Below are 143502 nucleotides of genomic sequence, written 5' to 3' on the forward strand. Positions count from 1 at the left end.
AGATCAACCAAAGTCCTTTTTATAAACACATCTCACCCTTTGGCAGCCATGTTCAAACCACCATTCTGTAATAGTGTGATCCCAAACAGAATGGGGACACACAATCACCCCCACTCTAAGTTATATTTCTACCACTATCTTTGCTGTTCCACATTTCTCCCTCAGATTCAGTATTAATTTAAGCGCCTTATGATGTCTCTGGATCAAAGGTTTCAACGTTATCCTTTCAGTTTCACAGATCCAATGTAAAAATGAAATTATTCACTTACAGGATGATGTAATATAGTGTCATATTATTCATATCATTGTACAGTAATGAAACCATAGTGTCATGAATAAACAAATAGCTGTTGTTAATATATTTTTAACTTTATCGTGCTCCACACACAAATTATTATTACCAACAGTTCAGGCGTCTTTTTTTTGCTTGCAGCTCCACCTGTGGCCACTAGGTGTCAGAAATCTTCCAGCACGTTCAAAATCAAAACTGACAGTCCTTTGTTTCATTTAAGGATGTGAACTGACTTCCGTTACAAGTTTTTAAAATTAATAGTCAATCAACCTCGTTTTTTTTTGCAGATTTTTTTCTTGAGGCATTAAACACTAATAATATGCATAGGCCTTTCTGTATATCTAATATAAACTATTCACGCTGATGAAATTTGTTACTTGTTACTGGTTCTGCCTGTTCAGTATTTTCCACGGACATACTCAGATAATTACCGTCGAATTATTTCTCATTAAGGCTATTAATTATGAAGTGCTGTTTGCTCAGTGTTTGGACAGGCCATCTATTGAGCAGGTTCTTACAGAAAAGCTGATCGCTACACTGATATTTGGGTACAACTGTAAAATTATTAACTGTACTGCATAGCTAATATTTGAAGACATATTGCTTTCTGTGTTAGCTCTTAAATGTTAACTGTATTTATTGATTTTGCTTTGTTTATTTGTTGCGCCTGAATTTAGAATTGTTATGTTATGATGTGACTTAGGAACATTACCCGAAATTGCAATGAGTGTCTTTTGGATGGCTATTAATGCGAGTCAAAAGGAGTTGTCTTGTTTTATTTTGGAAAAAAAAATATCGGAAGTATTGCGTATGCTGCGTTTAACTTGACGGTGATCACCGGAAGTGTCGCGTGACTGTCTGAGTGGCCGGGGTATTGAACAGTTTTGGTAAAAAGTACTTTTTTGTCTACACTTTATCCAAAAGATTGTGGCATTTGCTGATATCTACGGTATTCATGCTGGTTATAATTTAAAGTTATAAGTTAGTATCTTAAGAGGGGAGCTTGTTCTGTGGCTAGCGTGCCGTTAACGGACCCGGCTGGGCGTATTGATGACGTACTGATGGCTGAGCGAGGAATGAACTTGTGAAATGATGAATAAAATTAAATTGAAGCCCACTGATGAATTTGTTAAAATCCGGCGCAACTAAAATGAGTTTCTAAAGTTTATGCGTAAAGGTAACTGGTATAAAATCATGAAAGCAGGCTAAAGTGAAGCAGCTGAATTTTAGTTAGTTGTCTGTAAACAATGTGTTTGGTATTTTTCCTTTATTAGTGTGAATGCTTGAAAAGCATTCACAGTATTGTTCTTCTAATCTTTATTATTAGTGTGAATGCTTGTAAAAGCATTCACAGTATTGTTCTTCTAATCTTTATTATTAGTGTGAATGCTTGTAAAAGCATTCACAGTATTGTTGTTGTAATCTTTATTCTATTTTATTATTATTATAGATTCCGTACGTTTTTTGTACTCCTACTCCTTCAAAACCGTTCAACTTAGAAAAACCATTCAAACACTGTTAGATTCCTCTTCTTTAGGACATGACTGCTTCTATTTTTCTCATTTTTAACATGTATATTTTTAATTTTATTTAACTTTTTTCAACAAAAATTTCCCATGTATTTCAATGGGGAGACCCTTCAAATCCTCATTCAACTTACTCATTTTCAAACTGTATCTACTTCCACATACGTTGACATAGAGCCACCATTCAAACTTTAAAACGAAGACAAAACATTCAACTATTCAATTTGTATTTATCTTTTCAATATCTATTATACTTTTTCTTCAGTTCCAGTTTAAGTTTCATGATGTTTTTTCACCCATTTCAGAGTTTATAATGGGTGTGTATGGGACGGAATGTTGGGGCTAGAGTGAGACAGCTCAACTGCTAGAGTGAGAGGAGCAAAAAAATTAATCTTAAAATATTTTTTAAAACTGCTGCTGTGTCCACAGCGTTTGGTCTACAGGTATGATTTTACCCTCAAAACGTAGCCATCGCTGTCCTCTTTCATCCAATGTGTTTACTATTGTCCTAGGTGTTATGGTTCTTTCATAAATGTCACCAAAGCACAGCCTCCTCCCTCCAACTCCTCCATAGACTCTAATGTTAAAATGGCTCCGAAGGTTCGTTTGAAAATCAGAAGAGCATGGTGTTTTTACACTGTCACCACGTCCATATAATAAACTCCACAGGCATGAAAACTGAGAATTAGGTAGACTGGACATTGCTGCCGCTCACGGTGAAACAATTTCGTCAATAGGACCTGTACTTTACATTTGGGAGCGATTTGTTTCGGCCTGACTTTTCTGTTCATTTTAAGCAGCAAAAGTGAGGTGCATGTCTGTGTGCGTGTGTACTGAGCCATTGGGTGCAGTTACTATAGCAACCAGGCTCACACCTGCCTGCCTAACGAGCTCTGTCTCTCACTGTGCCAAGATTCATCTTAAACATTTCTCTTTCAACTGCTGCTGTGTCCACAGTGTTTGCTCTACAGCCATCATTTTACCCTCAAAACGAAGCCATCGTTTTTCTCTTTCCAACACTGTGTCTTTCAAAGCTCAGAGATGTAAAGTTTTTAAACTGTTTGGATCCAAGTGGAGGGATCACATTTTAGTCATTCAGTGATTCAAAGAATTTGAACTTTTAATATTCATTCAGATGTTTTCTGACTCTAAATTTTCTTTTCTCATTACTCATCTTTTTCTAATTTACATTTATAACATTTTCAGCTCTTTTCCAACTTCTTCTGTGTGGATGTTAGCTTTTAGCAGTTCAGCACTTTTGTTTTCAGGTGAAAATTTCTGTATTTTTCATCTCATTCAACATTTTTAACTTAAAATTCAGCAATTAATTCTTTTCAATGCATATATTCAGATTCAAGCATTCACACTGCAGTTTCTTCAGAAAATGCACTTTCTAGTTATTATTATTATTATCTATACCACATTCCGTACGTTTTTTGGCATCCAACTCCTTCAAAACCGTTCAACTTAGAAAAACCATTCAAACACCGTTAGATTCCTATTCTTTTGGACATTAATGCTTCTATTTTTCTCATTTCTAACATTTATATTTTTAATTTTATTTAACTTTTTTCATCAAAAATTTCCCATGTATTTCAATGGGGAGACCCTTCAAATCCTCATTCAACTTACTCATTTTCAAACTGTATCTACTTCAACATACGTTGACATAGAGCCACCATTCAAACTTTAAAACGAAGACAGACATTCAACTATTCAACTTGTATTTATCTTTTCAATATCTGTTATACTTTTTCTTCAGTTCCAGTTTAAGTTTCATGATGTTTTTTCAGCCGTTTCAGCGTTTATAATGGGTGTGTATGGGACGGAATGTTGGGGCTAGAGTGAGACAGCTCAACTGCTAGAGTGAGAGGAGCGAAAAAATAAATCTTAAAATATTTTTTAAAACTGCTGCTGTGTCCACGGTGTTTGGTCTACAGGTATAATTTTACCCTCAAAACGTAGCCATCGCTGTCCTCTTTCATACAATGTGTTTACTATTGTACTAGGTGTTATGGTTCTTTCATAAATGTCACCAAAGCACAGCCTCCTCCCTCCAACTCCTCCATAGACTCTAATGTTAAAATGGCTCAGAAGGTTCCTTTGAAAATCAGAAGAGCATGGTGTTTTTACACTGTCACCACGTCCATATAATAAACTCCACAGGCATGAAAACTGAGAATTAGGTAGACTAGACATTGCTGCCGCTCACGGTGAAAGAATTTTGTCAATACGACATGTACTTTTCATTTGGGAAGGATTTGTTTGGGGCTGACGTTTCTGTTCATTTTAAGCAGCAAAAGTGAGGTGCATGTCTGTGTGCGTGTGTATGGAGCCCCTGGCTCAGTCACTATAGCAACCAGGCTCACACCTGCCTGCCTAACGAGCTCTCTCTCACTCTGCCAAGATTCATCTTGAACACTTCTCTTTCAACTGCTGCTGTGTCCACAGTGTTTGCTCTACAGCCATCATTTTACCCTCAAAACGAAGCCATCGTTCTTCTCTTTCCAACAGCGTGTCTTTCAAAGCTCAGAGATGTAAACCTTTAAAAGTGTGTGGATCCAAATGGAGGGATCATATTTTAGTCATTCAGTGATTCAAAGAATATGAACTTTTAATATTCATTCAGATGTTTTCTGACTCTAAATAGTCTTTTCTCATTACTTAGGTTTTTCTAATTTACATTTAAAACATTTTCAGCTATTTTCCAACTTCTTCTCTGTGCTTGTCAGCTTTTAGCAGTTCAGCACTTTTGTTTTCAGGTGAAAATTTCTGTATTTTTCATCTCATTCAACATTTTTAACTTAAAATTCCGCAATTAATTCTTTTCAGTGCATATATTCAGATTCAAGCATTCACACTGCAGTTTCTTCAGAAAATGCACTTTCTAGTTAGTGTGAATGCTTGTAAAAGCATTCACAGTATAGTTGTTGTAATCTTTATTATTAGTGTGAATGCTTGAAAAGCATTCACAGTATTGTTCTTCGAATCTTTATTATTATTTTTCCGTACGTTTTTTGGACTCTATCTCCTTCAAAACCGTTCAACTTAGAAAAACCATTCAAACACCATTAGATTCCTCTTCTTTTGGACATGTGTGCTTGTATTTTTCTCATTTTTAACATTTATATTTTTAAATTTATTCAACTTTTTTCAACAAAAATTTCCCATGTATTTCAATGGGGAGATCCTTCAAATTCTCCTTCAACTTACTCCTCTTTCAACTGTATCTACTTCCACATACGTTGACATAGAGCCACCATTCAAACTTTAAAACGAAGCCAAGACGTTCAACTATTCAACTTGTATTTATCTTTTCAATATCTATTATACTTTTTCTTCAGTTCCAGTTTAAGTTTCATGATGTTTTTCATCCGTTTCAGAGTTTATAATGGGTGTGTATGGGACGGAATGTTGGGGCTAGAGTGAGACAGCTCAACTGCTAGAGTGAGAGGAGGGGGGGAATTAATCTTAAAATCTTTTCTTAAAACTGCTGCTGTGTTCACAATGTTCGCTCTACAGCCATCATTTTACCCTCAAAACGTAGCCATCGCTGTCCTCTTTCATCCAATGTGTTTATTATTGTAATAGGTGTTATGGTTCTTTCATAAATGTCACCAATGCACAGCCTCCTCCCTCCAACTCTTCCATAGACTCCAATGTTAAAATGGCTCAGAAGGTTTGTCTGAAAATCAGAAGTACAGGCTGTCTTTACACTGTCACCACATCCATATAATAAACTCCACAGGCATGAAAATTGAGAATTCAGTAGACTAGACATTGCTGCCGCTCACTGTGAAAGAATTTTGTCAATACGACTTGTACTTTTCATTTGGGAGCGATTTGTTTCAGGCTGACTTTTCTGTTCATTTTAAGCAGCAAAAGTGAGGTGCATGTCTGTGTGCGTGTGTATGGAGCCATTGGGTGCAGTCACTATAGCAACCAGGCTTACACCTGCCTGCTTAATGAGCTCTGTCTCTCACTCTGCCAAGATTCATCTTAAACACTTCTCTTTCAACTGCTGCTGTGTCCACAGTGTTTGCTCTACAGCCATCATTTTACCCTCAAAACGTAGCCATTGTTCTTCTCTTTCCAACACCGTGTCTTTCAAAGCTCAGACATTTAAACTTTTTAAACTGTGTGGATCCAAGTGGAGGGATCACATTTTAGTCATTCAGTGATTTAAAGAATATGAACTTTTAATATTCATTCAGATGTTTTCTGACTCTAAATTTTCTTTTCTCATTTCTTAGGTTTTTCTAATTTACATTTAAAACTTTTTCAGCTATTTTCCAACTTCTTCTGTGTGGATGTCAGCTTTTAGCAGTTCAGCACTTTTTTTTTCAGGCGAAAACTTCTGTATTTTTCATTTCATTCAGAATTTTTAACTTAAATTCAGCAATTAATTCATTTCAGTGCATACATTCAGATTCAAGCATTCACACTGCAGTTTCTTCAGAAAATGCACTTTCTAGTTATTATTATTATTATCTATTCCGTACGTTTTTTGTAGTCCTACTACTTCAAAACCGTTCAACTTAGAAAAACCATTCAAACACCGTTAGATTCCTCTTCTTTTGGACATGACTGCTTCTATTTTTCTCATTTTTAACATTTATATTTTTAATTTTATTCAACTTTTTTCAACAAAAATTCCCATGTATTTCAATGGGGAGACCCTTCAAATCCTCATTCAACTTACTCATTTTTAAACTCCTACTACTTCCACATACGTTGACATAGAGCCACCATTCAAACTTTAAAACGAAGACAAGACATTCAACTATTCAACTTGTATTTATCTTTTCAATATCTGTTATACTTTTCTTCAGTTCCAGTTTAAGTTTCATGATGTTTTTTCAGCCATTTCAGAGTTTATAATGGGTGTGTATGGGACGGAATGTTGGAGGTTAGAGTGAGAGCTTCAACTGCCAGAGTGAGAGGAGCGAAAAAATTAATCTTAAAATATTTTTTAAAACTGCTGCTGTGTCCGCAGCGTTTGCTCTACCGGTCTGATTTTACCCTCAAAACGTAGCCATCGCTGTCCTCTTTCATCCAATGTGTTTACTATTGTCCTAGGTGTTATGGTTCTTTCATAAATGTCACCAAAGCACAGCCTCCTCCCTCCAACTCCTCCATAGACTCTAATGTTAAAATGGCTCAGAAGGTTCGTTTGAAAATCAGAAGAGCATGGTGTTTTTACACTGTCACCACGTCCATATAATAAACTCCACAGGCATGAAAACTGAGAATTAGGTAGACTAGACATTGCTGCCGCTCACGGTGAAAGAATTTCGTCAATAGGACCTGTACTTTTCATTTGGGAAGGATTTGTTTGGGGCTGACGTTTCTGTTCATTTTAAGCAGCAAAAGTGAGGTGCATGTCTCTGTGCGTGTGTATGGAGCCCCTGGCTCAGTCACTATAGCAACCAGGCTCACACCTGCCTGCCTAACGAGCTCTGTCTCTCACTGTGCCAAGATTCATCTTAAACACTTCTCTTTCAACAGCTGCTGTGTCCACAGTGTTTGCTCTACAGCCATCATTTTACCCTCAAAACGAAGCCATCGTTGTTCTCTTTCCAACAGCGTGTCTTTCAAAGCTCAGAGATGTAAACCTTTAAAACTGTGTGGATCCAAATGGAGGGATCATATTTTAGTCATTCAGTGATTCAAAGAATATGAACTTTTAATATTCATTCAGATGTTTTCTGACTCTAAATAGTCTTTTCTCATTACTCAGGTTTTTCTAATTTACATTTAAAACATTTTCAGCTATTTTCCAACTTCTTCTCTGTGCTTGTCAGCTTTTAGCAGTTCAGCACTTTTGTTTTCAGGTGAAAATTTCTGTATTTTTCATCTCATTCAACATTTTTAACTTAAAATTCAGCAATTAATTCTTTTCAGTGCATATATTCAGATTCAAGCATTCACACTGCAGTTTCTTCAGAAAATGCACTTTCTAGTTCTATTTTATTATTATCTATTCCGTACGTTTTTTGTACTCCTACTCCTTCAAAACCGTTCAACTTAGAAAAACCAATCAAACACCGTTAGATTCCTCTTCTTTTGGACATGACTGCTTCTATTTTTCTCATTTTTAACATTTATATTTTTAATTTTATTCAACTTTTTTCAACAAAAATTTCCCATGTATTTCAATGGGGAGACCCTTCAAATCCTCATTCAACTTACTCATTTTTAAACTCCTACTACTTCCACATACGTTGACATAGAGCCACCATTCAAACTTTAAAACGAAGACAAGACATTCAACTATTCAACTTGTATTTATCTTTTCAATATCTATTATACTTTTTCTTCAGTTCCAGTTTAAGTTTCATGATGTTTTTTCACCCGTTTCAGAGTTTATAATGGGTGTGTATGGGACGGAATGTTGGGGCTAGAGTGAGCCAGCTCAACTGCTAGAGTGAGAGGAGCGAAAAAATTAATCTTAAAATCTTTTTTAAAACTGCTGCTGTGTCAGCAGCGTTTGCTCTACAGGTCTGATTTTACCCTCAAAACGTAGCCATCGCTGTCCTCTTTCATCCAATGTGTTTACTATTGTACTAGGTGTTATGGTTCTTTCATAAATGTCACCAAAGCACAGCCTCCTCCCTCCAACTCCTCCATAGACTCTAATGTTAAAATGGCTCAGAAGGTTCGTTTGAAAATCAGAAGAGCATGGTGTTTTTACACTGTCACCACGTCCATATAATAAACTCCACAGGCATGAAAACTGAGAATTCAGTAGACTAGACATTGCTGTCGCTCACGGTGAAAGAATTTTGTCAATACGACCTATACTTTTCATTTGGGAACGATTTGCTTGGGGCTGACTTTTCTGTTCATTTTAAGCAGCAAAAGTGAGGTGCATGTCTGTGCGTGTGTATGGAGCCACTGGGTGCAGTCACTATAGCAACCAGGCTCACACCTGCCTGCCTAACGAGCTCTGTCTCTCACTGTGCCAAGATTCATCTTAAACACTTCTCTTTCAACTGCTGCTGTGTCAACAGTGTTTGCTCTACAGCCATCATTTTACCCTCAAAACGTTGCCATCGTTCTTCTCTTTCCAACACTGTGTCTTTCAAAGCTCAGAGATGTAAATCTTTAAAACTGTGTGGATCCAAGTGGAGGGATCACATTTTAGTCATTCAGTGATTCAAAGAATATGAACTTTTAATATTCATTCAGATGTTTTCTGACTCTAAATTTTCTTTTCTCATTACTTAGGTTTTTCTAATTTACATTTAAAACATTTTCAGCTCTTTTCCAACTTCTTCTGTGTGGATGTTAGCTTTTAGCAGTTCAGCACTTTTGTTTTCATGTGAAAATTTCTGTATTTTTCATCTCATTCAACATTTTTAACTTAAAATTCAGCAAGTAATTCTTTTCAGTGCATATATTCAGATTCAAGCATTCACACTGCAGTTTCTTCAGAAAATGCACTTTCTAGTTGACCTTTACTGTCAGTTCGTTATTTTAAGGTAATTCAGTGTACTTAGTTGATGTTTGATAGCGGCGGAATAGAACAACACTTTTATTATGAAGGGCAAATAATTAAGCGGAAGGGCGGATGCTGCTCGGTGTTTGCAGCTCGACGCAAAGGGAGGACAGCAGATTCCGTTGGGAAGCTGCATATCATCGGCAGGCAGTTCTCATCGGATCATTTCGCTTTTACTGACAGGTTAACGGTGTCACATCTGGGATGAATTCAATTAGGTGTGTAGCTCGTAGACTGGGTGTTGTTTTGGCATGTTATGGAGTGAAATGGTAGGAAAGATTCAAAACTTGCTCTTTTCCTGCCGCTGCTCCCTTTCAGTTTGCCTGGCAAATTAGCTGGTTAGCCCCCCTTTTTTTCTGGCTTTGGAGATAGCATATGTTTGCTCAGTCACAAACCCCAGCTACTGTAATATCTTGCTTGATTTACATTTCTCCTTCCTCTTCCAGCCTCCACGCCCCGGCGGATCTAAATTAGCCTGGAATATGAACAGAAGAAGAAAATAAGCAGCAGCGGCGGCGGCGGCGGTGGTGGTGGAGGTGGCTGTCTTCCTGCAGGATTTCACCCAGGCTTTTTGTTTTTTCCCATGGACATGCCTGGTCTGTGGAGCAAAGCTGAGAGAGGCTAGCCGGCCCAGAGTCCGGCTAGCGGAGCATTCCTGAGTTTTGGATGATTGTTCAGCTGAAAGGCGGATTTATTTTGGACAAGCGCTGCTTTCCCTCCCCGGGTAAAGAGACAGCATGGGGGAGCCGAGCCTGGACGACTCCAATGTCAAGGTGGCTGTTCGTGTACGGCCCATGAACAGGAGAGGTGAGAGGGTGGCTTCAGTCTGCTATGACTGGGGTTGATATTCATACAGAAAACTTTTATTTAATTTCTCATATTGTTGTCCATCCCAGAGATATAATAAGTTGTTCCAGTGTTTCCATAAAGAGTGGGTAGAATCAGTTGGCTGACACATCAATTTCAAACATTTGGTGTGCACTTGTGTGTTTGAGGCTTGATCAGAATCCTGAATGCATCTCTGTGTGCCACCTGAGTCTTTGTCAGCTGCAACACATGTTCTCTAAAAGGAGGGCTTTTGACATCATCTGTACACATACAGCACCATTTCTTCTGCAGAGAAATTAAAACACTAACACTGTCATGTTGTAATGTCATGTTGGCAGTCTCATACTTTTATGGTGTATGGATTATTCACAGGAGCCTGGGCTGACTTAACTGCTCCCTTTTTTTAAATTTCTTAGGAATAGAATGGCAGTCAGAGATTAGCACCCATTAGTGAAATGAGCTGGATGGCACATGTTTGTACAGTGCTGCCATAGGGCTTCCCTGATGGCTGCCTGCCATCCAGCCAGATTTAAAGCTGAGCTGCTGTGTGAAGATCTACTGTTTGGAAGTCTAGACCCTTTGTCTCCTTTACTGGCTGATACAGATGTCCGTAGCTTTTTTGGCTTCAACTGTCACTCGCTGAGGAGGCATGTTTTTGCTTCATTTAATGTAAAGAAACCCAAGAAGTCTGACCTAATGATGTTGGAGGATCAATTGAGGCTTTTGTCTTTGCATCTCCCGCAGTCTCTCCTGGGCTGCTAACATCTACACGTTGTTACATCTTCATGCTCTAATTTTAGAAAAGCCTGGATGACTAAAGCATAGTATTGCACAAATCTTTGTGCACGCTTAAATGCGCTGGTTGATTGCATTCCAGATTTTTTTTTTCCTGCACTGCAGGAAGGAAGGCACAGATGACATTTCCTGGTCAATTTCCAAGTTGTGTTTGTGCCGTGGGATACCATGTGTCCCGTAAAAGGGGGAGAAAGAGTAGAGCTGCTGAGGCAGAGTGGCTGACCAACAACCGGCAAAATGAATCACGTGTGTCCTCCCCCCCCTCTGAACTGGAGATGTCGGTCACAAGATCAAGGCAGTGGATCACCACACTGTTCTCACTGTGAACTCTGATGTAGAGTAAACTCTGCAGGGAGGAAGATTTTTTTTTTTTTTTTTTTTTCTCAGTGATGGCTCTCTGTAAAATTAGAAGTAAGTTTTCCACTTTAAAAAGTCAATTTTTTCACCAACAGCTGTAACGTAGTTGACAGGGAGTGATGGGAATTTACTTCAAGTACATTTGTCCTGTTTTGTGTTAGATTTCTTCTGTTTGTCCTCATTCAGTTATCCCTTTTCAGTGTGATATCTGACCTAACGGGTACAGCTGATATCTAGGAGCAGATTTTATTGGTACTTTAATGCTCTTATTATTGATTCCATAAATAATAAAGGCTTGTGCAGTATTTTGCTGAGAATGCAAGAAGGCTTGCATGTGAGTCAGGTGGGGGGGGGCAGGCATAGTTTCCAAAGTCACAGTTTCCAAAGTCACAGTTACTTTTACATGATTGCTTGTACACTAGTCGATTTGTTACACTTAAAAAAGTGAATTTGAATTCTGTGGATTTCCTTGAACTTTAACAACATGCTCATCAGCCACTTGTTTAGATACACCTGTTCAGTTGTTGGTTAACATAAATAACTAATCAGCCAGCCAAGAAGATTGGAAAAAGATTACCCGGTCTGATGAGACTTGGTGTCTGTGGTGACATTTGCATGGTAGGCTCATAATTTGGCATACACAACATGATCATGGAAGCATGGCTCCATCCCGAGTCATGTTAATGGTTCAGACTGTTGGTTGTGGCTGCTTCCAGCTGGATAATGTAATGTGCCAGGTCATAAAGCTTAAATGATCTCAAATTAGTTTCTTGAGCATAACAATGAGTTCACTATACTCAAATGGGCTTACGTGTGCTTTTCAAACCACTAAAAGCAACTTTCAGAAGCAGATTTAAAGCTAGATCAAAGCCAGCATCCAGGTCTCGTAGTTAGTTAATGTTGTACATAAACCAGTTCCTGTATGCGTCCTCTATCTTTCAGCAAGTTGAACCAATTACTATTTTGGCAAAAAAAAGGAACAAGCAGGAAAATTGAAAGTTTGCTAAAAGCAGTGGGAATAGGTTTGGAACTGGCAGTGCCACGTTTCCATAATGGCCTTTTTGATGGTTTCTCTGTCTGAATGGAGTTTCTGTCCACATCTACCAGCGTTCAAGTAGTATTTTTTTGATTTCATAAAAAGCAGTGGGCAAGAGTCACTCCAGGAGGAGTGCACTCATAAATCCACTTGGATCTCAGAAAAATTGCTCTGTGTGGTTTTCCAGTTCACACATTCGCACCTTTGATCTGTTCAGCCACAGCTCTTACTCTGTTCTCCACCATCACACAGCTGTTTCAGGAAACAGTCATGGTAGTTAAGGGAGAGCACTTTCCTCTCAGATTTCCCTAGCTGGTGTGGAGATTCAGAGTCTGAAATAATAAGCAGGCCCCTTTAACCCGAGGCTGCTGTCCCCATGTATCCCAGGTTGAGGAGGAGAGGTGGTGTAGCTGCCTAGCTGGACAAAGGCAGGAAGGGAGTGAGTCTGAATGAGTATTTGCTAACGTTGCATAATCCTCCATGTTCCCATGGCTGTGGACTTCGAAGAACAGAGCAACCTCAGGCGTAGCAACGGCAACACCGCGGCCAATCAGCTTCCTGGCTAATGTCAGTGCTGTGGTGCCAAACCTCAGCACCGGTAGCCCAGGGAAGGCCAGTGGAAAGTGGGAGCTGGTTATGGAGCAACGAGAGGCAGATAACAATGGGTACATTTATCCTCTCAACCATGCTACATCACACTTTCCTCTCTGCTGAGCAGAAAGTACAGCTGCTGCACATGGGGCACATGGGTAATGTAGGCTGCAGCAACAGACGGAAAAAATAGAACAGAAAGTTTGCATACTAAAAGCTGTATGTCTGTGTCAGCCCCCTTGTTTAACTTTTGCTCTTTCTGTCTGTTATGGGCTCTCTGTTGAATCAACCTGCTTTTTTTTTTCTTGCTTTCCTTTTTTTTTGCTTTGTACTGCCCTTGACAGCAGAAGAATTGGAGCGTGATTCAGGTTCTCTGACCTTTGACATTAAGTTTCCATGGCTCTACCCTCATGCCTGAAACAGTAGTGCAAGCTCCACAAAGCAGACAGTTCAGCTTAAAATACATAATATTTCTAATTTGAATGACCACACTTGGCCTCCCCATCGGACGTCAGTTTTTCCAGCATACAATAAATTTTGGTGCCGACCAGAGAAGTTTTGCCCTTCCACCCATGGAAAATCACAATCACAAGGCATTTGATTTTGAACATCTTTGTAAGTTGTACTTTATGCTTGAGCAAAATCAGTCTATGTTATTTGTCAAATTAACAAAAATTTCTGTAAAATGCACCGACTTCTTTTAAGTTGAGCAATACAGCCTTCTTGTGCCAACTATATGTGGTCCAATCATGCTCGCGTGCATAACTCTGTCCACTTTAAGCCAGAAAAGCCAGAAGATGTACAACTACACATATTGGGATTCCCATTTGTATCATATGTAAAAAATTGTACCAGCTAGATAAAGTGACTATTTGCATCTTGTTTGTTAGGCAAAGGCAGCTATGCTAATAATTCAGCATGTAAAACCACATACAACCTATTCACCAGCTACACAGCAATTGGAAATGCCCTTTGCTAAAGCATGTTTTATTGCTTTATTTAACAATGAGAAAGGCTACTACTGTCTTCTGTCCACTAGGGTTATAAATATTCTGAAACTGAGACCAAAATCATGACCTCAGTTTACATTCCCAGCTTTTAATCCTGTGAAATTAATTAATGTTTAAAGGTCATTCAGGTACCAATTTGCCTAGAAATGGATTAGAATAAGCAAGTTTATTGCTTCGTGATCCAGTCAAGTGGATTAATTAATTGCAACTGTGGTTCAAAAATCATTCTTTGGGATTTGGGAGATATTCTTGCACTCCTCATACTGATATTGAGTTGTTGGTTGTGAAGCTATGATTTGGCACATGGTGAGCGAGCATATGCGTCACCCTGACTTGTTGATTATACCAGCAGTCATGTCTTGGTTACAGAAAAAAAGAAACGACTGAAGAAACAGCACTTCTGTAACGCTGCTTTAGACAGTTCTTGTTTCAGAAAGGAATTGAAACCACAAACTGTTTTTCCTGTCCTAACACATTTGCTGATGATCAAAACATCCCTACATGTTCTTGCAAGCCTACTGCACAGTTGAGAGGTTATTGACAGTCATCTATTTCATATAATGTTTGTTTAATAAAAAGTCTAACTGCCCATATCTAAAGATTTGGTTAAAGTATTTACTGAATATGGTGGTAATTTGCACAGCAACTCTGTAATAAAACTGCTACTCTATCATACATATGTACACATGGCCTGAACAAGGTCATATGGTGGTGGTGGAAGGATGGTATTTATTATCAATAAAAATGACCTTGAGCAAATACTGATTTGCATTTTAAGGAGCCCTGTTGTGACCTCTGATCACAGGGTAATTTTATTGATGCTTTAAAGAGGATATCCTTACCAGGGAGAACACAATTCCCAGCCATATATTTATGGTCTTAACAAACATGCTTCCTGCTGACACAGAAAGACATCCTATTGATGTGGTATGTAGCTGTGTTATTATTATGATTAAACATTAATTTATAACAAACTGACTAATTATGTTTATTCAGTATTTTGTGGCATTTAACCACAGTTTTAACTATAGTAATAATGTGTAATTGTACACAGTGGTAATTTTTTTTTTTTTTTTTTTAAGTTCCAGTGACTCTAATGAAACCTTTATATTCTCCTATGGGTAAATGTTTTTTTAATTAAAATAAACAAGCAGTTCTGTCAGATGTTGGATGCCCAGGATATGCTGGCAGCACCTACTATGCGAGTATGCAGACAACTATTATTAGGTCTCCTAAGGAAGGAGATGAATGGAGAGACATACCAGTCTCATTGTATTTATTGTTATTTTCCAGTGTGTTTACTTTTACGGCTAGCTTTTTTTTTTTTAAATATGAAAAAGGCATCAAGACCACTCCTTATGCATGATTTTAATTTGATTTAATCTATATAGTGTCAAATCATAACAAGTCCCCTCAAGTTGCTTTATAAAGTTATGGATCTTACAATAATAGCGAGACAATCAAACGCCAAAAATCGAGCCACCCTAACTATTGTGGGTCATCTGATCTAGATTTAAGTATAGCCTTTATCAAACATTTTAAGCCTAATCTTAAAAATAGAGAGAGTGTCTGTCTCCCGACAGACATGCTGAGTTAGAAGTGGGCAGTGGGTGGTCTGAAGGCCAAGTGTTACGTCACTGCACGAACAGGCCACGGTCAGAATGGAATGTCCTTAGTTCTGTATGTGTTTGTGTGCCCAAAATAACCAAGGTATTGATTAGCCAAATGCTTACTCTAAGGTAAAAGGTCATTTTTTCTGAGTCTGTGATTGCTTTTCTCCACACACAGTTGTTTAAACATAATGTTTGTTCCACAGGAAATTACGGCTAATATCTAATGCAGTTTAACTCCTGCTTGTTATGCAGGGAGGACGTGGCCATCAGAGCAGTGTTAGTAAAAGTTACTTGGTGTCAGCCATGTATATAACACTAAGGATTTTGGGTCCAAATATTATGTTTGCTTGTGAATGGTTGCATTGACTGGGATATGTGAGTTTTTGAGCTTCAGTCGTGTAGTAATAACACTTTGTGTTTTCTGATCCACAGAAAAGGAATTAAACACTAAATGTGTTGTGGAAATGGTGAAAAACCAGACGATCCTCCATCCTGCGGGAGGTAACCTTGGAAAAGGAGACTCTAGGTAAGTCTGTTTAGAGTGTGACTCATGTCAACAGCTGATATATTTTCTTCACTGGCACTTATTTCCTTCCCTTTTTCCCCCTTTTTTCTTTCTCAATGAGGGCTGCAATGCATGTCTTGTGCAGCAGTGAATGAAAACAGTCATTTCACATTGTTGTTCTTTGACACAATTCAAGAGGATGTGGGTGGAACATACTTGAGAAATTCTCAGAAAATTTTCTGAGGACATTACTTACTATGACCAATACAGATGTACATCCATAAATGATTTTAGTAATCAATGGAAAAAAGATGGCTCTTACAACTCTAGAACCTGCCTGGGAATACCCCTATTTGACTTTTATTCTGCCAAAACTATCCAGGGGTATTTAAGAAAAAGGAGCAATTTTTAGCCTGGATTTTTACCAGGAAGTGAAACTTTTTTTGAGTGTCCTAGGCCAAAATAGGCAGCGTGTGTGTGGGGTTTTTTTTGTTGTTTGGTTTTTTGGGGTTTTTTTTCCTGGTATTGTGGCAGAGAGTGGAACTCCCAAAGAAATCTCGTACAGGCATAATGTAAACTCCACTCCAGTGGTGTCACACATGTGACCTAGTCATTTCCTACTGTAAATTCATCTGATAAAGTGCAGTGTCATGCTTTTTGTAGTGATGTCAGCCTTACTAAATATGTTTAAATCTCGAAAAGTTTAAATCATTAACACTTAAAAACTATTGGTGTTTAGTGTATAGGTTTCAGCACTCACACCAGAGACCCAAGTTCAAGTCATACACTTTATTTGTCATTTTAGAAGAAGGTTTCAAGCTCTGCTGCCTTGACCCCAACAGCTACATGTGCACACTTTGTCTATTCTAAACAAAATACATGTTGCGGACATGAAATTTAAATACCTCCGTTACAAAGTTGCGCGAACTGTAATGAATAACTAATTTTGTGTTTATTCACTTGAACAGATTGTTGTTTTGTGATATTTATTTTCTCTCTTCTTTATAAGCGAGTTAACTCTACACAGAAGGGTCCTGCCTGTATTTAAACCTTTAGCTATGAGGCAGCATTGATAACTACTGAGCCACCATGCTGATACCGGCTGAATAGACATACTTTTAATGGTTAAGCTTTGCCAAATTGTAAGCAAATAAAGGATAAAATAATACTGATGTGCTTTCAGTGTCTTACTTTTAACGGCCTTAATAGTCACACATGTCTCATGTGCTGCCAGTAGCCCCCTTCTGTTGCCCTCATACAGATTTATAGTTGGCTTTTTTTCTTATTCTTTTTTTGCCCTTTACCTTTTGTCTTCTGAGAGGCTTGCAGTGCTTTGGGAATTTTCTTATATCCTCCCTCTAATTGCTGTTTCTCAAGAGGTCTTGTCTCAGATTTGTCTGGAATGTCCTCATGATGTAGTTTTTGGCAGGAAGCAGACCAGCCACCTGTTGGGCCTCCTCAAGGCAGGTGGATTTTAACTCACACCACTTGTCACTTGTTTTCCACTCTTGGCTTTCCCTCTGCCTCATCTTGTTAACCAGCTGCTGTTGGTGGTAATAGCATAACTGTGCTCGGGGTGTTTGAGTTCCTGTACTGAAGGAATTAAGATGTGTTAGATTTAGTTGCAAAACACAGAACAGGATTGTGTGTGTGCTGTGAATTAATGGTGAGATCGCTCAAACTGCGTCTCAAATTGATGGGAAGTAAGCAATTTTAATTAACCTTTTTTCGTCTAGTCTAATGGTTTGAGATCATCTATTAATCATTCTTGACTATGGATTCTGACTACTGACCATATTGGTGGAAGCCAGCTGTGTCAGAAGAAAGACCTCCTTGTGACTGCTGAAGCCGACTGCAGACTGCCAGATCAGACGCGGTGAATAATGGCTTCAGGCTGACGTTCATGAGCAGACAGCAGCACTGTGTGTGTGTGTGTGTGTGTGTGTGTGTGAGAGAGAGAGAGAGAGAGAGAGAGAGAGAGAGAGAGAGATGCCTAGAAAGACTGCACCATCGAGATGCACGCAGACAGAGTTTTTTATATATATATATCTATAGATATATATAGATAGATATATATATCTATATATATAGATAGATAGATATGACAGACTTGACTCCTGCTCAACTCCTTGTGCCTGGGCTTCCTCCCTTTTTCTCAACTCTTCTGTTTCCTTAGCAACGCACGAGGAGGTTAACTCTGGGTCACTGCCAGTGACCGTGAAGCCCCTTCCTTGAGTGAGGAGACGAGGGGGAAAGCCTCATTTACACAAGCATCTGTCGCCCATAAACTTCCTAGAGGTGACTTTTATGGTGGCCTGAACAAGAGCAGCGCTGCCGCTTCTCCCACTGTCTCTCAGTGACAAAGGACTAAGGAAGTGACAGAAGGATGGGCTGACTGTGTTGTTTGCAGATGCTGTTTTTATTTTGTTTGCTTGGGTCCAGGTTTCATTGACATGGTGTTTACATTTGAGGATTATCTTTTACTCACCAGTTTTGCTGGTTGTTAAGGTTTCGAAAGACTGGAGTGGGTGCAATTAAGGTTAGGGTGTTGCAGGTGCACACTATTTGTTTAAGTTAATGAGTTATAAAGGTCCTCTGTTTAAAGCTGGGCAGAAGATAACGTCATCTTTACTGATAGCTTTATCTGCACAAACTAGCTTTATTATTATTATTATTATTATTATTATTATTATTATTAGACTCTCATTTAAATTTATTTACTTTAATTGGCATTAAGTAGAGTCTTATTACTGCACTTGTTAATATAATTCAAACAATAATAAAAATTGTAAACAAACCACTACAGACTGTCAGAACTGTGGCTTAGACTGTGTAAAAGCACTTAGTGTGGAACAATAGGCAGCTTGAAAATTGGACAGGACATTTGCTATACAAATGAGCTCAAGGAAGGAAGTTTTAAGTCAGAGGTCATGTGACATGTGGCCTTAACAAAAGGATTGGGATCATTTTGCTGGGCATCTACAGAGCAGTGGCAGGTTTTTTTAACTTTAGGGTAGCTCAATATGTATATACAGCCCACTAGTACAATATATTATCAGCATAGTGTTGGTGGGCTGAAGGATGAAGGCTGGTATATATTCTCATTTAAAGATTTATTCTCCGTTTCCTTAACCTAAGGCTGCTTTCTGACATACCGTTAGCTGTGCACGAAAACACACTGCCTTGTTATTAATTAAAAAAGAAGCTGAAAACTTCACCTGTGGAAATGGTTACCTTCTAATGTAGTAGACCCCTAATCTCTGCAGTGAGACAGTTTTCAGAAACGTCTCCAGTAATGTTTTTGTTGGGGTTTGTTGCCGAAACTCAGGATTAGTTCTGTTTAAATACAAATGAAGGATTTTCTTCTCTTACGTTGTCAGGAACTGTGTTTCTAACCAGGCAGACGGGGGAAAGTCATGGCCACTGATCTGATTACTTGATCTGATATCTAATGGTAGCTTGGGAGCACAACTTCCATTTAAAAGGTATCTGCTCTCAAGCTTACTCCTGATTAGTAAATGCGTGCATCCAGATGGACTTGGTGCTGAATGCCTTACAGTTGATGCACAAGCACCTGTCGGTTGTTTCAGTTTAGACATATACCTCCAGTTTAATGTGGGTCAAAGCAGAGGACACTTTTTTTTTTTTTTTTTTTTTTCCAAGGCTAAATGATGATTACTTTTTGAAGACTTGTAGCTTATTGTGTAAACCGATACAGACATCAGCATATAGAAATATAAGGATTAGGACTTTTCCAAATGTAACTTATGTTCTCATACCTGACTGTCTTGTTTAATGTGGAAGGAAAGAAAGGCAGCCAGCAGACGAGGTTGTGTACAGGATGGGTAAAGGCTAAACCTTAAACAAAATTAACACAACAGAGCTTGTCCTTTCTATTTAGGCTTACTTGCAGCCTCTTTACGACAGCCTGTACTGCAATAAAATTATTAAATAACAAATTAATAAAGCACAAGTTTTCTCTGCAAGCCGTTTTTCAACATTGGACTGAAATGACGCACCTCATCACTAAGACGGTTCATTTACAGGGTGTTCACTTGCCTGTTAATGACTCTGTATTGTATTATTATTGTAATTATATTTTAAGTTAAAAAATGTTTATTACACTACTGGTGATTTTCTGTCTCCCCTGCGTAAAACCTTTGAGGGAGGCAACAAAAATAACTATCAAAAATAACCAAAAAACAACTTTGTAGTGCGGATACCAACTACAAGTATTTGAAAGGACTCAGCAGGCATTTCCTTATTTTTTTTCCCTTGTCAGTTGTGTGTCCTGTGTGTGGGTCTGATTCAGTTTTTCCTGGGCAGACCACACTGTAGTTGTTCAGGGGACCACTCTGTGACTCACTACAATGGTGATACATTTTTGATTGAAGTCAGAAATTTCTTGACCATCAAAGATACATTAATGATGTGATTATCTACCTCCCTATTCACTCTGTCAACCAAGGTTAATGAGTTTTTTGTGGGGGATTTTTTTGGTCTTTTTTCGTCTTACATTAATTCTCTCATTAAACTTAGCATCCTTAGTGTTTTTCCATGTGTCCTTTCTCACCAGAGATGTCCTTACCTCCAGGATCTCCATTGTTTTGCCAGGGTACTTTGCATTTGTGTGTCTGATAAGCAGACAGCTAACTGCCCTACAGACATGTCATCAGTCACTGCGGTTTGCATGATGACCTGAGGCTGTTTGCATTGGACTCGTGAAGCTAAATGTTGACACACTCTGACAAAGATCTGTCTCCCATCAGATGTCAGCGAGGCAAATACAGGCGGCTTGGTTTCCAAGGCGATACAAAAAAGTGGCTATGTGGCCCCTTATCTTGAATTGATGCTGGATGAGGTGTGTGTAACACCATATGTCTGAGGGCAGTATACATTGTGCTTGTAAGAGTGGTTTTATTGTGCTCACTAAGATTTGTGTTGGGAGTGAATGCTCTACAGTGTTTGTGTTAATGTAGAAAAGATGGCACTTGAGTGTAAAGTAAGGGGGGGGCTTCACTTGTTCAGTGTGAACCAACCATGTGTTGGGGGTCCACTAATAAAATGTCTGCATTACAATCAAGATGGAAAAGACTGACACTCTGGCTTATGACTCCACATTATTCCTGCTCTTGCAAGTAGAGGTGATACTGATGCATTCATTGGCTTTGTGAATTGGAAGGAAAATGTTATGTAGTGTTCATTTTTTTTTCCAAATAACAATCTAAAAAGTGTGGTGTATTCAACCCCCTTTACTCTGACAACCCTAAATAAAATCCAGTGCAACCAGTTGCCTTCAGAAGTCACCTGTTTACTAAATAGTCCACCTGTCATACTTGAATCTCAGTATAAATACAGCTGTTCTGTGACAGCCTCAGAGGTTTGTGTGAGGATTCAGAATTGATTCAATTTTTCATTTATATAGCACCAAATCAGAGCAACAGTTGCCTCAAGGCTCTTTATTTTGTAATATAAAGACCCTTCAATAACACAAACAAAAGCCAACAATCTGATGATGCCCTATGAGTGAGCACTTGGCAACAGTGGGAAGGAAAAACTCCCTTTTAACAGAAGGAAGCCTCTGACAGAACCAGACTCAAGAAGGGGCAGCCATCTGCTGCAACTGGATGGGGGTGATGGGTGGAAGGCTGGACAAAAGGCATGCTGTGGGGGGGAAAAAAACCAAAAGATTAATAATAACTAATGATTAATAGCAAATGGCATTATGAAGACCAAGTAACACACCAGACAGTTCAGGCATGAAGTTGTGGAGGTTTTAAAAATGTATTCCAAGCTTTGACAATCTCGCAGAGAATTGTGCAATCCATTAATGCAAACCTACCAAGATATGGTCATCCACTTAACCTGACAGTCCAGGTAAGGAGCACAAAGTAGAATTTCCAGTAAGACAACCACACCAAACCTACAGTCAGAACTACAATGTTGCATATTACAAGCATATTTGTGTTAGAATGGCCCAAAGTCCAATAAATCCTATTGAGAATCCGTGGCAAGACTTGAAAATGGCTTTTCACAGACGCTGTCCCTCCAATCTGACTGCACTAGAGCTATTTTCAAAAGGAGAATTTGGGGTGGAGCTTGTGTTGTCGTTGTTGTTGTGTTGTTTTGTTTTGTTTTGTTTTGTTTGTTTTGTTTTTATAGGAGGGACAATGTATATTAATAAACATTGTTGTAAATGTCACTGCTGAAATCTTAAAAGTAGATACTTAGCAGTTGAGAACTACCCCCAAAAGACTTGTAAATGCCAAAAATTAAAGGTTTAAAAAAGAATTGACTCAGGAGGGCTAAATACCAAAATTTAATTTTCTTTCCGCTTCACAGTTATGGGCTACTTTGTGTCTTTTACATAAAATACATCTGTTTGTGGATGTAACAAGAGAAAATGTAGAAATGTTCATCATCATCACTTTATTTCCAAAGCACTTTAAACACAACATAACAACTTACCAAAGTGTCAATGTAACAATTAATCAGCTATAACTTAATTCATAGAAGATGGGGAACATTTGAAATGGTAACGGTACATACAAAGGGTAAAAATTTAAGACGGATAACAACTTACTCTCGGTTGAAAGCCAGAGCCAAAACTGCAAAGACTGTCTCCTCTGGATGTATAAAATATCTTTGGGACAGTCAAAAGCATCTAGTTAGCTGAACTAAGAGCATGGGATGGTGTGCAAGGGTGAAGCAACTCAGAGAAATAACAAGGGGCAAGACCATTAAGGGACTTAAAAAAATTATGAGGTCAAAGCTTCATCTCATTGGAGATTTACATTCCTATCAGATCATTTTAGTCATCTTTTGCAGTTAAGTGAAAACCTTTACCAAACACACAAACCAAAGGTATTGGTAAAGGTGGTGTTAAATACCTCCAAACTGTTTCTGCTTCATTGTTAGCTTCCTACATTAGCTCTCCTGCTAGCTCCTGCTGTGACATGTGATATAAAAACAGAATAGATCAGCGCAAAAATAAGTACATTGTGACTAGTATTCCATCAGGCTACTTTTGAATTGGGGTCGAGCTGATCTTTTATCTGAATTTCGGATAGGATTTAACCCATAACAGCGAAGTCCAAGCTAACATGTTCATTTGCTTTTAGCTTTAATATTTGAAAATACAAAGTTAGGTCCACAGCAATCTTTAATCCGTAAGTTTTGTTGTCTGAAAGTGACAGTCATAAAAAATAAAATGTGTGAGAAATTGAATTGTTTTGGTGTACTGTGAGCAGTCAATTGAATATTTGACTTTTCCATGAACATCTGGGAGATAAATGGACTTTGTTTGGCCTGTAGTGCAGCGATAAGAAGAGAGCTTAAATGTAAGCACATCAATAAATTGAGCATACTTTACCTGCTTAGCACCAGAGGGAAGCAGGAGAGCACGGTCTGATCTCACAAATATATAAATAGGCTGCGATAGTCACTGCCACCTTTACTATATCCTCTCCCAGCTGTGGATTTTGGTAGTAGTAAACTAACCCTGAGTGTATGAGATGGTGGAACTTAGTTATTATTCCTGTCCTAAACATCAAAAAATCAATCTGCAGCCTTAATTTCAGTGTTCATATCAAAGCCAAGCCGCATAAACAGCTTGGTCTGTCTTATTTGTGTACAAATTGCTCCACTGTTCAGTTGCCTGATAATACAAATGATGCAATCTATTTATATTTTGTAGGTCAAGTTTTCTGTCATATTGCTGCAAAGGGTTGAATGCAGGCAGGGAAAGTAACCTTCCAGAACTCCGCTAAAAGTGCATCACAGGGATTGAGAAACTGAACTAGATTTACTTGGGCTTCAATTTGGTTTTGGGGCTTAATGTCAGCTGTACTTATATGATCACTGCAGACACACTTAAACTACAGTGAGTCTTGAATGTATACATTTTCAGAAGGATTTTTTTCTGGCTTTATTTTTTTTTGGGGGGGGGGACTTGATACATATAACTGGTTAATTAATTACTCATAAAGAACACAGAGCAGTAAGAACTAGGACAGAAACAGCAGACTCTCTATATTATTTGACTTTTGCTCATCGGAAGAATACCAGGTTGCTGTTGCACATATACAGTGAATGTACAGAGGTTTAAAATGTGCTATGTATAAAACATTGTATGCTGTCTGGAAAGTACAGTTTGTTAATATAGGAGGATAAATTCAGGTCATTTAATCATTTACACACCATGTGAGGGCCAATTGTTCTATAACATACAAACCTGTGTAAACTGTACTAAAACTGTTGTCATGTGCCATCAGTATGTGCCGTGTTGCTCTTATGCTCTTTGTGCTTCAGCTTAACATTCCAGTCTCAGACTCAGGCTCTTTCCTCCTTAAACCCCTTGGCTACCTTCAGCCTTCTTTCCATCATCCACTCCTGTTCCTCCCTACATTGCCATGGATGGTACAGTCCGAGAGAGAGAGAGAAGGAATGCAAGAACAGAAGAGAGAGGGAGAGAAAGGAGGGGGGAAAGGCAGCCATGCATTAAGTTATTTTTTAAATGACGGCGATCAGAGCAGAGGAGTAGGCCGAAGCAGGGAGGGACTAATAGAAGTGCACAAGGCGGGTTCACAACTCTCCTGACCGCCTCATTCTCCTTGCCCATTGGTAGGGGGGGTCCCTAGCTTCATAACACGCAAAACATGGGTGACCCTTCTTGCCTGCAGCCTTTGAAGCAATTGTGACAGCTGTCATCACTGTGTACGTCAAAACCTGCCACGATAGCTTCATCCTTGAATTGGAGATGCATCTGCAGGGAGACTTTTAAAAGCCCCCAAGAATAGGATTTGGAAAAAAAAGATCTGAAAATAAGGGTGTGGATGACAAACTATATGTATAAAATTACTCCTACCTCATCCCTTTTTTGTGCTTTGAGAGAGTAAAAGTTATTAATGAATTTAAACTTGGCAACTTAAACAAACGTAACTTTTTAGTGTTAACAATACCCTCTAAAACATTTGTAGGAAGTCCTGATTGGATACTTATTGAAGAATAATCACTGGTATCAATTACACAGCAGATAGGAATCGGTCTGTGTGCATCTGCTCTCTGAATGCAACACATCAGAGTGGAACGTCTGTGAAATATGAAGTGTTACAGATTGCTGGCTGGTTTGTGCAAGAACTGCAGCTATAGTGGTTTATAAAGAATGTGCATGGGTAAAAGGAAACAGGTGTGAGGATGTCTTTGTGCAAGTGTGTTTTCTCGTGATGCCATCTTTATGAGGGCCTAAATGTGTTTCAGATATTTAGACAAAGGATTAATGCTAATGGGAACAGTTCGGTTAAGTAAGGCTTTCATTGCCGAATGTTAAGCTGTACAGTAATGTGTTTTAGAATGAAGCCGGTGAAAGGTTGTAGGCCTTGGTGGCAGAAGTATTTCTGAGTGTGGGTTTTTAAACCACTAGAAATCTCTTTCCTCAGGCCATCAAGTCAGATGATGATCTGACTTGATGCAGCTCTTTGGCTGACAGCTGCCCTCACCCTTTGGGCAGCACCACCACTGCACTAATGGAGGAAGAAGGTGACAGGAGAGGAGAGTTAGGATAAATAGAATAAAGGACAACAGACAAAACCTTATTGTATTTGAAGTGAATATGAACTATGGTAGAATGAGTCACAAGCAATGCCAGAGACTCCCTCCCTCAGGGAACACCAATCTAATCAGTGCTTGTGTCTTCACACTGAACAGGGTCTTGAAAATGGCAAAAATCTGCAGGTCTGGGTCACACTAGTATGCTTTGAGAGTTCGGCCTGACCCTAACCACAGATTGGTAGTCCTGTGTAGCACTGTGAGAGGTTCAGGGTAGGACATTTTAATAGATAAATCCTGGGACAAAATTCAGACAGTGTCAAATTTAGGATGACTGTCTCATGCTGTGAGCCCTGGTTTGACCCGTGTCTACTAACAAACCAATAGGAATGCAGCGTGAAGTGCAATGCTGATCAAAAGAGATTGGGTGCGAGTAAACCATATAAAACAAAATGATTGCGATTCCTCCAGAGTAGAATGTTTTGTGTATGGCCTCCAGCTCTTTTTCTTTCTCACCAAGTAATAACGGCGTCTTGGCACCACTTCAGCAAATGCGTCAAATGCGATCGCTTGCCTAAGTTTAAATGATCCATCTTGTAAAATGTGGCCTGAAGTGAACTTGTATAATTATTGTGCTTAAGTACCTTAAGAGATTTGACAGTTAAGCTGGCAGCTAGTAACCTTACACCAAGCTTGATTTACCAGTATTCAGACATACTTCATATTGTAATGACAATTCTAAAATGGTTGGTTTTCTCTGCACACTCAGATTCTCACATTTTGTTGTGTTTTTTTGTGGGAAGTAAAAATGAGTGAGTTGATTGAACAGTCCACTTTTACTCCAAGATGTGGAAACTGTAATCACATGCACATACTCAACACATACTCATTTACTTCATGCGTAGATTTAAACATATGCAAACAATAATGTAAAACCATGCTCTGATATATGTATTTCTTATAATCTGTGGAGCAGGTTGATGTCAAATGTTTATGCTCCTGTAACTTAGAGTTATTGATTTGCCAGCTTAAAAGCTTATAATTCATTGTCAGCACATACTATTTAAAATTAGGTTAGCCTGTACTGACATTTCCTCATATGCAGAGAAAACCAGATGGAGTTCCCGTCTGTTTACTGGAGGAAACCATTTTAAAGGACATGGCTGTTGGCTAAAAGCTCATGATGTCCGTCTTGTGTATGACTGAGGCTGCTTGTGTGTATATTTCCTTAGTTTTTCTGTAAAAGCTTGCACAGATATACAGAGCTGTTCCACCTCTTTTTAGAGGTTACCGTTTTTTCATTATTTTTCCCACGTGCCACCTTTAATATCTGCTTATGACCTCAGCCCAGCAACTGTTCCACACAATCATCTGAATGCAATAGACAATGTCAACACTCTGCCAGCTTCAGTACCCCTTTATCTCACACATCCAGTGCTATTCTCACACACACATTCCTGAAACGATTTACTACGCCTTCAGAGATGGATGCAGCGCCCACCATAACACCCAGGGACACACCCAAATCCCCGGAGAGGCTGTTTTTGACATGTGACACAGAAGCTGTAAACAACTACAACAATGGCTGTGTTTTAAAGTAAATGTTAAAACAAGGAAAGCCTAAAGCAAATGACTCTAATCCAGTTTGCCTGTCTGTCCACCCACATATAAATTTCTTTCTCTTTTTATCTCTGCATACTACACATTAGGGTCAAAATTAGCTTTGAAAGCCCATCCTACTGCATCCTTTTAATTTGCACTAAATGCCGTCTTTCTGTCTTTCCACATGTTCCTGTTGACCTCGATCCTCCCAACATCATCAGGAGTCAGTCCAAGGTAACGGCACACAAATATACACACACACAGACATTTTCAACACTGAGCTAATTCCATGGTTGTGAATCATCTGTTTTAAACAAAGGCACCGCTGTACTTCTTCAGCTCAGTTTCTGAGCTGTGTGCAACCATACAGGCAGCGATACAAAGTAATGATTTGTAAAACCATTATTGCCAAAATAGTTTGTTTAATTTATGAACCTTTATTTTAATCCTGAGGCAATACTTGTTCCCTAGGAACTGAATGTTTTTTCCCACTGGTTCTCTTTGCTGTATGTGATCATTTTCCATCGTCGTTTGAGACTTGATGGTCGCTATGATTACACAATTTGAGCATTTGATCATTTAAAAGCATAATATGCACCTTTTTACTGTGGTGGCTTGTGCAACTACATATTCCAGTATAACATCTTTCGTTGGTGCTGTTTTGTCTGTGTGTTTACAGGTTTTTGCCTACGATTATTGTTTCTGGTCCATGGATGAGACAGATAAGGAAAAATTTGCAGGTATGTAAATTTTTATTTTAATCATTCAAAGAGAAATTGCATAAAAAATATCACTACCAGATCTGTTAACTAAATATATACTTCAGTTATACCGACTGACTATGTATGTTTGTGCCACTTAACTACAGGTCAGGAGGTGGTGTTCCAGTGCCTTGGGGAAAGTCTTCTCCACAATGCCTTCCAGGGCTACAATGCCTGTATATTTGCCTATGGACAAACTGGTAATTTACACTTGGACAACTCACATATTTATGGTGAATCCTATTTTATGACAGAGCGTCTAACTTAACAACAGGGGTTGGTTACAGTATGTGGCAGATTTCTATCTATCTTTTATTGCCTTAAAGCTTTTTTAGGAGTGTCTTTGTGGACAACCACTTGTACCGACTTGCGTTTCTTCTGTACAAATAAGACACAGAAGTTAAAATACATGCACATGTTTCAGATATCTCATGTCCCATAACGTGTAGAGCACTTATCTTACTCTTACTTTACATATAATCTTGACCCTGCAACAGCAAGTTGGAGCTCATAAATTGATCCACTGTCTACACATGAGTCATAATGAGTCGAACCCTTTACTTGTTTGTCAGGTGAAATCATTCTTTAATAATTTCACAATCATACCATCATTACTTTGTGTCTTAGTGGCAGTGTTTTATATCAGCTGCCACAAAGACAGGAGATTATTTTACATTTAACTATACCTGCTGCAGTCGGTCTCCTTAAATTGGAGTACTTGTTTCCGTGTTTGCAGGCTCGGGAAAGTCGTACACTATGATGGGCTCAGTGGATCAGCCAGGGCTGATACCTCGACTGTGCAGTGCTTTGTTTGAACGGACACAGAAGGAACAGCGGGAGGAGGAGAGCTTCACTGTTGAGGTCTCTTACATGGAGATCTACAATGAGAAGGTCCGAGATCTGCTCGATCCCAAAGGGTATGATTTCATTCCTCAATCAGCCCTTTTACAAACGTGTGGGTGGTTTCGTTTTTCATTTGAAAGGTGTGGCAGCTCTGATAAATCCTAAACAATTCAGTAGTTGCCTTTGGTTAAGTTCCCTTCCACGAGCCAAATTTAAATCAATGGAGTATCAGATTTACAGAACGTTTTTCTTTCTTCTTATATCCTTCTTTCGTCTCACATCCTTTTAATGCAGATTCTGCCTTTCTAATATTAGTATCCTGTTAAACTAGATTCAGCACCTTAGAGCTGACTCACTGTAAAACCCACAAAGGTTGTAACAGCACCAGCAGGTGTAGAATTACATCAGTCTTAGATGTATTTTCAAATGCAAATACAAATACATATTTAAAAGACTGTAACCACAGGCACTGAAGCATTAAAACACATTTTAATGTATTAAATTTAATTTTATAAAATATATGTGAAACTGTTTTGAAAGTCTAGAATTGTGCAAGGCATTCTTCAAGCAAAAAAGATTGAAGATATTCTTTATTTGACATTATTGTATATTTAATATCTGTAGAGTTTGACCTGCATATCAGGCACAACCACTAAAACTGTTCTTGGAGAAACTTTGATAGAAAATGTTTTATATTTCTAATATTTTATACGCTAAACGTTTTATTTCCAAATAATTTGAAAAATAAATGCACATTAATAATGATAATGACAGTACCAATAAACTAAAATACATCTGCTGTAAGTCTACTTTTCTGGTAAATGACCAGCTTGCAGCTCTGCTCTAACATAAACTCAGATTAGCTGATAAATCAGTGAAAGTCTGTCATTTGTTCTGGATCCACCAGCTGCTGTGGTCAGTGCATAAAAAGATTAGCATTCTGCCCTGCAGTCACTGTTTTTGTCCAGTTTGTGTCCAGCAGGTCAGCTGTAAATCAGGACCCCAGGCCTGTGCCTGCTGTCCCAGACACTATAACCTTTGACCTTCACTCACTGCATGACCTTTAACCTCAATAAAACGGACCAAAGACTAGCAGACCATCTGACTGCCATATGCGCTCTGCTGTGGGTCAGATAATGATGAAGTTCTTAGGTCTGCGGCAAGTTAGAATCGGGGTCAGAGAGCCAAGTGTGAACTGTGCACTGTGGACTTCTGTTGGTTACCAGAGCAAGCCTAGCCTCTACTGCCTGACCTGCTTGGACATCATTGTTCAAGCATTGGATGCAATTGGTCATGAGTGACCATGTTGCGTGTCTTTGTTTTAAACCTCATTTTCTTTTATGCCCAGGGGTAGGCAAACACTGCGGGTGAGAGAACATAAAGTTTTGGGTCCATACGTTGATGGCCTGTCTCGACTAGCGGTGGCCAGCTACAAGGTAAAAACAATTCACTGAACAAAAAAACCTTTCATGCATTTATGTCACAACTACTACCCTGAACATCCAGCGTGCAGCACTGCACCACACATCCTGTCAGATCAGTTCTTCAGATATTCTGTGACACTTGAACAGAGTTTCTTACTGCCTTTTCCTCTCACTGTCCTCTTTAAGGGTTTATATCACTTGAAGTACCAAATGTTAGTAGTCTCACCAACCAAATCAAAAATGGTGATAACATTTTGTTGTTTTATATTGTGCTTTTCAGGCGATTCAACAGCACTAGTTATAAATTATAATCATCATAAAATATAGAAATTGGTGAAGAATGTGCCGTGTAATCATCTTTAAGGATTAAAGGCTCAATTTATGGCCATATTGACAACTATTCTTTGGAGCGAGGTAAAGCACGTTCAAATAAAAGTGAAACAAACAGTTTTATCATTTACAGCTAAATGTCATGGTTACAGTATCTGCAGCTCTTCATCCATCCATCCTCACTCATGAACTTGTCACTGCATAAGTATTAAAGGTTGGAATTTGAGCTTTGTAGTGATGCTTGTCACATTTTCTCTTTTATGTGACAAAATAGTGATTTTAATGAAGGCATGGCAAAATATTTTAGCATTTTCTTTTTTAGTAAAATACTGTCATGTAATCTGTTTTTGAAATTAAAGCAAAATGGGAAAATATGAAAATGATTGTTTGTTTATTGTCTCTTCTTCCGTCAGGACATTGAGTCTCTAATGTCAGAGGGCAATAAGTCACGCACTGTCGCTGCTACCAACATGAATGAGGAGAGCAGTCGATCGCATGCAGTCTTCAACATTATTCTCACACACACACTCAAAGATTTAAAGTCTGGGGTAAGATATAACAACACAAACACACACATGCTCACACAGAACTGATCTGTTATTTATAAAGATGACTAGTTAACATCTGTTCCAACTTCAAACCATGTTCCCTCAGTCCCCATGCCATAATTTCATCCCTGCACCATCAAGTTGCTGCATCATCCACCCACTTCTAAGCTCTCAAATATGCACTACACTGTCTAGCCACATCAATCACACATAGATTTTCTTCAAAAGGCCTGCAAGGATTTGCCGGGCACGAGAAATCTAAAGCTTTAGAAATGATTGAGACTTTACTTTTTAATCGTTATGATTGCTGAACTTTTTGGGGTTGCGATAATGTTTCTGCTATTTTTAATAATATCTAAACCACAAGAAAAAAGAAAGCTACCAAAAGGGATGATGTCAGCCTCGCCATGTGACCAGCCACTCTAAGAAAAGACTTAAATGACTAATTCTCCGTCCTGACTGACCCACTTAGTCTCTCCTGATCCTTGCTCTTATTTCCAGCCAGAGTTGCTACCAGCAAGTCCTGTTAATAATTCACAGACATGACTGTGAGTTTGTCAGTTGATACAGCCTACTCTCCTTTCAAGTCACGCCCAGAGTCAGTCACTGAATTGGCCAGATAGTTCGCCGGTAGGTTCATCAAACTGAACAAAGTCTAACAGACAGCAAACACATAAACTGTGTAGTCAGTGAGTGAATCACTTAGCTGACACATCCTTCTGCTACTTTTAACACTATATTTTATTGTCCCGTCATAAGTGAACATAAGATTAAAAATCTCTACTGGTTTGTGTTATTCCAAAGAACACAACTTTGCCCATTCAGTGCAATTTGAGTAATTTTGTTTCTGTTTTTGCAGTGCTGACTGCAATATTTATGCTGGTTTTTATGTTCCCGTCTTGTTGCTTTGTGATCCTCTGACTAGCAGAGTATTAGTCATTAGGGATGTTGGATTCGTTTCATGGCACTGAAACCCTGTTAGGCAGTGGTAAGCAGTATTTCTGTGACCCTGAGAACACCATTTAAGGTAGTCAACTTCAATATTCAACATGTTTTTAAGCATCCAAGTTTCTTCAACCTAAATATATAATCTGTCCCCAGTTTTAAAGAAATAGTGACCGCTGATCTTTGAATTGGAGCTCATCTCTGCCCTCTGACACAGCCTGTGTTGGGGGGAGGTTAATAAGAGGCAACCTTTGACAAGTAGCAGAATCACCTGTTGCTGGATGAGTCATTCTGACACTCAGAACCTTGTCACTGGTTTTCCTTTCAGTATCCTGTCCTGTTTGGACTTTTCAGCCACGCTTTCAACTCAAAGGTCAAATTTGGTTGCGCTTTGGTCATATGTGCCTATCTATATCTCGATGGTTTCCTGATGTTTCTCTGTGTCATAAAATACTTTGCAGGCTGTATAGTATAATGCAGAGTTTTTAAAATGTATTCTAGCAGTTGTTTTTTGCACTGCGGAGTTGACCCTATTTCTTAACATGTGTATCTGTGTGTTGATGCCCCGACACTTGTTTTATAAGCAGATACATAGATACATTACAGCATTACATTTGTTACTGACTCGACTATCAACTCCCCTGCTTTAATAATAAAGTATTTCCCTCTTTTTACTATTCTAGTAGCTAGTTAGATGTTAAGACTCAAACAAGACGAAAGTGTCAGGGTACTGTAGACTTTTGATAAAGAATGGTGTTTATCTCCAAGTCTTGTATTTCCAGGCTACAGATCCTATCATTGATGATGCAGTAAGGAGCTAAAATTACTAAATTGCAAAAGGTTGTGGCTTCTCATGTGGTAGTGCTGTTCAGTCATCAGCTTTGCCTCCTTGCTCTCTGTAGCTGTCTAACATGAGTTCTCAGTTCAGGGCATTATTTAAAAAAAGGTCTAGTTTTCTGTTCCGGATAAACATCTCTTGTTTGTTTAACAATTTGCTCAGTCCTGGGGGATCTACACTTGTGCTGGTGTGAGGCTGATCTCTATCACTTGTCCCTGAGGGTGAGCTTTATCTCATAAGTGAGTCTTTTCAGAATTCAAGTTTGAGTTTGCTTTACCTGAGATTTCAAGGTGACAATGCAATGCAGCTGTTTAAGATTTAAGATTGAACTTATCCGCTTCTCAAGATAAGGTTGCTTTGCTTTCCAAGCACAATGAAAACCCCTTTAACCAATGTTTATTTTATAGTAACACATATACATTCTCACAATTACAAACAAACTGCTGCAAAATGTAGTGTAGAAAAATTGTACAAAAGCTTTTCTGTATGTAATAAAAGTTAGCTCATTATGATTTTCCTTATTTTCTTTCATTTATACATCCTGATAAAATAGGTTACAATAATGTATTCTCATATTAGTCATGGTTGTATTTCTAACCATGACATCACCTTATGTGCTTGAAATCCTTCTTAGCCGACAGCTCAGATTTCAGATTGCCCTAAACTCTGTTTCAGAGGGTTTTTTCCTGCTCAGGTGCAGCTCGGACAGTGAGCATAGCAGCCCCTACGGCAGGGGTGGGCAACTCCAGGCCTCAAGGGCCGGTGTCCTGCAGGTTTTAGATGTCCTTGATCTAACACAGCTGATTTAAATGGCTCGAAGTTCTTCAGCGGCCCGGTAATGAACTAATCATTTGATTCAGGTGTGTTGACCCAGGGTGAGATCTAAAACCTGCAGGACACCGGCCCTTGAGGCCTGGAGTTGCCCACCCCTGCCCTGCTCCCTGTTGTTCAGACTTTTTTTTTTTTCTTTTTCTTTTTTTTCTTTGAGGGTCAGCCATTCAGAAAAAATGCAAGAAACACAAATAACAATATTGGTAAATATTGTCAGATATATAGAGCATCAGTTTTTGTTTTTCAGCTTCTAAGGTGAAATAATGAAAAATTTGAAAACCAATGGCTTAAAGCAGCGATCCCCAACCCCTGGGCCACGGATGGAACTGGTACCGGGCCGCGAGAGTTGAGGCTCGGATGTGAAATTTATGGTTTTCAAGGTTGTTACTGGTTTTTTTAGCATTATTTTTTTAATCTTTTTTTTATCATTAACTCTGTTTCCCTGGGACTTTTCCCGTATGTTATAAATAAATCTTCTTTTTTTGCAGGGGTACTGGTTTTATTTTGTTGTATTTATCCGCGACACCTTAAAGGCCTATCTGTGAAAATATTGTCGGATATAAACCGGTCCTTGGTGCAAAAAAGGTTGGGGACCGCTGGCTTAAAGGATGATAAAGTCGCTTGTTTCAGACAGTAGGCGAACCAGATTAAAAAAATCTCCCAAGAATAAAAGCTAAAAATGCTCATAATAGGTCAGCTTTAAGTCTCAATAGTCAAGCTTGTTGAAATGTTGAACAACTTGTAAAGATTTTGATGAAAGTTTAGAATCAGAAAAAATGATGAATATACACTAAAATGAGAGAGCTTGTTTTTGTTTTAATCAAAACCAGTGATGTCAAAGAATAGTTAGGACGGTGTTAGCCGAAATTTTGCTTTGCAGTCCAGAAGAACCCAAAGGTCACAACACTGAAACTAAAGCAGTAGAAGGTTTAAGTATTTTCAGCTATACCGTTAGCACAGTGTGAATCATGTAATGAATTTGGTGTTTTGTGCACTGGGGTTACTCTTCTGGTAAGGCAGCAGGTAGTCTCATCTTGTGAAGTTGGCTTGTTGAGTCTGCAAGGCTGCAACTGAAGTGGAGCAGTGTGGACTTGATAGAGATTTATGGAGTTATGTGGGAGTGAACTAGTTCTTTTACAAGAACACCATTATCATTGTATCTGTGTGCACATTCAGCCAAAACGTTTTGGAGGCTTGACATAAGAACACCTGGTAGAGTCCAAACATGTCACACCAGAGATCATCAGCCACTTAGCTGATCAGTAATTGCATGACATTGTATGTGACTTTGTTAGAACATTGATGTGTGCAGAAAAGCAAGGTGGCTTGACAAGTGCACAGTTGACACACACAGAGGACTGCATCTGCTGATATTTAGCTGATGGGCTGCTTTGGCTTGTCAGCAGGTGTTGATCAGGTGTTAGATTCAGCCTTGTCAGCTGCTGACCTGTCACAATCAGGAGTGGATGTGGCATACAGATAGATGTGATATCCACCTCTTCAACAGCCCTTGGGAAGACACAGAGGGAAACTGTCATCAAGACACTGAAAGATAACGGTGTGCTCTGGTTGGTAGAATTACAAGAATCAGAAGGTTAGAAGACAAGAAATGATATTGCTCAGTTACACTTAAAAGCATACAAAAAAGTTGCTCAGGTAAAAGCTGCTTAAAAATCAGCCTCTTTAGTAAATTAAGGGTTATTAGAGATTTGTCAGACCCCATGTGGGTCAGTGTTACTGCTTCTCTGAAGTAAGTGAAGTTAGTTCAGATGTGCCTAATCATCTTTACTGCAACCCCTGGATATGTTGTAAACCAGCCTGGGAACACCATGGCTTTTTGTTCCATTGCTTGTTACACTGGGAAAAAAAAACATCAGTGGAAAGTCAGAAGAAGGAAGGAAAAAAAAAAAAGCTGAATACATTTTACAGTGGACTGAAACACCAACGCGGGTTGCAGGACCCTGCTAGAGCATCTCTAGTGCATCAGGCACCATGAATGCAAGAACAAATGGGACAATAATCAGACTTTCTTTTTCTTTTTGCTCTTTCCGTATTTCTGTAGACGAGTGGGGAAAAGGTGAGTCGGCTGAGCCTAGTAGACTTGGCTGGAAGTGAGCGAGCAGCAAAGACTGGAGCAGCAGGAGAGCGCCTGAAGGAAGGAAGCAACATCAACAAGTAATGAAAGCAATTAAAACATGGATACAGAGAAACACTACATAAACAGTTTTTTAAATGTTTTAAAGGTTAAAAACATTCTTTCCAAGGTCATTCAAGCTTGACCTTAAAGTATCTCAACACACAAGCAGACAGAGCTACATGTTGATCAATGGTCATGGGAATTTGCATAATTATGATTAAGGAACTGACCTCACAGCCCATTGTTCCTTCAGTGGGCTGGTTTCAGTCATTATGCAAATGTACTGTTTATAAGGTTTGGGGAAACCTGCAGTCAGCTGAGACTGAAGAAGTCACTTGGATGAGTGACGAAACGTTTCTCCCACAAAACGCTACGTCCAGATGAACAGAATCAACTTTTGGAGAAAATGTTTGTTTCTCTTTGTGTTTGCAAGGTCCCTCACAACTCTGGGTCTAGTGATCTCAGCTCTGGCTGAACAAGGAACCGCCAAGAACAAGACCAAGTTTGTTCCTTACAGAGACTCTGTTTTGACATGGTTACTGAAGGTATGATAAACATAAACGACCACCTGAGCAAAACACATTTTATAGCATTTTTTCCCTATATTTTACTTTTTTTTTTTTTTTTCTGTTTGTCTCCAGGACTGCCTGGGAGGTAACAGTCGGACAGCAATGGTTGCTACTGTGAGTCCAGCGGCAGACAACTACGAGGAGACGCTGTCGACACTACGGTATGCCGACCGAGCGAAGAACATAGTTAACCATGCTGTTGTTAATGAAGATCCCAACGCTCGCATCATCAGGGAGCTCCGAGAGGAAGTAGAAAAACTACGAGTACAACTGACACAGGCAGAGGTGAGAGATCTTCACAATCTAACCAATCACCGTGTTGAAGTATTTGCCTCACCTGCTTCTCGTGTGCTTTTTTTTATCGCCAGTCTTTGAAAGCTCCAGAGCTGAAAGACCGTCTGGAGGAGTCCGAAAAGTTGATTCAAGAGATGACGGTCACATGGGAGGAGAAGCTTCGCAAAACTGAGGAGATTGCACAGGTGAGACGCACAACAAACATCAAATGTAATTGATTTTTTTTTTTTTATTCAGTGCAAGAATTACAGTGCACAGTGTCTTTATTTTCTCAAACTGTGTCATTTAGATACTTTAAAAGCTGAAAGTGTGATGTTTTTTGTTTTGTTTTGTTTGTGTTTGTGTGTGTGTGTGTGTGTGTGTGTGTGTGTGTGTGCAGGAGCGTCAGAAGCAGTTGGAGAGTCTGGGTATTTCTCTTCAGTCTTCAGGGATTAAAGTTGGAGACGATAAGAGTTTTCTTGTCAACCTTAATGCTGATCCTGCACTCAATGAACTACTTGTGTACTACCTGAAGGTTTGCATGAACACACACACACACACACACACACACACTCACCATCATGCTTTACCTAATGCCTTCTAAAGTATTATGCCTGACTATTAAAAAAAAACAAAAAAAAACCAGTTGTGTAACTGCAATTTAATGAGCGATCAGTCTTTGTCCTCTAAACACTAAATTTGATCAGATGTGTCAGAGATTTTTTATTTTATTTTTTTACACAGTTTGAATCATAGAAACTGAAGTTTCATTTTCCTTAATAGCAAGCTGAAGAAGAATCAGTTGTCATGTGACTTGCACTGGGTTCTTGAAAACGCTTAAGAGGAAATTTAATTCATTTATAGGAAACGTGAAAGGCAACCAGCTGTAATGGAACATAATAATGTTGCTGTTTGATGGGTTTGATTAGAATAGATAAAGTTTAAGGAGTAAAATTTAGATCAGTTGTGATTGTAATTATAACTGGAACATCCCATAGATTTGTGATGTGTTCCTCTAGACAGGCTCTTTATTCCCCTTTTGTTTGAGTCAGCTGATTGTAATATGTTGAACATCTCAGGAACACACAAAAGTGGGCTCAGCAGACTCCCAGGACATTCAGCTGTGCGGGATGGGTATCCAGGCAGAGCACTGTGTCATTGACATCACAGCAGAGGCAGCTGTGATTCTCGCCCCCCACCGCAACGCTAGGTAAGGAACGCAAATGTAACACAAGCAAAGTTAGGAGAATTACACTGCAAGGTTTTAATTGGGTAACTTTGGATTAAAACCAGGGTTTTTAAAGTTCTAAAGGTGGTTTATTTCTCACTGGGACTTTATCACCGTAGTAACTTAATGCCGCACACCTAATGTCCTCCAGAGTAGGTTATATTCAAGATAAGAGATCAGCACATACAAAACCACTGCCCACTGACCAGCTGGATTCTCCCTCCAGCCTCAGTGCACAGAGAGAGAGTCAGTAGTTTTCAGCAATCATTCTAAACCTTGTGTTTTTCCCTTATTAACTTGTGATCAGTGGAATGAAATTTATATCCTGATTCTTTTTTTCCCCTTCCTGCTGGCTACAGGAAAACATAGTCCTTTTTCTAGTTGACCTTTATGTGGAATTTACAGGTCAGCCTACTTACCCGTTGCTCTCAAATAGTTCGGCACCATCAGTTGGGAAAAGGTCCTAAAAGTGTTCTAAATTGCATAAGGATATCTTTATGCTACACAAACCCATATACGTACTTTTTTTTTAAATACCATAGCACTTCTCCTGTCTCACACTGACCGCTTTATATCTAGTAAGACTGCAGCAAATACGTTGCTGAACTGCTTGTAATATGCATTTGGCCTCTTTTTATTTTACTAAAGTTATAGCTGTCTTTTGTAAAATATACAATTTGTCACCTGTGTGCAAAAATGCCTAGTTTATGTGAACACACTTGTAACTACACTGGGGAAACATTGGGTTGACTTATTTAGTTAATAAACGCCTTCGTGTGAGCGTTGCTTATGTTAGAGTAGTTAAGTTTAGTTTTATTCTGTATTTGTCAGGGACCGTTCACAAAAACATTCTCATGAGAGAAACAATCCCTTGTGATAGATTTAGCTATTACCTAATTGTATGTGCAGTCCCTGGCTGATACATCAGTGTTAAATAAGCTATAAAATACAAATACATGTCCAAGATGTAAGATTACAATGTAAAGCCAGATAAGGAAAAGATGTCCTGGTTATTTGGAACTTGCTGCATTATACAGGCCCTATGTTGATGAGGCTAAACATAGTGTAGTTAACCCCACCAGGGTTAAAGTCCTCTTACCAAAACAGATGTTGTTTTCTTCAGTCGGTTACTTCAGCTTCTGTTTGAGATTCTTTAAAAATATAAATGCAACTCCCAACTAATGTCACCATCTTTTTTTGTAAACAGGACGTGTGTTAATGGCTCTCCAGTAACCAGTGCTCTGCAACTCCACCATGGGGACCGAATCCTCTGGGGAAACAACCACTTCTTTAGGTAACTGCTGTTCTTTCTATTTAATTTATTTTTTAAGTCTTTTTTTTTTTTTTTTTTTTTTGTAACTCCCATCAGTTCCAGTTGTTTCCATGTTGTGTCAATCCGTTTGGACTATTTGTTAAAGTTACATAAAATATTTTTGAATCACTGATGAATGCATTTAACTCACTTTCAGGATCAACCTGCCTAAGCGGCGCTCTCGGGCTGCTGATGATGAAGAGGGTGAAGGTGGCATGATGAAGAACAGTGGTAGCAGTGAGCAGCTGGATGCAGATGGTGATACAGCCAGTGAAGTGTCCAGTGAAGTCAGCTTCTCGTATGAGTTTGCCCAGACAGAGGTCATGATGAAAGCCCTGGGCAGCAATGGTAAGATGTGTTAGGACACTATTATGGAAAACAGCATGTTTTTTTCACTTCCTGTCTGACTTCTCAATGTTCTGTCCATTCAGACCCCATGCAGGTAGTCCTCCAATCTCTGGAGAGGCAGCACGAAGAGGAGAAGCGTTCTGCTTTGGAGCGACAGAGGCAGATGTACGAGCAGGAGCTCCAGCAGTTGCGTAAGAAGCTCAACCCAGAACGCCTGTCCACAGGTCAGTCTGGAGGGCCAACAATTGGGCAGCAAGGTCCAGGACAGCAATCTCACTATCGCAGCATGGAGAGGCTCAGTATAGGAGGGATGAGCCATTCAAGCAGTGCTCAGAGCAGACTGAGGCAGTGGAGTGAGGACAGGTGAGTGTCTTTGAATTTTAGGAACATGCATAATGTGTTGATTAATACCAGCTTGGTTTTTCTAATCCATCCGTTCTCCTCTCTCCCCTCATGTTGTTTGCCACCTGTTGTCCTTCTGCAGGGAGGCTGTGTTGGTGAGGAGTCTTCGGAGGTTGAGGGAGCAGATAGTCAGGGCGAACCTCCTGGTACAAGAAGCCTGTTTCATTGCAGATGAGCTGGAACGGCACACCGAGTACCGAGTCACTCTGCAGATCCCATCAGACAACCTCAATGCAAACCGCAAGGTCGTAAACACAAACATGAAGACCTTACATGTGGGTGACCTGTCCTCTGGTGTTCCCAAAAGCTTATAAGTATGTCTGTGTGTCTGTGTGTAGAGGGATGCAGTGCTCAGTGAACCAGCGATTCAGGTTCGAAGACGGGGTCGGGGCAAACAGATCTGGAGTTTGGAGAAGATGGAGAACCGTCTGGTTGACATGAGAGAGCTGTACCAGGAATGGCAGGACTACCACTTAAATCATCCAGACGACCAGGTGAGTTAACAGCCATATGACACCATGATAGCTTTATTGTAAACTTATTGGGAATCTTATGAAGTCAAACATACAAAGCACATCTCTAACATCTGTCTATTAAAATTTTCCTTGTCCAGGTAATGTGTTCATATTTCCGCCGAGCGGACCCGTTTTTTGACGAGCAAGAAAACCACAGCCTGATCGGCGTCGCCAACGTCTTCCTTTCCTGTCTTTTCTATGACGTCAAGCTGCAGTACGCTGTTCCCATCATCAACCAGAAAGGAGAGGTAGAACACAATTTGTCACCAGTTTAATTCCTAAATTTCTTCTCATAGGAGAAGTAGCCCTGACTTACAGAAACAGCCTCTAGACTTGGTATGTTATTACATTTTTCACTGTGACTCAGGAAGAGTTTCAGTGAGATCAGAATTTAAAAGTAAAGGTTTGCATGATATTCAGGGAATTGTGTTGGTAAAGTGTTAGAAGAATGATAGCAAAAATTGACTCCAGGAAGGTGATGTAAACTTTCAGCTGATTTTGATGATTGCATTTGAAATCTGATTGGTGAATGAGCAGCTATAGAATAAAACAGCCAGAGATACAGGCAGTCTTAGGGGACAAGGAACAAATTCTGGGAAAAATTTACATGCTGTTCTCATTTTCAAGTCCGTACTTTTATTCATGAAGTCTATTAAAATAGCTTTGCATCTTTCCCCGTTCAAAAAATTTTTTTTCTTATACTAAAGGCTAAAGGCTGTTTTCTCTGTTTTCTTGCTGTGTTTAGGTTGCAGGTCGCCTGCATGTGGAGGTGGTAAGAGTTGGTGGGGGCTTAGAGGATAACATGGCTGGAGGAGATGAGCCTGACAACAACCAAGACACTGAAGTTCAGGATCGCAAACTGGTCTGCATGGTAAGACTCATAGCTCATCAGAAAATTTAGTGCATTCAGACCATCTGAATCTTCCCAATACTTCCAGGACTATTAGGTGTGTTTAGTTTGCATCTCATTTTTCCTGCTTGTCATCCACAGATTAAAATCCTGCAGGCTACTGGTCTTCCTCAGTACCTGTCCAACTTCGTCTTTTGTCAGTATTCTTTCTGGGACCAGCCCGAGCCTATCATCGTGGCTCCCGAAGTTGACACGTCATCCTCATCACCCAGCAACAAGGACCCACACTGCATGGTGGTGTTTGACAGCTGCAAGGTAAACATGGGAGGGAAGACAAGAATTTCAAGTCTTACAACAAATCAAGAAGCTTTCCTGAGCTGTGTCTATTTTGATTTCTAGTTGTGTGAAAATGTGTTGGGGATTGGTCTGAATGGCACTTGTTTTTGGGGGTTATGTAGGAGCTGGCTGTGTCCGTAACTGAGGAATTTATCGAGCACCTTACAGAAGGGGCAGTCGCCATTGAGGTGTACGGACACAGACAGGCTGATGCTGGAAGAAACCCCGCACTGTGGGACCTCAGCATTATCCAAGCTAAGACACGCACATTACGAGACAGGTAGATATAACAGAAAGAGTACATATAGACTCTTGTTCTGCAAAGAGCACAGGTGTGCAAACAGTATCTGATTTTGTAGATGGAGTGAGGTAACACGTAAGCTCGAGCTGTGGATTCAAATCCTGGAGATAAACGAGAACGGAGACTTTGTTCCAGTGGAAGTGGTACCTGCCAGAGATGTGCAGACCGGAGGAATCTTCCAGCTTCGGCAGGTGAGGATGACACGTCACAACAAAAACAGTCAACCTGTTTGAATCAGAAAACTGGAAGAGCGGGCTTCTAAATATTCTAACTAGTGCCTTGTCTTCCTAATCCTCTTCAACCTTCTCCTCATACTCCTTTAGGGTCAGTCGAGAAGAATCCAGGTGGACGTGCGCTCAGTTCAGGATTCTGGCACTATGCCCCTGATCGCAGAGATTGTGCTCGCTGTATCAGTGGGCTGTGTGGAGATCAGAAACACCACAGCAAACCAGGAAGCAGATGAGATGGATAGTTATCAGGTAGACCACTCTGTCTACAGTCTGATTTACTCTTTCATTGAGTCATAAATTACCTTTGAAGTAGCTGACTTGAGGCAGAAGATGGAGTGATTAACTGAGTTGTTTGGTGGACAGGAAAGAGACCTGGAACGGTTACGGGGGCAGTGGTTAGCTGCTCTCACCAAGAGACAGGAATACCTTGATCAGCACCTACAGAGCCTGGTTAGCAAAGCAGGTAAAAATACATAGATTAGTATGCAAAATATTTATATGCACAGGTATTTAACAACTGTTTCTGATCCTAATTCACAATTACAGCAATTTACACTTTGCAAGTGGAATAAGGTGAATGAAATGTTTAATGCATGCATGTTGTGTACAGAAAAAACAGAAGATGACATGGAGAGGGAGGCGCAGCTGCTTGAATGGCGTTTGACTCTAACTGAGGAGAGAAATGCTGTAATGGTGCCCTCTGCTGGCAGCGGCATTCCTGGAGCACCTGCTGAATGGTACAGCACATTAAATGATGTTCTTATTGAAAACAGCTGAAGCCCCTGTGAGCCTAAAGCTGCAGCTTCAGACTGCTTTAAACGCTCTGTATCAAACCGCTTTTTTAAATTTTAAACTGCTCTTTGTGATGTCAGTGAGTGCAGATATCCCTAATATGGTCATCTCAAGCACACACTCTGGTTTAAACGCAGAACACCTTCTGTTTGCAGTTTGTGATAACTTGACTTAAAGGGAGGAGGTGCATGTAGGCCAATTGCAAAGGATTATTGTCTAAGCATAAAAATATTGAGCTGGAAATTAGCATTCATTATAACAGTTTAAGACACAGTGGTTTAAACAACAGATACTTTGATAACAAGGAGTTTGCCTCCAGGGTTCCTCTGCCTGGTATGGAGACTCACATCCCTGTCCTCTTCCTGAATCTCAAACGTAAGTCAGTCATTTGCAGAATTGTGCAGAATCTCACTAAGTGTTTATCCTTTTATATAAGTTAATTTAAAATATCTTTGATTCCCCAGCTGATGACCTCAGCTCTCAAGACCAGTTTGAAGTTCCAGAGGCTGGAGGTTGGGATGCTATCTTGAATGGAGAGGATGAGGATGACTTTTTTGACCTACAGATCGTCAGACACTACGATGGAGAGGTGAGGATAAACCCGTGGTTCTCATAAAGGAGGCCTTTTCATTAAAGAGCCTGTTAGTAACTGAGCTGTTCATTCCACAGGTTAAAGCGGAGGCATCATGGGACTCCACTGTCCATGAGTGTCCTCAGCTCAGTCGAGGGGGATCGTGGCCTGAGCAGCGTGTCTATCTGACCGTACGGGTGGTGGTCCAGCTCAGTCACCCTGCTGACATGCAGCTGGTGCTGAGAAAAAGGATCTGCGTCAATGTTAGCCCGGGCCGCCAGGGATTTGCCCACAACTTTCTCAGAAGGATGTCAACCCGCAGCACCGTACCTGGCTGTGGGGTCACCTTTGAAGTGGTCTCCAACATCCCTGGGGTAATGCCAACGGGAAGAAGCATTGTTTTTTGAAGCATATTATTAAACACGTTGTTAATCTTTATGATGCTTTGTCTCCTTAGGATGCTCCTGGTTCAGAGGACAGGGAGATGCTGGCCCGACTCGCTGCAAGCGCACACAACAGCCAGTCAGGCGATGACGAGGCTGCCATTGAGAAATACCTCCGCAGTGTCCTGAGTCTGGAGAACATTCTGACACTGGATAGACTCAGACAGGTAGGTGGAGATAAATAATAAAGCTGTAGATTGAATTTAAATCCACATTATGAATAGGCAGGCATGCATCCAGTCACACATTTTTTTTTTTTTTTATTGCTGATCTTCTAATATGCACCTTCACCTTGGAAATAGGTGAAGTTGTGCCAGAAATCTTTGCTGTGATTTATGATCTTCTAATATGTACATCAAAATGCTCTCTGTGTTTTAGGAAGTGGCTGTGAAGGAGCAGTTGACTAGCAGAGGGAAGAGTAACAGACGGAGCATAAGCTCTCCTTCTGTTAACAGGGTAAAGCATGAACTATAGTGGCAGACCATCATAGCACAGATGGCATTACATTATATTGCAATAAGATGTGATTTTTCTCAACATACTCTTGTCTGTTCCTTCTGTCAGCTGTCTGGAAGTAGACAAGACCTGTCCACAACCTGCCTGCTGGATGATAAGGTAATACACACTGTTCAACAGCATAAAATCATGAGTGTCTCTACTCTGTGTGTAACTGCTGGAGTGTTGTCTGTGCAATGTTGGAAGTTCTCTTCATTAGCATGCGTAAACTGAGATAAGAGAGCTGTGTTGTTTTAGCATGAAATCAAAATCTTTATCTCATTGTATTTACCACTGCATACAGTTATTATATAGACCTGATAATTATATGTGATCATTTAATTTACTTAGTTTAATTTAAAAAAGAAGAACTTTTTCTAGTTAAATTTATCTACTTAATACTGGTCAGATTAATCTCAGCACCAAACACTATAGAGTTCAGTACTGAACCAAAGTAACCAACTTAATCATTTAAAGTTTATAATTTATTGACAGTGAGTTTTGAAAAAGTGACACAAATTTGTTTTCTTAGTCTACTTGTCTAATTTTGTTTACATTTTATGCTTCAGCCAACATAACCTCAAAAGGCCCAACTTTAATATCATATCGTAAAGTGCATTAGCACGCTGGAACACAAACCATGTTGAAAAACCAAAAAACAATATTTCGAAAGGTTTAGGAACCCTGTTTGAACTTTTTCTGTTTTAAATCAACAAAAGGACCTGTTTGCTTTTACCCTGTATTTGCGTAAAAAATTAATGATTTGTTTACATATGGGTTACCATGTATATCTAAAAGAGGGGCATTTTCTTATTGCTGTTGGGTTTTTTTTTTTAAGTAATATATTTTTTTTTTATAATTTAAAAAAAATACCTGTGCATCAGCGCAGGTAGTACTTTGAAAGTAGAAACTAACCAGCTAAACTTTTAGTTGACAAGAACAGCTATAGATAAATTATACTTTGTGGTTGGAGCAGTAACGTGTGTGCTTTTATGTGTGGATTCTTTTAAATCCCAAATTATCTCTGTCTGCTCCCTCAGGGTCGATGGGAGAGTCAGCAGGATATCTTCATGCCCTCTCAGTTTCCTCGCACCCTGCCCCGCCCAGCCTCCTCCCCTTCTACTTACTCCACCTCCCCCTCTTCATCACCTACTCCCTTCGGCACTCCTCCACAGAACCAGGAACCAGAGCAAGGTAAACCTCCTTCTTTTCCCATCTCCCTTCTCTCTTCCATAAAACACTTTGGGCTCTGCTCATTACTCCATCTTACTCCTCCAGCCAATCTTTTCTCCTGTCACTTTTTTTCTGCCTGGATTCATCCACTTGAGCTGCTCACAGATTTCACCTTACCTTCTCTTCCACTTTCTCCTGTTTTGTCTGACGTTCCAAAGATATTTAACCACACCATCTGATGTTTCATTGTTCACATTATTAAATGCTGGGTCCTCCATGTCCAGTGTGTTATCACGCTATCTACCTGCTCTCTTTGTATTCATTTGTAGTGTAAAACTCTCCATTCTCTCCTCATCTCCTTGAACAGTTTTTTTTTATGTCTGCTGTGATTAATCTGAATATTGTCTGTCAGTTAGCTGATTCATAGTGATTTCATGTTAATGTCAGTTTGAATCATTGTCACTGTGACATCCTTCAGCTTAATTCTGTTTTGAAAATAAACAGAATTAATGATGTTTAAATAATTTCTCTTTCACAGTCCAGTAATTTAGAGTGTTTATGAAATCATATCCTAATGGCTAAAATCATCTTTGTGTTAGTTTGTTTTTTGTTTAGTTTTTTTTTTGCCAGCTTCCTCTGTTAGTCTATCCCTGTATTGGGGTTTTTACCATTTTCTGGACTCGCTTTCAACTTCCAATCTTAATCTTTCATGCCTCCTCTACCTCCCGGACCTCCTCTTGTTTCCTCGCTTCCTTCCCTCTCTTCTGCCTCCTCCCTTCTCGCCTCGTCTTCCTCCTTCTCGCCTTCTTTCTCCCCCCGGCCCCCTCCAGGTCGTTCAGGACTTGCTGCCTCTTATCTTTCAGTTAAGGCGCTGGTTCCCCAGATGCCCAAACTGCTCAAGTCTCTGTTTCCAGTACGAGATGAGAAGAAGGAGCTGAGACCTTCGCCGCACAACCAGCAGGTCAGCAGATGGTCCAGTTCAATTATCTTGAAGCCTTGTATTAAGTTTATTAGATATCTACAATCGATATAATATCAGGTTTTTGTTTTTCACAATTTTTTTTTTTAAATGTTTGAACTATTATGCGAGGGTCCTTACCTTACAATAGTAGAAAAAAAGTGATAATGCACATTTTTTCTACTCTTTCTGCCCATTGAAACAGTTTATTGATTGCAGGTGACATTTTTTCACTCCATGTTATGCGTTCACACATAATCATACAGACTTATGGCTACACCACTAAGCAGTTTTTACCTACTTTCCACATACTAACGCTGCAATCGGTGCATCAGGAGTAATTTGGGGTTCAACATCTTGCCTAGGACATTTCAGCATGCGTTAATAAGCTGTAATGCTGTAGCTGCAGTCATGACCAGAAGTTTTGGAAGGCACAAGTTTGTTTTTACTTTTTTAATATACTTTCTTAGGGGGTCCATGATTTCAGTGAAATATTGACGACGCGTTGTAAACATTTCATAAGTTTCAAAGACTTAGCAAATTAATGACTTGTGTAGCTCTAAAAGAAAGTGTGCACTATGTAGTTCTGTGTGGCATGCTGGCCATCGACTTATTGGCCAAATTTAGACTACTGGTGATCCATTCCTGCCTTATCAGTGGTCCTAGCTGATCAGCTGGAGGGTTTCTACTTACCCCCCACTTTTGAGAAATGGACAGTAGATTCTCATTTGGATTAAGAATTGTGGAGTTTCCCTGGCCATAAAGTCAAAATGTTAATTTGACGCCACTTGGGTATCACTTTTGCCTTGACACTAGCTCAGGCTCCTTCCCCACTGCTAGCCTTGGTAGCCAGGAATTGGCCCAGCACACACTGCACCCAGCCCCTACAGCACTTCCTGTGGGTGGTGGACTTACGAAAGGGTGGGCCCATGGACTAAGGCCAGGCCACCAGGTGCTCGCCCTCTGGCACACTTCCGGGGCGGGGAAGTGAAGGAACAAAGTGTATGAAATACAAATTTTAGTAGTCTGAAAACTTTTGGCCATGACTGTAGTAAACGATCCTGATAAACATAATGTTGCGTATGCAGCATGACATGATGTTAAATACAGGGCACAGCCTGTTTATTTGCATTTCTTTTTTCTCTGTCTCCTTGTCACTCAGCAGCACGTGCCTCGTATAGTGACCTCATCAGGAGGGGACGACAACAAAGGCAAGACCGAGACGGTGAGATTAAATCTCGTCTTCTTGTCCCTTACATGCTGTTTGGTTTATCAGTAACGTAATTTTAATCAGGTTTTTTATGATTTTGTTTGAGATCAAAATAACATGTATACCTTTGAGTAGTAATTTTTATTTGTAGTTTAATCCACTTGGTTCTTTGAGGAAAAACTGCATAAGGTAACCGCAGTGTCTGTTTGTTTTCAGTTTGCAGCATTAGAGCATGGTTTCACTTTTTTTTCCCCCAAGTGTATTGCAGAAAACAACATTGCCTCAATTAATCCCTGCTGTCCAATCTATCAACTAACGCCCCCCTTTGAAGGGTCATTGCAGCAGTCTGATAATGCACTTTTATAAATTCAGGGATACTAAAAGCAACTGAAGATCTAGTACCCAAATAACGCACACCCATAATGCAGTTCTGTAGTTCTGTTTATTCTCTTCTTTCTCTGTAAGATGCATCCTTACTAGATTCCAATTTCACATCGGTTCTTAATGTGGTCCCATTGTAGGTTTTAATGAATTGCTCTTTATGTGCAGTTTAAGACCTTTTCAGCTATTCACTCATTAGCGTAATTGCATTGTGCTTGATTTATAGAACTGCACTAAATCTGTGGCGTAGCTCATCCTGTACACAGTAACGTATGCTTTAGCCTGATGTGCACCTTGGGGCTCTATAGGGAGTCAACGCAGTCAAAAGATCAGATTAGCAGACCCTAGACTTCTTCCTGTCAAGTTTTATTTTGAAGGTTGATTACTGTTGTTGATTACTCTTTTGTTTTGCCTTGTCTGCATGCTCTTATCTGTCCCCCCGGTTTCCTGTAGACTGCTATTCTACGGCTCCCAGCCAAAGACAGACGGGCAGAGCTCCCAGAAGTCTCTCCTCTTCCTGTGCATGACCCGCATGACACCACCCCTCTCAGCCCCCTCAGCCAGTCGTCAAGCGGCTACTTCTCCGCTAGTGTTTCTACAGCTACCCTGTGTGACGTTCTCCAACCCTCCTCCTCATCCTCCTCCCTCCTGGCTGCTGAGACCACGTTATCCACAAACCCCCAGCAGCAGGGCGCTGACAGGAACGATATTGTGACCTCTCCTTCTCAGTTTGGTGCCAAGGTGTCAGTCGTCGCTTTGCCTGCTTCCCACAACTCAGCCAATCACAATAGCATCACATCCGACGTCTCCTCTGAACAGAAGCTGATAAACGCGGGAGGAGGTGAAGGCTTTGAGAGACTAGAGATCTTTGTGGATGATGATGAGCGAGGTCGTGAAGACGTGCTGCCTGATTGGCTGATAGAAGGAGCATATGTTACAGTAGGGAACAATAAGGCGGGGACGGTGCGCTACATTGGGGTGACACAGTTTGCTGAAGGAGTTTGGGTGGGGGTGGAGCTGGACACTCCTATAGGTATGTATCCAGTTAAAAGGATCAGTGCAGTCCACCATAGTCCTAAATGTCTGTTGATTGATGGAGATGACCTTATTTTTGCAGGTAAGAACGACGGCTCCGTTGGAGGTCAGCGGTATTTCCACTGTAAGCCGGGTTACGGGGTGCTGGTCCGCCCAAACCGGCTGTCCTCCCGCGAGCGGACCAGTCGGCAGACAGGGGAGTTTACCCCTTCTGCCCACGTCCCCATCCTGCGAGGAGAAGCCATTGTTGCACGCCGAGGGGAGAATCGCAAATCCTGGAGCAGCTGAGACATGAAAACTAGGAGCCCCCAATCATCGTCGTCCTCCTCTCTTCTTTTCTCAGCTATGCAACAGGCTCATACTCTACAACTGACCTACTGCCTAACCTCCTACAGTTAGAATCTACACTCACTGCATCCATTCATAGAGTATGGATGGATATAGAATAAACACGGTAAAGAGAACTTTCAAGAACAATGCAAGTACGATAATGAAAGACTATGCAGGATATTTGGAATTACATGGAAGGACTAGTTATCATGCGAGAAGATGATGCTACTTAAATAGCAGTCAGTGGGAAGACTGCTGAGACTGAATGAAAAGCAGAACTATTTGGACCAGGAGTGAGGACTGAACCCTGCAGGCTGGATGATGCTTTCTTAGCTGATATACAGGGATGCAAACATGTGGCTTTTTTGTGGTCACACTGGGGTAATTTGGTTGGGAGCAAGGTATTTTTACAGTGGGATGGAAGACTTTCAAAGGACAAGGCTAATGGATTTATTGGCCCCATCTTATTATTATTTTTTTTGTTGTCGTTCATCTTTCACAATTAATTGTCAGCCCATAATAGTTGTTAAAAGAAGTCAAAGGATCTTATTTGACCATAAAGGTTTTATAAAGCTGACTATTAGGCAGTAAAGATTGGCGTCACTTTTCTTTGACATTTTATTTATTTATCTCAGTTCCTGAGTACCACAAACCTCAAATCATATTGTGGCAGTAGATATTTGCTGCGTTTTCACACTTGACATGTTTGTATCCCTGCATATGATGCCTCTACTTGGTAGTCCAGAATTTAACGCTACGGTTGCCACCTTCCTGAACTCTCCAGGTCCAATTTGCAGACTGACTCTTTGACTCTCCCTCTTGGACTCCTTTTTTTCCCCATTTTCTTTTGAAGATTGATCCTCCCAGAATGTGCCTTCACCATGGCTTGGTTTGCCTTTGTCTGTATATTTAACTCCTTGTAGCCGTGTTTGTGTTGAAGAGAATGCCTTGTGCTAAGTGTGAGGTGATCTCAGGGACTGCAGAGGGGAAAGCACAGTGTGTGTGTGTGTGTGTGTGTGTGTGTGTGTGTGTGTGTGTGTGTGTGTAAATGTTGTACAGTGTTGCCCTGTGTGTATGTTAATGTTGTAGTCGTGATGGTGTTAAAGATTAGCTGCGTACAGCAGGAATAGTCGTGACAAAGCCACTATGAAACTGGGAGGCTTTAAAAGTTGATTTTTGCACTGGAGACGTTGGATAAGAAGCTTCTGTACGTGAACAGAACGTGTCTGTAGTTAAGATGCAGCGACCAGATAAGGTAACGAGAACAGGTTGGCTTTCTTTGGTGTAATTTTTGTTTTGTTTGTTTCTTTGTTTCTTCCTTTTGTTTGTTTGGGTTTTTTAATCCTTGTCAGCGTATTCCCATGTCCCTGTAAGTGACTGATGATATCCGGACACCAGGAGGCACTGTTTGGGCAGCGCCTTAGTGCTGTGGAGGTGGAAATGGGCAGAGTATGTGCTGAGGAAAAGAAAGTGACTTAAGCTTGAGAGAAGGGTGAATTTGCTTTTATGCATTTGATCTTTTTAAAAATAAGTTTTTAGTCCTTGTTTCTTTATACTGACACAAATGGGAGAACAAGCTATGAGTACATTTTGGGAAAGTGTTAAACCCAGAGGCAGTCCTGACTGATCTGTGGAAGAACATTTAAAAATGATATGGTAGACATGTGGATTATTACTTTTTTAATTAGGTTTTATGAAACATTCCAGAGGGATGATGACATTTTTACACTGAATTTTATTCTTATGATTTAATGTGATTTAAATGCTTTTCAGTGCACCAAAGCACTGTTAGGAATGAAGATGGTATATGTGTTTGCAGTGCTTTTCCAAGTTAAAGGACACCTATTATGCTTTTACTCATTTCTTGTAATGTATATACTTTTACAGTGGTGAATGATCATATCTAACATAAATGTTTGCACAAGTAATCCCTATAAGCCAAAATCTAAGGCTTTAAACTTCTCAAAATGCTTTGTTTCAGACAGTTTTTATATTCTTGGCTCTATATGATGTCATTGAAAGTGGATAATCCCTCATCATCTCAGGTTAATCTCAGGAGCCAATCAGGAAAGGTGTTCTAAAGAGGAGGGGAACGGTGCTAATTTCACTCGATGAGTTGAGGGGCTGCACCGAGGCCAACTATAATATAAATATGGGTTATTTTGATTAAGTTGTAATTTAATCTGTTACATGATGAAGTCCAAGGAGAAAAGCAAAAATTTGAAACATGTTAAATCTGTTTAAGGAGTTAAAGTGTCGGCCTTTCTTTTTAATTGTGACTCTCCCCCGAGTTTATGCAGCTTTCACAAGAAGCCTGACAAAAGGATGGTATTCCAACATGATAAGTGATACAAAGAAAGAATAAAAATCCTGAAAAGGAGCATAATAGGTCTCCTTTAAAGGGCCAGTTCAGTTCACATTGAAAAGTTTTACTACCTGTGAAAATGTCCTGTAGCTCTGAGGCGGAGCTTCATACACCTGAGCAAATGACACTTTTCCATAAATTTATACCGTGAAGCCACAGAGGCATTAATGTCGTGGTGAGGCTCTAATAAAAGCTGCTACTGAGTTGCATTATGGGAGATGTTTTTTGGAGGATTCTGGAGTTTTGTTGGCTTTTGCTTTTTTAATTTAGCCGGTTAGGCTACACTAAATCTCTGGAGTAATGTCGAGACTGAGGTGAGGAAGTGTTCAGTTTGTCTCAGAGAGGGAGGATGAAGCACGACCAGATGGTTTTGAAGGTGGAAAATAATTAATTTTGAACGTTCTTGGGATATTTTAGCTCTATGGCTCCTTTAAAAGAGCCTCCCGATGATCACGATAATGAACCTGAATATGTTTTATTGAAGGCTGAGGCAGGTTTTTGGTGTCTGTAATGGTTTTCAGGTTCCTGATGTTGATGATGGAACAGTTATCTGGATTACTGTGTGCCTATACTGTAAACACACTATGTCTGAACACTATCGTCTTTATGGGTCCATCGGTGAAGTTACTATTTATGTTTAAATGCTTGTGTGCACGCAGTGATCTCACACAAGCTGGTAAAGCCTTTTTATTTGAATAAATAAATGTTGCACAAATGATTTAATTAAAATCGCTGCTATTAGCGTTGTAAATTTACCTGTAAATGGATCAGTTGATTACTCGTGTGTCTTACTGTATGATAGATTGGATCTCAGTAGTAGTGTTTAATTCCCGAATTAACAAACAAAACTAAAGTCCGTGCTCCTGGTTCAGTGGCCAATATATTTTTGTGACTTAGTAAAATTCCTACAAATGAGGCACTTTGTCGTATGAGCCTTGAAGAAGAGATGGGCAGGATATTTTCTGGGTGAAGAATCACTTCTGTATAGGAAACTCTAATTGAAATATAAGATGAGGCTCCACAGTCTGTTTTATTGTCTGTGTATTTATTGTCTGGCCATAAAGTCCAGACCTCTGGAGTCCTCTGATTGGTTAGTTTCTGCCTGGTGTGTCATTAGTTAGCAGGTTGTGAAGTGCTCTGTAGGTTAGTTTTCAATAATGTGGTCTGTAACAGTTCGGTGGTAATAAAGGAAGTGTTCCTGTGTGCGTTTGTGTGTGTGGGTGAGTGTTGAGTGCACCTGTCTCTGATTCAGTTGTGTCTTCGAGTCGTTGCCAAGATGGGAAAACAACCGTCAGCGGCCGTTTCACGTACATTTCCTGGGATTTCAGCATAGAGCGGCAAGCCTTCGCCCTCGCTGCTCTACTGGCAAAAATGCAAAAATACTAATTCCCGTCTCTGCGGCCGGCAGACTTTCCCGTCCTGGTCTCTGCTCTGCTTTGTGGGTTTGAGATCACTTCAGGCTTCTGGATGTTCTTTTATGTTGTTGTGCCTCAGAATCCATGTGACCATGTATCTTCCACACACTGTTTTCATATCAACGCTTCAATTCATTTGCACAAACGCCTCCAGAGGGAATTGAAGACTTAATTTCTGGAATTATTGTGCATGTAAGAAGAAGAATACAAACTGTTTTGTTTGTTTGGGGGTTTTTTTAAAGATGAAGTGGGGTTTTTTGTTTCAGATTACCTGTTTTCCTTCTCCTTCTCCTAGTATGATTATTTAAGTTTACTCACTGCTTTCCTCCCAGAAGTGAAAATGTAGAGCTAAGCAGAGCTAGGCTCAAATGGACTTCTCTTCCAGCACGATTTCCTGTTTAACTCCTCATAGCAGCGGATCAAGTGTGATGAGAGCATAAAGCAGATAAGAATACAGCTCTGTAGACTGCAGGATGCTCAAGATCCACATGTTAACAAGAGTCTTTTTTTTATTTTTTAAACTCATCCAAACAGCAATTACTAACACTAGACTTCCTTTTGTTCAGTTCTTCTTTAATATTCTAGCTTCAATTCAATGGGCTCCATCTCTGCTGCAGTAGCGTTATAGAGATTAGAGGTAGAGATTGTTTCCATGACACTACCATCAGGACCACATTTAATTCTATCATGTGATATGAATCCAAGCATAGCCGTCTGTGCTCACAGTTTCTTTTTTTAAGGTTTTTTTTTTTTTTTGCTTTTATTTTGCTCACTTTCAGTCCCATGTCTTTGCATCGTCTGTCGTACTGCCTGCAGCTGCATGCCGAGTATAGGATCACTGGTTTGGAGCAACACCCCGCCTGCCTTAATGTGGCCTTCAACCTGGAGCCAGACTAGTTTCAGCAGCAACAATCTCTGCTCTGCTCTGTACTAAACTCAGCAGTATTCAAAAGGGTCATTCCAAAACCACAGAAAGCCAGTCTGGTTTAATTTTTAATGGCTTGGTCTGCAGGAGCTGTCAGGTTTATTACTCTCTTCAAGTTAAAGGAAGGCTAATGTGTCGCCTCCTAGTGGGTACCATGCCTGACTTCCTCACAGGGAATTTTCTATTTAGCTAGACAGTGAAATTTAACCCACCACTGCCCTGCAGCAGCAACCTAACAGCTACTTGGGATCAAATCGCATCTTCGAAATTGTATTTTCTTGGACTTGTGTTGGACAGAAGCATATTTTCCTGCCTGGGTAGTTAGTTTTCACCTTGAAACTACCTCTGGCCTTGCTTATGCCACCTCCTGCTCCGAGGCCCTTTTATAGTTTTTTTTTGTTGTTGTTGTTGTTGTTGTTTTTTTACAGCCTTTCACTGCTGGCAGCAAGTTCCTCTTTTCTGTGCTAGCATAAACGGCACAAATGAGCAATATGAGGGCATCAGGCGATGCATTGCCGCCTTGATGCATGTGCATCATTTAAGATGCAACTTCTGCTGGTGTATTTTAAAGGCTGTTATCAATATTCCTCTGAGGTACCAGCTGCCATATTTTTACCGAGCTGAGCGATTGGTGCTTGCCGAGTCAGAGAGTTTACTCCTCTTGTTACTCCTGCAAAAAACAACAACAAAAAAATTCTTTTCAGTCGTGTATGTTTTAACCCATTCAGCTGAAAATATTTAAATATTCAAGTGTTTGTTTATTGGGCTTCAGCCTGGTCAGCAGTATTAATAAAGGCCATCTATCATCTTAACTAATCATTAATCAGTCACTGCTACTATTGATCCTTTGGGGCGGGTTTGTCCTGATGTGTCATTTGTATGTGTGAGTGCACCATCCAAGTGCTTGTTCGTTGTATGTATGTGTGTGTATATATATGCTCATATTAAGAATTATAAAAGAAAAAAATCTGAGCACAAGTTTGGGTTTTGATTAATTTAATTGTTTTATGTAATTCTATGCTGCAATCCAAAGAATAAACATGTATTATAATAAGTTTTTTCTTTTTCTTTTTTTAAAATTATCTGAAGGGTAATCTGATAGGAATAAATTAAAAGGAAAAAAAGAAAAATATTAACAGAGTATTTGTTTGTTTGTGCCGAGAAGATTTGATTAATTGAAGTTTTTAGAAATAACTGCGTTTTGTTTATTTCATTTGTTATCTCAAAACACAGCTGGCACCACTGGAACTTTTTTTCCATTTTCCTTTCTGTAACTGGAGCTTTTCCTGTAATTTTACAGATATCCTGTTGTGTATCTTTCATGTGGAGAAACGGGTGTAATGTTGAAACAGCACTTATTTTTCCTTCATCTCAGACTTTTCATTATATGTAAATTATTTCAGAGTATACATAAATTCTTAATACTAGAAGACACCACAACTTTTTTTTTTTTTTTGGTTTATTATGGAGTTGTTTTACTGGTCAGCCCATTTAAGATCAAATGAGGCCAAATGAACTAAAGTGAGTCAGTCTTGCTGCCAAGTTTTCATTAGACTGTGTAATTTGCTCAGATTATAGCAGACAGAATTAATCGTGCGTCCTCCGACAAACACTCCTATGATTTAAAAATGTCACAGCTGAAAACTCAAATATACAAGTTAAGGCGCGATTGTTTATACCACTCAAGGCCAAGAGAAAAGTTATTAGGTACTTTAAAGTCACTTTAATTCCAGTCACATTCCTTACAAAACTCATTTAAAGGATACCTCAATCTTCAACCTGGTGTATTCATTGATGTGGCTCAAACTGCGTCAACTACAAATGAGTCAAGTTTAAAACCGATTTATTTCTTCATGTAGAAAATATTTATATTCTTAAGACTTCACAGAGCTCCTGCTTTTTCCAAATTGGTAACTCTGAGCCACATTAACAGGAAATACAGAAGCTTAAACTGGAATTATTTTGTTAATTCTGTGGAACATATATTCCTTTGACCCACCACATGTTAATACACGTCTCTGCATTTAATCTCTGGCTCTATTCCTCTTCATGGCTTTTGTCTCGTCTCCTTCATCTATCAGTATCATCAACCAGTAGGGGCAGATGGCTGCTCCATCCTGAGCCTGGAGGCTTCTTCCTGTTAAAGGAGTGTTTGTCTTTCCCACTGTCCCCTAAGCTCTTGCTCATATGGGGTGGTCTGACTGAACTGCTAATTATTTATTTATTATTAAAGCAGTAAGACTGCAGAACTGAGCATTTTGCATATTTCATGTCATTGGGCAGGGCTCAAGTGGGAAAACGCATATTTGCAGCACTTCAAGAGCAAAATGCTTAAATCATAATGGTATGAGTGTTTCATGCTAGTTTCATTGAACTGGGAAAAGGAAAAACAAAACTTATGGACAAACAAGGTAAGTTTTCCTATTTTCTGGTTTCCTTTCTTGTTGTCCGGCCCACTGCACATACTCATTAGTTTTCTCCCGTGGTCGCAGGCACAGATCACACTGTACTCATAATGCAATTACACAAAGCAGTTTTACACATCTTTTAGATCAGTGGGGCTACTTTTTCCAGTTTCAGTATCACAAATGACTACTTGGGAAATGTGGCAGCAATCTAAACACAACCTCTTGGCCCTCAGGAAGCAGATGACCTTATTTGGATGTCAAATTCTTTTACATGTGCTGGTTTTGTTTTTCAAAATGTAACTTAAAGTGCTGCTTCAGACTGTATAGTGACAAGAGCAGACACTCAGGTCAAACCTGATGACTTCAACCCATTTATATCTTAATAGTTTGCTCACTAGTTACAGGGGATTTCATCCAAAGTCTCAAATGACACCGATATATACCTTAAATATACTGTAGTGAGATGAGAAGGTAAAGAAAGCACAGCAGCACACTGATGGAGTCTGATCAGTTTTTATTCCCTTGTAAATAGAATATCAATAAAAACACACCTTAAATATAACATAAGGTTTATCCAACAGATGGAAAAAGTAACAAAAGGCCTATGTAGAGTTTCTACATAGCGATTACAGAACAGTCTACTGTCCAAAAAAGGCACTAAATCCTGAAATAGAAAAGAAGCAAATAAACAAAGAAAAATCAATTTAAACTGATACAACAAAGATCCTGCTGAGGTTTGATATTTTTCATTTTACAGAGATTTATTGAAGAGCTTATTGCCACAGTGAAATGGCAACCACTGCTTGTTTTCCTCCTGGCTGATTACATGAGAACATCAACACTGGAGCGTCTCCATTTCACGTCGACCACATAAATGATAGATGTGTTTTTAACCTTAATAAAAAAAACAGCTTTTTTTTTTTTTTTTAACTCTTTAAACGTGAAACTGCATATCACAACACTGAGCAATGAAGGAGGAATGAAAGCACCTCACATGAGAGGCATCAGTCTCAAATCAGCTCACAACCTTAACGTGCACCCTGATTTTATTAAAGGAAGAATCTCACATCCAAACTTTCCTGTTGAAAGTATTTGTTGTACTGTGTGGACCACCGGCCAAAGTGACGGTGGGATATGGCACAGGTAAAAACGAGTCACGGTGTAGTCAGTGCCAAACATATGCACAGGTAGATGTTCCAAAAAACAAACAAACAAAAACAGTTCAACAAGGCAACAGAGGACTGAAGGCAGATGGAAAGACGCAGCATGAATGGCCTGACAGAGCAGCACGAGCCAAGGCTTTTCTGTTTCTGTCCTACTGTTTTTTATTTCATGAGAACTTTAGGTGTATTAGGCAGTTTCTGGCACAAAGAGAGTTCATTTAAATCAAAACAGACACAAACAAAAGCACGGCAAACACCAGAAAAGACTGTGAGGTTTTTGTTATTAGAAGCAAATATGGGTTCTTTATGTAAGGAAGTTTAGCTTATTTCTTAACGTTTAAATCAGTGTTTACTCTCAATTTTGTAAGGTCTCCTGGTGGTGCTTAACAAATTATTGACACTGTCAGATGCACCTCAGATTTATCTATCCAATCGTTTTATTAAACCGCGATGGCTAATCAAACTAGGATGGTGGCCTTGCCTTTATTTTTCATTTGCAGTTTTTTTCCCTTTTTTTTTTATGTACAAAATAGCTAAAATGACACAAACTCAGACTAACTCGCTGCTTCAGACCTCCAAAATGCAATGTCATGAGAAGACCATGAAGGCAAAAAAGAATAATCTCAAAATAGCACAATGGCCTAAATGAATCCATAGATTCATTTCAGAAAGGCTTCTGCTTAGCAGATTAAAAAGAAAAAAACTAAATAAAAAACGATCTGTAACCCTTTGATGGGTTTGTAAATTTTGGTGTAAATCATTAAATGACAGAAAGCTACATAACTGACTAATAATGTCTCAAATGCTTAAAGCAAAGACACCCAGGACAGCTCTGCTGCCGCACAATTAAAGAAATCCTCCACCACGCCACAAAGTTTCTCAGACATTTAGCCCGAAACACTGAAATCCACCAGAATGACAAAGAGACTATTTCGTATTTTATGGACCCTGGTGGACGTTGGAGCTCATAAATGAGTAAATTCCCTTTAAATGCGATATTTACTGGCTCTAGTTTGAGGAGAAATTTCCCTTTTGAAAAGCCGCTGACACTTCTGTTGTCAGCCAGCGTGAATCATCTTTACGGCCTTGTCACAGTTTGATCCAGACGGGACTGACACAAATCAGCTCGACAGTTAGTTTGAAGCTTTGATTCACATTGAAGCAGCTGTGGACAAACCTGCGGGGAGTAGCTTATAGCTGAATGGGAGGGAGCGAGGTATATATGTTGAGTTTTTAAACTCTGAACTAGTAGCTTAGCCTGTAAAGCACCTGGTGACGATGAACCGGTTTAATGAAGCCGCTTTAGTGTAACAGAACATCATGTTATTAGCTCGCCTGCATTAGCTGTAGTACGGTTAAAAATGTACAGCCATTGTAGAAGTCGTCTTCGTGCACTGATCCTCTGTTAATGCGCTGAGAAAAATGAGGCACTTCAACATGAAGCTGAGGTGTGCTGCACCTTCATAAGCATTTAGGTTTCTATCAAGTGTTACACTGCACTGTAGTATCATTAATGTTTTAGCCTTTGAGAAGGTTTTAGTGTCAGCTGTAAAAGGTAAGCAAACGTAAGAGCTGGACTGATAGTGTTGAATGATAGTGTCAGCACTACTGAGCTGCACTCACTTTTTTTATTTTGTTTTAAAGGTGGGTAAGTGTCTGTCTATGTGCATGTTGCTCATACTGGAGACTGCAGTCATCCTTTTTTTAGCGTGTTTTAACTCGTTGTTTTGCTTTTCTCGCCCACAAACTTGGGCTTATTTTCGGCCAAAATTTTGTCAAAATCTTCTACATCTACATAAAATCCTGGATCCTTCCACCCCGACACTAAAAGGCAGACATACTTGTGACCGTATATCTTTCAATTATCTTAATGTTCCTCAGCGGAACATTAAGCAGCCATATCTCCTCCTCGACTCTGGTGGAACAGGATGTACGTACAAAGCTTGGATCACTATGACATTTCAGTTAGTGTGGTTGAAACGCTCCGAGCACGGTGCTTAGTGTGCAGATCATTTTGGGAGTGCATGACTAGGCTGGCGTTTAAACCAAAAGCCCCAGAGCCCTTACTCACTTTTGACCAGTGGATGATTTTGTATTCACTACAGAACTGATCTGGAAACTATTTTGGGGTTCTGGAGCTTTGACAATATAAACCACGAGCAGTTTAGTAAAGACGGACGGCATCGCTGTGACGTCACCCACATTTGGACTTCTTCGCCATTGTTGTCTTGGGTGTTTTGAACCCAGATGTGAAGACCGAGGAGTGTATCTGACTTAGTTAAATTATGGCAGATTAGACGCTTCCATGCCTTCAGTTTTTAAAAATACTTTTAAAATTGAAAGGTTTAGTAAATTTCATGTTGAAAATGTTAAACAGTTAAAAATCTCTTAGACTTCTACAATGGCTGTACTAACCTTAAATATCCTCAATTTTACCTCAATCAAATATTTAGTTGTTTTTTTTTTTAAATTATTATTAAAGGAGATTTCTTCTTATGGTCATTTCAAAAGAATTAACCTCCTCTGGCCTGTCAGTCAGTCTTAGTGACTAGTGAAATATTTCAACAAGGACTCAAAGCACCATAAACAAATTAAGTGTCATTCAAAATGAAAATACATCTTAAAAGTGACAGTGTGTGTTTTGAACACATGGCATATCGAGCACAAACATAGATATACCTGAAAAAGAATATAAAAACGATGCATTTTGCTTGAAATAGTTTTTGACACATCTGATGTGTCTTTGATTAGCATATCTCAAACACACAGTTTCATCCATGATTATCATAGACTCAGAAAATACACAAAATTTTAAAACTTAATACTTTGGCTAATGTTTCACTCGCCTTTCACCAACATGATAAGACTCATACTGATAGTTTCTCTCATTTGAAGCTAATATGTCTATATAGTGTATAAAGAAATGGATTTGGGTACATATACTGTATATAAGTATAGTCTGTGTGTCTACGCACACACACATAGAAAGATGGGTAACAAATTAAAGGAAAAACCCAATGTCATGTCAAGGTGTTGACCCTTCATGTGCTGGAAATTCAGTGATTCTCCAAATTTCTAAAACTCTACTAGAGGGATAAACAGCATTCCTCCAAAACATATTCTCTCATTTGGTGTTTTCAGAGCGCTCTCTAACTAGCCCACAATCTCCCATAGGTGCTAAATGAGCGTAATTCTGGTGACAGTCTGATGACTTCACAGCTTACAAGAGTCTGCTTTCTGTTTTCAAAAGCCTAAAAAAGGAAAAGTTGTTTTCTTGGCTCATTTTTTTTTCTGTTCATCGGCTAACACAAAATAAGCACAACCCAACACTGCCAAACTGGTGAACGTTAAATAGACCTGTATTCATATAGTGCTTCCACACTCTAGGCCTTTAAGAATATGGTGCAAACACTCGCACTCTGATAGATACATCGGGGGCAATGATATTAGCCACTTACCGATCTATCGCATCAGGACTTACAACAGCAAATACGTTTCAAATACGTATGTTTGGAACACCGCAAACACAAAAACCAGCTGATCCGAGCTGAGAAGTGCAGAGCGTAAATAAATAGCTACACAACAAATGTTAGAGAAAGAAAAAACATATGGGCCAATATAGTCGGAATATCAGGTTTTTTGCATTACTAAATATCATATCAGCACCCGTATTGAACATCTCAAATCTGTTAATAAGGGGTTCAGCATCTTGCCCAAGGACAACTGAACATGCAAACTGAACCACTTATCTTCCAATCAGTAAATGACTGGCTCTCTCAGCCACAGCTGCTTTCCAAGCACCAAATGTTTACCACTCAATGGCCTCCAGCCAGTGACATTAACACCAAACATACTTGCGTTTGCACCTCAAAAAATAACCATTTAAAAAAAATAAAAATAAAAAGATAGAATCTGCTTCATCTAAACCGTATTTTAAGATCATGTTTAGAAAAACTTAAAGCACGTCTGAAAGCTATATGCACAGTGCATGCCTAAAGATACAATGCACTGCCAGCCTGGAAGAGAACACCCTTATTAGGAAAGTAGAGTTATTGTGACCTTTCCCTCTACAGGGACAAATAGGCCCAAACTGGATCCTAACACTGTAGGGGTCACTGGTTCAGTTCCTTTAATTTATCACCCATCTGTATTTATTCACTTTACATTTTAATCTTTAGTATTTAAACAGCTTTATGACACTACTGACTTCCTCTCAGCTGAATGATATGTGTTGATTATTAATTATATAATCCAGCAGGTAACTGGGTACGAATGAATAAACATCACCCGGTCACAAGGACGCCCAGGTTTCTAGTTTTTATACAACTCTCTCAAAAAACAAAACAAAAAAACTAAATAAAAAAAAAACTTGTTATCGATTTGGAAGCAAAGTAAAGCCACACAGGATTTAAATTCTCACTGGAAACTGAGGCCCTAATTACTTTAAATGCTACTAAATTCACAGTATTTAAATATTTATAAAGGGTAATTTCACTATTGTAAATAGAAATAAATCACATTTAAGTCCAAATTAGTGCCTGAAAACCTCAGGCGGCTGAATTTTCAATATAAACTTACTGCATATAATTAACCACACAAATCCAAGTAAAATCTGTAAAAACAATAAATTCTGAAAGATTTAGTAATGACAAAAATTGCATTATCGGGTTTTCAATCATTATGGCCTTTCGCTGCTTCTACACATAGAGTTTATCTTATCAGGCAGGGGAGGCTCATACTGTTTTTCTCTCTTTTTTTCTTAAACATTTTTCAGTCATTTTGGGCCCAGAGAGAGATTACTTATATGCTGTGACCCTAAGATTAAATATAAAATTTAAAATATAAAGAACTGTGATGAAATGTGCTGCAACACTTTATAACTATCAGTAATATAAACTAAAATGAACGCATTTATCTTTTGAGGCTGTTCAGTTGTGTTGTGATCACAGTGCAAGACCCTGAAACGTTTGGAATTCCATGTCAAATACAGTGTTGTCCTGCTGTGAAAAAAGCAGTTTTCCAAGAAAATCTGCACAATGCATGAAAGTCCTGTTTATCAGCCTTCTATGGAAGATTTAAAATGCCTCAACATAAACAAGTCAACAAAGAAAACGGACTGCTACAGCATGTGTTCCCTTATAGGTGCGTCCTATTTCACTTTCTTTGCTGGATTTGTTTTTAGGTACACTTTAAATTTTCCACAGGTTGCTGGGGAACACTAACAAATAAAAGCTTATTGTTAATATTATAATTATAATACACTAATAATGCCTATACGAGCGTAGCAGAGCAGGTTGGTGGTTGGAGGTAGGGTTGGGAGGTATCTCAGGGTTGGACTTTACACGACTTTTGGTCATTTTTTTCCACTTATTATTACATTCCTATAAAATCTGCTTGCATATAATGACACCTGTTTATCGCTCTGACAGCTCTGATATCTGCCCCTCCTTTCAGTCGTCCTCCAGAGTCTCCGTCTTGATGTCATTCCCCATGCTGCACCCTGCGCCATCCCCCTGATTGGTTACCGCCGGGCTGCTGTCACTCACCGCCGCCGCCTTCTCCAAACTGACTGGATCCTGGGGCTCGGACAGGGCACTGTGAACTGTGGGCTCGTCCTGGAGAGAGGGGGAAGGAGGGGACCAGGAAACACCTGTTAGTCTGGAACCTTCCATCTGAGGAACCGCGCCTGATATTAGGGAGCGACCAATCAGAGATGTGGCCCTCTGTCCAGACACACCCCCTCTACCCAGGGCAGAAAACCAGCTGGGAAGCAGTGTGGGAACCTGAGTGAGGGGATAAGAAAAAAGAAGGTTGAGTGGATCTGTAGCTCCGTGTGGAATCGCTGATAAATGTAAGGCGGGTGTAGATGTGCTCCAGCTGTACCTGGGTTGGAGAGGACAGGTCAGCTCGACTGAAACTGAACTGCCTTGCTGAAGCTCTCTTATCAAATAAGGACACCTCACAGCCCTGTGAGAAACCAGCAAACAAGTTACACTGGGGAGAGGCAAGTTATCAGTGTCACCATATATTCCTGTGATTTTAATCATTCACACACTGGGGCCAAACATTAATTTTTATTAAACATACAAGCACTATGAACAAATTCCCACGCTAAGTCACCTTATCAGAGGGATTCCTTGAGACCTCCTCATATTGGAGCAATACGAGCGAGTTAAATTTGTGTTTTGCTATTTTTTCATGTGTCAAACACTTTTTATTGCCTTAGTATGGACCGACTGTAAATAAAGAAGATCGCCAACACTCTGTTGCCTCTAACAATCTGTAGAGTGATTTCTGTGTGAAGGACTGTGACAAATGTTTCAGTTTTCAGCACCAAATCTGACCCTGAGCTTTCTTTCTTTAGCAAGTACTTGCTAAATGTAGTGTCCCTGTAACACGGATTACAAGCAAGCCGTTTCATGTGGGAGAACACGGTCTTGAAAGGATTAGGTAGGCCATTTCATCCAAAGGCCTTGGGCTTATCAAGTAATTTGCTAACGTTATAAACTAGTCATCCACAGATTTACAGAGCAAAGACGCAGAACTGCTACATGCTTTCTACATAATTAGTCAACATTGTGGCAGTTGTCATTGTAGTTATACAGAGTTGTTGAAGGCACAAGATATACGGTACATACAACAGTCCAACACAAGTGTTGAGAAGCAAAACTCTAGCATAAACACAAACTGTGCACAAGTGAGCAACATAATCACAACTGCAACAGCTGTGGGTGTCATTAATAACAATGGCTTATTGAGGTTATGCAGAGCCCCTTGAAAAAAAATTATGGAGACCAGGACAGTTCTCATGGGGAAAATCAGAGAGGCAATTAACTTTAAAAATACAGAATTCCTGCTTTGTTCTTTTAAGGGGGGTTGTGTTTCTGTGTTCAGACATTAAGATGTAGGAATTCGCGTACCTGGTCAGGGAAGTCGTTGCCATCCACGTCGTCGCTGTTTGACTGACCTCCTGGACTCTGAACCTCGATGCCATGACTCTCCAAGATGGCTGCTTCTTCAAAAACACAAACGTCATCATAGCATATCGACTCAGCAACAAAACAGCAACACACTCAAAATAAGAACAACAGTGATTCAACTATTCAGAAGCTGCTCTTCTCGGAAAGAAAACAACATCCTGTTTCCTCTTCAGGTGTGCGAGAAATTTAACACTGTCTATTGTGATGACCAGCATGACTAGTGTGAACTGGGTGACACAGAAAAAGAACCTCACACAATTAGGATTTCTGTTAAAGTGAAACACAAGCTCTTGTGTGAGCTACTTGCACATAATTCTCTTAAGCACATAGATACAGTACAAGTGATTTCCTGTTGGTTCTTTATTTATTTACACGAAACCATAATGTAAGGTAAAACATCTAACGTTTATCTCTCTTTCACTCTCACACACACACACACACACACACACACGTAGATATTACCAATATTAGCACGCCTCTTGATGTCTTTGCGGCGGTTAGCAAACCAGTTGTAGACCTTCAGGGATGTTACCCTCTCCAAATCAGACAGCTTCTTTCCTGTAACACACAAACACGCGCACGCACACACACACACACACACACACACACACACCAGATTCATTCAGTCTGTAACTGCGTTTGTTTATTAAAGTGCATTCAAGCCCTCCATATATCTTAAAACAATGAAAAGTCAGTTTTATTTATGGACAACAGCCATCTGAATCTCAAGTGTTTTTAAAATTGTATGGAATTCCAATGATGACAGTGAGAACTTTTAACTTTGAACAGGAAGACAGAATCAGTCTAGCACATAATTTTTCTAACTGCATCGTAAAGCAAGTTAAGTTTGGGATCCTGCAATTCTTCTAATTTATAAATACATATTAAGCCAAAGAAGTAGTTAACATAGTTATACTAAATAGCAAATCTAATAATTAGTTTCCCCAATCACTAACACTTAATTTGGGATGCAATTCACAACCTTTCACCAGTAAGACTGTACCTGGTTTCTGTATGACAGCATTGCAGGCAGTGGCAATCTCCTCTCTCTTGGCTTCATCGGGATACTGGTTATCATTGAAATAGCTGCAGATACACATTGCACTTTGTTACTATCACTTCTTCTTACATCAGTTCTACAATTCTACATCAGTACCCCTCCTCATCCTCACCCCTCCATGACAGCCAGACACTCCTTCCTCCAGGTAAATCTGCTCCCTCGTCGCAGACGGAAGCCACCGGGGGCCGAACCAAATGTAGGAGGAGCTTGATTCCAGTCCATCACCTCCTCCAGTGCTAAGGGGGTGGCTCGCATTGCCAGAGTAGCACCTGGAGCATCAAACATGACACAAGATCAGTGAGATTTACTAGGTTCTGTAAGTCAGTAGGTTCTGGAAGTCAGTTTCGTGCCACTGGAAGCATTTACTGTACATTACCATAGAAATCACTGTCTAAATCAAACTTTTGTCTCTGAATAAATCTTTAGACACATAATACACTGATCAATGATCACTAACTATTTGTCATAGTTGGTCACGTTGATAGAAAAATGTCTGTCAGAGCTGGTGATGATGTGAATAACTAACTTCTAACTTTCAGATGAGGCTGAAAGGACTTTAACATTCTGAACTAAATGTATTTTAAAGCATTTATTTTTCAATATGCAGCTGCAGAGAGGATCATGGATTCAAGCCAGTCCAGGCTCTGTATCCAGATCCAGCTCATCCGATCTGCATCTGTTTTGGACTTTTGTTGGCCCAGCACAATCTGTATTTATTATTTGATATTGCTCATCCTTCCCAGATAACACTGAAATATCTCAAATCTAGCTGATTAGCATGTAGATAGCGCTATAAAAGATTACACATTTCTTTTAATATGCTTACATTAATGTTAACATATGTTATAACTTGAAACAGCTACTATCACTTAACACTTAGTAATTGTAACTCCTTACAAAGATCTCTGATATGGTTGTAACACTGAAACATAATCATATTGCTCCACCGGATTAAAATGGAGGCTCCACTACGTATTTACGCATTGCCATGGTGAATCCTGGTATCGGCACATTGATGATGGCTAACTGTCTCTTCTCACGCACACGCTTAACTGAGGGTGAACATGCTCAGAGTTGTTTGAAGTTACTGTGATCAGCCTTTTTGGAATGGGAAACTCTGAGTTGATGGTTAGACAGAGCTTGTTGAACCTGCTTTCAGGGACAGGTCAACTACATTCTTAATTCTTAAGTTGTATTTTTTTTTCAGACCAACTGGGAATCAGTACTTTACAGTAACAAGCCAATAACGCAGATAAGAGTCATAATATCTGGAAGAAGCACCACGATAGTTTGTTTTCCCTATAGGGAGGTCACATGTTAACTAGAAGTAGACTGCACTGTTTTTCATTCTGTACATTCCAATATGCTGATCTCATGTTTAACACAATGTAGCCATTGTTTATTCCACACTTTATTTCCATAACTGTAGCCTTCTCAAGATTCCTAAAATGTAAAAAAAAAAAAAAAAAAAAAAAAAAACAAGTTTTCTTTTCTTACAAAAGAATTTACACTGATACTATCTATCACTGCAAGTCCCTCAAGTCGTCTGAGCTTGGCAGAACTCTTCTATGCTTAGACCACCTGGAATTCATTACAATGCTCCCTTTAGAGTGAATGCTTTAGTAATTGTTCAATTTAAATTTGTTTTACTGTGAACCTTTTAATCCAAAGTCTGATTATTTATTATTGATCTATTACTGGTTGTAAGCTTCTTTTGTAATTTTAAATATTCAATATTAGTGTTTTGACTCGAGTCTAAAGATCTCTGATTCTGATTAAGCCTAAAAAAAAAAAAAATCTTTCCGCTCATGCTCAAGCACAGTGAGTCACACACTCAAAGCAGCACACTAGTTATTAATAAACTCCCTCCTACTGTTTTATTTTACAGTATTTTTTCCACAGGTGGAAAAGTTAGAGAAAAGTTTTATGAGAAATGTGGAGCTGTTGGAGAAATGAGTTGTTACCAGGATTGGTCTTCTCCAGCTGGTACCAGCGGAAGAAAGCTCGCTTCTTCTGCTCGCTGAGGTCTGATCCCTGCTGTAGGAGCCAGTGGGAGATCCGGCTCTGACTGATCCCTGGAGGAACGGGACCAGAGTCACACTTGTGGGGGTCTGGTGCTTGTTCACACACCAACATTTCTGCTTGTGTTTTAGCAGACAGATTAAATTTATACTCACCTGTTACCTGAGCAACCACAGCCTGGGATATACGTCGGTTGGCCAGGAAGGATTTAATCTCTTCCTTGATCACAGCACTGTCCCTCCTACAAGAAGGGAGATGAAAAAAGTACAACACATATTTAAATCTTCAGCATTACAAGCCTGGTATTAATTAACACAAGGCAACACAACAATCACTACACTTATACCAGATGTAACTGTCTGCAGTTCAGATATACATTACAGGCTGTTGTACCTGAATGTGTGCTGCTGTAATATTTCTTGCTCTCCTTCTCCTTTGATTTCATTTTCACACGTCTTCAAATCAATACTGCTGATTGCTGCCGTCTGGCTGCAGACTGCAGATGAGAGGCACTAGACTGGATGTGTGTACTCGTGTTCATTTTGTATGTGTGAGTGTTTGTTTGGCAGCAATCATCACATCATATTCATATTCAGAGTGAGCTACAAGCAGCCTTGTCAGGAATCAGGACCCTCTGTATTAACACATACCCTCTGCTGCTACAAATTACTGTACATGTGTCTTTAAAAGCAACATGCACCTATCTGAATTCCAAATTATTATTGTTTTTGCAGTAAACTAAAGAAAATAGTGTTATAATCTTTGTAGCACTAAATGCAGTTGGTTGGCAAGAGTCACTTTTCTGTCACTCATTACCAGGGCCGACTATCTAAATATCATATATGCAGGTTCCTCCTTTGCTGACTTTTCCAGTTTATTTACAGGTGACACGTTACAAACATATACAAAACCCTATACTTTACACGATAACATAGAAGATACTGGACCACAACAAATACATCAACGTCTTTGCAGGGCAACAGTTGAAGTATGACAATAGTTAACCGGCGGTGCTTAAGTGGAGCATCAAATCCACGATGACATAAGAAAAAGCAAATATACCCACGGCTGTATATAGACGCATTTCTGTGTTCAGGGATAAACAAAGCCTGTATATAGACAGTGTCACAGATTATTGCAACACCATCTGTATTGTCCTAAACAAAAATGAGGACATGCCTTAAACTTTTGAATCTAAGCACCTCAGATGCAGACATCAGGCTCTATACAGGTTTTTCACATCGGATTTATACTTCTGTGTTAAATCTACGTTGTACATACATTATAACTACAAACCCCTCGGAAACCTACACTGTCTTCCTTCTTAAGGCTAACCTAAAGGTTAATTTAATTTTTTCAAAGTTTATCTAGTGTCTGATGTTATATTGTTTAAGATAACAATTGGCTAAAATTATCTTCTTGCTCTGATGATTTTACTTTTTACTTCAGGCCAATTCAGTGTACATGCAAGTATTACATGCATGCATTTCAAAAGTACCGGTAAAACAATTTTATAAAAAACACATTTCTAGGTGTTATTTTATTGAATCAAGGGAAAGCTGGTCTACTGGCATTTAGAACATGGAGTACCAGACAAAAACACTTAACAAAGCACTTGTCTGCTGTGCTTTATTACCTAAGTTTGCTAGATGTAGATCTGGCAAACCAGCCAGTTACTCCTCAGTCTTGAAGTCTTTCATTTAAACTAACCCTTTCAATAAACCAGAAATATCACCTTTGTGAGTCTTTGAAAGGGAAATACAATCATTGCTGTCTCTTGTAGTTAACATTTAATACAAAATAAAACAATAAAAAAAGCTGTTTCCTAATCCTGTTGTCTGAATACACACCCTGAAAAACAACCTCCAAAATAACTTTCTAGAACACCTAATCTGCTCTTAGCTGGTGTGCCCTGGTTTTACCTGCCATTATAAGGGCTGTTCTTACCTCATCAAGTCCTCCACCTTTTCATCAACATCTATGTCCTCTTCACTGGCTTCAAACGCATACCCTGGTGTGGTTACAGTAGCGCTAACCACACCAAGAGGAAACCGGGGTGGTGAAAGCTTCCCATTGGTAACGGCAACCAAACCGTTTGGCACTACTGCTGTTATGGTATTAGGTGAGGCTACTGGAACAGGCAGAGGTGGGGAGGTGGTGTCAAAGTTGTTATTAGGGGACAATGAGAGGCGGTTGTTGGGAAAACTTGTCTGAGTGGCGGTAGAAGTCATGGAAGAAGAGGCGGCGACAGTGCTGGAAGACGAGGGTGGTACATAGGAAGGTTTATGGGTCAACTTGTGCCCATGCTGCCGATCCAGGTGATCCAGGGTGTCCAGCGCATGGAGAACCTCTGCCTGGGTGATGCCCGTCCTCCGTAGCCTCTGGAGGAGGTCAATTTGCTCGATGGTGAAGCGAGGCTCCTCACACTGCTGGAACATCCTGTAGGAGATTATTTTAAAACTGTTACAATTTCACAAACCACTATGATTTTATCACATTGTTTAGTAGAGTTGTCTGAGCTAACACTGGTATAAATTTTAACATTATATAAAAGTGTCATATCACGATATCTTTGCTATAGCAACACCATGCATTTACAGTCCCTTATTTCAACAACCTCCAACAAAAGCAAGAAAACTGTTTCAGCTGAAGGTGAAAACAACAAACAAACAACCAGTCTAGGAAGGAGGATATGCGGGTAGCCCGTGATGTCCAACCCAAATGTAAACAAATGATTCAACCGAGCATTGCCAGTTGAACTCCATATGACGGGAAGAGCAAATGGCAGATGGAAATTACTGATGCAGTTCTGGTTAAACTAAAGTGTTAAGCTTTTTTTTTTAAAGAAAAAGAAAAGAAGAAACACTGGCTTACATTTTACTTATGCTGTGTCACTGCATATAATGCTGTGTCATTACTATTGCACTATAATGCCCTGCTGCTGCTGGTAGATTGCTTCAATAGATTCACACTTTGGATTAGGTAGTGTGTCATCAGTGATAGCAGCTCACTGGAAAAGAGAGATGGAAAACGCCCTTTATTTGCGTACACTTATAAATGCTGCTGCCAGCAAGCTACAAGCATCAATAAAACACTGTTCAGTATTTTCTGACATGATGAAAAATATCATTATTGCACATTTTCATGAAATATTGTGATATAATTTTGAGGCTATATCGCCCACCTCTAGCTGACAGTAATCAGTGCCCACTGCACAGTAACACTATCCTCATGACTGCTGTGAAGTGTTTGCAATGCAGGCATGCGTAGTGCTTCTATGTACTGACAACAGTACTAAACACTTTAGAGGTGTTTAAAGGATGCATAACTTGAAATGACTATTCAGAAAAATAAATGCTTTCCATAAATAGTGCCAGTTTTATAAAACAAAATGAAAATCGCTAGTTTTTAGCTCATTACAGACTTTTTTTCTGCACAATGAGCTTCACATCTCTGAAAGAATCACAGTAAAAATGCCAGTAAAGTCACATCTGGTAACTTCCTGCCTGCAGATTTACAACACACACACACACACACACACACACACACACAGTAAGACGTCACCACTCAGCAGCTGCTGTCCAGATATGAAGTGCATTCCTACACATTTAATAAGCATTTTATTACAGCTGATGAGCTTTTGGTTCCTCTAATCATTTAAAGTTACACAAATATGTTATTCACCCAATTCACTGTGTGCTATTGTATGATTTTTAAATCAGATGCATTCCCCCCTCAATGCAGCCCTGGCGCATTAAATTTTAATTCTTATCTATAACCGCACAGTGAATTTGTCATTTCTGAAAAAAACTGTCATAACAGTCACAAGGCTGAACCGAGGGGGGAAAGCGGGAGAGCAAGAGAGGAAGATAAACAGAGAAATAAGAGATAAAACATCTGTCTCAGTGCTTTTCTTTCTGGCGCAGAGAAGAAAAACAGGCCACAGCAGAAAATCAAAGTCAGCAGGCATATCAACACGTACAGATATAAGAGAGGGAGGTTGCGGGTGAGTGTGTGTTTGCATGTGTGTGTGTGTGCATCTTGGGAAGAATGCCAAGAAAAATTTACATTTCAGGCAGCAAAGCTTCATACTTTCCCTCCCTGCTGCAGAGGATGACTCATACTGAAGTTAGACTGATACACAAGATCAATAAAGAAAACGTTACCACAAAAATGATTACCTAAACTATTTATATACTTCATTTAATTTGATAATCACTGATCGTGATCTGTGCAACACTTTATTATGCGTATTCAAAAATCAAACATATTTTCAGTTGTTTCGGCATAGCATTTCTGAAGTTTTGGTGTTTTTTTACTTTTAACACAAATTCAACAAAAAAGGAAACATTTGTATTCTTCACAATGTGTCTTGAAACCAAGTACCACTGGTAAATCAGTTGATCTTTGTGCATACTAAAAATAGATGTTTATTTTGAGGGGAACTGTCTTTCACACATTCACTGCTGCTCTGCACCTTTTCTCCTCATTACTCAGCGGAGCTGTAAGTGAGAACATAAATGTCCGACTCAATCAAATTGAGCATTAAAAGCTCTTTAACTTGCCAGCTCCCTAGTACAAAGTCCTTGCGACGTCCCATTGCGCCCGTATGAGAAATTAAAAAGAGTAATCGTCCGGAGAATTCGGAGAGAGCGAGTGGACGCCCTCCTACACGCTCCACCCAGGCATCACCCTCACCTGAACCAGGACTGCCAGTAGTGACAACGCTTCTGGAGCAACTATATAGTGCCTTGTGCCCCATGTGAGAAAGGACAATTAAGGATAGATAAAGTCCAGCGTTTAAGAGTGAAAAATTTTTAGGTGTAATTTCACTAATCCACATAAAACTGGATGAGACATGGGGTCCAACCGAGGAAGACATGCTCACTAAAATAGCTTTAAAAGAAAAAGGTTGAAAAAGCTTCTAACTAAATACATCTGAACCTTCATATTCTGTAGATTCAACCCCAGTTTGTAACCTAAGATTAACATAAACAGTGGAAGATTACCAAAAAAATGAAGCCAAGTACTGACTTTAGACTTTTATATTTATTCCAGTTTTAAACAAAAAAAGATCTAGTCAAGGCATTTTCAAAGATTTCATGTACTGTAAGTGCAAACTAGCAGAACTCATAAAGGTCTGGCTTTAAAGTCTCAAACTGAACTTCTCTTAACATCCAGTGGGTCAACAGTGAACTGCTCAGGTGTAGCACCAGGGTTGGCATTGCATTTTAGTTACGTAACAAAGAAGCATGATTTCAGAAAGACTAGAAGACTCTTGCATTGACTATAGCTTTTCTTATCTAATTAAAGTTACAAAATGCAAAGAGCAGCTCTGAATCTAACCCTGACCTGATCACTGGTCGCCAGCGGGTCTTTAAGAGGTTTTTTTTTAAAAAAAGAAAGAAAGAAAAAAAAAAAAGAACATCACAAAAACAGTTTTAGCTAACACAGATTTTTTTTTTTTTTACTTGTTGTATTAGGCATCAGCAACAGAACTACTTCTCTGCAAAGTCAGGAACAGACAGACAGAATTTTAAAGAGACAATGACAACATGTGATGAGGAGGCAAATGAGAAAGTAATCAGATAGAGGTCAATTAACAATGCCTAGCAGACATGAGTGAATGCCACCAAAAATCCACCTTTCCTTTCAGCAGAGAACACTAACAGTAAACCATATTAAGGCAGGAAACCAACATTTATTCACCGTATTTGAAACTGTAGCTTCCATATCGGGTTTTCATCCAGCCTGCTGAGGTTTGCCATTAAAATGTTAACACCGTCTGGCAACCACACTAACTTTGGTAAAAGGATAACACTGGTAAAGCACAGACAAGGTACCTTGTTAAAGCAGTCCAAATTTAATCTTCAACAGTTGCAATCATTGTTAAAACAAGGAAATAGCAGATGTATCCAGTAAATGTACTCTAGCACTTTACTGAAGTGGATTTTAATGTACTTGTACTTTAAGTATTTTTCTGTGCTTCTACTCAATATGCTGCTCTTTGCCACATTTTGTACTCCATACAATTTATTTTAAAGCTGCATTACTTATTATTCTGAAGCTTTTAAAAATATAAATTACGTGATATTATGCTGTATTATTATCAATAAAGCTACTCAGTGGCATGTGAAGTATTTAAAAGCATCTCCAGTTAAAGCATTAAAATGATATACACATCAAAGAATCAATAATTGTAATGTGATAATATAATGTCCACGATTCTGCAGGTATATTTTGATGGTAAACCTTTAATACCTCTGTGTTACTTAAATTAAACTCATAACCCTACTTAATAAAGGGTCGGTTCAATACAACACCCACTGTATTTACTTTTTATCAGATATTCTGATTTCCTGTGGGCCCCTCCTGCCTTGTTCTTTTTTTGTGCAATGCATTTAAACAAAATCAGAGAAACGCCCTTCATAAGACGCCACAATGCCAATAAAATAATATCACTCTGTTTAGTTTTTAAATGGATGTGTGCAGCTTTGATAGTCTTTGTCACAAAACCAGCAGATAAATAACAGGATGTGTGTGCAAGTACAGACAGATTTACCGATAATTGAATAGTATTTGGCAATGTGTCATGCCTGCTAAACACTGTATGGAGTACATGAAAACACACATATGCACACACTTCCTTTTTGAGGTGCAGACAAGAACAGTGCCTAATATGATTGATTCATGTAAAAAAAAAAAAAAGCAAATCAACGGTTGCTCTTTTTAAGGAAGTTCCTTGTTTTCATTATCTATGATTTGCCACTCTCGTTGTGTTAAAAACAGAAGCAAGCTGGGCAAATCTGTCAAGGTGTGCTCGAAGATTGCTGGTGTCACCCTTAGCGACCTTCAGCATCTGGAACAAATGTCATGGACCATTTTGAACCCTTAGCATCCTTTGAGTTGCAAATGCTACCTCCAAGGTGAAGGTTTGCTCTCTCTCCAAACTTAGCTTCAGAGAATAAATTCATATTCTTACTTATTCCATCTGCTATTTCTTAAACAAATTTTGAACCATTCCCTCTTAAAACTGTAGGATACCTGGCTCTTTGGGGCATTAAAGTTTTACTCTACAGATCTTTTTAAATAATAATCAGTCAAAAAATAAATAAATCCAACTATCTCCCTGAAAAAAACAAAACTTCACACTCCGCAAATGTGGGCTATGACTTTTCTTTCTTCAAGTAGAGCAAATAAAGTCAAAGACATTAGGACAAAACTATTACCATTCCTGAACCCAGTGACCTACTTAAAGTCCTATCCAGACGTGGCATGAACTGGTAGCACACGCGTGCCAGCTGTGCACATGCACAAAGTCCTTAAATTACAGTAGGAAACTTTTTAACTGGATTCTTAACCTGAAACGCAACACAAACAAAACAACTAGTCGACTGTTGTTGCCAGAGGTTATACTGTAACAGCCCCGTCTTAAGGTAAATCCGATGCAGAGGTCCGTCTTTAGGTCGTCAACTTCAACGCCGAATCGCGTTAAAGAAAACTGGATTTTATTTTTTCCCTGATTCGAGGAAAACACTGACTTCTCGATAGAAGATGTCCTAATACGTTTTACATATAATGGATAACAATACATGAATTCGGCATACATCTTATAAACTAATTCCTAGTAAACACAGTATAATAAGGCAATTATTATGACTTTCATTATTCTGCTTAATTACGACGCTCTGCTGGAATACACTGTGCACCGCATTAGCGAGCATTGTACAGCAACTGGAAAAGTTGACATTATTTTTTATTAAGTGACTCTTGGAGAACTACATACCCGCCGAATGAGACCCCGAGTCGTTATTTTTCAGACAAAACCGTTAATATCAGTTTTGATAGTGTGAAACTTAACCGCCGCGGGAAAACACCGCCGCGGTGGCACTGGGGATTTTTTAAGGAGTTTGCAGTTATCAGACAGAAAAAAGGAAATGCATCGGGCTCCTGGCAGGACCGTTTGAAGACAGCAGTAGTTGGAGCTGGAGGACTTAACTTACCTTATTATTCCAGTCCAAGAGCCTCCGCGGATGTTTGTTTTACCATATATCTAACGCCTCGGGGCGCAGGGACACACAGACACTGACAGTTTTCCCAAAATGTCTCCTCTGCTTCTAATTGGGCTTCAATCCGCCGTCAGACAGATTCGCCTTTTGTCCGGCAGACAGGCGCCATGTTGACACACCGACGCAAAGAACGACGGGAGTCGCAGTTTACTGAGCGTACAGTAAATAGAGTTGCCAGTTTATTAGAGACACCAGGCTGCAGATATGATCCAGTGGCAGCGAGCTGTTGCTTGGAAGCAGTGCTGTGGGATGTTTCTAATAATTTGGTCTGACATATATTTTTGGATATTGTTCTAAACAGTTTCAGAGCCAGTTTACCCATTTGTTCTACTTTTTTTACACTCACTAAATTTATTACTTTTCATTGTTGTTTGTGTAGTTTTAGATTCCCCTTTTCTTTGTTTTACATCCTTCATTGCAGTACATGTCACACTTATTTAAGAACTGCACTTAGATTTACTCTCGTGCACCTTCACTTGGGTTAGAAGTTATGCTATTTTTCCCCCTTTGTTATGTAGTTTAACCAGTAACTTTATTAATCTCTGTAAACATAAAACCAAGCAACAGACAGTCCACAAGATAGGTGAAGAATAGAGTGCAGGCAGGGTGGAGTGGGTGTAGACAGAAGAATAGCAGCAAGAGTGAAAGGGAAGGTTTACAAGATGGTAATGAGAGCTGCTATGATGTATGGTTTGGAGACAGTACCACTAACAAAAAGTCAGGTGGGAGGAGTTATAGATGCTAAGGTTTTCCCTTGGAGTGATTGGGAGGGACAAAATTAGAAATGAGTATGTCAGACTGACAGGTTGAGCTGCTTGGAGACAAAGTTAAAGAGGCAAGGCTGAGATGCCTTGAACATGTGCAGAGCAGGAAGAATGAATAAACTGGATAAAAGAGATGCTGAAGGTGGAGCTGCCAGGCAGCAGGAGAAAGAAAAGAGGACGACTACAGGGCAGGTTCATGGATGTAGTGAAGGATGTAGTCTGATGTGACAGAGGAGAACGCTAGGGATAGGGTAGAAATAGCTGATCCACTGTGGCGACCCCTAAAGGAAGCAGACAAAAAATGAAGATGAAATTTGAAACCCAATAGAAGCTGAAAGTATAATCTTGCTTCTTGTTCTGTTTACATACTAGAGAGTACATCCCAATGTTTACATTCCCAACTGCAATTATTTCTAAACTGTAAAATAACTTTTTATACACTGACTCCTAATTTAACTCCTAATTCATACCAGATGCTCATTGTGTGAATTTACAGGTGTAGTGTATGCATTAACTTATTTAGGAAACTTATTACAAATACAAAGAACATGGATCTACAGACTAAGCAGAAAGACTGAACTGGAAAGGATGTACAGCCTAATAGAGATGGAAATGTACTAACAAATGAAGAGAGTGTCTTGAGAAGATGGAAGGAGTACTCTGAGGAGCTTATGAATGAAGAAATCGAGAGAGAAAGAGAGAGAGAGAAGCCTGGACAAAGGATCGGGAATTATAGAGAATTAGTAAGAAGGGCAGATATGAAGAGTAGAAAGGCACTTGGTCCAGGTGACATACCTGTGGAGGTATTGAGATGTCTTGAAGAGAGAGCAGACATCTTTGACCAGATCACTTAACACAATCTTGGAGAGTGAGAAGATGCCTCACTCCCCAAGACACTTCTTCCCCAGGAATGGAGAAGAAGTGTACTGGTACTGATTTTTAAGAACAAGGATGATGTGCAGAGCTGTAATATTTACGGCGGGATGAAGATGATGAGAAGATGTTGGAAAGAGCTGTTGAAGCTAGGTTAAGAAAAAAAAGGGTATTCAGACAGCAATGAATAGTTGCATCTTGCTGAGATTAATTTACCCAAGTTAAAGAGGGAAAAAATGGTTGTGGCTCTTTCAGTCTGCTTAATCAGTAATTAATTTACCCCAAGGGGTACGTATATGGATATAATCATTAACCTGATAGCAAAAAACACACAAAGTTCTGTAAATCCCGACCACCAAGAATAGGAATGCGTGCAGATCTGTGGTTAGCCATTAATGTTCTCCCCAAATCCTATACAAGCTGTATCCTTTATGATATTAAGAAGCAAACAAACTTATGTCTTGAACATTTATGAATCTGTGCAGCAGGTTTCACTTAAAAGGGGTGTTTCATACAGAGCTGTCACTTTAAATCAAGTAAATTTACACAGAACCGTCCACCATTATGCCAAAATAAGATCACGTCAGACCTCTCCTGGGATTCTAGATTGGAATTACATATGAAGATTTATAACTCAAGCTATTTGGGTGCAACCTGTTATGTTTAAATTTTATTCTAACGCTGAAAAAACAACAACTGACATTGCAAATACACAAATCTAACAATATTTTATTTACTGGTAGAAGAGTATATGGTACAGTATAAAAATATTTAGAAAAATGTTAATGACCACTAACAACTAAACACAGTAACTAACAGGTACAGACAGCAGACCTTCAAACGAGACGTGTGTGCGTGTGATCAGGAGGGAACCCAGATGTTGCCATGTGTGTCGGGAGCCTGGCTGTAAGGAATGTTCCAGATCCAAGGCTGATCTAAGAGCAAAGAAAGAAAAGAGTAAAGTAAAATTCAAAGTGTTGATACTTTGATTTACCAGATAAAAAGGAACATTATGCTGGACATAGAGCCAGGACTGGTGGGTGCTAGATCCACACTGATAGCGTTTTCAGAAACTATTAATGTGGATGAAAACACACGAAAACCTCTAGGACTAAGGACTAAGTCAACGTTGAAGTATTGAAAACTACAGTTCCTGGAGTCTGGTTCCAAAGCCAGAAAACACCCTGTACCTTTAGTAGTGTAGGATGTAGGGGGGAGATCGAACGGCACAGGGAAACCCGAGAAGGACGCAGAGACCGGAAATGGATTTTTGTCAACAGAGAATGTCTTCATGCCCTGTAGGGAGACATCCATCATATTAGTACACATCAGGTCTTTTATAATAATGATAAAGGCAATAGAAAATTTTTTCTTCACAATTAAACAGTATGTTGCTCTTACAAAGGCGGACGGCAGATAGAGGACTCCCAGCTCGTACGAACGCACCATCATCTGAGTGTTGTTCTTCTCTAGCGCACCCCATGCCGCCTTGGAGAGATTAGCACTGAAACCCACCAAAGACACAAAGTGAATCTTTTTATTACAGCTCAGGCGACCAGGAAATGATCAGACTAATGGCAAACACAATGATACAACACAAGATGCAACCATTACACAAGAATATGCTATCACTGATTACAGAAAACATAGAACAACTAATTTTATCAACCACAAAGTTGTATTGCTAATTATATAAACACAGGAAAAGATAACTATAAAAACATACACCTCTTAATTCCACAACCCACAAGAGAAGCGTATTTCTAGTCTTGCATGAAAATGTAATTCTGCCTGTTTTAGCAGTAAATGCTATGTGAGAAATAAAAGAACAGATGCAAAGACACACACAAACACAAACCTTGTGACAAGGAACCAGGCAAGCTGAGAGAAATCTGGAGATGCCCTCATGTATGTCTTGATATGTGGCATGGCGTGACTCCTCCCTGTTGCTTCTGCCTTCCAGCGGCTAAAAACAACCACACAAGAATCCACGGATCACTTAAAATCCACTTTTATTAGTTTTTAGCGTTATGTTTTTAAACCGTTTTTATCGTTAACTTGGTTTTCCTGGGTCTTTTCCCATGTGTTACGAATAAATCTTCTTTTTTTTGGTACCGGAACAGGTTTTATTTTGTTGTATTTATCCGCGACACCTTAAAGGCCGGTCCATGAAAATACTGTTGGACATAAACCGGTCCGTGGTCCAAAAGACTGTAGGGACCACTGCTCTAAAACATACAGAGAATGCCTAGAAGCAAAAGCCAAGGCCTAGTTACAGCCCACCTCATGCATGGAATAACACGGACTCCTGGATGTCAAATATAACCCAGGAGATAACGGAGCAAGCCATATGTGGCCATCACTTCAATGTTTTTCCTGTTTTGGGAATGTTACGTTATGGCTACTTCTGGGTCAGGTAATCTAAATACATTTTCTCACATCTCAATAATTGGCTTAATAGGTAAATCCCAGCGTTTCTGCTAGACCTAAAAAAACACTATAACTCTGGTCATTTAGCTGTGTTAGCTGATCACTGCTCTTAAAGTACAGCTGCTCAGCAGCAGCTCTGAAACTTCTAGACTTCAGGCTTTCCACCTCATTAAAATCTCAACTAAAAAAACTTTTCCACTACCAAATGTCAGACTAGCCCCAACTTCAAGATTATGATTTGTGTGCAGTATTAAACACCTCTTTAGATCAAATATTGGGTTTAAATGTTTCTCATTTGTTTAAAGGGTTTAGTAATGTTGAATTATTAAAACTTTTTTTAAGCACCTCAGTCAGTTCATCTGTTTTAATTTCTCCCCGATGTTCTTCAACACTTTAGTTGCCATCTGTTGTGTTTGTGCTACAGTAATAAATTGTGGTCCCATATGCACACTGAAATTAGATACAAGCTGATAATCTTAGATAATTCATTAGTCCAAGCCAACTGTTTATTTAAACTGGTATGTGTAGTGTGTTATTTAGAATCAGCTGCACTATTTGCTTTGGTGCTCCTGAACTTCTCTGACTCTTCTGAGCAGTGTTTGTTTTTTTGCTTTTATTTACTGATTTGTTCTGATTTGTGATCAACCTGAAAGATTCTGTGTTAAAAACAGATGTGACAATCATACTTGCACACTGGAAGTGACTGATTACTGCCGTGCCCTAACAGCAGGACTGAATTTTGCTTTGGTAGAACTTACTGAAAGTAAGAATGGAGCCAAAGTTGTTTCTGAGCTGTCTGGATACTGTAGGGAAGAGAGCCTCCAGCTGGAGGACAAAAATGTTTATATTACAAGTAAATTCACAATAACAAAAACAGAAATATTAAAAAAACAAAAACAAATTGAAAGTACCAAAATTAAACGTATTCTGAAAATGTTTTGTTATTTAAATGATTTATACAGATTTAATACAATTTCAAATGTGAGTAAAAAGAATATTTACCTGGATATCCCTCTAAACTCATCCTCACATCTTCTACTGATGGATAAAGCTGCAAAAGAAGGTCATATTAAAAACATTTTTCTTTAGAAATATAGAGCTTTGTAACTTTTAATAAACTGTGGTCAAACATAGCAATTGCCTAGTAATTATTAATGCTAAAGAACACAAGAGTCATAAAATGAGCTAGGTGGCTCAATAATGCAAGCTGAAGAAATATCTTCTGAAAGTTTTCTAATACAAGGAAGTAAGAGTGAAACAACAAAACCCTGAATATATACAAAGTGGGCAGCTGCTTGATTGATTACTTAGTGCTAAAGTTTTCAAATGTATAAGAAGAAAAAGTCTGAAAACCTGAGTGAAAAAGTTTCCCGTCTTAATAAACTCAGTGACTACACCAGCAGACAGTTCTTTTAAATCTGATCATGCAGCAAACAGCATTATCTTTGTTGTAGTTGGACAGACCAAGTGCATAGGAGGGTCTGGGCGAAGAGAGGATTTTCCTAGTGTGGTCAGGGTGCGCTGAAATTCCCCCGCCAACCACTTAGATTTATCCAATCCCATAGAGCCGATGCTGGAAAACTGGCCAATCACTGGCCACCTTTCCTCGCCAGGAATGGGATTTGTGTGCTCGTACAACAGCTTAAAAACAAACAAACAAAAAAACAGAAGAAGGGAAAATCCAGTCATATGTTTTGCATATTTTAGTCATTTTCCTTCTAATCACTTGCATTTTGAAGTAAATTATCTATATTATATATATTATAAAACACCTTTTTAAAAGCAACACCTCAGTGGTGATATAGTCACACAGTAAAGTTGAAGGGAAATCTTTACCTTCCTCAGCCTCAGGTGGCCCCAGCGCTCCATATCTGAACCTACATATCTTCCTGGGGTCGAGCCAACTAAATATACTCTGACAACAGAAAACAAAGGTAGAACAAGCTGTAATCCGGGCGTTATTGCACTGATTATATTGTTCTGTCTCTTTGCATCTTGAAAAATAAGATAAGATGAGATAAGATGAGATCAGATACATTGTCAGAGCTAGGAAGCTTCTTTGTTACAGAAACCAAAACTTAAACCACCTATAATAAAAGTTAGACTTATACTCCCCAGCCACTTCATTTCATTTATTTCACAAACTGCTACTCTACTAGGAATTTCCCACATAGCAACCTCTTTCAGCTTTATATAGAATGATCCTAAAATGAAAAAAAAATATCCAGTGACTGGCAGTTTTATTCAAAAAAAAAAAGCCTTGTTGGTGCTAGAGGTCAGAGCAGAAAGACCCCAGGCTGCTTTGAGTTGGTAAAAAGGCATCAGTAACTCCAACAGCCACTTGTTACTACCATGAAATGCAGAACAGCATCTTGTGTATACCTAGTCTCTGACAGGTCATGCTCTTTGATTCTCTGGATCCACTCTTCAAGTTCTGGAGCACGGTACGATGCCAGATACTCCAGCAGGTCCCTCTTAAAGAAGGTGGGCGACTCACCAGCGCTTGCACTGCTTTCCTTTGGTAACCGAGGGTACAGAGGGCTCATCCACATCCTAGGTTGGAAAAAACTGATTTAAGGACATTTTCGAGACCAAGCGAAACATTTAATCACAATATAATTATTATTTATGAGTCTCTATACTTTTAAAGTGGCTCATAAGAAGTAGGGCTAGTAGTCTAACTTGCAGACTCCAAACCCTTCTTGAGCTAGAAAGGCTCTTTTTATTTCTGGTGATAAACCACATTGCTACCAAGCTGCATCAAATCTGGCTTGGGAGTCTTCCCATGTCCTTGATAACAGACAAACAAACCACAACGACAACAATAAATAAAGAATAGACGTACCCTTGTGTTTTCTGGTACCAGTCAGCTCTGATGAGATTAGAGGTCAAAATGATGACTCTGAAGCCTTCCTCATACCACAGCAACATCATTTTCCTGATGACACACAGCAATACAATACAACAAAGAGCAAGCTAAAAGGCCTGTAATATCTGCAATGTGGATCATACAAACGTAAACATAGTTTCAATGGACTGTATACAGTCTTGTGAAAAGTCACGCCCTGATTAAGTAGCTTGTAAAACCACTTTCACCAGCAATGGCTTAGTTTTTTTTTTTTCCCGTATGACTTTATCAGTCCTTCACAGCATCATATCTCACACCATCTTTACTATAGTGTTTATCAAAGAGCTTTTAATACCACATAGAATAGAATTTAATACCATTTTTGACAAGAATGATGCAAAGCCTGATATGGTTACATAACAGACATGCTAGTTTGTAGTCAATAAATTTAAATAGACTTTTTTGCTCATTTCCATCTGTATTTTTATACTTACATTTTCATTTTATTCTTCTAGGGTAGCTTTGCATGACCAAGGTAGCTTTGCATGAGTCACATTCATTTTGTGTATGAAACAAACAGTTTTAGCTCTTTCCTCTTTAAAACAACTTTCTTCGTATTGATTTTTCCTCACAAACAAAAGCACAGCAGGTGTGTGGGGCTTCTGTGCTTACAACCAGATCTGTGTGGCCAAGATAGCTTCTATATCCTCTGTCTATGACATTATAACAAAGCCAAGAGTTGGAAAAAAAGTTTGAAATGGAGTGTAGATGTGTGAACCAAAGCCTAAGGCTTTAGCTTGCTCTCAGCACACCTTTTAGACATCAACAATGCTTACGTATGGTGAGTTCCAAAAGCAATGTCCAGCTTGGCCTGCAAAAATTAAAAAATGATTACAAATAAAAACATTAGCTCAACCTAAACGGCAATCCAAAGTGGACATAATATCAACCATTTCCCTTTGATAAACAGCTGTTTCCTGTGTGGGCCAGCCTGTACCTGGCAGAAGCGCACATGTGGAAAGGGCTGAGCCTGCTGGATGAGTCGAGCTTTGGCCTCCCTCTTATCACCATGTACAATCAGAACTGGGCGATCCCTGAAAACATAAACACAGAGTTTAGCTTTCCCTGCACCATGACCTTCCTCCACCCCAGTGTACTTTTCACTGCTCAATGGTCTGACTCATTTCTCTCATTTTACTGTGATTTTTAATTTAATAACATTTTTTTTTAATATGGACATCATCAGACCTGAGATCTGGGAGTTATAGTACAGTGACAGGAAAGAAGAAGCAGATCTTACCTAAACTCTGATGGGTACTGCTTCACCATCCAGGCAATATCAAAGCAATAGTTAAACTATAAAGAAAGAGAGTGGACCCGTATTAATGGGAGTTTATAGCCGTACTTTTACTTCTTTGCAATGACCCAAGTTATTCACCTGACACATGAAAAGTAAAGTCATCAAATACATCCTTAGGGATCTGTCGCATGTTTCATTGTAACCCATCCAACAGCTGCTGTTTACCACATATTTCATCTCCATGATGAATTGCTGCATACACAGTCTGGAGACCTGGGCTGTGGTTGGCTAATTGGGTTTGTTTAGGAAGGATCCTAACTGAGTTACATGAGGCATACATCTGAAGGCATTAAGAGCCAGTTGCATTTTCTAAGAGCTTAAGAAATGTGCATCAACACCTCCTTTATCAGCTCCTTAGGCAAAGAACACACTGGACCATCGCTTATGAAAGGATAGAGGATAACGTCATTTCACAATTTACCATCAGTCACCAGCATGACTGGTAAGTTATGTTGGTGACCTAGATGGAAATTAATAGTGTGTTTTCAGTTTCGTTCATAAACTGCTGATATGTTTTAATCCTGTTAAACCTGTTAAACCCACAGGTGAACATTAAGCTGCTGTAATAAAATCTGCTTCTCAACAAGTTGTGATCTTGCGTCAAGAGCGTAGATTTTTATATATAATAATAAGATATATTTTCTATTATATTTAAAATGCATTAGTTCTGCCCTCAGCTAATGCAGTGCAGTATTTTGACTTCAGACTTCAGTCACAGGAAGCTTTAATAAAAACAGGAGTTACACCGGAACCATCCCACTGGGATGTGAAAACATGAGTGGACAGGATGAGCAAATAATCTCAACGTGGCAAACATTTCATTTCACTTTATAGCCTATTTCTCCCACAATATCTACTGTCATATTATTAAGCAGCCTTTTTTAAGCGCAGTTGGATTCTCTGACCACCACAGTTGTTTTTTCCCCCAACTCCTTATGAATTCTCCTCCACACATCTTCCCTGGACTTCATTTTCCACTGAGGTCAAGGAAAAGTGATTTGGAAAATACACAGGGGTAAAATTGTTCTGAAGCCCAGTAATCTCAGTCTGAGCATAGTGGATGAGAGAAATGATTTCCAACCTTTCACTAGAAAGAATAACATATGTACAGAAAGGTAAACAATTTTTAAAAAATGTTTTTGGGGCTTTTTTGGAGTTTTGTAGGAGATGTGAATTTAACAAGAAGTCAAGCAGACATGCATTTTTTTCGTTTGTTGCCCTTTTTTCTGAGTGGACTTTTTCCTTTGAGAAAGTGGATTGCCATGTGTGAGCCATCAGGGATAGATCGTTGTTGCTTTTTGTTTGTTTGTTTTATCACTGTTGTTTAAAATAAAAACATCTGTGGAAAAAAAACAAGGAAATATTTAGTTTTACTCACCTGAACCGATTCTTTCAAGGTGCCAAATAATGGGGAAAGAATGTCTAAATAAAAGAAAAGAAAGTTAGGATTATAAGTTAAAACTAAAACATTAAGCGTGAGGAGGTTGCAGCAGAGACATTTCCAAGGGGAAATCACAAAACCAGGGGAACTGAAACTAAAACCTTTGTTTCACGAGTTGAGCCGCAAATGGCAAATATAACTGCCAGTTTCCCTTTTTTGTTGTTTTTCTTTGCTCGAAGCATTGTTTGTTGTGTCTTTGACAAAGAATTTGTCATTTAGCAGATGGCTGCTCTCTTGGGTCTGCCAGATGTTGCTTCCTTTTAAAAAGGGAAGATGTTTTATCTCCCTGATGTTTGCAAATGACTGCTGAAATGGGATAACTGGACTTCTCGCTACATTACTCTAAGGCCTTCAACACAAAGGATAAAGTGCTTTGAGATGGTCATTTTTGTGAATTGGTACTGACACACAAACAAGAGCAGTTTGAGTCTACATACTGCCACGCAGCCATGAAATTCTCACCACAGAATGCAAGAACTAAGTCCTTGGGTCCAGAAGTATGTGGTTGTGGATTAGTTTGTGATTATGTCATTGAAAACATCGAGACAATGGTTTTTAATTTTTCCTATTTCCATTTGATATGTATATGAAAAAAATACCATCTCGCCATGGTAAAGAAAGGTTCAAAAATTATTGCATCCTCTCCTAAACTTTTTCAAATCAATCCATAACTGTCTGAGTAAACCTGCTAATGAACAGAGAGGAAAAACAAACCAATCACATAAGCTCTTAGGTGAAGAGCTTAAAATGAAATAAAAAAAGACTTTCCGTGCTGGTTTAAAGCTCTAACCAGTACCCTGTCTCTTCACCAGTGTCTGAAGCTTTGTTCTTTCTAAACTCACCCCGGATATGCAGAGCGCCACTGTTGTACTTCTTTTCTAGTCCTGTGACTTTGTTGAGGTAAAACCTGTAGGTGTCATTTAGTGGAGGAAGACAGGACTCAAAGAAGTCATCGGGCTCATCGATGTAGTAAAGTCGGCCGTGAGGACTTGGAGGACGCTCGCTCTCCACCTTTGGCTTCTTTGTTTTGGGGTTTGGAGGCGCCTTCTTTGGCAAGTCACTCAGACTCTTCCCCTTCACCTCTCCATCATCTTCATCACTATCAGAGAGAGCCCAGCCCGTGCTATCTGACGCCACTTTCTTGCGTTTTCCAGCCAGTGAAGGACTGGTTTCATACTTCACTGGGTTTAACTTGTTCTTAGCGGCTGACTGCCTGGCTTCTGAGCCAACAGCGAGAGAGGACACTGGTGGTTTGGCCGGCTCTGGTTTCACCTCCACGGGTGGTGATGGAGTAGCAGATCGGTAGGAACTGTGACTGGACTCAGTGGGTTGACGGGAACCAGATGTTGCAGTCCCTGAAGGAGGAAGAGCCTCATCGTTATCATCATCACTGCTGGAGATGGTCCACTTGCCGTGCTGACTGTCCTGAGACATGCCTGAATCATAAAAACAGAGAAGCCAAGTCTATGTCACACACAGAGACACAAATAGCTGAAACATCCCCTTTGATCTTCCTTTATAAACATATAATCTATGAAATTGGCAGTAATTATACGATTTCAAGTGAAGCTTAAAGAATTTTAGAAATCTAGTGGGAATCATTACTGACAATGACAATGGTTTGCAAATGAGCAAAAGTCTTTAATTTGCCTTATCTACACTATTGGGCAAAATTCTTGAGCCATCCCTCATTTCTTTATATTTTGCTTCCAATGGAGCCAAACTCCCTTGTAATTTTTTACAAATTAAGCAATACCTCTCCAGACTCTCTAAAGGTGTTTTAAAGTTTTTCTTTTTCACCCTTCTTCATCCAGTCTTTGTACCTGACCATGTTTAGAGGAATGGTTAAGCCACTGACCCATGAGTCACTTAATCACATAAGAGCACATGATTTAAGGAATGAGCGAATGCTGTATCTACACATCACAAACAACTTAGCAATAGAACAAATATTAAACTGTATCTTTCAGCACTTTGTTACTGCCACCTATTCACAAAAACACAGAATTTACTCCCATTTCTTTAGTTTAATCTATAAAAAAAATGCCAAAGATAGCCGCTTGACAGGCATGAAATAGTATTATTTCATGAACAAGAACTATTCCAAATAACTATTACCCAAAAACCTGGGAAATCTCAGCATAGTGTGCAGAGTGTTCTTAAAGAAAAATGAGGAAACTGGACAAGGGGAGGATAAAAGAAGAAGTAGCAGGTCTATAATTCTATTTGCAGTAGACGAACAGTATCTAAAAATAAATCCCTTAAAAAAAACAGGAAAAACAGAAAAAGGCCAGACACAGGCACCGAGAAATGTATCTGGACCCTTGGATGAACCATCTAGTATTCACTGTGTTCACTTCAGCCTGATCATAAATGGTCTCAGTCGAAGGGTGGCTGTCACAAAGCCAGGGAACGGAAATGGGAAGAAAAAAAAATTACACAGGAACTGTACTGAAAATCAGTGGCAGCAGGTCTGTGTAGAGAAGAAGTCAGTGAGTATCTACAGCCATCTGTAAAACACAGTGGAGGCTCAGTAGTGGTTTGAGGCAGCATTTCAGCAGCATTCCAGTAGTGTCGGGTATCTTGTCAACATAGATGGAATTATGAGCAGAGAAAAATACCATCAGATTTCAATCCACATCAGCTTCTTTTTGTTCAGCATGACAATGATCCTAAACACACTGTCAGTACACTACAGTAAAAGTATACCTGGATATGAAAACACACAATAAAGGACCTGAATTACCCTTCCTAGAGCCTGGACCTCAACATTATTGAAGCAGTGTGGGATCAAATTGAGAGAAAATAGAACAAAATGCAGGCAACATCAAAAGAAGAGCTTTGAGTGTTTGTTCCTGAAGACTGCTTAAAGAAAAGACAAGAACGCTTGCTGAAAGAGTTCAGGGTGTGCTGAAGAATTAAGATAGAAGAATAAAAAACTTTCACGCTCATTAGATTTTACAAACTCCGCTGCTGCCTTATACGCTGCATTTACATGTATGCTTCCACGTGTTTCAGTTAATCGCTCTACCTATTTCCCATCTCACTAGCAAAATATAAATAATACTAATAATAATGAAGATTAAAAAAAACGAGGGGTGGGTCCAAAATTGATATACAGTACTGTAAATAGAGACAAATTAAAAAAAGAAAACATAAATAAATAACAGTACAGAGAGTGCATTTCCTGTGATCACACTGTTGTATTGAACACGGGTAAAAGCAGGGCTCGTGCAGTCGTGCAAAACACCACGATCAGACTTAATATTTGGCTGGCATCTGGCATAAGAATGAATAAGTGCATAAATTCACACAGCAGAGAAAGCAAGACAGCATTTATGAATCAACAGTGCAGAGGTGTGCAGACTGTGGCTGAAAGCGGCACTGCTGTGCTGAACTAATGCACTCTTTGCTTTACCGGATCAGATCAATGCGCAGTGACGCGGGTTGTTTCTGCTGGAAGAACAGACTCTTATCAATCCACCGCTACCAAACTTTACAGAAAACATCCATAAAGAGAAACCACGGTGCAGGAGAATCACAAGCAGTGCGAGTCCGTGTGGAAACTTGCGCTCTGTCTTTTAGTTCCGCCATAAGGACCGAATTCAGATGCAAAAGAGTTACAGGTAATGCATGTTGTAGGTACCAAAGATTGTTTGAGGTTCATTAATTTTTCTTAGTTAACGATAAAAACCTGTCTGAATACGCCTTTCACCCGTGACTGTGTATAGATGGTTCTGTTTTGTTTGAGGTGGCAAAATTACTGTTACTGCAATCCAGAAATGCAAAAGTCACTCATGCCTATTTATTTGTCAAGTGTGGATTGGTTTAAAGACTTTCCATACAAAAAAATGAAGTGCAGATAAAACAGAAATACACTAATATTTCAGTGAGATATAAAGTTAAAGCTAAATAATCAAGGATTAGCCAGTTAATGCAAACCTGAAGCACTGTTTAAGTATTGTAATTATTCTTTGACAACATCGTTAGTCGGCATGTTAGAAAAGACAGACCCTGCACAGGCCTAGAGCTGAAATACCGGTATGTAAAGATGAAAAAGAAAAATATGAAAAATTGTATTGAACAGAAACTCTATTATACATATTAGCATCAATATAACATTAAAAATAATTTTATGGGTCATATTTCCTGCAAAAATACCAATTTACTTCATCTTCTTGACCTTATAGTTATTAATGAAAGTCAAGAGAATCGCAAAAGGGTTGATAAGATACAAACTGTAAAGGTGCGACTTTTGGCTCTTGGTAAATCTTCATAGTCTTTTAAAGTTTTACAACTCAAACAACTAATTTAATTAAATCATCGTGACAGGGCCTCCAATATAACAGACATATAGATAGGAATCAAATTAATTAATTTTAAAGGAATTAAATTAATCATCCAAGTAGTAGACAACTCATTCTATCTCCGGAACCACCCCAAACTGTGATGTTTGATGGGTTCTTCATGGAAAATGAAGAAAAGACACAGAAACTTAGGTTGAAATAATGAGTCACGTGATTTTTCTTTTGCTAAACATTGAAAACCGGTCCCATAAATCTTAACTAATCTAAGTTATGGTAAAAATGGAATTATGTGAAATAATTTGATTTGAACAACTGCGTAGATCATCTAACAGACGATTGACCATTACAACCAGAAGAGGGCAGTAGTGTAACTCAAAGGGATGTTAGCTGCCGTAAATCGCAAAGGAAGGCGAAGAAGAAGAAGAACGACTCGGCTCGTTCTCTCTCCTGTGTCTGGAGTAGTGTTTGCTGTGCTGTGGAGCTCTTGTACATGCCAGTTAACTTCAGCTGGGTCTCGTAACCACCTGTGTGGAAGCCGGATTTTGCAGTATGGCGTTAAATCTCACCATCAATACAAGCAATCCTCCTCTCGGTGAGTTACAGCCTGAGATCCCAAAATAACGTGACTTTCTGCAATTAGCCGTGTGTGTGCATGCAAGGTTGCGAGTGACATCAGCTTTCTTACATCTGTGTGTCTTACTAAACTGGAAAATATATAATTATAATATCAAAATATCAAAAATCAGCTCTTGTGATGAATGTTGTTAAGACAGACATGAAGATGTGAAAAAAAAATCAGTGGAAGTTTTATTTTATAATTAAAACGACTTATATTTGATCATCGTACACCAACCGAATTTAATAGCAGATAATGTAAAGTGTTAAAATATCGTGAAATGAGTAGTAGCTCTTGTTTCAAATAAAATATGAAGTTAAGTGTGTGACTTCATCCATAAATCAATGGAGATTGGTGGGCTGTGGATGCACACCAATACTAGCTAAGGCTAGCTAGCCACTAGGCACTTCTGAAACCAAAACCACAACACGTGAACAGTTCACGAAATGTTCTTTTTGTTCAAAACAGCAGCTCCTACGCCTAATCCAGCTGCTTCCACTATAACATCTACATATCATGAGTACGTTACACAAAAAAGTATTTTTGAACTTGGAAATGAAACACGTTGGTTGACACGTTGACATTAGCTAAAGACCGGCCGGTTAGCTCAGCTGGGCAGCTTTCGGTTTTTATAAACTGCTGAAACTGAATGCATTGTGACAGTCCACTCTGACACGTTTAATCAAGTGTGAAAAATAATTTGTAGGGATTATTTTGGTGAAGTTATTTCCAAAAGCCAGCTAATGAAATGAATAGCGTTTATAATTGCTGAACAGCGCCCCTGTGTAGCTATTTTTTACTGAGCACAGCAGGCTGATGCAAGCATCCTGAAACGTAGTAGAACTGGATGGGGATGATTACTCCTGCACTGTGTTCTTTCAGTTTCTTAGAAATGCAGGTGCTTGGAATGTATGCGAGGGCACAACAAATTCAGAGAGAAGCTTTCATTTATAATGGTGATATGGAAGTACACTATAATTATACATTATAAAATATATGCTAGACTGCACCTGTAAACATACAGTTACAGCTGTACATACATGCATATTTATAACGAGCATGTATACACCAGCTGTAGACAGGCCAATATATAACTATATAAACCTTACAATAGAATCTGTAGGTATTTAGATACTTTCTTTGCAGCTTTGCCTCTGTACATCAAAAAATCAAGATGGTGATTGAAGTTCAGACTTTCAGCTTTAGTTCAGGAGGTTTAACAAAAGTACTGGTTTGGGTTTATTGCCGTTTTTATACATAGTCCTCCATTTCAGATGCTCAAAATTAGTTGGACAGGCAAGCACTTTTCATGGCCAGGTGAGGTCTGCTCTTTCATTATTCTATGACAAAGATAAGCACACAGCAAGTATCACTTATTTGTAATTCAAGAAGTTGGGCTCTGTTGTCTTATCTAAAATCTGGAGGAAAGGGGGTACTATTTGTTTGGAAGTCATTTATATTTATATTATTTAGATGTATTATATTTATGTGTTTATATTTTACAGCAACTACAGCAGACATTTAAGCTCTAAACCTTACTCTTCTTTTGGTCTTTACAACTTACATCATTTTAAGGACTCGTGTTCCACAGTATGAGCAGACACCCACCACACAGATTTTCTATGAATATTAAGCCATTTTCCAAGGGAACCATGACTTTACAATATTCTACGAAATGGCAAGGGTCCATCTTCTGAATCACTCCGGTCAAACTGGCAATAGGAATTGTATGTTGTGGTCACTAGTGAAGTGTGGTAAAAATCCTTAGAGCTACCGTGAATACTTTCTGTGAATGTTTGGCATGCTCATCAAAAGATTACATCAGTTATTCGAAGGAACGTCACTTGAAATGTTCAGCAGCTCTGTCTCATGGGCTTGTTCAATGTAGCAGATTACAGAATTTTGGGGGTTATCTATTTGAGTTCTTTACCAAGGCTTGTTATGAGCTCAGAAATAAAAATGAGTTTTTATTGGCCTTCTAGATTAACAGTGGCATATTGTTACAATATTACTGTGACATTGTAAGACCTTTAACACAACCAATAATGTAATTTTGTCTGTATGTGAGCTTCTGCCGTTGTTCTTTGTTTTGTTTGAAAACAAATGAACAGAAATAAGCAGATAAAAGGTCTGGAGTTGAATATGGATTCAGTACAAAAGCCTTTGAAGCAGACTGAACTTCAGGTAGGTGTTGTGCAGAGTTACGGGAAAGATTTTTGTGCGCAAGCAGTTTGCGTGCTTCATCTCACTGGACCAGTTCAGCTGGTTGTCAGAGTTCATATCTGTTTGAGTGTTTTTTGGGGAGTGTGAGAGTAAAAACACTAAAAAAACACTGTGTTGTCTTGTCTGTCTTGCAGGGGCACTTCTGACAGCTGAGCATGTGAAGAGCAGTGTGCAGGTATCAGTGGAGGAAGGCAAAGACACGCGGCTTCACATCTCAGAGTAGGTTCCACAATTATCGAGCTGCAGGTCGAGTTTAATTTACATGCTGTACAAAATTCAAGATGTGGAGTTTACATTCTTTTATCTCAACTGTCTCTTCTCATTTTCCTTCTCTCAGTTCAGTCCAGTTCAGCGATGACAACTCTATCTGTCGCTACTTGGCTCGGGTTGCTCCTGCTCTTGGCCTGTATGGATCCAACATGATGGAGCAGACTGAGGTATGTATGTTTGTGCATATCTGTGATGTTTTGCAATTGTTCTGAATGCTCATTTAATTTTTTCTTCATGATGTCTTCAGGTTGACCACTGGCTGGAGTTTAGTGCTCGCCATCTGTGTAATCAGCCAGATTTGACTGTGGCACTGGCTGAACTGGACAAGGCTCTCTCCCTGCGGACCTTCCTGGTTGGGCATGCCCTCACCCTGGCTGACCTGTCTGTCTGGGCTGCTCTCAAAGGTCAGCAACATCCAGGATTTAACAGCTTTTTTCTCTGTCTGATTTTAGTGTGAAGTATATGTAACTAAACATTTTAAAATCAGCACTACAGATTGTGACTCTTTATCCACAGATCATGGGGAATGGCCAAAGCAGGGCAAATCCTTTTCCCATGTCAGCCGCTGGTTCTTCTTCCTGAGCTCACAAGTTCCTTTCACTGCTGTGGGCAACAAGTACGCCAGTAAGAAGGCTTCAATGAACAAAAGCAAAGTAAGTGTTATTTTGTCAGTGTTGATTGTGGCAAACTATGATTGTAAAAGTGGGTGAGCATGGCCCGAAGCCTTAACCTGAAGATGCAGAGAAAAAAGAATAGATGTTAATGTTTATAAAGCCACCAAACATGTTGTTTTTGTCTCTTTAAACTAAACTGGTACATTAAACTTTGATATTCGATAATGTTTAATGGTTGATTATTATGTTTGTGACCCATGTCTAGATTAGGATTAAGATATAAATGCACCTTTTAATTCCATTCTTGACTGATTGTGTCATTTTCACAGGTGGAAGGGAAAAAGGCGGATGTCGGGAAGTTTGTGGAATTGCCAGGAGCTGAGATGGGCAAGGTGGTGGTTCGATTCCCTCCTGAGGCCAGCGGGTACGACTTGAATCTGGAGTTTAGAAGAAAAGTTTGTTAATTTACTAGCTTCCCTAACTTTTTCTCTGCCTCCCTTGGACAGATACCTGCACATCGGACATGCCAAGGCTGCCCTGCTCAACCAGCACTACCAGGTCACATTTAAAGGCAAGCTCATCATGCGCTTCGATGACACCAACCCTGAGAAGGAGAAGGAGGACTTTGAGAGGGTAAGATATTACTTATTTATTTATTTATTTTTCTGTTATTCGGATAAATAAATATAATAACAAAAAAAACATGAAGTGTAAGTTTTGTGTTCACATTTCTGCATCTTTGCTGTGCTGCGCTTTAGGTCATCCTGGAAGATGTTGCCATGCTCCAGATCCATCCAGATCAGTTCACTTACACCAGTGACCACTTTCCCACCATAATGAAGTTTGCAGAGAAGCTGCTTGCTGAGGGCAAAGCTTACATCGACAACACCCCTCCTGAGCAGATGAAGCAGGAGAGGGAGCAGCGTGTTGAGTCCAGCTGCAGAAACAATTGTACGGCTTAGGACAGGACAGGGGACATTTGATGATGACCTGTCAGTGAATGCTGAAGCCTAACAACATGTGATTTTTCTATACAACTCCTCTCTGTCTCTCTCTCTTGCAGCCGTGGAGCAGAACATGAAGATGTGGTCGGAGATGAAAGCGGGAACAGAGTACGGTCAGACCTGCTGTATGAGGGCAAAGATTGACATGAACTCCAACAATGGCTGCATGAGAGACCCCACCCTCTACCGCTGCAAGAACGCAGCCCACCCTCGCACAAGAAACACCTACAGGTATGTGGCTTTATTCTATTATTAGTCTGAATTGTGGCATTTATATACACAAAATAAAAAGAAAAGCATAGAGAGCAGAAATTAGCATTAACACGAACAGAGGAAGTCCTATTATTCAAAAACTGCTCTGGTATTAATAACAATTTTTATTTATTCCAGTAATCAAAATCCTAAAATTGATGAGGAATTAATCTCTAGTTTCTGTGGCATCCAAAATTTTGACTATAATGTGCACTTTTACATTTTGTATTAAAGAAAACGTGTGTCGCATACTTGTTGTCCTTTGATTTTGCACATTGTGTCGTAGGTTTATTTGTTGGTCAAATTTAGCATTTTTGTTTTCTAATTTTTTTTTTTCATTTTGCGTTAACAAAAGAGAACAACACAAAACCAAGGTTGTTTTTTGTTGTTGTTGTTGTTGTTGTTTGTTTTCTTTTTTTAAAATTTAAATTGGTGGAAATTTCTGAGCTTTATTCACAGCCTTTGTAGTGGCTCTTCTTCACATTTATCACTTATCTCTAGATCTGTCTAGATGTTAACTGTCCACCTGGTAAAAATGGAGACACACGTTTTTTTTTGTTGTTGTTGTTGTTTTTTTAGATGCATGCTAAAGTAACCAGCAATGCACACTGACAAAAACAAGCCATCATATAGAACTTGATAAGCGTAATCCATGAAGGGGTTTAACCCTTTCATGCATGAATTCTGACAACCTCAATCAGGATTTTTTTCTTAAGTATTTTTATTCATCTTTAGGCATGAAAAAAAGATTTTTGAACTTCATCTTTTTTTAAACATGTACTTTCAAAGAGTTTTTTACATGTCCACTTAGGTGGACAACCACGTAGGTGGACAACTGATGTGTATGGAGTGACACATCAGTGTCCAATGCAGTGGTTTATTGGCAAGTATACCATCAATGATGGCGCCGCCATTGCATGCAATAGGTCGGCAGCCTTATGAAATTTCCCCTTGTGGGACTAATAAAGGTATATCAAATATCAAATCAAACACTGACATAAATACAAGAAAACAGCCTTTGAATAGCTGTCCACTGTAGTGACCACTATGCGTGAAAGGGTTAAAATCTTTTCTAAAGTTGACTGGACCACTCAAGTTGAGTTAACGGGTTGGTCATTACAGCAGCAGTCGGTCAGTGAAGGCCTTATTGTTGAGCATAACAGAAGTCACTCTGAATTTGCTGTGTTTTTGTGTAGCTTTGCACAAATCGCTGTGTGTGTGGTAAAAATTGAGCACATTCAGATAATTAAGTTTGAAAATACATCTCATCTTCTTTGCTTTCAGAGTCTACCCAACATATGACTTTGCCTGCCCCATTGTGGACAGCTTAGAGGGTGTTACCCATGCTCTTAGGACCACTGAGTATCATGATCGTGACGAGCAGTTCTACTGGATAATCAATGCTCTGGGCCTTAGGAAGCCCCACGTCTGGGAGTATGCCAGACTCAACCTTAACAACACGGTGCTCTCCAAGAGGAAGCTCACCTGGTTTGTTGACCAGGGATATGTTGATGGATGGTGAGTTTGGCTTAGGTTTTTTTTTTTTTTTGCTTTTATATCTCTTTCCCTTTAAGTGCTCTTTTGACTTTTTGTTTTTGGTCTTGTCCTTCAGGGATGATCCTCGCTTCCCCACTGTCAGAGGAGTGCTGAGAAGAGGAATGACTGTGGAGGGTCTGAAACAGTTCATAGCAGCCCAGGTGCATTTTATAGAAGATGCAATAATCTGTCAATGCAAATCAGTACATTCTAAAACAAAAATATATTTTTTTCTATTTATTAATCCCTCTTTTTTAATTTTCCTAGGGTGGATCAAGGTCTGTGGTTAACATGGAGTGGGACAAGATCTGGGCCTTCAATAAGAAGGTAAATTTAAAATTTTGTTATATTTCACCTGTCTCTAAATCTTTGTCAGTAGAGCATTTAAAATGTTTCTGATCATGAATTTTAATCAGTTGTTGTTAAAGCCTGTTTAGCTTTGCTGCAGCAGCAAAAATGAATGTATTTATTGGGCTTTTATGAGCACAGTGAACATAAGTTTGATATGTTAATTGCACACAAAATTTCCTGCTTTGTGAATTAGTTTTGGATTTTTCTTCAGTCAAAACCTGACTTATATGTTAGAGATTTCACGTGTGAGCATAGAGGTATGAATGAATACAAACATACAAACAACAACAAGTGTAAATCTACCAGCATACAAGTATATGTAATGAATGGATGTGTAGTAAAAACAGGCTCTGCAAATTCACTGCTGGCATGGCTTCGCTCTTTTCATTCTCTTAAATGCTTTCATTTGCCACCTCCTCTCCTGCCTCATTACCTCAATCTCAGCCTGCTTATTAACCTCAATAACACAGAAAACCTGAAAAACCAAACCAGGTGCTTCATTTCATGTCCCACATATGTTGGTATTCATGATTTGATGTCTTCATTTTCAACTGTCTGGACGTCAGTGTTGCTTCCTCTGTGTGGTCTTCCTTGCTGGCACTTGCTGCTTCATCCCAGAGTCAGGAAGAAGGTGTGAACCATCAGTTTGAATGTAAAGAAAGTGAAAGCAGTTTTTCTTTCTCTTAAAAAAACAAACAAACAAAAAAACCCAAAGTCAGTTTAAAACTAATGACCGATACAAGAATTTATATCCAAGGGTGGTTAAATTCAACAGCTACCAATTGGCAGTGATCATGTCGCAGTGAGGTTGATTTAAAGACACCTGTGTCTGTTTTTGCAAAGGTCTCATGTGCATGTTCAACTAACCAGCTGCTCCTCGCAGTCGTCAGATAGTTACATTATTCTCCTAAACTTTCTTCATGCTAGCAAGGGGATGTTTAAGGTGGCTGGGGTTTTTTTTACAGGTATTTAATAGAGATGAGTTTTGTCATCTTACGCTAATCAAGACTTTCTAACTGTGAGCAGCTGTCTGCTTTTAATTCACCTTTTATTTTCCTTTTATTATATAAATCTTCAAATATGGAGCTTTTTAACAGACAGTTTACTCACCAGTGCCTCGTACTGTTGTTACCATTTCACCTTAGTGTCTTTGCAGACATTTGGGTTTAAAAGCATTTGATTGAGCTTTACTTATTTACTTATGTTTTAAGCTCAACCAGAATCAAGTTAGAAATAGGGCATTAATGGCCAACACAATAAATCTCATATTTTCTGTCTCTGGTGATGAGTTGTAATGATAATGATAATAGTAATAATAATAATTGTTACCTGTTACATATTTGTTAATGATCACTTTCATTTTTGTTTTGGACCACATGAATCTCAGTGAATGTGATTCCACGGTGTGCTTTAGTCTTATGGGCCAGGACAGGTTAGTTCAGAGTTTTTAGAAACTCTACACTGTGTGGACTGTTTGACAAGGCTACAATATATAAGTAATATACCTGCCATTTTTAGACGTTTTTGAATGGTAGCCATTTTTCCACATTGTGTAAAAGCAAAACATGACTTTAAAGCTGATTTCTAGGTGTGTATTTTATCTTTGGACAGTACTGCAGTGGCTTTACACCCACGGTCGCCCTTGACCCTCCTTTAAATAAGCTTTATTCTGATTTCTGTTAATAAGGGGCAGCCAGAGTTTAACAGCATGTGGCAGCAAACTGATGACCATGTTAGAGATATCCACAATTACTGACATCATAGAGATATATGTTTAATGGTCATGTTTAATAAGAGCATGCACCACTGGTAGATGAAACAAGGGAAAGCAGAATAAGTCCCCTTTAAATGAATGTAATGGATAATTACACCAAGCTTAGTGAAATAAAGTAGGATCCATATTAGCCACAGTTTATTCTTCAGTTGCTTATTACTTTCATCACTCAGCTTTCACTTCCTCTTCTGCTTTCCCTGTTTTGATTTCCCTGTCGTCCATTTGAAAATAATAATTCACTATTTTATTCATACATACATTTGTGGTCAGGACGTTGGACATTGACATAAGACACAAACCAAATCGGGAGGGTGTAACAAAGCAGCAAGGATAAGTTCTGTGAATGGATCATTCTGTGTAAATGTGTCTGTCTCTTCCTCTCTCTCTTCCTCTGTCGTATCTGACATTAAACAGCATCTCACTCTTCTGTTTCCAAGCTGCCCGTTAGCTGTCTGAAGGTACTCCTCCACCTCCTGCTCCTCCTGCTCTTCCTCATTGTCACTCTCCCTGCTTCCATCATGTGCTGGTTAATCTGAAAGTCCGCCAATGGCTTGCGCTATTTTACCAGCCCGAACAATAGGATTCCAAAGAATAGGTTGGCACAATGCAACAGACAATTTTAAGTCGATACAAAAAAAGGTTTTTAAAATATTGGTTATTTAGGGTCACATGACTGTTGGCTTCGCTTCCCAAACATTCTGAGTAAAGTAAATATGGTTGTTTTTATTCTATACATGTTTACACAGATTGAACAAATGTCAAATCTGAAGCATATTCACTGAAGATACAGGAAATGCTTCAATATATTCTATATTAACTGTCCTGAACAGCATGTTTATAACCAAAAAGGCAGTTTGTCTTTATCTTCCTATGGATCTGTTGTCTCTTTTTCATCCTTTACGCCACTTCAGTTTTATTTATGTACTTTTTGTGATGAAGAAGTTGCCCTTTGATATAGTTAATCATGCATTACTGAGTGAGAACACCCGAGTCTTTAATTTGGGAACAGGTCACAGGTCTTCCAGTGGCAGATTATTGAAATGGTTCATATTGGTAAGACAATTTGTAAAGGGCTTCATACACAATGTGTACGAAATCTTGATTTTTTTTTATGAAAATAATATGTGATGTGTTACCCTGACAACTTTCAAAACCATGTTTTTTGGGTTTTGTTTTTTTTTTTTTTGCTTTTTTCCTCCCCATTTTAAGATTACATTCAAGCCCACCAGGGCTGATTTTCTAATCAACCAAAGTTATTGATCTTTACTGATCTTTAACATAATAAACTTGCATCAGAGAAACCAGTGTGCCACTGAAGCACATCAGTGATGGTTGCAACTTTCCTGTATATTTTTGTTATATTAAATAATAAAAAACATTTTTTTAAAATAGACGAAATGACCCCAAACTTTTTAGCAGTAGTATCCGCCAGAAATGGTGACTTTTATGACTAGATCGTCAATAAATAACTTTGTGGAACAACATAAAAAATCAGGTGTGTGTGCGATACTTTATAATCTGCTATGAACACTTTTTTTCAAATCCTTCAGTTGTCATTTGCATCAGGCTGGCTGGTAAAATAGTGGAGGTGGATAGCGACTGAGTAAGCAGCTGAATAAAAGCTTGTTTTCTGACTTGCACACAGTCATGATTCACTCTTGAAATCATCTCTTTTTTTTTTCTCCTCCTCTGGCTTAGTTTTATTTATCGCTTACTGAGCTGAAGCGTCTCTGTCCAGATTTTTGTTTATTTTTGAAGAAGTCTTCAAAGTTGCATCATATTTTGCTTTTTTCTTGCATTACTCAGCTTTTTGTATGTAAAGTGCTGATTTTTCTTTTACTGATCTCTGTGCATGTATATGTGTCTCTCTCTGTGTTGGTGTTTTAGGTTATAGACCCGGTAGCTCCCAGGTACACAGCTCTATCCAGCTCCTATGTGGTTCCAGTGTCTGTCCCAGAGGCTACAGAGGAGATGAAGGAAATTGCCAAACATCCCAAGGTTTGAGGGTTTTTGTTCTTTGTTTTTTTTAAACAGCTTGCCGCCAGTTTTGAATACTTACTTATTCATTCTCTTAAATGCTTTTCATGCCTTGTGTTACTCTCTTTTGGGAAAAGCACCTTGGTTTTTAGCTGAAACATCTCAGTTAATAGCATTCAGCATCTTTTGCTATGAGGACTGACTCTCCCTTACTTGAAAACCAGCCACTCCAGGAACTGCAGTTTATGTCACTTGACTATAGCATGAATCAGTTCACTGATGCATACTTACCAACGTCGCTTTGCTGCAGCGTTACTGAGCTGATGCCATTTTTGTGCTTATCTAGAATGCCGAGGTTGGGATGAAGGAGGTTTGGTATAGTCCTAGAGTTCTGATTGAAGGAGCCGATGCTGAGACTTTCACAGAGGGAGAGACGGTTACTTTTATCAACTGGGGCAACCTCATCATCACCAAGATCAACAAGTATGACCATCGTTTAGATGATCTGTATTTCTTTTAAGAATCAGAATTCCCTCTCATCTGTTCATGCTGTCCCCCTTTCTCATCATTTAGAGGGGCTGATGGAAAGGTTTTGTCCATGGAGGCACGCTTGAATCTGGACAACAAAGACTACAAGAAGACAACAAAGATCACATGGCTGGCTGAAACAAACAATTCCCCCCTGGTACCAGCCATCTGCGTCAACTATCAACCACTCATCTCCAAAGCTGTCATCACCAAAGACGACAACTTCAAGGATTACATTAATAAACACAGCAAGGTCAGTTATTTGCTCTGTGTGTGCATTATACTGCCTGGATGTGGTTATTTTATAATCTGTCTTTGATCTCAGTTGGAAGAGAAGATGCTTGGTGACCCCTGTTTGAAGAACCTGAAGAAAGGTGACATCATCCAGCTCCAGAGGCGGGGCTTCTACATCTGTGACCAGCCTTATGAGCCAGTCAGGTAAAGAAGTGAAAACCTGAATCTGCTCAGTACCAAAACACCTTTTGGGCGTGTATCCAATTTTTTTGTCTCACTGTTTTATTAACTGGGGTTGTGTCTGCAGTCCCAACAGCTGTAAGGAGAGTCCTTGTGTGCTCATCTACATTCCTGATGGCCACACTAAGGAGATGCCAACAGCCGGATCCAAGGAAAAGAGCAAGACTCAGGCTTCTGACAACACAGTGAGTGTTCAGTAAGGGGTTTGCAATTATACACCAACTGTTCCTGTATGAAAGACATTTGCTGTTCAACTCTAACCATAAAGTCATCAGAATTAGTGTGCTCTGATATTTGCATTGGGTGTACTAAGACAGAAACAAAAAGCACAGTACAATTAGTGGCAGTAGCAGGAACCTACACTCTGAATACTAACTGGTTTAACCAGTAAAGCAAAGGCTGGACTAATAATAGTTGAAAACTAAACAAGGTTCAGGCCCAGTTTGAAAGCTACCAGTCGGCCTTTTATATTAGTATTTGTTATTGCCTGAAAACTGACGGCTTCTAGCTGAAAAGTTGAATATTAGTGAAAAGATAGCCACCTTCTCTTATGCTTGTTGGTCACACAGGATGCAAAGGATTTTTTTCTGGGGATTTTATGTGGATTTTATTCATCCCTACTTTTGAAGAGAATTTATTGTGAGTGTGCGTGTTTATGTCCTAGTGTGTATATACACTAAAGGAAAATCAAACCTGCCTATACCTGTCTTAATTATTATGGATAAAGATAAATGGATGGTTATCAGCTAAAACTATTAAGTCATAACACTTGCCTGGTACTTTACTTCTTCAGAGTTTTATCAAGTGTTCTTTTTTTATTGTTAGCAACAGTAGGCTAACAATATTTATGTTTGTAGCCTCCTTCTAAAAATAAAAGTAAATAAATAAAATTCCCTGGCATATAGGGCCTTCAGCTTAGCCACAAAAGGCATGCAAGCTTGGAATAAAAATGGGATAAAAATCTGAGACATCTTGGATAAACTGGTAACTGACAGTTTCTTCATCTTCATCTCTGTTGTATAAGCCTGCCAGCCCTGCCAAAGCTCCTACAACCTCTGTGCCAGCTCCAGCCCCAGCCTCAGCCCCAGCAGCTGACCTGTTCTCAAGCATTGTAGCACAGGGTGAAGCTGTCCGCCAGCTCAAAGCTGCCAAAGCTCCCAAGGATGAAGTGGACAAAGCTGTTAAGCAGCTGCTTTCTCTAAAGGTATGCTGGCTTTAAATAAAAGTATTATAAAGATAAAGACATGCGGTGAAGTGATACTTCCGATCCTTCTGGCAAATACTAAATCCAGATTCTCCTGAAATTGTCAGGAGTTGATGTGCAAAAAGGACTTGGCTTGAAAAAAAATACTGACAGTCTCATCTGTTCTTTATCTGCAGGAGCAGTTTAAGCAGCAAACTGGTGTGGAATACAAGCCAGGCATGGCTCCTCCTGCCTCAACGCCAGCCCCACCTACCTCTTCCTCAGACTCCACCTCTTGCCCATACACTCGTGTTGCCCAGCAGGGCGAGCTGGTCAGGAAACTGAAAGCAGAGCAAGCACCAAAGGTAAAGGGCATTTTCCAATCCATGATCACATCCTCATCTGTTTGTCAGATCATCGTTTTACGCCCCACGTTGTTTGTCCGCTCGTTTTTGTGTCCCCTTTCATTATCCGCTGAATTCTTGCGTCAAAAATCACTTGTCTGGTCCTTCCCTCGTGATGTCCCACATCATTTGTCCAGTGACCATTCCATCTCCTCGTGCCATTTGCATGACAGTCGAGCTTATTCTGAAATACCCATTACTATAAGATCACTTTTAATGGTACCAGGACCAGATTGACGCTGCAGTGAAGCAGCTCCTCGCTCTCAAGGCAGAGTTTAAAAAGCTGACCGGTCAGGATTATAAACCAGGGATGGTCACACTCGCCCCCTCTGCTTCATCTCCCGTGACTGCCACCTCTTCTTCCTTGCCACCTCCTTCTTCTTTGGGCCTGTATGAGCGTGTTGCACAGCAAGGAGAGGTAGTGAGGAAACTGAAGTCGGAAAAAGCCCCCAAGGTATTCAGATGCATGATGAATACAGACAGTAGACAAATTCTTGCCTTATTCATATGCCACATTCCAGTTACCTCGGAAATCGGATGTCAGAAATTTGGAGTTAGTCTGAAACCATCAATACTTATTAATGTTACTCAGAGACACACACAGTGTTCAAATAAACAATCCGTCCAATCATGGCTTCAGTGCAGAACCTCTTAGATTTATTCTTGGAAACATTGCATGGTTCCTGGTAACAGGGCTGGTACAGATAATTGTACATCTGATTATTTCTTATTTTGGCATCAATTATGTGTCACCACTTAAAAAAGGAAGAAATTTAAGAAAAAAATAAATACTTCTCTAACTCTTCTTACAAACACCTTAACTGACAGTGCTTTGTCTTTATTTGCACACATTTTCTGCACTACTTTAACTTTGTTTTAGGTTTTTACATTAATTTTGCAGTAAATGTTCCTTATCGGCATGTGCTTAACATACTTGTTTCACATAATTATAACAGTGCTTATATTAAAAATTGTGTGTATTAACATTAGGTTTGATTTCTTAGTTTCATTTCCACATTTTACTTAAATACCAAATTACTTATTTCCTCTAACTAAGACATTTAGGCAAAAACTGCTAAATGTCTGAATTAACATCAATCATGAGTGACCAATCTTAGGTAATCTAATGATCTGACACCTGATAAGAAAACTGATTGCCGTCGTCAGCATGTAAATTGTGGGAAAACAAATTCACCATGCACTGGAATGGGAATATTTTTACCCACAAAAGTAATAACATTGTAATAAATTGGGTTACAGTTTTCTTGTTCCATCTTCTTCAGGACCAGGTTGATGCAGCAGTGAAACAGCTGCTTGCTTTGAAGGAAGAGTACAAACGTATCACAGGCCAGGAGTACAAGCCTGGAGTGGCCCCACCTCAGAAAGCACCCGCTCCAGTTCAGAATGGCTCCACCAATGACCTCTATGAGAAGGTTGCTGAACAGGGAGAACTGGTCAGAAAACTGAAGGCTGAAAAAGCTCCTAAGGTCAGATTTTACCATTTACCTAAATTTTAGAGGCTCTGTAGCTTTCAGTAATCCTGAGATGTTCACTTTGACTTGATGTGTCTCCTTGCATTGGTTCTTTTTCAGGATCAAGTAGATGCTGCAGTGAAGCAGTTGTTGGCTCTGAAGGCAGAGTATAAACAGAATACTGGAAAAGATTACAAACCAGGATTACAAGCCCCAGCTAGCCCAGCCCAGACCCAATCCCAGACCAACTCTGCCTCCACTCAGTCTAACTCCTCTCCACAGGCCCAGGAGCTGTTCTCACAGGTGTCCCAGCAGGGAGAACTGGTGAGGAAGCTAAAGTCTGAGAAGGCCCCGAAGGTAAGAACTTAAAGAGTGGTATTAAATACAACTAAAGTTGCACAGAGAAATAACATAAACAATCACATCTCTTTTTTAGGACCAGGTGGATGAAGCTGTGAAGACTCTACTGGACCTGAAGAGCAAGTACAAGACTCTGACTGGACAAGACTACAAACCGGTGGCTGCTGCTGGAGGTACAGGGGGAGAGGACAAAAACCGCAAGGAGAAGGAGAACAAGTCTGAGAAACAGGGTGGAGGAGGAGGAGGGAAGAAGGGTAAAGGAGACAAAGGAAGCCAGAGCAAGGAGTCCTCCGGAGGAGCAGGAGGCGCAGGAGAGGGTCAAGGACCCAAGAAACAGACACGGTGAGAGACTGGAAGTACTCCTTCACCCATCTCTCTTCACATATTTCCAAATGCAGATGAACTAGCTCGGGCTTAAATTTAGATTTCAATTTCCAGCTAACACAGTTTTTGGTTTAAAATGGGTCTCCATATCAACAACTCTGATATGATTTCAGGTAAAATGATAATCCTTATTACATGCAATACCATTAACATTGAATATGGAGGAACATTGTAGTATGTTACTGTTTGCATTGCATACAAGTTATCTTTGGGTTTTTAACACGTCAAAATTTCTTCTTTTGGTACATCTGACTGTGATGAGTGGGGGAAACATTTATTGGTGAAGAAAGCAGATTTTTGTAAAAGAAATAGCACAGCCGTTTGCAGTTGGTTGTCCTTGAATTTGCTAAAAATTGACAATAAATGGAGAGTTAAAATAAAGCATTTACACCTCCTTACATTCTCAGACATCTGATTTGAGCTCATTAGAAGATGCACTGTTTGGTAAACATATATTTGAATGGTTGACATGAAGCCCCCGGCAGGTGATGGAGGTTGTACTCCTATGAGTAGCACATTTTAAGCAGGACTGTTGTTGGTATGAACACCACCAGCTTCCTGTCAGGTGTCTTGCCTTAGAACAATACACACACACACACACACACACACACACACACACACACACACACACACACACACACACACAGGTATTTGGGTGTGTTGATTTGGAAACCGAAGATGGTTGAAGCACAAGCCTATGCTGCTGTTTCTTACCGACTGAGGAGGGTTTTTGAAATCAGATTCGGTGAGTCTGACATGGTTGCTTTTTCCTGCATATTCAGTGCCTGTTTGTATGCTGTCGGTCTTAAAATCACTGGCTGTAAGATTTTTGCTACATTACTAATTTTTTAATATTCATGTTTTAGCCATTTGTCAAGAGAGGGCACTGTTGCCACGGTTGATCCAGATTGAAATATCTGTTTTCTATGATCACCACAGCATTAAGAGGTTGATATTTTTGGCTTTTAGTGAATCATCTTGACAACTACTGGACGGATAGTGATGGAATTTGTTGTAATAATATAATAATTATAGGTTCTGTCTGAATTTGCCCCTTGTTTACTGTATAATACACTACATTTATGGTATAGTACACTACATTCAACACTAAAAGTTATCCAATAAAACGAATAGTACATGTCTAAATATAGGGAGTGGTAAATAAGGGGCCTCTTAACGCCTGGTGCATAATTTTTGATACATGAGATTTTGAGACTTCTACATCATTATTGTGCCCCCCCCCCAAAAAAGAAAATTTTTTTTTTTAGTAATACATGGCAAATATGATACAAATAAAAATGTTTAAAATATGTCTCATATATGTGAAATATTATCTCCTTTTTTTAAAAATTGCCATACGGTGCAATAAAAGCTGCATTTTTAAAGAAGTTGAATTTTCTAGCAATTGTTTCCTGACGCTCGCTCTAACACTCCCCTCGGCCTGAGCAGTGTTTTGTGTTTAGGATTACTAAATGCTAACCCACTGAATTAATGCTTACCATGTTGGCATGTTAAAGCTAAAGTTCTAGACTGTGAGTACAAAACCTTGATACTAACATGGTTTTAGACTCGTAGTCTTTCAATTGTCTGTCAATTGGAGACCTGCTGAGAGAGAAAAGGGTTTCTATATGTCTCTATGGATATATAGAAAGTAGATTTTGTTCCTCAGACAAGTAAAAGTGTCATTGTGCCAAAAAAAAAAAAAAAAAGGATTATCATTTTGCCCTCATGCTCCAGCTCTGTTTTGTCAGTTAGCTTTAGAAATACAGTTTGCTTTAAGCAGCATGATGGACTTGACTTGAAATTGCAGTCATTACTCTTGTGTTTGTGCACTCAGGAGCAGTGATCACTAACCACCAATTACCTGATTGTTGTGTTTCTCTGTCAGTGCTTCATTACTGCTTTCTCAAATTTGTGAAGAACATAAATGAAATATCCTTTCGAAGAAACACGTGATTAACAATAAATTGTGCTTAAATAACCTATGAAATGTTTCTATAACCCTTACTCATTTGTATATCTCCTGTCAGGTTGGGTTTGGAAGCCAAAAAAGAGGAGAACCTGGCTGACTGGTACTCTCAGGTGAGTATCACCCTTTACTCCAACAGCGCAATTTGCTATGTCAGTCAAAATCGTCTGTTAATATTCTTCTCTTGTCCTCCTCAGGTCATCACTAAAGCTGAGATGATTGAGTACTATGATGTCAGCGGCTGCTATGTGCTGCGACCCTGGGCTTTCTCAATCTGGGAGTCTATTAAAGACTTCTTTGACAAGGAAATTAAGAAACTGGGTGTGGAGAACTGCTACTTCCCCATGTTTGTCTCTCAGGCAGCCTTGGAGAAGGAGAAGTCCCACATTGCAGACTTTGCTCCAGAGGTAAATGAGACTTTGTACAGACATCTTCTTATGTTTACAAAAAGCAAACGGGGTAACATAAATTAAACAAATAGGCAAAAACAAAAAATCATAATGATATGCTCGCGCATGCATTTATGGATCAAGCACAGTCTTGATCCATAAATGGGACTCTGTCGTTATTTTTATGGTCTTCCATCATTTATATCCTAGCATCCCAGTGATGTCAGAAGTAAGTTAATTGAAAGGTTCAAGTCCTAACATTTAAGGTGGCTGTAGTAAAAATTCTCTCAGCAGGTCAAAACAGTCTGTCATAGCTGGCCAAACAGACGAGTGCTCTTTACAGAATGAGCATGTATGAGATAATCATACAAAGATAAAACTAGTAGTAAAAATATAGAACTGTAAATGTGCAATTTCCTGTTATTACAGTTTTGGTTTCCCGTTTTTTAAGGTTGCTTGGGTAACTCGGTCTGGAAAGACTGAGCTTGCAGAGCCCATCGCTGTCAGACCCACCAGTGAAACAGGTCTGAACCACAGCTCTTTGGTTAACATAAAGCTATGCAGACTCACATTCAGCATATAACGTTTAAAACATTTAACATTGTTCTTAACCCCATTTATCTCTCTTTATTCACCTCAGTGATGTATCCAGCCTATGCGAAGTGGGTCCAGTCTCACAGAGACCTGCCAATCAAACTCAACCAGTGGTGTAACGTTGTGGTCAGTGTTCCCTTCTTTTCTTTAGTTAATGGCTGCAAGATTGCTCATGAAACAGCACCCAGTTTAGTGTGCATCTCTTCTCCATTGTATAGAGATGGGAGTTCAAACATCCCCAGCCTTTCCTGAGGACAAGAGAGTTCCTGTGGCAAGAGGGACACACAGCATTTGCCACAAAGGAGGAGGCAGCTGAGGAGGTAGTATACATGACAGAATGTAAAACAGTCATACGGAGGCAGACATGATATTAGAGTACAGTGTTTCTGGAAGGCTGTTTATGCGTCATCTGTATGCAGGTTCTGCAAATCCTGGATCTATATGCCAGGGTGTATGAGGAGCTAATGGCCATCCCTGTGGTAAAGGGGAGGAAGACTGAGAAGGAGAAATTTGCAGGAGGAGATTACACAACAACCGTGGAGGCATTCATCTCTGCCAGCGGCCGGGCCATTCAGGTAATACACTGGCTTTATTCTCTCAATCCTCTTACTCAAGTAAGCGAGTAAACATTGCATTGAAGCAAGAGTCCCCTTTTCCTCAGGGTGCTACGTCCCACCATCTGGGCCAGAACTTCTCCAAGATGTTTGAGATTGTATTTGAGGATCCCAAGAGGCCGGGCGAGAAGCAGCTGGCTTTCCAGAACTCGTGGGGAATCACAACCAGGACCATCGGTGTTCTCACCATGGTCCACGGAGACAACATGGGACTCGTGCTGCCACCCAGAGTGGCTTGCCTCCAGGTGAACACTTAGTCACATGAACACCTGGGATACAGTACAAATAGTTTCTGGTGGATTTTTATTTTTGTAACAGATGAAGATGTCCTTTTTTCTTCTATTATATTGATGTAAACGATGCTGCAACAGCCAGCCTAAGATTTCTCTTACCTTTCCCAGGTTGTCATCATTCCTTGTGGGATCACCGCAACCTTGCCAGAGCAGGAGAAGGAGGCACTGTTGGCTCAGTGCACCAAATACCTGAAAAGGCTGCAGGAGGCTGGTATCAGGGTGAAGTCTGACCCGCGAGATAATTACTCACCTGGGTGGAAGTTCAACCATTGGGAACTCAAGGTCATTAACAACATGATCATAATTCTTATTATAGTTTTAACGTGATGCAGAGAATATTATTTGGAAAAAAAGAGATGTCAGCTTGGTTTCTGACTCCTTGTTCTGTATGCTGGGGTCTCTCATCCAGGGAGTTCCTATCCGACTGGAAGTGGGTCCTAAAGACATGCAGCAGAAGCAGTGTGTCGCAGTGAGGAGAGACTCTGGAGCAAAGGTGACAATACCAGAGGCTGAAGTGGAGAAGAATCTGCTCAACATGCTGGAGGACATCCAGAACAGCCTGTTCAAAAAGTATGTAATACTTACTACACTGAGGTTTTGTTACAAATGGACATATGCCCAGTCGAGGACAGTACCACCACAGGACTTTTTGTTAGAGGAGTTAATAATTGATATAAGTGTCAAAGTTAATACACACCAACCAACTGGGGACAATGTTACATTAAAATAAGTGTACACAGATTCTGGCACAGACCGTTTGAATTCTTCCAACAAAAAGAGAGATTACATGGTGTCTATAAACACTTGCTTAATGTCTACTTGTCAGAGCTTCAGATGATCTGAAGAGTCACATGGTGGCTGCAGACACAATGGAGCAGTTCCAGAAAGACTTGGACCAGGGCAAGGTGAGTAACACAAACAACCCACAACAGCTCGTACATCTCACCGTCTTTCCTCATCAAAGTAAATAGTTGATCTCATATATTTTCCTTTGCTTGATAGATTGTCCAGATCCCATTCTGTGGAGGAATTGAATGTGAGGACTGGATCAAGAAAACCACTGCTAAGTAAGTCTGACATATTTGAAGTGACAGTCAGAGACATTATGTTATCACTTCAGCACATAATGTTTCCCATGATTCCCCCACAGTTTGCTTGTTGTGCTCAGAGTGCTTAATTTCAACCACTGAAGGACTATTTGGTACTTTGTTTTTTAGGGACCAGGACCTGGAGCCTGGTGCTCCGTCCATGGGAGCCAAGAGTCTCTGTATCCCATTCACTCCTCTGAAGACCCTCCAACCTGGACAGAAGTGTGTCAGCGGCAAGGAGCCGGCCCAGTACTACACTCTGTTTGGACGTAGTTACTGAGCACCTGCTCTTCTGGGGCAAGAGAATAAGCATCTTAGTAGAAAAGGGCTTTCCCACCTTCTCTGTAACTGTTTTTCCTTCTTGGTGTTTACCTTAAGTGAGGTGACTAAACTGTGGGATTCTAGAAGGGAATGTGCTCTCTTTGTTTTTGTTTTGGGTTTTTAAAAAAAACAACAAAAAAACATGTCATCATTGTTACAACACTTTGGAAATGGAGCGGAGACAAGAGATGTTGTTTACTCTTATAGCCATTAATATCTAAATTGTTGATTATCCGCTAAAGGCCCTGTCAGAAAGAGACTCGCTGTCCAGAGGTGGGGCACAAGAATGGAAATGGCCAGGAGTTAGGCAGGTGTATCAGCATCAAAAATCTGATGAGTGAAAGCAGCATTTGTACTTTATCTGGACTTTAAAACCACTTTATTGAATATTTTTCAAACTCCATACCTAAAATGCAAGATTTTCTGTACTTGAAAATTGATGAATTAACGAGGTTTGGCCTTTTTGTAAAACTCTCAAAGGAGAATGTTACTGATGGGGAGGGGGAATCGTGAGAATTACAATCTGCAACAATCTGTGGGAAAACGTCTCTTTGCCTGGCAACAGCCCCATCTCCCTCACAGCCAGACTATCTCAGGAACTCTCCAAGCACTCTTGCTTGCAGTCTCAACCTATTCTACCAGTTTTGTCAGCCCCGCTGACAGTATGTGGCTTCATATTTAACGGCTTAAAAAATGTCTTATCCACCAGAGCCAAATGGTGCAGCTGTGATGAACCATGTGTGTGGTCAATAACACCTCCTGTCTCTTCTCTCACATGAAAGATCTCTGCCGCCTGTCTAAAATAAAGTAATTTTCAGGGCAAACTATCCAGTGTACGTGTGTGGTTTTGTTTTGTTTTTTGTTTTTGTTTTTTTAAGCCTGGGTAAAATAGGGGGAGATAATCAAGTCCAAGATGATCTTTTTCTATTTTTGGGAAGCTGCATGGGAAAATAATAGTAACTAAAAAAACAGATACATTACATCAGTGCCAGTTTTATGCATATCAAGGTTTGCAATCTAAATGTGCTGGAGAAGTGCTTCAACAAACATGCTATCAATAAACTACAATCAAACACAACTGAGTAAGCTTGTATAATATTTACAGTGGGTTTTAAATTATCGTGCGTAAGTGTTTACTGAGCATAAGGAAGTATGTAAGGTAATTACAATATTCACATGATAAACCTTATCTGTTACATAACGAGGAACTTCAGTCAAGATTAAAAGATTACACTAATTGTCTGTTTTCAGAATAAAAGTGTTATGTTCACTTACAGTTATTCGAGAAATTATACTTCACACTGTGAGCTTGCTTTTCTCGCACATTCTGTGTTATTTAATAATTAAAAGATTATATGTAAGAGACTTTTGGTGGCTGTCCTTTGAGTTTGCAGAGATATTTTTCCTGCAAAAAAGCAGATAGAGAATAAATCACTGAAGCAAAGCAAAAGGGAAAATGGTTGACACTCTTCTCTTTGTGTAATTTTGGCAGAAATTACTTGGCTTTTCCTTAGTTTCTAGCATCATTAAAGTGGTGGATGATGATGTGAAATGTCTCTAAAGTTTAAAATCATAAAAACAACTTTATGAACAAAAACACCAGCTTGAAAATCCCACTCACGGTTTTAGGTATGATTTGGGTAAATATTCTGTTTTTCATCGGGACCACATTTAAAAATTCCTGGAAGCACTCCTGGTGCTGGGTTTCAGTGAGTCAGTCAAATATCTATAAAGATCTTTAATATGGCCATCTTAGAAACACACTTCTGGTCCAACCCACTTTCTATTCACATCATCTTTTTGTCAGTGGAAGCCAGTCGGAAGAACCACCAAGAAGCACCGAGTCCCAGTTAAAGATGAGTAAAGTTTATTTTGAGCTGTGAATCCTGCAAAGCTTTAAGAGGAAGACTGTGGAGCAGGAAACGAGCGGTCCTCTGCATTTTCATCTCGGTTACTGTGCCTTTTATGTTGAAATCTTGTGGCGGAAGTCTATTTTCCTGGAACTCCCTCTACTTAGTCCCTTTCCCTCTCAGTCAGTCTCTTCCGAACTGCACTCCAGCTTCTTGTAGCAAAAATGAGCGATAAAGGTTTGTCAGACGAGGCTGTGGCAGCAGTGTGTAAAGATGGAGACCCGATCACTAAGGTAAGACCACTGTAGCCCCTCATGGAGGTGATCTAAATTTACATATTGGCAATAATTCAAACGCAACAGGTTAGCAGCTCCCAAACAGGTTAACCCGCTTTTAATGCTACGTCCAATATCGGACACATTCCTCCACAAAATTCGCGGTTTTGCTCTCGTTTAGGGGCGATTCGTTTCTCTTCGACACAGTTTAAGGTGCTTTAGTTTATGATGTACCTAAAAAAAAAAAAAGAAAAAAAGAAACCAAAACGCCATGTGGTTTCATGACAGGCGGATGTGAGTTAACCTTTCTAGGTGAACCTTCCAGTGGCTGCTGTCGTAATGAAGATAAAACTCGTCATCCAAGGCGTGCGTAAAACAAGTCTGTGCGTAATGGAAGAGCCGCCTGTACTTTTTAGAAAAGCTGCCATTTAGGAGCGGTGAAACCAGAATATACTCCGCATCCTGTTGCGAAAAGTTGGCAGGAATGGGAATAGCTAATGTGGTCAGCTTGTGTCGCAAGCTTTGGAAACTGTCCAACAAGTAGGCTCACCAGGCGTCCCGCTCATGTTTCGTAGTTCCACGTTTTGATTTTGGTTGTAAATCACAGAAATGACACACATTTGAGTCTCACAAGAAACCTTAAAAAGAGCTCTACTGTTGAGCCTGTGGTTCCCAAACGGTGTGCATTTATAAGGAGTAGGTGTGAGGTGGAATTGAGGAGTGGTTTGAGGTGTGGCTTGGGGTTTTATGTCAACCACATATTATTACTATAGCTGTACAAAAAGCAGTGAATGAAGTTTACAATATAAGTACACGTAAAAGGCTCTGATTTGTAGTGAGTTTTCTCTTTCTCGTGAAGAGAAAACCACTTAAAGAAAACTTGCTAGGAGAAACTGCAAACTAAATTACCTGTATTAAGGTTTCAGCCAGGCTAGGGATTTCAGCAGCCTTCAGCCGCAGTGCATCTTTGGTTGGCAAGAGTGAAATAATGCCAGCATGATGCCAGGCAAGTTTAATCAGCACCTGGAAACCAGAGAAAAGTTATGCACTTCAAAAGGCTGTTTGCCTCCTCATCTTATTGCTCAACTCTATCATCCTCTGGCAGCACAATCTGAAGAACTGACAATATTCCAGAATCATAACCAGGCTTTATGTGTGTGTGTGTGTTTGAGTCTTGATGTTTTGTCCTGCCGTTCGGTGTGTTTTGGGCACAAAAAACACTTCTGTTCATCTGTGGATTCCTCCTTAGAGAAGCCCAAAGATGTTTGACAAACAGAACAACAGCACATGAAGTAATATAATAGTTAATAATAAGCCCTTAAATAGTTAAGAATACTTATATATACATATATATATATATTGATCAGTGATTGTTGATCAGTGGTCATGGGAATTTGCATAATTATGATTAAGGAACTGACCTCACAGCCCATTGTTCCTTCAGTGGGCTGGTTTCAGTCATTATGCAAATGTACTGTTTATAAGATTGGGGAAACCTGCAGTCAGCTGAGACTGAAAAAGTCACTTGGATGAGTGACGAAACGTTTCTCCCACAAAACGCTACGTCCAGATGAACAGAATCAACTTTTGGAGATTTACTTTCCTGGATGATTGAGAATGCATCAAGACTTATATATACACTTCTTCAAATATATTTATGTTCTATTTAAATTTTGTGCACCATGTAAGTGAGTATAACTATATAATTTTGTATAATTTGTTGTGCTTGCATAATGACAATAGTCTTGATTGAGTCCAAAGGCTGTAAAATGAGCTTTATGTTGAATCTATGCGTATAAGAAGTTGGAAAACATGCATTCAATTGAACAAAGCTTATTCGTCCTTCACAGGTTTCATTGCCAGACCTTTGTAAGGGTCATCATTCGTATGTTTATTCTTTAAGATGCTTGTGCCTTTCAGCAGTAGCAATGCATTTCATTTATTGAGATCTTAGTAACTTACCGTTCATGTTATTCACTGGATAGATGCTGTTCCCTCCACTCAGTCTGTTTTTGAAGTCACTACGGTAACGTGCAGCAGCCCTCTTACCTTCCTGTCTGTATGGCTTCAAGTGACAGTAAATACACATATGAACAGAAACAAACCTAACTGTGTAGTGGAACTAAGCGGTTCCCTCTATTTTTCTTTAGCTGTTTCTGACTTTTTGCTCTGGCTGGCACTCACATGCTTTGAAATTGAAGTTTAGGGTTTGCCCCCACGTGTAAAATGTGAGGTTTGACCTGAGAAATAAAAGGCACTTTCATTTTTCAGGGGCTTTCCACTTTTGCTTTGTTGGTTTAATGTGTGCTGTATGAATGATGAACTACTAGTACTGAATGTAGCTGGAAGTATGAATGCTGCTGTGATGCTATCTGGGGAAATATATTGCAGCTGGGGTGTTTGTAGAGTTTCTATAGATATGAAACCTTAACACAGAAGGAGGAAGGGCACAGGAAGGACAACACACAGAGATAGGACTTAACTGTGAAATGCAGTCAAAGAGCAGAAGTTTGGTTGTCATACACGTCAAACACAGAAATATTCAGCATAAAGACCAGACGCCCACTTTACCACATTTACAACATTTTCTTATATTAACTCTGATAATTTCACTAATCAGGTGACACAAGATTGTTTGAACCACTGCATATCCATATGTTAAACACCTGCAGCCTGGTGTCCCATTTGAAACTGAAAATGTGTAACAAATAGTGGCAGTTTGTCCACCAGTAAGGCTTGTATGACTTACAACAAAAATAATTCAATTAATCAAAGAGCTCACGATCAGATTGACCCCAAGCACTGAGTAAAGATTCAGTTTACTTCATGCTGTGACTGAATGCTGTCGTTTAAAAAGAAAAAAAACCTAATTTCTCTCGTATGCAGAAAAACAAAAACACAGCAATCTAACACAATCTGACACACTGTGTGGAAGAGAGAAGTTTGTTTTTGAACAGACAGAAGTCCATGGTGACATGTCAGTACTGTTTTTATAAGACTTTAAAATCTAATTTGAACTGAAATTGAAAAAAAGTACAACAAAATAAATACAAACAAGCAAACAAATATCTGTTAGCAATCAAACTGTTACTTCAGGCCCAAAAATTCACAGTTGGCGTTTTCCAGTTTCTCATTCTTTGTGTTTCAGGCATTCTCTTGCAATGACTTAAGTGTTTTCACAGTGATGGTGCAACAGTTTAGTAATGCGGACCGGACCACATTCTAGTAAAAACACGGGTCATCGTCAGTCCTCAGCATTTAAGCTGTAAACAGGTTTTGAATTGAAAATAAGGAAGTAAATCTAACTGAACATAGTCAAATTTGACAAGTTCAGCCCTATGATGCTGACCGCGTGTGTTTGTGCGCTTGGTAACACAGAGGTTACACACGCCGCTGAGTGCCAGGATACAAATTTTTCTCTAAACGGAGCCAGAGATGAGCATGGCTGTCTCACGCAAGAATGAAATGTACAGTGCTTAACATCATAAAGAAATATAAAATGATTGTCTTGTACTCTGCTTGCTGTTTGGTCTCACTCGTACATTTGAGGAACTAAATGTAACGTGACAATCTGAGTTTGCTTTTTGTTGAATGAATCTGAATTCCTCTGCAGTTTAAAGAAACAGTAATTTTCAGTCCTGTCATATTTGTCATTAATTGATACTGTTACTTACCTTGAAGAGTTGTCCCTAATCTATTATTGTGTTTATGTGTTAGGATTTCATGATGCAGCAGACGATGCTGAGGGTTAAAGATCCGAATAAATCCTTAGATTTCTACACCAGAATCCTTGGAATGACGTGAGTATCTGTGCAGGCTTCGGTTTACTCAGCTCTTGAACTGAGTTGAATTTGTTTAAATCTTTTTATTCGTCACTCCAAAGAAAGACATAAAATCGTTAAATGTGTTTTCAAAATTTGTGTGGACGTTTGTAAACTGTTTTCTCTCCGATGTGTGATATCTTGCAGGCTCCTGCAAAAGTTTGACTTTCCCTCGATGCGTTTCTCTCTCTTCTTCTTGGGCTATGAGGACAAGAAGGAGATCCCTGCAGATGTGAAGGAAAAAACGGCCTGGACCTTCTCAAGAAGAGCCACCCTCGAGCTGACACAGTAAGTGTGGATGTTAGATACTACCAGGAACAAATTCACTTTATTGCATTGTGTGCATCTTCAACTGTTCTGTGCATCTTCTTCAACTGTTATCTCCTTCATCCAGTGAAAATGATCCTCGGTTGTTAAAATGTAGTCACAAACCTAAAGTTAGTGTTGTAAGCAATCAAAAAGCAAGCAACGCTCAAATTGGAATATTTATTTGAATCTGTTCTTCCAGTAACTGGGGTTCTGAGTCCGATGACAGTCAGCCTTATCACAATGGAAACTCGGATCCACGTGGCTTTGGTAAGACTGCTTTCTTGTTGTGTTGAGTTGATAATGTATGTTTGTGTTGTGTCTGCTGCTTTTTGCGGATACTTGCGTGTCTGTCTGAGCACCGTCTCTTTTACACTTCACAGGACACATCGGAATTGCAGTTCCTGATGTCTATGCAGCCTGCAAATTGTTTGAGGAGCAAGGAGTCACGTTTGTTAAAAAGCCCGATGATGGTAAGATGTGACATATTTGTTCAGGGTTATGATTCTTTAATCATAGTTAATTATGTAGTAAATCAATATTTTTTCCACATAATAATTCCTAAAGTAGCTACATCTTCTGCACGGGGTTACTTTTAATTTAATGACATGTTGATAGCAGGTTTCTGTAAACCTTTAATAGCTAATATTTAATATTTGTACTAATATGAAATTTAATTATCTTGTATTCAGCCTGTCTTTGTTGCACATGTTTAGTGCTTTTCTCCAGTCAGTACTTACAGTTTGCTTCCCACCCTCCTCTCTGTTATATTTTTTTATTCCCCCTGCAGGTAAAATGAAAGGCTTGGCCTTCATTCAGGACCCTGATGGTTATTGGATTGAGATCCTAAGTCCCAACAATATGGTGCCCATCACCTCCTAAAAATGAACCTATGCGACCTTCTTCAGTGTGGAACCTCAGGCTTGCTGTGGGCTCAGGGTTTCAGTGGGAGAAGATAAGATTCGGGAGGGGGGGGGGCATAAAGAATTTAACATTAACACCTGCTGGAGAGCTGAGAGCATACAGAGTGGGATTACTTGCACAATGGCAATCAGTGTGTCCAAGCACAGGATGGACTGTTCTCACACAGTTGATCAGTGTTTTGGTTACCTTTGTTACTCCAGTGACTATTTTCCTGACTTTTTCAGTCATCATCATGTTCTATGTTTTCAAAAAGTGATGTGAAAGAAAAACGGTATTACTTTGCAATAAACATGAAAGTCACAGTTGATACAGATTTCTGATTATTTTTCTTTCTAAAGGTGAAGCAGTGGGTAATTTTTCATAACCAACTTACATTTAGGTCAGTCACAATCACGATTTCACCAAGGAACAACAAGATAATCTGGGAATTTTATCCATACTTATCAAAGTTGAAAATGGATGTTTTTTAATGTAGGAATTAGTTGTTTTCTTGAGAAAATTAAAATGAGGTCTTAAGGTGACTAAGGCTGCTTTTACTAAATAATGATTGGTGGAAACATTTGTGATGGTTTGAGAGATTTTCTGTAATTTACACTAAGTCAGTTCAAAATTAGGCAGTAATGACTTAACTGAGGCTGTTATATGTGAGCTCAGATTTTGAAAATGTTTCCTAAAATTATCTTATTTAGTATTACTTTGAACAATTTGGATGCATTTTGCGTGATATTTCATAAGTGGAGTAATTTGGTTTTGATTTGCTAACAGTAATTTAGGCAAAAAAAGAGAAACTAATAAGTTCACTTCAGTTATATTTTTGCAACTTTTGGAAGCGTGCATTAAATTAAAGGCGTCTGCACATTTTCTCTTTGATTCATTCCTGCCGTGAAATTTCTTCAGGACTTACATTTTTTAAGTCAACTATCTTTTTCCCATTACTTTTTTCCCTTGCTTTGCAGCATAACGCCTGTATAACATCTTTGTCTACACTCAGTCTGTTGGCATAAAAACATGCACATCACGACTGCTCTTTGTACATATGAATGTCATAATGCTTGTATATTAATTATAACTAAAAAGGTCCAAAGCAACTGAACTAAGTGCTTATGTTGATGTGACCAAACTTATGGATTAATTTGGGACATCTATTAAGGGACTGTTTCGCATCCACAAACTATCATCACAATTTCAAAACTATGTGGTCAAAGAATTGCAATGCAAATTCTGTACTACTGCACCTGTACTCATTACTGCATTAGAGTGGTGTAACATATTAAGGGTCTCCTGCATATTGGGCCAGTTAGGCTTCATCTTAATTGCCTAGTTGAACAATGACAGAAAAATCTGTTTGGCACATTTGCTCGTCATAAGTTTGCGGTTCAGACCCACACAGGATCAATTTGACAGTATTTTATAACGCTCATAGGCTGTGTGTTTTGTCCATGCAATCTATCAGCTTCAGACCCAGATGTATTGTTATCTCTGCTTTCCAGCAGTGTGAATTCATTTAGCCTACAGGGTCTGCAGCCTGACATTACAGGCAAAACAAGAAAACAAGATAACTTTACAGCTACACAAATGACTCTGTGATAAGCTGGTCCAACTTGGCCTGTTTGAACTGTCAGAAAACCCAGGGACCGGTCCAGAAGAGTGGCAATACGATTCCCCCCCCTTTGCCCTCACACAGGGATCAGTGCGGACAGCCTGACAGTGCCAATCACTGGATCTGAGCTCTGTTGCTGTGTGTACACGAAAACTCAGTTATAAAGTTTTAAATATGTGAATAGAAATTTTGTTTTGTTGGTAACGATCTGTTAGATATAGTGTGTGATTTTTCGGATCTTTGGACATGCACATCTACTGAATATTTGCTTTAATAGACACCAGAAAAACTATTACTATAGTGAGTGTTTATTTCTGCAGCCCTCCACTGTTCCATTTCTGTTTGTACTATGACAAGAAATTGTAAGATGCTATAAAGTATCCTCACTAAGGGGAGATTTTTTTGTTCAGTTTTATTAATGCAGAAAGTGAATCAATATAAAATGTTGTTTAAGGCTTTCAACACTATTTTAATGCAATTTTCAGAATTTCTGAGTTTGTCTACTAAACTGCTCTCAAATGTCATGTCTTGGTGTTGTGGTGACCTGTCTTTGCTTTATTGGGGGCAACAAAATCACAATTTTGGAGGATGCATTTTTTGTAATTTTGTTTTTAATTTATATTACTATTATTAATGCTGTAGTGTGGTTGAGGGATGGTGGGCCTCTTGCATCCTCTGTTGTCCAGCCATATTTTTTTATTTTCTGTTTTTATTTGTTATTTTTTTAACCAGATGATTTCATTAGATTGTATTCTTCACAATTTGTCAGATATCCACGGCTGTTGAATCTATGATGGGTTAGATTCCTCCTGTGACACTTTGGGACACCCATATTTTCTTCCTTTTATTTAACCAGTTGAAAGAGAGCCGGTGGAAGTGATAATCTGGAGAGCATCAGCTACAAACAACGTTTTCCCGCTTTGGAGTTTTTCTTGGGAAAAGGCAGTGTTATCCTAAAACTGAGGGCTTATAGATAAGACACAAAATGAACCTTTCATTATTTCTTTGAATATGGCCTCCTTTACTTATTTGAAAACTCCATGAACCTCTGTGAAATTTTTCCAATCAATACCAGACTCTAAGATTTATCTCGTAAAAAGTGACTATCAAGAGAAAAAGATTATTTTTTTGTTGTTGTATGGTTTCTGGGTTTCTTCATTATTTACCCTTAAATCACATGTATGTGAACTAAGGTTAGTATGTCCTAAAACTTGATGTTGAGATGGAAGGTGATGATTTGCTATGATATAAAGGGACCGACAAGAAGATGAAGAGTAAGAAAAAGGTTTTGTTGCAAACTATTGAAGTAAATGTTTTTTGTAAATTGCTTTTCCCACAAAGTGGGGAAAAGCTGTGGAGAAGGAAAATTTGGATCCTACCTATCCTAATCTGTCTACGCACTTTTTCTTTTCTAAAGTCTTATTTTCCTTCTTGACTTTCATACTGTGGAATTTGGAATCCATCAGTAGGGGGAGTCAAGACTAGCCATTTAGATGTATCCTGTAGGTGTGCTTTAGGTTAAAGGAAGGCCCTGTTTGAGCTTGTGTGCCACTAGAGGGTGTTCTAGTACTAAATTAATTGGACATTCAACCTCCTACTGTGCCTTAGAGACATCAAATACTCTTGAATATATCCTAATTTTTACATATAATTCTAAGATCTTCATTTACATAAATGTGCCTCCCCGGTTTGCTTAAATATGCAAAACTAGACTTTTTTGTCAGTTTAATTTCAGTCACATTACAGTGAATAGCTGCATTCTTCAAGAGTCAGAACCTCGGAGCTTTCTCTGCACATCTCCTTTTTGTATTTTTAAGATTATATGAAGGATTTGTTATTGAAAATGATCAGAATTTACACTGTGCTTGTAAGCATAAAAACATTTAGAATGTTTTTAAAAATGGCAGTTAAAAGGACAACACTGTTTACATTACAGTACATCTTCAACTCAACGAATCATCTCCTCTGACAGCCATGAATAACCAGCTGCTTGTCCAGACAATCCCTCCCAAGTGAATTTTACTCATTTGCACCTTAACTCTTGTGATGCTTGTGACTATCACCCATGCAACGTTATGGGCTATCAACACTCCTTGTGCCACAGTAAGAATGACAGTTTTAAATTTGTATGACTCTCCTCCAGTCTTAGAGTCAATGAAGATGTAAAAAAAAAAAAAAATTCTCCATAATGGACAACATCTCACATCCTCTGCACAGTGTTGTGGTTACCCAGCAGAATGCTCTAAGCCTGAAACTAAGGGGTTGGTTGAAAGCCACAAGTGGTCCATCTTTCTTTATTGCATTTATATAAATCAACTTTCTGCTGAAGTTGTATAATTTCAGAACTTCGACAAAAACTAATTCAAAGCAATTTTGTTCTTATTCTGAAATTAATATTGCATTATAGGAACCATCTTAACCAGAGACTGACTCACATTAGGATGCAGATGTAAAGGTGCTAAAATTTCCTAACTGCATGTCAGGATAAAAACCAAGCCGTAAAATTGAAGGTGGTCTCGGAAGCCCCCAGTAGTAATAATGCAGTAAGACACTGATTAAACATAAGTTAAAAAAAAAAAATCACCTCTAAAGCTTTGTTTCAAGGCTTTAGAGAAGATTTTTAACCACAAGAAGACCTCCACGTTGTTTCCCTGCTTTTTCAGTACCCACCTGTTTGTGTTTATGCATTTGTGCAGTGATATGTGTGGGTCTCTGTTATTCTGGCTCTCGGCTCCACTCATCCTGCACAGTTGCTTGCAGTTAGCTCATTATCTCCTCATTCTGCTCACCTGCCTCTCAGCTCATCGCTATGCAGTGCATGTACTTCTGCTCCTCGACTGTTCTGTGGTAGATTGTTGTTTGCTAAACTAACAAACTTTTTTTTCTCCTAGTAATATAGCTTTTAATGTTTTCCATTGTTATCTTCCTTTAATTTCATCACCAATTTGCTTTCTCTCTGCTCAGTTTCATGGCTGTTTGTTAACAACGCCCAAACAACCTCACTGTGCTGTGCCGATCCCTCGCTCCACACACAGTACATCCTCCAGTGCTGTCCTTCCTAGCAGCTACTTTGCCATCTGAGGCTGTTGTGCTCCTGGGAACGCTCAGAGTGAGAGATTCAAGAGCAAGCTACAAATACAGCAGAGAAAACTTTAATTGAAGAGTTAATAAGGTGGAGAGTCCAAATCTGGGGAGTAAGCCATTATTGTTCTCTTCTGAGAGCTGGCTGTCTCTCTAAAGTCTAAACTGAGCAGCCAGACAAAAATAACCTTGGTTGAGGAAGTTGGGTAGAGCAAAAAAACAGTGACTCAGTTCTGAAGCAACTTGCAAAGCATTCAGGATTTTTTTAAAGGGTGTGGCGAAAGGTAGAATAAGCAAAGCTGATTGAACAGGTCTTCATGGACTTTAACTGAAGAGTGAAATTGTAAACGTAAAACTGAAATATAAAAGGAATTTTTAAAAAATCGAGATTTTCTGATAAGAGAAGGTAACATTTTATTAACTTGCTTCTTTTCTTGCTATGGGATATTTTTATGGTTTAAAAAATAATTAATGAAAATTAATTTTCATTAATATAAAAATATTAATGAAAACAATTCTAGCCAAGCGTAACTGACAGCAAACATTATATGTTGCTCCACAGTTTTTTTTACTCTCCTCTGCTCTCGTGACTGAACCTAGAACATCCCTGTGTCATATCAAAGTTGACTTGAACTTCTTGTGCGTTTTATGACCAAACAACTTGATGACGAAGTGAGTCAGTGCACCAAACCCTGTGACTCAGCTCAACACGTGAAACATCCAGCTCAGCTATTTCTGTATTGTCCCTCTGAACCTGAGATGACCTGCTCAGTTTGAGTTATCACTTCATGATTCCACAGAGGAAGGACAGCAGCAACAAGCTTTGGCTCTCTGGTGAAAGTGAGACTAAAAATATTTTTAAAAGGTCGTTTTAAATTTAGAAGCCTTAACCACTCGCTACCTATTCCATCAGATGAGAACTGGAAATGTGGAGTACATTTTCTGACATGTTTTGTCCACAAAATGTACCCGATTTCACAGTAAATAAATAAATGTAAACATAACAGTAATAAACATTTTTTTGCTTCTTGTGTGAATTTGGCACTATATCTTATATTTATTTATTTTTTGTGAGAACATCCACAATTTTAGTTATACTCAGTCTTTCTGTTGTAGTTTTACCATTATTTTAACATGGCCTTTGGATTTGTACATCCATGTATTCTATACATAGAAATGCATATACCGTTTCTGAGTGTTTGCCCACATTTTAATTAATGAATCACAGCATCTTGTTTAAAGTTTTATTTCTTCCAGTGTTTTGGTGGATGAGGTTGCAACATGTACTTGCATTTTGTGTTTCGCAATTTAAGTTGCTGCAATTTCTCTCCTGTGGCCTCTTTAATCAAAAGCTACAATTGATGCTGTAATTAGTCATTTCAATGTCCTTCACCAATTTAATCCATTTCAGCCAGCCTAAATAAATGCTCCTCTAATAGAGTAAAAACAGGAGTGTTTTAAAACCAACAAAGGTTATCATTAAAATTACATTTTAGCTCACTGGAAAATTTGGTATCAAGAGATTTAGATGTTTGGGATCCTTAGCATTCATTTAAGAAAACAATTTAATGTGTTTACATTGACCCAATGGAAAAAAAAAACACTATCACACTGCCATACATTCTCAGATTTACATGGTATAAGGAAAGTCAGTTAAACTGTAACATGGGTAGATACTGATACCATTTAGGCTGACACTGGGTGAGTATCGATAAGGATGACTTTTGACAGTTCAGCGTCTTCAAGAGTGAAAAAAATGTCAGAAATATGACAAAAGAGCAGAGTATGAGAGAACAGTGAGAGAGCCTTGTTCCTCAGTCAGCTGTGCAGTTAGCAGTAGCAAAGTAACAAAAATGTCTCTGACAGCTTTGAAAAAAAAATGCTATAGCCTATCAAAGCGGTTTCACCTGAGTAAAGACAAAATAAAAAAATAATACAAAATCTGTAACTCTATAATTAAGAGACGCAGTCTTTGCATTCGTCTCTTTTCTTAACCACTTATTCAACTTGAAAAATGGGCCTGAGTGGGTGAATTTGTGCTATAGTGGTCTGGCAGAAATCATGTCAACAGAGAAGTGGTGACGTAAGGACGAGGAATCCCTTACTAGTATTATTTGTATTCTAACTTGTACAGCACTTTAGGAGCACCCTTGCACTTTATCGCAGATTTGCAAATCAATAATGTTTGCACACAAGAGTTTTAATTATTTATTGAGTATTTTAATAATTAGCAGGTAGCCTTTTGTTCCAGGTCCTGCACAGCTGCTCCTCATCAAGAAGTATGGTGGGGGGTCTTTCCTGTGAGGAGGAAATAAGGTCTACTTTTAAGGAAAACTTGGGTAAATAATTGTGCAAAGTCTAGAGGTAAAGGTGGAACAAAGAAGTTGTTGTTAAGATGTGATAACTCACCTGTTTTTTCAGTGTTCTCTCCAGGGTTTTGGGGGAAATGTTTCCCAGGGTTGCTGTGACAAAGTGGATGAGCAGTTGTAATGCTCTCCATTTGTCCCAGATGTGTTGACCTTTTTTTTTTGCACATTATGCACATTATTCTGTCTCTGTATTTATTTGCTATGATTTTCTATTTGTCAAAGTAACATTGCTGCACTAACTATCCTGTTTTGTGTTTTTTTAATCTAAGCATTCTGTTGCCGGCAAACCAAACATTCTGCAAATTAAGGCAAATGCTCAGTTACATGTTTCTTTATATTTTATTACGTTACAGATTAAGTGATTTGTTCATACTTCGTTCTTTCTTTTCAGTCTACATGTAGGTCAGGTGTGGGGAAAGGCCCGCCTAGCATTTCCTCATTTTAAAGTGCTAATGATGTCACACATGACATCAGCAGATTGATGGTTTCTTTTACCATAGAAATGCTTCCTTTTGTTTGTTTCCAGGTCTGAAGGGATTCATTGAATCTTTTTTGTTGTTGTTGTTAATACAGCCATTTAGTTGTGTAAATGTGCTAATTAGAAGTGTGAGGAGGTTTTTGTCATTTTTAGTCAACTATGTGAGTTTTACATCACTTAGCTCAAGTGAGTGGTACTGGCCGGACTAATTGAAGGGAGACTGATGGCACTATGTATAGTCAGTCTCTGCCTGACTCAGATGAGGAGTGTTTGAAAGGCTTTGAGGTTGTTTTTTTTTTGTTGTGTTTTGTTTTTTTTTGGGGGGGGGGGCTCATTCCAGTCCACACTCCATACTAGTGGTGGCGGTAATGCACCAATCAGTTGTTTGCCAACCGCCAATAACATTTAAGAAGAAGAAGAAGAAGACTTCTGTGTGTGCTTCCCTACCAGCTTCCTTGACGTTTGAGTCTGACTACTTCACAGGGGTCCAGACACCATTTAAAAGTTCCAGGAGAGGCCATGGGTTAAGGGAGTTTGGGGAATCGTTGTGCTTGGGGTTTGGGGCATTTTTATGATTGTTGAGCTGTAAGTGTAAAATATAAAATATTTAATCATATGAAAATGGTAAAATGTTGGTGGGAAGTTAGAATTTGGAAAACTCAACTGACAGTAAAATAATGGTTTAGTCCTTAACAGATGAGATTATTTAAGGCTGCCAATTGTCATTAGACAGGAGAGTGATTGTATGTGCTGCGAGAAGGCTTGACATGCCAGTGATTGTCATGGCCTTAGAGCTATATGTTGAAATAAATGCTTCTTGCTTCCATGATACTGTGTCTTGGTCTTCTTCACTGTAAATCCAGCTGCTAAATGCTGCCCTGTTACAGGTGATCAACTTCAGAAGGAAGAGGACGGCTACACAGCCTGTATCTATCATGGGATAGTATATTAATGTGGCGGAGGGGTAGAAGTACCTGGGCGTTCAGTCTGCCAGAGGCTTCACACGTAAATGGGATGAGCAACCAACATTTCTTAAGTAAGTTGAGTTTTTTTTTTTACATGTGCAGCAAAATAATGGAGAGTTTCTATCACTCAGCTACAGCAAGCTCAGTTTACTTTATTGTGATATTACAGTCACTTCAAAGATCAGTAACAGACTGATTCAACTTTACTGCTCTTTCTTTCATACCACATGTAGAAACTATTTATATTACTACTTCAGCTTCTGTAACAAAAGAATTCCCCAAATATGGGATAAAATATCTCTTATTATTGAATAGCCCACTCCTGAATGCTTTTAAGTGAACCAGAGATTATAGTAATTTAAGTAGTTAAATGAGATATTAAGCATCATTACACCTCAGAAAGGAGCCTATCAAACTCCTACTACTGTGCTGTTGTTTATTTATAGCCTGAAGTTAACAATTTACTTTTAGCAACAATATCTTGCTGAACTAAATATGCAAGTAACATAAATATTTAAGCTTATTTTAAGTATTTAGAGATTATTTTCTACAACAATCCAAAAAAAACCAAAAACCAAAAAAAACAACAGGGTAATGCCAACTTAATAAAATAAAACCAGGTCTGTGACAGCACCACATGACATCATACATGTGACTGGCTCTGCCACTGATTGCCTAGCAACAGCGGGGAGAAAATGGAACCACTCCTTATTCACTGCACTCACTCAGGTCGCAGCAATGCACCTGCCAGGTTTAAAAGAAGATCACATGAATGATTGTTCAGACGAGATGAACCAGCAGATAGTGGTATTTATGTTTCCCCTCTTTCCTTTAGGTGTTACAAATGTGCAGATTGCAAACACTGTGATGTTCATGCTCATTTTTCCTCACTCTACCCCCCCTCAAATGTGGCAGCAGAGTGCAATTCTTGCCCTCATCTTCGTAGATTAATTTTGACTTTGCCAGCCTCACATGATTCTTGCTCAGCTTGATTGATGCACAACTTTCTGGACCTGCTGCTGCCTGCAGAAAAAAGCCACACTACAGAAAATATTCCATATTCCTGAGTATTTTTTACATAATGTCCATGGAGGTCTGTAGACCACATCTTATGTTGAAACAGACATGTTAATTATTTTGCTGTCATTGTACATCTGAGTGGTAATTGGAATGGATGGCATAAAGCTTTCTCCCTGGCTTGGAGATAATATGATATGGACAGCATATGTGAGCTATGAAGGCAGGCTAGTTGAAGCATGTCATTTAAATTAGGTTAAATAGGACAGCTTAAACTGCAGTTTGTTAAATAATCAGAAACACGGCTGAAATAAAATAACTGAATAAAGATAAGGAGGATATTTAAATAGGGTCACGGAGTGAGGAAGCATAAAATAGATGCAAATTTACATTGCATCTGGGTTATGTTGTAATGCAGGACAACATCTCTGAAAGCCACTCAGGTTATTATTCTGTTCTGCTTAAGACTTCTTACTGAAACATACATGTCCTGCAGGAGATATCCTGGGGTTTGGTAAAACAGCCCTGCAGGAATGGTCTGATATTTTAGAGGGCAAAAGTAGATAACCGTACAAAGTCTTATATATTTTATTCATTTTTTTTTTTAATCTGGAATTTTTCTTTCTGTTGGTAAATTTTGAATTCAAGAGTGATTAGTTAGCATGACAGCTTCTTAAATCTATATTACCAAAGCATTACAATACTTGTATAATAAAATTGAAGAGCAGGACTATAAAAGGAGAGTTTACTCAGTGTGCAGTGACAGACCAAGACAATTTTTTAGAGCTGGCCAGGTTGAGAGCATTAAGTACACTGGAGGATGAAGGATAGGCTCCACCTTGTGCTTTTAACTTGGTTAAGTGGTTAAAGAAATTAATTGGTGCAACTCCAGTTTAAATGAGAATGTTGTTAGCTTTGTATTGGACTTTTCAAATGGTTGTGTTGGGTGAACAAAAGGATAATCAGTATGTAGTTTGTAGTGTTCGGCCCTTGGCTCCTCTTCTGCTGCTATAGCCTACCCACCCACCTTTACATTTAGGATTAAGAATACTATACCCACCATCCTTTACATTTAGCTAGCATATGAAATCAAATATTAGTGTGTTGATTGTTTTGTTAAGTTCAGTTCAAAGAAGCCATTCTGTAGGTACTACTGTATTTTGTTAATTTATTGATTAAATGTTAACTGGTTTGGTTTTAGGACCATCACTTCAAAGATCAAAGTAACTTTTACTTTCAGGAATTTTGTTAAGGTTCTTTTAGCCCATTGGTTGTTTGTTTCCACCACAGTTTAAAGACCTTCATGGTAAACACACCTTGCACTGATTAAGTCTTTTCATGCTTCCACTTGTCTTGAGAGACCATTAACTTGAAAGTTACTCCCCTAGACCCTGTAGACCCTGGTCTCTGGGGCTCAAGCACAGCTTTCTTTTATACTTTTGTGGGAGAAATGGAAATGATGCATTATTCTCTTGAGAACCTTAAAAAAGGGATCTCACATCTTAGAAACCCAAGAGTGTCATCCTATTGGCTTGCACTGGCTTGTACTAGTATCATACTTCTGAACTTAAACATTGATTATAAATAACATTTTTCCCGTCTATTTCTTTCATTCATCTGACTCCGATTACTCCTCAGCTAATACCACCTTAAACATAATCAGATTATGTTTTTGTTATTTGATATAGTTTATATCTGATTATTGTACTGGCATTGTTAGAACATTTCTCTGCTATTTCCTGCCATTTGTTAGATAATTTGATTATCCATTTTGTCTTATGGATAATATGTGGATTATCTTGAAGTCTCAGAGGTAACACTGCAACACTTTTCCCCCCATCATTATATTATGAATATGTCAAAGGAAAAATGTATATATGTGAGCTTATCTCTACTATATTTAAACTAATAATAGGAAGGATAGCAACCTGTAAATTGGTATTAACAATGAAACAAAATTGGTAGACAACCATGCCCAGAATGAATAGAATGAATGAAAGCAGATAATTCACACGAAAACACATTAAATAAAATAGAGAGATGCATAAGGTATATTAAGGCTGTGTCATTGTTCAGCCAAGGAAAGTGTGTGAAAAGGTAAATGTCTCCAGCTTGGGAAGGGGTGAAACTGCAGATCACCCCCAGCCCTTGATGGATACATAATAAAATATAAATTAATAAACTATTGTATATTAGTAGTATATTGTAATATACTATTGCTGTTATAAAAAAGGAAAAACCAAACAATAATAACATTAATAATGACATACTATTAATAAGAAGAGGCACCTCAGTCAGTTATGATGTGAGGTGGATAATTGTAATAATACTTGAGTTCAGTAGAAGCACAAAAGTTACTGTGGATTAAAGTGAAAATGAGTTTAATGTTTAATAATCTCCATCCGATCAACTTTAGGGCAGCCAGGTGTAGGTGTGATGGACCTATGTGCAACCATGGGAAGGGGAACCCTCCTGGTTACCTTGACTACAAAGCTCACCCTTACAGGACCACAGAGAAAGACTGTTATGCTGCTCGCACATGCCGAGCATATTAACACACCCAGCCAGTGTTTCCCATATATGGGAAACACCCTGGAACAAGTGCACTAATTCTGATCTCCGACCACATCTTCAGAATGACTTTGTAAAGTGCACAATGACATCAACATCCTCCTCCAGGAAGAAGCGCTCAACTTTAACAGGTTTTAAAGAGACTGTTGATCGTTGTTGGACTTTTCCTGATTTTATTTTGTTTTCTTTATTTGAGTTATTCCTTGTTTAAAAGCTGTAATCTCACAGATGATAAGTTTGTCACTCACAGCATACGCAGATGTACCAAAACCGATGAAGATCATGAAGACTTCTTTTCCTATTTGTTTCATGAAGATGAAGTGCAACTAATGATGTAGTAACTGAAAATGTGAAAGACAAGTAGTTACTCACTGATGAATTGTACATTTCATTTTCTGATCAACAGGAGGGAATGTCAAAGGAAAATTGTATATATGTGATCAGCTCCATGAAATGTATTCCTTCATTTATCATTAAGCACATGTCTACGTGACTTTTCACCTAGTAACTTGTGTGCAGCTACTAACTGCTTCCTGTTTTCAGAGAACATTTAGATGTAAAGGGAAAAACCCGCTGCTCTGAGTGACGTTGTTACCTTTGTACACACACACACACACACACACACACACACACACACACACACACACACACACACACACACACACAGAAAAGATCTTGTATAAATAAAGGACGCAGACAGTCGTGGGGTGCAGGTCGTGCGTCCATGACTGCCCTCGCGAGTGAAAGAATCTGCAGCTGAGACATCTAACTCAGATGTCTCAGCTGAGAAACGGCAGGGTGATCTAAAGAAATCCCCTGTCAGAATACAAGAATAATCTACAGTTACTGTAAATCACTGGCTTCATAACACATAGTAGTAAAATGTCAGTTGAGCTATGAACTAAAGGCCATCTCTAATCAGTGTACATTACGATGGGCTGTGAAGCTGCAGTTTCACTTAGTTGGCTGTCTTCTCCTGGCAAGCCTTATCTTCAATGTGATTACACTGCAGTCTGAAGAAAATCTTTTTACTTGGTGTATGCTGCCAACTCAGCGTTTAATCAAGGCTCATGCCTATTCTTCAAGTTAACTACATCACTCAATAAAACAGTTTGATTTAGGTGACCTTCAGGTAAAGAAAATTATGGTACTGAAGAAAAGATGCTCATGTGCCGATGTTTATTTTTTTGTATCATTTTAGTATCTTATTTTATAGCAGCAGTAGATTACTAGAAAAAATCCTATTTTTGGCAATTCTGTAGGTAGAAAAAAATTAAATTGCTGATGAGAAAGGTCAAAAGACTACAGCTGGCCTTGTTTGCACTGACAGAGAAGCTATGATAAGTCAGGTAACTGGTCTTCTCAGCTGTGAAAAGTAGGAAAACAAAGTCCCAGTGTATCAGAAAACACAACACGTCTGACCTTGAGGGGGGATGGGCAACAATAGCAGAAAACGATGTCGCATTGCACTCCTGTCAGCTCAGAACAGAAATCTGAGGCTGCACATTTTGGTGTGAATATTTGGTGTGAACAGCTTTAATGCATGAAGCCAGCCTGTCTTAATGTTATGTCCAGGTTGCCAACTGTGATGTAATTCTGTGGAGAATGTTTTCTTTTCACTTTGGGTGCCTAAATGCCATTTAATAAAGATTCTAAAGCCAAATCCTCCTTGAGAATTGTTCTTGCATGTGCGTCCCCTTATGGCCACAGTTTTCAGCATCCTCTAGTGGCTACTTACCATGAAAATGAACCACATCAAAGCAAAAATCTTCCCAACCTAGTTTCATAAACATGAAAATGAGTTCAGTGGGTTTCAGTGACCTCCCCAGTTGAGAGATTGGAATCCAATAAAATACCTTTGGGATGTGGGATGTAGCGATAGACATTACTACAGCAGTCTTGCGTGTAAACCTTTTCCAAAGTGGCTAGCTTGCACTCTTTAGTGGCTTAATATTCACGGAGAGAAAATAACGATAGCCATCTTCCTTTTGGCCTGGGAACCACACTGGCCATTTATTGCGCATGCTCACAAGAGAAAACAATAACAATCTCGTGCACGCAGGCACGCACCTCTCTGACGTCATCTCGTCACTTGGACATGACTTTGCTTATAGTGAAATACTTAACACTCCCACTCAAAGACATGTTCGTTGTTCTCTGTAATAGAAAATAGAACAAACAAAAAAAAATATACAGATATATTTTTCAATACTGGCCATACTCAAAAAAACTTTGCATCGCTCCTTTGTTCATTTTTTTTTTTTTTAGGATTCTCTGTGCTGATCCATTTTATTTTCCAAATAGATACTCCTTGAAACTCTCGAACTTGACCTTTGTCACTGACTTAGTAAGAACATCAGCTATCATATTTTCAGTAGGGCAGTACTCAATAGATATCTTTCCCTCAGTGTGCGCAGATCGAACAAAGTGAAACTTTATATCTATGTGTTTGCTCCTCTGTGTGCATACCGGGTTCTTTGATAAAGCTATCGCCCCCTGGTTGTCTTCATATATCTTAACAGGTACATGCTCTCTACTATCTACTCCTCTAAGTAGTTGTACAAGATACATACTTTCTTGGGTAGCAGCAGCCAGCGCCATATACTCTGCCTCACACGTAGATAGAGCTACTGTTGACTGTTTTCTGCTTTTCCAGGATATAACTGGACCATTTTCAGTTAGACTAAAACAGTATCCAGTTGTGCTCCTCCTGTCATCTTTATCTGACGCCCAGTCAGCATCACTGTACCCTTCAAGCTTTAGACCTTTCTCACTTTTGTGATAGTGAAGCTCTTGGTCTCTAGTACCCTTCAAATATCTCAATAGATGTTTTGCTGCAGACCAGTGCTGTTGTTTTGGTTCCGCAAGATGTTGTGATAATTTACTAACGATCCAGCTTAGATCGGGTCTGGTGCATGTCATAATGTAAATCAAGCTTCCCACCATCTCTCTGTACCCTGTAGGATCAATGATCTCTCCTTCACTGTCAAAACTTAACTTTTGCTCGCCTGGCGTGAATCTCGGTTTACAATCGGACATCCCCAATTTTGTCAGCACCTTTTCAATATGTCTTTTTTGAGTCATTTTAATCTCTCCCTCACCCTGTGAAAAATCGATGCCTAGAAAATGTTTAAGTGGACCCATGTCTTTCATCTTGAACCTTTTCTTTAACACCTCTTTCACATCCCTGAGTAAGGTGTTGTCACTTGCTGCTATGATCAAGTCATCTACCCACACTAATAGAATGACCTTCCCACTCTCAGAACCTCTGTTGTAGACACAATGATCAGCATCATTCTGGACAAAACCATTCTCTTCAAGGTAATCGTGCAGTAACAAGTTCCAGTTACGTCCCGACTGTTTTAAACCATACAGTGACTTGTTCAGTTTACACACTAAGTGTTCTCCTGTCTTGGATTTTACCTCAAAACCTTCTGGTTGCTCCACATAAACTTCACAGTCCATCGGAGCGTGGAGATAAGCAGTCTTTACGTCCATTTGGTGCAGTGTGAGGTCTTCCTGCACCGCCACCTGCATCAAAGCTCGAACAGACGTCATACTCGCTGTTGGTGAAAAAGTCTCTTTATAGTCAATCCCTTCTTTTTGTCCATATCCTTTTGCAACATACCTTGCTTTGTAAGTCTCAGATCCATCTGGGCTTTCCTTTACTGCATACACCCAACGGCCTCCCACTGCTTGTTTACCTTCTGGCAGTGGCATCAAAATAAAAGTCTCATTTTCCTTTAAAGAGTTCATTTCCTCTCTCATGGCATTTTTCCACATTTTTGATTTTTTAGAGTCCATGGCTTCTTTGAATGTTATTGGCACCCCATAAGCCACTTTATAGAAATAGTCTACACCTTCATCATCATCATTGTCACACTCAGTTTTGCATTGATAATCCTTTAAATACTCTGGAGCTTTTCTCTGTCTTGTAGGATATCTCACTTCTTCTCCTTCCTGAGTACTTTCTGTTGAATCTGCCCCTGTAAACTCATCTAGGTTTGGTTCTACACTCGCCTTTGGTTCTACTTCATTTTGGTCAACCATGTTTGGTGGTGTATTTTTGTGGATCTCAAAAACATTTCTGACGTCAAAATCTGTTTGTGTCTGACTGTCTGCACTACTTTTAGTAAGACATTTTATCAGCCTGTGTTTTTGGATCTTTCCTACTTCAGGATAGTAGACATTGTAGGCTGGGCTATATTTGTCATAGCCTAAGAAAATTCCCTTTTCACATCTAGAGTCCAGTTTCTTTTTATCCTGTTTGTACACGTAGCACTCAGAACCGAATACCTTCATGTTTGATAGGTCAGGTGTTTTTCCAGTGAATACACAGTAAGGAGTCTGTTCCAGTCGCCTACTGTAACATCTGTTGCGGATTTGGGCAGCTGTTTGCACAGCATACGTCCATAAATGCTTTGGGAGTTTGCTCTCCAACAGCATGCATCGTGACATCTCAAATAAGGTTCTCCAACCTCTTTCTGCAGTTCCGTTCTGGTGTGGTGAGTAGGGTGCACTAGTCTCGTGCCTTATCCCATTACTCCTGAGTAAAGTTTGGAACGGTTGCCCGGTAAACTCTGTACCATTGTCGGATCTTATACATTTTATCTTTCCATATGGAGCTACGTCTGCAATGAACTTTTCTGTAGCTTTTGTTGTGCCACTCTTTGCTTTTATAAAGTACGGAAAAATCATTCCACTGTAATCATCAGTAAATGTTATCGCATACTTGTACCCATCTTTGCCTACTGGCTCTATAGGGCCACATAAATCTGTGTGTACTAGCTCCAGTATAGTTTTAGCTTTAGCATCTGCCTGTCTGTTTCTGTTTTGTGTGAATTTTCCCTGTATGCAAACTTCACAGTTTTGGTTGGACCCTTCCTGTTTTCCTTTTATGGTCATGCCTTTAACCACCTTTTCAAGTTTTGCAACATCATCTAGGTTACAATGACCAAGTATTCTGTGCCAGGTCTGAATATCATGACAACCATATATCTCATCAACATTTTCATTTTCTACAGTGTTCAGGTAATACAGCCTACCGTACACCTTCACCTCAAATTTGGTTCCATTTTTGTGGAATAACCAGTTATCCCCATTCTTGAAATGGAGTTCGGCTCCGTTGGCTGTTGCTGCTTTAACTGAGAAAATGTTCTGAGGAAACGATGGGATGAAGAGTGCTTGCTTCAGCCTTGTTTTCACCTGCCGTCCCTCGCTGTCCAGGATGTAGATCTCTGCGTCGCCCCTCATCTTCGCCATTCCTTTCACCTTGGTTCCATCTGCAAGTTCGATCACGTGGTTCTCTGGTTTGAAGTTCTTGTCCACTGTCTTGAACTTTGTGGCGTCGTTAATCATGTGTGTGGTGGCACCGCAGTCTACTAAAAGACTTTTCTTTTCTTGTTGCATAGGACAGTCACTCATTTTAAAGAAACAAAAGGATGTAGCCTCTTCCTCTGCTTTATTCATGTAGTCACGTCCTCGTCCACGACCGCGTCCTCTTCCTCGTTGTGGTGTGCCCCAGTTTTGCTCCTCTCTCTTTAACTGGGGATCTGCAAGACAAGTCCTGGCCATGTGTCCCTTTTTACCACAGGTGTAGCACTCGATAGTAGCCATGTCCACTTTCTTTCCTCTCTGTCTTCCCCGCGACCTTGTCCCGCCGATGGTCTTCATCACGTTGTCCTCCTCTACACTCACGTCACTCCTCCCGTATCTTTCGGTACTCTCGTAACTCCGCAGTTTTGTTTTAAACTCGCTGAACGTTACCGTGTCATTTGTCTGAGTGATGTGCACGACAAAGGGTTTATATGAATCAGGTAGCCCTTTTACTACCATGGCTATCTGGAGTCCATCACTTATATTTTCATCAGCCCTTCTTAATGACGTGAATATAGTCTCTGCTCTGATAATATAGTCAGTTACTGTTTCTTTACTAGTCATCTGGAGGGAGGACAGTTCACAGTATAAACTTACGACACGTGGTTTGTCTTTTCCTGCATAGTGCTCGCCGAGAATCTCCAGCGCTTTTCTTCCGTTATTTCTTGCATCTCTCATGACCAGTGACAAACTCTTGTCATCCAAGCACTGTACCAGCTCTGCGTATGCTTCCCCGTTCTTCGCTTCGTCTTCGGCGCGGGCATCCTCGTCGTCCTCTGCTTCCTGCTGCAGGACAGCACCGAGGCCGCGCAACTCCATGTGCGCGAGGAACCGCGTTTCCCAGAGCTCGTAGTTTTTCTCATCGCCGTCGAATAAAAGCTTAAACCACCTTTGGCTGGTATGACTGGGCCCATAACCTGTAGCGATAGACATTACTACAGCAGTCTTGCGTGTAAACCTTTTCCAAAGTGGCTAGCTTGCACTCTTTAGTGGCTTAATATTCACGGAGAGAAAATAACGATAGCCATCTTCCTTTTGGCCTGGGAACCACACTGGCCATTTATTGCGCATGCTCACAAGAGAAAACAATAACAATCTCGTGCACGCAGGCACGCACCTCTCTGACGTCATCTCGTCACTTGGACATGACTTTGCTTATAGTGAAATACTTAACATGGGATAATTGGAGATTGACAGCATAAATGTCCAGATGACAAATCTGCAGAAACTGTTTGATGCAGTTCTGCCCAACCCAGAGCAGAATCTGAGAGGACTGTATCAAATATGAACTGTTTAAAGCAAATGCAAGCCTTGGCATTCCAACAAACTGCGAACTGGGAAACTTCAGCTTTCCTAGATACACACTATTTTTCCAGATACTTGGTATAAACAATGGTGCTTGAAAGTTTATTTAGCAGAAAGTTTGATTTTTCAAGTAGTGAAGTTTTTGAGTATGCACACCTGTTTAAGGAGAGTTGTCTCAGGGTTGTGAAAGCAGCAGGTGCAATTATATATTGTGGATTGCTGAAGTGGAGGGATTCATAATGAAGCAATAAATTCTCTTTTTGAAAATGCCCCGGATTCACCTGCCATCCTTTAATCCCGTTCATTATATTCTGGCTGAATCAGACTCTTCCACTGACAAACTTTCATTCTGACCACGATTTTGAAGCTTATCATTGTAAGAGCTCTGTTTTCTCTATATATTTCTTATGATAACACCTATCTATGTCACAGCAGACAGTCATGGAGATACAGTAAAGTTTTGCCAAGCAAAACTGTTTTTACCAGCCAAGATTTCAATGACCTCTTTCCAGAAAGGACTTAACGTAACTTGTGATAATACTTGAGTTCAGTACAAGCACAAAAGTTACTGTGGATTAAAGTGAAAATGAGTTTAATGTCTGTGGAGCTGAAAAGGTTGTGGCCTGTTTGGACAGTAGCCCAGAGTGTGTCAACATAAGCCAACAGTCAGCACCAATCAGCTTCTCCGTTGCTTTGAACAATGGATAATCCTCCACCGCAAATTATTAGAAAGTCAGGGATATAGTGACATTTAATTCTTCTTTTTCTGTGCCTTTTTGTTGAAAACAGCACCAATAATTAAAATGTATCATCCAGCCTTTCAGTAATTATATGAAATATTTGATTTCCCCTGCATGAACAGACATGCTTCTAATTGAATCTTTCATTTATCTTTCTCTCTGGTAGAAGACAGAACAGCTGGTATTTTCATAAAAGTTTTCTATAGGAAAATTATTTTCCTTTCTGGCGCTTAGTAAAGCTGCAGCAAATAATTCAGAGTTCATGTCTTCATATATGAATTAACATCTGCTTCTACAGGTCTTTACAACTGAAGTGCATCTTATTATAGCTCACATTTTCTGCTCGGGTGCAACTTCCAGTGGTGGTAAGGGGATAAATAGATGCTTTTCTCTCCGTTGTTAAAACCAGATGCCTTATCGTATTGTTAAAACAATTGTTATGAAATGGAAAAAAATGGAACAAAGGCTTAACAGCTTTCCCACAATTTCATTCGGTCTCATCAACATTTCCATCACTTTTTGCTCTATGCAAAGGAGTCAGATATTTTTTACATGCAATGCTTTTGGTTAAATTGCAGATTTTCAATTTTGCGAAGCCATTCTGCTGCTAAATCTTTGAGCAGTATCAAAAAGAAGGCACTTCCCCCCAAGATTTGACACTGAATGCATTCTTGAGTGCTTTTATTACTTCGTAAAAAGAGCACAAATTAAGGCCTTTTTCATAGTAGCTATACTTAAAATGAAGAAAAAAAGAAAAGACATATACATTTTGCGAGCCTGCGGGATGTGTTTGTTCTCACATTAATGTGCTGAGAAACTGTCGTGCGAGGAAGAAGCCAGCCATGTGTGAGGCAAAATAGACTTCTAGCTAGAGGGTATATGTAATAAATAAATGTATAGTCTATAGTATTTGTGTCATTGTTACAGGTAGTTTACAGGTATTGATTTGGTTTCAAGATCATGAAAATTGTGGTCAGGTTGGAGACATCATAGTCAATGTGTGCAAAACCTTCTCAGCACTGACAAGTGTGGAAACACCACACTTACAGGCTAACATTTCTATTAAAGAAATGGATCAGCATTTTGGGAAATATGTGTATTGCTGTTTTGCTGATACTGAGGAAAACTTTACTCAACTTTTTGGTAAAAATGAAGGAGCTTTCTAATGCTAATGACAGGGCTAAAGGCAGTTACTGCTCTCAATCTAGAAATAGTCACAACACCTTTTGCACTCTAAATTTGTCAGTTTACCCCTTCGCAGGTTAAAGAAACTAAATGAAGCTTGTTAGTTACTGTGAGCAAGCATTTGCTGACAGTGTGAAGGAAAATCTCCCTTTTAACAGGAAGAAACGTCCAGAAAATCCAGTCTCAAGGACGGGGAGCCATCTGCTATGACCTTTTGGCAATGAAAGGACCGAGACAAGACAAAAGACACACTAATGGAGAGAGCAGAGTTTAATGATAACATTGATTAAATGCAAAATGGTGTATTCACACATAGAGAGCGAAAAGAGATGAGTGACTAAGAAACATTTAGGGCATCATGGGAAGCCCCGAGCAACCTAAACCTATTGCAGCGTTACCGAGAAAGGGTTCAGGGTCACCTGATCTGAACTATATGCTTAATGGTAATATGCAGTTTTGAAGATAAGATTGTGCCTGATTATTCAAGACCTTGAAAGTGAGGAAAACGATTTTAAATTTCCTTCTCGATTTAATAGAGAGCCAAAGAATAGAAGTCAATATGAGAGAAATGTGGTCTGAAGGCTTTTCAGGAATTTCTGATTTGTTTCTTTCTTTTTTTTAGAAGAGCCAAAGTATCCAGGGTCGTACACAGTGAGGATGTCACACTATTAACAAGATATTCAACCTCTGTTGGAGCAGAGTTTAGGTAACTGCTCTGCACAGTGTTGCCACATGCCATTGAAAAAATAACAGCGGAAGATTTACACTTTTAGTGTAGCTTAGTTAACTAGCTGGGACCAACTTGGACATGTATGTATAGAGGTGTGGTCCTGCTCCTGAAATTCAGATAAATTAACTCTAATTACAGCACTTTCAGAAAGACATCTACTGTAGTGAAATTTATTCCCCACTCCCATGTAATCCATTATCATAAATTTAAATGTTATTTACAAACAGGAGGCATTGTGCATTAGTAACATTCATGTGGAATCTTGTTATTGGGCCCCCAATGAATTCACATCTCATCTTCAGTTTTCTTTTAGTCTCCATTTAGCTTTAGCTTTAGCTCTTTTGTCAAACAGCATACAACATGCATCTTGCAGTGTAGAAGTCTGTGGATTTATTTATATGTAAGTGCACTGAGGCCTAAATTGAGGGAAACTCATTTCCAGTGTTTGCTGGCAGGTTTTCTTCAACCATTATTTTGTGCCTTATTCAAAATGACTCAAACTACAACAATTTATACTCAGCTGTCTAAAGTCTAGCTGACCAACAAAAGTCTACAAAAGCTTGGACATTTCTTATAATGATTGATCATGTGTAGATTATGGAATTTAGGAAAATGAAACCCAGTTATGAGTTAGCTTTTCTTGTCGAACTAGATTAAGCCACATAATAAATTATTTAAGGTTTTGTTTTTTAAATTTAACTCTTGAGTCATTTGGGTGAGAAATACCCTTTCAGTGCTCTGATTAGTACATAAGTTAAAGGAACTTTTTAGCTACAAAAACTGCTGAGTGGGTGTTTTGTGCTACCTTTTCCTGCTTTACATAAGATCAGGAATGCTTTGATGAAAACGCTAACACAAAGCTAATTTATGTGTATTTTAACAGTCTAAATTGTGCTACAGTAGGCCTGCTGTATCCAGGAGCAAGATGCTGAAAACAACCTCATGAGTACGGTGTGTGCCTCCAGCTCAACACTGAAGTCAAGTTTTATCTTTTAGTATTTTCCAGTTTGAACTTTGTTAATCGACTAATTGCGTAATACTAGAATAGATTTGTGAGCTTCTTACCTGACAGGGAACATAAAAAACCCCAACAAACAAAAAGAAAACAAAAAGAAACAACAACAAATAAACCTGTGTATGCCATCAAAAGAGACAACTGGTCTATGAAAGTTAATCAGTGAACATTAAACTTCAGGGGATGAAACACTAAAGCTTCACCAGCTCAAGAAGAAAACCATCATGCTTATTATATTAACAACCTCACGTCGTTAACAAGAGCTGGTTTGGGATGCTGTGGATAACAGCGATGCTAATAGGGGCTGTAGTGCCTCATTGAATTAATTCAGTCAGAGATAAAATTAGAAACTTTGCCGGAGCTCGGGCTTCATTGAACCTGACGCTCCTGGATCGGATGCGGGGACCCTGGTGTAGCCGCGCCCACAGAACGGCTGACGCGCTCACCGGAGGGATTAATAAAAACCGAGATGAGCTCCTCAGAAGGGGTACGGAGATAAAACAGTGAGGGAACATTTGAGATTCTTCAGTTATTATTCAGAAGCTCAGCACTGCACTGTGCCTGCTGCAGGGAGATGGAGCCGAACCGGAATCTCGGACTTCCATAAACCGAGTTGGCTTCGATTTGGTCACCGTCTGGGAAATACAGTGATCTGCAACACCAAAATGTGAGGTTTTTATTTTTTATTTTATTGTACTTTAATACTTATAAATGTATTTTTAATTGTTTTTGTTTTCACGCACAGTGCTGTTTTTGACGCTGACTGCGACTTCTAATTGTTGATTTACATTTTAAATGACACACATATTATTAGACGCATAAAAGCCACAGCTAAGTTGCATTTTTTTTTTTTTTTTTTTTTTTTACAAGTGACAGATGCTAAACTCTTAACTTTGTCTGATAAATATATTAAACTTAGATTCCCTGTAGAAAACGGATTTATTAAAAGTATTTTTGACTCATAAAATTGATGTCATTGGGGTGTAATTATCTTGATTGGTTGTTGTTGGTGCTGCTTCTATTCAGAGAAGATGGGTTGTTAGAAGCAGTCAGCGTCTTTCCACCTCAGTGAGCACATCCGAGAGATGTGCTCTACGCAGCAGACTGCTCCCTCTCTGTCACCGACTGTATTAATCACAGAACTAATATTTTGTCCTATTATGCAAATCAATGCAGATAAATCTTGTGCACCAACTTTATGCATAAATCTCATGTATATTATATTTATGCTTTATCTCACTTTAGCAACTGCAGCCTCCACATGTAGCTGAGCAAAATGCTGGGTTCTTGGTGAGGGTCAGAAAATGAACGGCTCCTCCTGCTGTGATCCTGCAGCTGTCATGTACCAGCAGAGATCAGGATTTGACCTCAACGCCAGCTGTGAATGGCCAGATCCTCACTGTAACTGGACATCAGTGGACGGTGCTCTGCAGCTGCCTACTTTTTCCACTGCAGCCAAGATCAGAGTGATCGTTACCTTCATCCTGTGTGGCATATCCACTTTTTGTAATTTGGCTGTGCTTTGGGCTGCCAATGGGCACAAGCGTAAGTCCCATGTTCGAGTTCTGATAATCAACTTGACTGCAGCTGATCTCTTAGTTACGTTCATCGTGATGCCTGTAGATGCCGTGTGGAACATCACAGTTCAATGGCTGGCTGGCGACCTGGCCTGCAGATTCCTCATGTTCCTCAAGCTACAGGCCATGTACTCCTGTGCCTTTGTCACGGTGGTGATTAGTCTGGACAGACAGTCGGCTATCCTCAACCCTCTGGGCATCGCTATGGTCCGGAAAAGGAACAGGGTCATGCTAATGGTGGCTTGGATCATGAGCGCCTTGCTCTCAATCCCACAGGTGAGACCAGAAGCCAAGACACGTGATTATAGTTTGACAGACCATTTTTTAAGTAATTTAGAGAAGGTCTGAGTCATAGTAGTTACTTTAGTGCTGACCTTTTCTTCTGCAGATTCCTCATGCACTTCCTGTGCAAGTGCAACCTTCCTTGAGTGATCCATAAACTATCGCAGTGGGCTGGCTATAGATCAGCTTTATAACTGGCTTTAGATGAAGATGAATATTGTAGCTCAGTCTTATAAAATTATAAAACTGTGGGCAAACAAATTTAAGAGAACATGAGATTGTGTTTTTACATTATTAATACATGATTAATCATTCTGTGTACCAGGGTGTATTTACATCAGATGTGGCATTTTCTTGACACTGATGCATGAACTTCTGCTCTGGGCTTTAGGGGGGCATAAACCTTGGGGATTAATAGCTCTATCATTCAGATTTCTAAAAGATCAGGACCTGTAATCCTGGCTGTATGGATTTTTCCCTGTAAACAGTGTGGCAGTGAATGCAGCCTGTAACACTTTTTTATCGTGGTGTAATGATAAACACAAATATAGCCCATCTTCTCTTCAAGCATGCTAGATGATTCTGCACAGGATTGCAAACATTTTGAAATGTGCAAAATTTCCTAAATGTGCTGATCATAAATAACAATTAATTGTAGAGAAGAAAAGATTACTTGCTTTATTGATTACTTATTTTCCCAAACATTTACTGCTCACATGTTCTTAAACATGGACAGCTTTTCTTTCTCATATATGAATATGAGTATAATATCTTTTGGTTTGGGGGCTTAAAGTAAGCTATGAAAATATTGTATTATGTTGTCTGGAAGGATCAAGTTGGATATTTCACATTTTTAACTGATAGCATTGGGACAAAAATGAGTAATTTTCAAAAATGAAATGACTAATTATCTGTAGACTTCAACTTCAAAGGGGCAATAATTATCATTTAGGTATTCTTAATGTAAATTCAACCCCTGTAAAAGTCTCAAGTAATTTTTGAAGCAGTGACAAAGAGAGGTAGACAAAAGCAGGCTTCCCATTTATAGCAAGCAACTGTTTATTTTGCCACCAGATATGAAAACTGCTGCTATCAGACTTTACAAGCTGGTGGATAAAATAACATGTTGCTGACTTTACGCTCCAAGCTGACCCATTTTAAAACATCTCTGCATAGGCACTTAAATGTGCTCTTGATGACTCATATAATGCTATAAAAGTGTATCAGGCATCTGTGTTTTAGACAGAGAAGTACTAGCTAATGATCAATGTGCTAGCTAACGATCAATGTGCAGCTATAAAATA

General features: G+C 39.3%; 6 protein-coding genes across 23 annotated transcripts in view; 4 read left to right on the forward strand and 2 right to left on the reverse strand.

Annotated features, from left to right (window-relative positions):
- Window positions 1-1105: 1105 nt before the first annotated feature.
- kif13ba (kinesin family member 13Ba) lies at window positions 1106-55139 on the forward strand. Of its 9 annotated transcripts, none has more exons than XM_005447705.3 (39): window positions 1106-1179; window positions 9766-10126; window positions 15982-16075; window positions 27424-27436; window positions 27882-27942; window positions 28071-28163; window positions 28700-28880; window positions 30155-30242; window positions 30974-31108; window positions 35785-35897; window positions 36293-36404; window positions 36501-36713; window positions 36797-36907; window positions 37102-37236; window positions 37781-37911; window positions 39137-39223; window positions 39399-39589; window positions 39673-39952; window positions 40074-40236; window positions 40330-40485; window positions 40605-40754; window positions 41252-41377; window positions 41498-41671; window positions 41815-41972; window positions 42052-42184; window positions 42317-42472; window positions 42587-42686; window positions 42834-42960; window positions 43335-43390; window positions 43480-43604; window positions 43685-43960; window positions 44044-44196; window positions 44408-44485; window positions 44594-44644; window positions 45565-45718; window positions 46528-46658; window positions 47818-47880; window positions 48700-49279; window positions 49364-55139. In XM_005447705.3, exons 2-39 carry the CDS (start codon window positions 10057-10059, stop codon window positions 49567-49569), a joined length of 5424 nt encoding a protein of 1807 aa, XP_005447762.1. In that variant the 5' UTR covers window positions 1106-1179; window positions 9766-10056; the 3' UTR covers window positions 49570-55139. The 9 variants fall into 9 exon arrangements, with proteins under 9 accessions (XP_005447762.1, XP_019216342.1, XP_013127604.1 ...); XM_019360797.2 differs by lacking the exon at window positions 1106-1179 and adding an exon at window positions 1220-1241; XM_013272150.3 differs by lacking the exon at window positions 1106-1179 and adding an exon at window positions 9388-9588.
- A 2082-nt stretch (window positions 55140-57221) lies between these two features.
- Window positions 57222-76161, reverse strand: LOC100699346 (homeobox-containing protein 1). Of its 8 annotated transcripts, none has more exons than XM_013272229.3 (10): window positions 75953-76161; window positions 69897-70388; window positions 68105-68190; window positions 67892-68002; window positions 66040-66196; window positions 65871-65953; window positions 65330-65425; window positions 64808-64902; window positions 63771-63854; window positions 57222-63670 (listed from the first exon to the last, which is right to left on the reverse strand). In XM_013272229.3, exons 2-10 carry the CDS (start codon window positions 70385-70387, stop codon window positions 63338-63340), a joined length of 1536 nt encoding a protein of 511 aa, XP_013127683.1. In that variant the 5' UTR covers window position 70388; window positions 75953-76161; the 3' UTR covers window positions 57222-63337. The 8 variants fall into 8 exon arrangements, with proteins under 8 accessions (XP_013127683.1, XP_013127725.1, XP_013127747.1 ...); XM_013272271.3 differs by lacking the exon at window positions 75953-76161 and adding an exon at window positions 75736-75841; XM_013272293.3 differs by lacking the exon at window positions 75953-76161 and adding an exon at window positions 70824-70955 and having other exon boundaries at window positions 64808-64896.
- A 2203-nt stretch (window positions 76162-78364) lies between these two features.
- Window positions 78365-89313, reverse strand: tdp1 (tyrosyl-DNA phosphodiesterase 1). Its single transcript, XM_003437700.5, has 16 exons — window positions 89153-89313; window positions 86577-87170; window positions 85672-85715; window positions 84234-84289; window positions 83931-84027; window positions 83770-83804; window positions 82931-83023; window positions 82468-82638; window positions 81922-82000; window positions 81550-81726; window positions 81088-81136; window positions 80844-80910; window positions 79514-79621; window positions 79057-79159; window positions 78846-78951; window positions 78365-78590 (listed from the first exon to the last, which is right to left on the reverse strand). Exons 2-16 carry the CDS (start codon window positions 87166-87168, stop codon window positions 78517-78519), a joined length of 1851 nt encoding a protein of 616 aa, XP_003437748.1. The 5' UTR covers window positions 87169-87170; window positions 89153-89313; the 3' UTR covers window positions 78365-78516.
- A 1129-nt stretch (window positions 89314-90442) lies between these two features.
- eprs1 (glutamyl-prolyl-tRNA synthetase 1) lies at window positions 90443-111558 on the forward strand. 3 transcript variants are annotated; one of them, XM_025907916.1, is made up of 36 exons: window positions 90443-90633; window positions 93015-93099; window positions 93218-93317; window positions 93398-93554; window positions 93667-93803; window positions 94094-94188; window positions 94271-94397; window positions 94523-94715; window positions 94828-94999; window positions 96305-96538; window positions 96633-96717; window positions 96824-96883; window positions 99119-99139; window positions 100569-100679; window positions 101005-101141; window positions 101232-101439; window positions 101512-101624; window positions 101728-101845; window positions 102685-102864; window positions 103041-103208; window positions 103474-103701; window positions 104531-104734; window positions 104840-105076; window positions 105156-105421; window positions 107494-107545; window positions 107630-107839; window positions 108273-108345; window positions 108462-108541; window positions 108634-108735; window positions 108835-108990; window positions 109077-109274; window positions 109431-109604; window positions 109732-109892; window positions 110149-110227; window positions 110325-110389; window positions 110540-111558. In XM_025907916.1, the coding sequence occupies exons 1-36, from the start codon at window positions 90591-90593 to the stop codon at window positions 110688-110690; spliced, it is 4980 nt and encodes a 1659-aa protein (XP_025763701.1). In that variant the 5' UTR covers window positions 90443-90590; the 3' UTR covers window positions 110691-111558. The 3 variants fall into 3 exon arrangements, with proteins under 3 accessions (XP_025763701.1, XP_005447767.1, XP_025763708.1); XM_005447710.4 differs by lacking the exon at window positions 99119-99139 and having other exon boundaries at window positions 110540-110735; XM_025907923.1 differs by lacking the exon at window positions 103474-103701 and having other exon boundaries at window positions 90444-90633; window positions 110540-110735.
- A 966-nt stretch (window positions 111559-112524) lies between these two features.
- Window positions 112525-118214, forward strand: glo1 (glyoxalase 1). The gene is made up of 6 exons (XM_003437571.4): window positions 112525-112874; window positions 116574-116656; window positions 116825-116965; window positions 117186-117253; window positions 117367-117456; window positions 117774-118214. Exons 1-6 carry the CDS (start codon window positions 112806-112808, stop codon window positions 117863-117865), a joined length of 543 nt encoding a protein of 180 aa, XP_003437619.1. The 5' UTR covers window positions 112525-112805; the 3' UTR covers window positions 117866-118214.
- Window positions 118215-140791: 22577 nt separating this feature from the next.
- Window positions 140792-143502, forward strand: part of LOC100534518 (putative gonadotropin-releasing hormone II receptor) — a 5178-nt gene continuing 2467 nt past the window's right edge. Inside the window, exons 1-2 of the mRNA XM_003437572.5 lie at window positions 140792-141006; window positions 141585-142192. Of these exons, the coding sequence (XP_003437620.1) occupies window positions 141644-142192 (549 nt within the window). The 5' untranslated portion in view covers window positions 140792-141006; window positions 141585-141643. The remainder of the gene's footprint in view (window positions 141007-141584; window positions 142193-143502) is intronic.

Source organism: Oreochromis niloticus, linkage group LG1 (assembly GCF_001858045.2).
Source record: "Oreochromis niloticus isolate F11D_XX linkage group LG1, O_niloticus_UMD_NMBU, whole genome shotgun sequence".
NCBI classification, from domain to species: Eukaryota; Metazoa; Chordata; class Actinopteri; order Cichliformes; family Cichlidae; genus Oreochromis; species Oreochromis niloticus.

Excerpts from the sequence above, each read along its gene's own strand:
- kif13ba (XM_005447705.3), top strand. The coding sequence starts at position 10,057 with ATGGGGGAGCCGAGCCTGGACGACTCCAATGTCAAGGTGGCTGTTCGT. Across the intron at positions 36,714-36,796 it reads TACAACTGACACAGGCAGAG|TCTTTGAAAGCTCCAGAGCT; the intron begins GTGAGAGATCTT and ends TTTTATCGCCAG. Across the intron at positions 39,590-39,672 it reads GAAAGCCCTGGGCAGCAATG|ACCCCATGCAGGTAGTCCTC; the intron begins GTAAGATGTGTT and ends CTGTCCATTCAG.
- tdp1 (XM_003437700.5), bottom strand. The coding sequence starts at position 87,168 with ATGTCTCAGGACAGTCAGCACGGCAAGTGGACCATCTCCAGCAGTGAT. Across the intron at positions 83,805-83,930 it reads CACATGTGCGCTTCTGCCAG|GCCAAGCTGGACATTGCTTT; the intron begins GTACAGGCTGGC and ends TAATTTTTGCAG. Across the intron at positions 81,137-81,549 it reads CAGACCCTCCTATGCACTTG|CTTTATCCATCAGTAGAAGA; the intron begins GTCTGTCCAACT and ends CTTCTTTTGCAG.
- eprs1 (XM_025907916.1), top strand. The coding sequence starts at position 90,591 with ATGGCGTTAAATCTCACCATCAATACAAGCAATCCTCCTCTCG. Across the intron at positions 96,718-96,823 it reads AACAGTTCATAGCAGCCCAG|GGTGGATCAAGGTCTGTGGT; the intron begins GTGCATTTTATA and ends TAATTTTCCTAG. Across the intron at positions 104,735-104,839 it reads AGGCTGAAAAAGCTCCTAAG|GATCAAGTAGATGCTGCAGT; the intron begins GTCAGATTTTAC and ends GTTCTTTTTCAG.
- glo1 (XM_003437571.4), top strand. The coding sequence starts at position 112,806 with ATGAGCGATAAAGGTTTGTCAGACGAGGCTGTGGCAGCAGTGTGTAAA. Across the intron at positions 112,875-116,573 it reads ATGGAGACCCGATCACTAAG|GATTTCATGATGCAGCAGAC; the intron begins GTAAGACCACTG and ends TTTATGTGTTAG. Across the intron at positions 116,657-116,824 it reads ACCAGAATCCTTGGAATGAC|GCTCCTGCAAAAGTTTGACT; the intron begins GTGAGTATCTGT and ends GATATCTTGCAG.
- LOC100699346 (XM_013272200.3), bottom strand. Across the intron at positions 65,426-65,870 it reads TGCTGTCATACAGAAACCAG|GAAAGAAGCTGTCTGATTTG; the intron begins GTACAGTCTTAC and ends TGTGTGTTACAG. Across the intron at positions 63,671-63,770 it reads ACCTGTCCTCTCCAACCCAG|GTTCCCACACTGCTTCCCAG; the intron begins GTACAGCTGGAG and ends CCCCTCACTCAG.